The 144,179-nt window shown below is 32.1% G+C and overlaps 2 protein-coding genes across 6 annotated transcripts; both read right to left on the reverse strand.

Annotated features, from left to right (window-relative positions):
• Positions 1–28,506: 28,506 nt before the first annotated feature.
• LOC139092789 (connectin-like) lies at positions 28,507–111,495 on the reverse strand. 5 transcript variants are annotated; one of them, XM_070643339.1, is made up of 7 exons: positions 111,236–111,495; positions 110,714–111,091; positions 65,392–65,452; positions 39,977–40,521; positions 38,549–39,171; positions 33,484–33,703; positions 28,507–29,619 (listed from the first exon to the last, which is right to left on the reverse strand). In XM_070643339.1, exons 4-7 carry the CDS (start codon positions 40,239–40,241, stop codon positions 29,177–29,179), a joined length of 1,551 nt encoding a protein of 516 aa, XP_070499440.1. In that variant the 5' UTR covers positions 40,242–40,521; positions 65,392–65,452; positions 110,714–111,091; positions 111,236–111,495; the 3' UTR covers positions 28,507–29,176. The 5 variants fall into 5 exon arrangements, with proteins under 5 accessions (XP_070499440.1, XP_070499425.1, XP_070499447.1 ...); XM_070643324.1 differs by having other exon boundaries at positions 110,714–111,096; XM_070643346.1 differs by having other exon boundaries at positions 110,714–110,799; positions 110,907–111,495.
• Positions 111,496–136,828: 25,333 nt separating this feature from the next.
• Positions 136,829–138,426, reverse strand: LOC139092513 (prion-like-(Q/N-rich) domain-bearing protein 25). The gene is made up of 4 exons (XM_070642937.1): positions 138,295–138,426; positions 138,113–138,133; positions 137,867–138,037; positions 136,829–137,754 (listed from the first exon to the last, which is right to left on the reverse strand). The coding sequence occupies exons 1-4, from the start codon at positions 138,346–138,348 to the stop codon at positions 137,260–137,262; spliced, it is 741 nt and encodes a 246-aa protein (XP_070499038.1). The 5' UTR covers positions 138,349–138,426; the 3' UTR covers positions 136,829–137,259.
• Between the last annotated feature and the right edge of the window lie 5,753 nt (positions 138,427–144,179).

A 144,179-nucleotide genomic window follows, 5' to 3' on the forward strand; every position in this document is an offset into this window, starting at 1 on the left:
AAATTGATAGGGAAATCTTGAATTTTTATTTAATATCAATTATCTTTAAATAAAGTATTTCATGCTATAATCATTAGAAAGTCTTTTTATGCACTATTATTAACATTTATTAGATTATAATAAGTGAACCTATTATGAGTTTTCAAGGAATCAACCCTATTTTAACCTATTAAATCTTGAAGCCAAATTTTTCATGGACGGAAGTAATGAATGTTCAGTCTATACCTCAAAAAATACTCTTAAACTAGATATAGATTCATACCAAAAACAATTAAGCTTCTACTTTAGAAAAGAACCAGAAAATAATTTTTAACTCTTTGTCCCTATCATTTAAGTCGTAGCCTTAAAAAATTAAACGAAAAATTAATTATGTTAAGTTCCAATAATTATGGTTTTTTGGCCATAAAATCGTCAAATACACTTAACTACATAAACTAACACTAAATTTAGTGAAGATTAGTTGATAAAAGTAACAAAAATCATCAAAAGTTAATAAAAATTATGGTGTCCCTATCTTTTTGTCCGCTACTGTATATCCAGGCACATCTAACTCTAGCCTGGAGCCATATTTCATCGAATCTGTTCTTAAGGTCTAGTGCCAGATTTTCAGAAATGTTCACGCTTTGTGCCGACCTTAATCCGGCTCGGTCCGAATTTCATTAAATCTTAGTCAGAGTTATGCTGGCCTAGGGCAAGATTTTCATAATTTCCATTACTTTTTTCTTACGGGACAGTTCGATTTCGAACCAATGGTGATCAGTCTATGACCTAAGATTGGATTTTGTCAAATGTGTCCTGAGTTCAGAATCATTCAGATCTGACGTCAATTTTCAGTCTTTTCTATGTCTTGTGACTTTTTGGACAGTATCTAAGTGAGTCACTAAATAAAATTTTGGCTTTATGGTGTTTACCATTTTTTCAATACTCGATTTTAACCAAATTTTAACTGAATTCGGCATCAAGTCACGCAGATCTTTTGCCGGATTTTTGACCAATTAACCCAATTGTGCTATTCGGGTTATTCCACATGTTAGCACCAGTTAGCACATGTTTCAAATGTCAGAATTGTAACCAGTAATGTTTAGAATAGCTTCCATTAAATAAAAAATTGTAACATTTTTTCTGTGTTATTTGAACCGTGCAATCAACTCACACCCAACAATACTTTGTTCGGGTTTCACTTCCTTTTTTTCCAATCTCCCAACTCAATCATAACAATAATAATAATCCTATAAAATTTCACTTTCAAATAGTCAACAATTGTATCGGTTAATGAAGTTTTTTTTAAACTGAAGATTCAATTGACACATCCAGACAAATGTTGCCATTTCCAATTGAACGGATTTCCATTCAACAATAAAAAAGCACACAGACTGTGCATTAGCACACACAGTGCTGTGTGTGTATATTATATTTCAATTAGATTAAGATCACAATTTTTTCTCGCCCGATATGAAATAAAAATTGTTAACATTTGTTGTTCGTTCACATAGACGCAAAGACTGTAAGGATGGAGTTAAAAAAATTGAGAATGCGCAGAATTAAATTTAATACGACGTTAATTATATGTAGCACCTGAACTAACATACTTTAATCTACATATATGTTTCTGTTGACAATTGTAAATGAACTGATCATAAAGTGCAAGGGATAGGTTGTTTGATATTGATAACAACACATACACACACACATTTTATATTTACGTGTATACATTATGAAATGAGTTTTCATATTAACTTAATAACTCAACAATATCGTGTCAAAGGACAATATGCTGTGGCACGTTCTCCGTGAAAAACATAATTATATTTCAATTAGATGCAAAAGCGATATGAATAATATGAATATTGGCTAGAAAATTTTAATGAACACTCGTTAGTTGCAAATGGTAAATTAAGACATTAGCTGATGTACAGCTAGTGTCGCATACATAAATTATTTATTTATTGCACGCATGTTTTATTTCCTTGTATGACTGACTGATTATAGAAAAAAAGGGGTTTATTAAGCACGAATTACTGAGTGTACAGGGTAATAAATACACCATAGGGGCGTAGTTGAATTGTATCAATTATGATTTTATAATGCCTTTATTTATACCTCATATATAACGTGTTATGTTGTGTACTCGGAAAAAGGAAGAAGAAATTAAAACTGAAATTTTATGGTGGTTGGATTATTTTTAATGAGGCAAAGAACTTTTTGGATGTCAACTGAACATTATTGATTCCCAAAAAAGTCAGTAAACAATAATTACAGAAATTTCCACAGTAATGATAATTAAATATTAATTAATTATTGAACATCGATGTTCTTGATGCCTTAAAACTTTTCCAATTTTCAGAGGTCAAAAATGGAATTCAGCAAGAAGCCAAAATTCAATTAAATATTAAAATATTTTACCATTAACGTCAAATATCTTTTTAATCATCTGCAAATTCGCCCACTTGTAGACTTCTTCCGACTAGAAATTTCGCTCTTCGTGATAACAAATCAAACATCCTGAGCTTTATCAACGTAATGAAATTTAAACAATCATTAATTTTTGAAGATCCTTTATTTATTGCATGAACCTCAAACTTTGGAGAAATCTGAAATGAATTTGTAGGCTTCTTAGAGATGAACTTTTGAAAATCTAGGCAGGTAGCAACGAATTTTTATTTTCAAAATGAAGATGAAGACTTGATGACATTTCAAACTTCTTCCAATTGACAATTTAGACTTGTTAATAAAATCGTAAATTTTCAAAAGGCCGAGAGAATTTTTGGATAGATTTTTTTCTAGAAGCAGCTCTCCTCATCTTAAATTTAAATTTGATAATAATTTGATGCTTTTGATGCAATGACATCTAGAAGTAGGGTCATAAAAAACATTTTGCTTTTTTCAAATTCTTCACAGTTGCATGGGTAAAAAGGGTAAACTAATGCAAAGTACCTAGCTATAATTTTTGTGTTGCAGATACACAAACCGAGTTAATATTACTAGGAATAACGAAAATTACCCAAATCCGTCTAGACTTCCCCTGGAATTGACGAAGGGTCTTTAGGGTCGGTTGACTTACACTCTAATCCATTGGTGGGTAACTTTTTCTCCGGGACACTAGTGTGCCTGCAAAAAATTTTGGAAATGTCATGAACAGTGTTTTATTTTAATCGAGGCTTATCACCAAGTGTGTCCAGAAAATCAAAAGATTCTCTATCAATGCTCTAACTACTATGCTTCTGTTGCTTTTTGCTCCACAATTGATAGAATTACCAATCGAATTTTCGTTTAAATTTAGCCAAATTAAGCAACATTTAATTTAATTTTAAATTTTTTCCAAAATTCTCCCAAATTTATTATGCAAAAAGTTCAACAGAATTTTGCAGGAATTTCAGAAATATTTGGGAAAATTCATGAGAATTCCGACAAATATCCTATCAGTCCTATGTATTACAATCCACAATTTTAACACCCAAATGGATAATAAACAAATAATTCAACAATCATATTCTCAGAAAGCCCAAAATAATTCTGAAAATGTCAATAATTGCAGTAAAAACATTTTAGTGCCAAAGCTTTAATTTTGTCAAAAAAAAAAGCAATTTACAAATTCAGTCTAAAAAGCTCAAACAATATTATTACTTTTACTGTATTAGCATCGCAAATATTTTCACAAAAAAAATGTACTTTACTTTTTATTTGCAAAATTCATGTAGGTACATCAAAGAGGCCCAAACATCAAAATGATCATGAAATATATAAAAAAAAAACGCTTCACTTAATGTCATATTTTATTTTTCTCGTGTGCATTAATGTTATTTCTCATTGCGCAATTGATATCATTTTTATTTTAAAAAATTAAACTTTTTATTTTCATTTTTTTTTGTGTCGCTTTTAGTATTTCCGTGGAAAATTTCACTTACGAGTGAATTAAAATAATTGAAAAAGTCATCTTTTGATGACAAATTTCAGTATGTGTGGCACAGTCTACCTCGAGCCATATATGTGTGAGCCATCAATAATAATTTATTGCATCGTTTCACTTTATGCTCTCAATCTAAAGAATTAAATCAATTAAATTAAAATACATATGAAGACCATGAAAAATTGTTTTGCCAGTTCCAATATTTAATGCTGTAGACTCCTGCAGGTTTTTGTAACAAAAATTTTTCGCTTTTGATTTCATTACAATTTTCACCGAGTAACTAAGCACTTTTGTTTAATTGAATTTTTCATTCTCCTCATTCTGTGCTGCCAAAAAAAAAGTTATGTATTTCCCTCATATTGCTACCAATGCAAAACCACTCAATGACTATACCGTAGTTTAAACTGCAAATATATATATTTGGTAAAGTTTTTAGTGCAATTTTGAAGTAAATTGCACTTATAATTTCACTTTAATCGGCTGACTGGCTGAGAGTGACTAAGAGTGGCTGAGAGTGGTTGTGACTGGCTGAGAATAACTAAGACTAGCTGAGACTGCCTGAGACTGATTGAGACTGGTTGAAAATACTTGAGACTGGCTGAGAGTGACTGAGACTGGCTGAGAGTGACTAAGACTGGCTGAGACTGGCTGAGAGTGACTAAGACTGGCTGAGAGTGGCTGAGACTGACTGAGATTGGCTGAGAGTGGCTGAGAGTGGCTGAAGACTGGCTGAGACTGGCTGAAACTGGCTGAGATTGGCTTAAAGTGGCTGAGACTGGCTGAGAGTGACTAAGACTGGTTGAGAGTGACTAAGACTGACTGAGATAGGCTGAGACTGGCTAAGAATGGCTGAGAGTGACTAAGACTGGATGAGAGCTGACTGGCTGAGACTGACTGACTGGCTGGGTAAGCTCGGTTCTAAAATATTTGATCTGTTTTATTGGGCCTTTCAAAGTCGTTAGAAGTTTGAATTACAAAAAACCGTTAATCAGATACTAATCGAATGGGAATAATTACGAAGGCGCTCAAGTCCATCAATAACACAAGGATTGCTACATATTTTAGAATGAGAAAGCGAGACTTTCATGGTAGAAATTTTATACAAAAATCGAAAAAAAAAATTATTTTAAATACATTTAATTAAAAATCTTGTCCTTTTCTCCCTTTCTCGTATCGTTGATTTTCCATCTCATTCTCTCATTTTTTTCTCACTTTTGTATACTTTTGCTTCATACATGAGAGCGATAATGTTGCCCATGGCGATTTTAATGCAGTTTGGTGAGCAATTTCATGGTACATTATTTTTGTGTTATGAATAAATTTTTAATTTTAAATTAAGTTTTTGCTGTTGCTCAGTTCAGTTGCCATTAGGGATTTCAATACCGGACCAAAATCTCAATCCCGGTGTTGGGAAATTCTCAATCCCGGGATCCCGGGATCAATACTGATATTAAAATTTACTCAAAATCCGGAATCAAATTATGCTCAAAACGGCTCAAAACAACTGAAACTAACTAAATTTGAATTAAGTTGAGGTTAAATTGCCATTTAAAAATGAATCTAATTCAAAAACTGACTTCTTTCGCTCTGCTTTAAATAAGTTTCAAGTTCATATTGATTCATATGTAAAGACAGATTCCAGGCTTTCATATTCGGGGTTAATTCCGGCTAGGATTTTCAATACCGATATTAACATCTTTCAAATCAGTTCCGCTATTCAAAACACTAATCCCGACAAATTTTAACGTCTCTAATGATATGAACTGAAAAATTGATGTTAATCAGCTGAGAAATAATTAATCTAATGAAAACGACGATGACTTGTTTTTGAATCAGTATCCGTTTTGTACCAGTCTTGAATAAGTGCAACAAGATATCGAAAAATGTGGTAATAAACATTTTTAATCGTTTTTTTAGTCAAAATTTTAAATTTTTGATCAAAAATCAGAGCTAATGAAAAATTTAAGTTAATGTTAAAATTTTTATTTGCAAAAAAAATCAATTTTAAATTTGAATATTGAATAAAAAAAATTGAAAATCCTAAGAATTTCTCAATACCGTAATACCGGAATACCGAAATTTCAATCCCGGGATTTCGGTATTGGAAAATCAAGCTGAATCCCGGGATCCCGGTATTCGGGATCCCGGGATTGAAAACCCTAGTTGCCATAGGTAACGTCGCCTTGTGCTATCATCCTGTTTTCGTATAAAATTATCCTCTCAACCGTCCTCAAGTTTACATCACTTTGATTATGTCGAGAGCATCACTGCAAGAAGTTAATTTGCTTCGTTAAAAAGAAAGAAAAACAAATTAAGCACAAAATTGAGAGAAGGAAGAAAAAAATAATAAAAATCTTCTGTTTCGATAAAAATGTTTTGACCTTCCTGAACATTACTTACTTACTTACTTCGGGCTACATTGTGAGGAACAGAGAGTTAAGGAAAAAAAAGTTATAATACACAAAAAAAAAAACAGGTAAACATCAAAGGTTATAATTGATTTAAGGGAAAACTAACGCATTTTATACTGTTGTAGGTAGTTTAAGGTAGAAAAAGAGATTATTAAGCCTTTAACTAGTATAAAGTTGTTAAGAATAAATATTGGTTTATTAGGCATGATAATCAACTTACTCGCGCTCAAGCCGTTAAAGAGAAGAAATTCAAGGAGTCGGTTCAAAAAGTAAATTTTTTGGCATTACCTAATCAACAAAGCTTGAACTTGTGCAAACTCGATTTAATATAAAATTTGTGTCAATTTCGAGCTTTGCTAATAAGTGAAGGACTCCCCAATGAAAAGAACCACATTGAAGAGCGTGGTTACAAAACTGAGCATGCTCATAATCATCGTTTAACGTGCTCAACTAAGCATAATCAGTAGAGCGTCTTCTGAATGTGCTCTCAAAAAGGATAAAGTTTGTTTTAGTGTTCTCAGGTAAGCACGATCAGTTGAGCATACTCAGCACTCAAATTTTGGTGTGCTCACCTGAACATACTCTTGACGCATTGTTCAGCACTTTATTAGCAATCTTATTTAATATGGCAATTTAAGTTTTAATGCACTCACCTGAGCACACTTGAGAGCACGCTCATATGCATATTCTGATCAAATCAAGAAAATGTTCATCAAGTCATAACATGCTCACTTGAAGATGTCCTTAAATATGCTTGTGAACAAATCTTTAGCATGCTCATGAACACATCTTAACATGCCTAAATTTAAAATGCATCAAAATAAATCATAAATGTCTAAAAATCCTCTAAAAACAGCAAATAAGACAGACATTTGGACAGAAATTTATCCTTAAATAAACACTCAATCCAAGAAGTTAATCACATTAAAATGAAGCATTAAGATTATAGAAGAGTAAGAAAATCACTGTTCTTATCATCGACTTTAATCTTTTCTCTTTTAAACCAAAAAATAATTACAAGGTGTTGAAAACATTTGTAAACTTCATTACACGAAGTGTCAATGCTCTAACTACTATGCTTCTGTTGCTTATTTGCTCCACAATTGATAGAATTCCCAATCGAATTTTCGTTTAAATTTAGCCAAATTCAACAATTATTTATACAATTTTAAATTTTTTCCAAAATTCTAACAAATTTAATGCAAAAAGTTCATCAGAATTTCACAGGAATTTCAGAAATATTTGGGAAAATTCATGAGAATTCCGACAAATATCCTATCAGTCCTATGTATTACAATCCACAATTTTAACACCCAAATGGATAATATTAATAATTCAACAATCATATTCTCAGAAAGCCCAAAATAATTCTGAAAATGTCAATAATTGCAGTAAAAACATTTTAGTGCTAAAGCTTTAATTTTGTCAAAAAAAAAAAAAAAAGCAATTTACAAATTCAGTCTAAAAAGCTCAAACAATATTATTACTTTTACTGTATTAGCATCGCAAATATTTTCACAAAAAAATGTACTTTACTTTTTTATTTGCAAAATTCATGTAGGTACATCAAAGAGGCCCAAACATCAAAATGATCATGAAATATATAAAAAAAACGCTTCACTTAATGTCATATTTTATTTTTCTCGTGTGCATTAATGTTATTTCTCATTGCGCAATTGATATCATTTTTATTTTAAAAAAATTAAACTTTTTATTTTATTTTTTTGTGTCGCTTTTAGTATTTCCGTGGAAAATTTCACTTACGAGTGAATTAAAATAATTGAAAAAGTCATCTTTTGATGACAAATTTCAGTATGTGTGGCACAGTCTACCTCGAGCCATATATGCGTGAGCCATCAATAATAATTTATTGCATCGTTTCACTTTATGCTCTCAATCTAAAGAATTAAATCAATTAAATTAAAATATATATGAAGACCATGAAAAATTTTGCCAGTTCCAATATTTAATGCTGTAGACTCCTGCAGGTTTTTGTAACAAAAATTTTTCGCTTTTGATTTCATTACAATTTTCACCGAGTAACTAAGCACTTTTGTTTAATTGAATTTTTCATTCTCCTCATTCTGTGCTGCCAAAAAAAAAAGTTATGTATTTCCCTCATATTGCTACCAATGCAAAACCACTCAATGACTATACCGTAGTTTAAACTGTAAATATATATATTTGGTAAAGTTTTTAGTGCAGTTCTGAAGTAAATTGCACTTTAATCGGCAGACTGGCTGAGAGTGGCTAAGAGTGGCTGAGACTGGCTGAGAGTGGCTCAGAGTGACTAAGACTTCCTTAGAGTGGCTGAGACTGGCTGAGAGTGGCTTAGACTGGCTGAGAGTGACTAAGACTGGCTGAGACTGGCTGAGACTGGTTGAGACTGATTGAGACTGTCTGACTGGCTGGGAAAGCTCGGTTATGAAATATTTGATCTGCCTTATTGGCATGGCGTATAGCTTGATCTGATTGCTTAAAACTACCTTTAAATTTGAACATTTCAAAGTCGTTAGAAGTTTGAACTGCAAAAAAGCGAAGGCGCTCAAGTCCGTCGATAACAAAATGACTTGCTACATATTTTAGAATGAGAAAACGAGACTTTCATGGTAGAAATTTTATACAAAAATCGAAAAAAAAAATTATTTTAAATACATTTAATTAAAAATCTTGTCCTTTTCTCCCTTTCTCGTATCGTTGATTTTCCATCTCATTCTCTCATTTTTTTCTCACTTTTGTATACTTTTGCTTCATACATGAGAGCGATAATGTTGCCCATGGCGATTTTAATGCAGTTTGGTGAGCAATTTCATGGTACATTATTTTTGTGTTATGAATAAATTTTTAATTTTAAATTAAGTTTTTGCTGTTGCTCAGTTCAGTTGCCATAGGTAACGTCGCCTTGTGCTATCATCCTGTTTTCGTATAAAATTATCCTCTCAACCGTCCTCAAGTTTACATCACTTTGATTATGTCGAGAGCATCACTGCAAGAAGTTAATTTGCTTCGTTAAAAAGAAAGAAAAACAAATTAAGCACAAAATTGAGAGAAGGAAGAAAAAAATAATAAAAATCTTCTGTTTCGATAAAAATGTTTTGACCTTCCTGAACATTACTTACTTACTTACTTCGGGCTACATTGTGAGGAACAGAGAGTTAAGGAAAAAAAGTTATAATACACAAAAAAAAAAAACAGGTAAACATCAAAGGTTATAATTGATTTAAGGGAAAACTAACGCATTTTATACTGTTGTAGGTAGTTTAAGGTAGAAAAAGAGATTATTAAGCCTTTAACTAGTATAAAGTTGTTAAGAATAAATATTGGTTTATTAGGCATGATAATCAACTTACTCGCGCTCAAGCCGTTAAAGAGAAGAAATTCAAGGAGTCGGTTCAAAAGTAAATTTTTTGGCATTACCTAATCAACAAAGCTTGAACTTGTGCAAACTCGATTTAATATAAAATTTGTGTCAATTTCGAGCTTTGCTAATAAGTGAAGGACTCCCCAATGAAAAGAACCACATTGAAGAGCGTGGTTACAAAACTGAGCATGCTCATAATCATCGTTTAACGTGCTCAACTAAGCATAATCAGTAGAGCGTCTTCTGAATGTGCTCTCAAAAAGGATAAAGTTTGTTTTAGTGTTCTCAGGTAAGCACGATCAGTTGAGCATACTCAGCACTCAAATTTTGGTGTGCTCACCTGAACATACTCTTGACGCATTGTTCAGCACTTTATTAGCAATCTTATTTAATATGGCAATTTAAGTTTTAATGCACTCACCTGAGCACACTTGAGAGCACGCTCATATGCATATTCTGATCAAATCAAGAAAATGTTCATCAAGTCATAACATGCTCACTTGAAGATGTCCTTAAATATGCTTGTGAACAAATCTTTAGCATGCTCATGAACACATCTTAACATGCCTAAATTTAAAATGCATCAAAATAAATCATAAATGTCTAAAAATCCTCTAAAAACAGCAAATAAGACAGACATTTGGACAGAAATTTATCCTTAAATAAACACTCAATCCAAGAAGTTAATCACATTAAAATGAAGCATTAAGATTATAGAAGAGTAAGAAAATCACTGTTCTTATCATCGACTTTAATCTTTTCTCTTTTAAACCAAAAAATAATTACAAGGTGTTGAAAACATTTGTAAACTTCATTACACGAAGTGAAAAGAGGAATAATCAGAATAATCTTTAACATTAAATAAAACGTAGAGTAAATTCCTCTTTTCATCAAATTTGTAAGCTTATTTAAATTATGCGTGACTCTCTTTTCAGAGATGTATAATTTAATGATCTCATATTTGTGTACGACAATTTTTTTTTTTGTTTGTTTATTGAATAGAAGACGGTGGATGTAAATTTTTTTTTTTGTTGGCAACTGAATGGAAATGAAAAATTTTATTGAGAGTCTCAAAAAGGTAAGGAAAATTTCCTTTTGAATTCACACGCAATTCTAATTTTTAGATATCAGATATTTGAGAAGGCTTACAAACTTTGACATTTTTCTCGTGATTGAAAATGTTTGTTCTATTTACTGCTGGAATAAAGGTAATGTTGTTACCATTTGGAATTCTAATTTGTGAATCTTTGAATCTATTTTCATTACAATTTTAAGGTAAATGGAGCGAAAATATTTTGGATTGTAATGTTTCGTAGAAGTTAAATCGTATTTTTGCTAAACTACTTTTTGCAATGTAATAATGATGTTCGACATCTCTATGATACACTTTGAAAACAGGTATACATTAGCATACTGTTTGGACATTAAAAAGTTCTCAACTGGAATTTAATTGCTTACTTGGTAAAGTCCATTCGATGAGAATGTTATGGAAATATTGCATCATATTTTTTGTAGATAACTAGGATCCTTCCATAATTATGAATAGCTGCCGAATTTATTAATTAGTGCTTTATTAAGTAAATGCCAATTAAGTTCTCAATACCGACATCATGCCTACTTTGTCTATTCCGTCAAGATTTATCAAGAATTCTACCAAAATCGAAACGAGTGCTTCCCTAGCAGATAAAGAGTGTGCTCTCAAGAGCAAAGCAAGGTGAAAATAACGTTCGCAAGCATGCTCAACTGGTATGTTTAGGGATAGCAAGCTCTCGAAAGCTTGATCTTTACTAGTAAGGGTCTAGTATTAAGTATACAATCATATTTGAATTTGATTCCTTTTAATTGGACACAACCCCTAACTGGCAAAGTGCATAACTTCATGATGCCGAAATATCACTACGGCACTTAGAAGCAGTCGCTATGCCCGTTAGGTAACATCAGTTACCCATCAATTTCATTAGCAGCTGCAGTGTATTAAAAGCCTTTAGATGCGGACGATTTCGATCTTCTTATCCAGAAGTATTCATTCATGCTAAGGAAGAATATAATTAATTACCAGTGGTATTTGGAAGCAATAAATTAAACCCACAGAGGGTCCAAATTCGACCCACACAAAAGCTTATTAGCAATATTTTCTTAACACACTCCTGGGAAGGAATGACTTTAAAAAATTCAATAATAGAACATGTTGACTATTGCAGCATATCAAAAAAATTACCTGACAATGTACTTACTTACATCAACCTTATTAAAGTCGACGAATCATACTTCAATGTAACATGTAACATTATTCTTCGAAAAGTACGAGTTTTGCACTCCTTAATATGCTTTGAATTTACGTATTTCTCATGAGACGCTTAATGCTTCTGTCATTTATTTGAAGCACGTGTCACCTAACCTACCTGGTATTGACTGCAAAAAATTCAGCACGTGTAGAATACAAAAGCCATACTGTATCGTATTGAATATTGAACCAATAAAGGTGAAAAACTAGTGTGAATGCCTTATGTATAAGTATTTCTTCATTTATAATGTGTTAAATAATGAAGTAATACCTTTCAATCATTAAAACAAGTTATGTAGTAAGGAAATACAAGCAAAAAAAGGAAAAGAAAAGCGTAATTAATTTTACATTAACACTTCATAGAATATTTTATTATTTTATATTCATTTCATACAAATTTTGTGTCGAGGCAAAAGCTGTAAGCAAAACCTGTAAGAAAATAAATTACTTTTCACTTGAGATATTTTTATTTTAATTATAACTTTCATTAAGGAGGTTGCAAAAATGTTGAAACTTGAATAAGGAAGAAATGAAACGTTAAAATTGAATGGAACTGCCTAATAAATTTCTAAATGTCGTGTTTGAATGAAAATTGCGTATACACTGTAAGTGAGAAAAATTGTTTGCTATGGGCGGCGTATGTAAATGATGTATAATGTTTTGGATTAGGAAGGATGAGAAGTCATAAACTAAATGTCACTCAGGGGCGTATCCAAAGATGATGTCGGAATCAATCTAAATTCGACATCATGTCCAACTGATGCCGGATATTGGATCGATTAGCTACACAATTGACGTCATTTATAAACAACCCCCATACTACATTTTCGCTTCCTTTTCTTTTCCATCTATTTAATTACTCTTTTTGTCATACAATTTCTCATGTAAGCTCTTCTTTGTTACTGTTGAATGCCACGGATCCTCAAGTTTTGTGTTATTTATGTTATGCCATTTCTCTATTTATCACAACAACTCTTAATAATATTTACATTTGAGTCAAATATGTTTTGTAATGAATTGTCAACGTAGAAACATGACTTGAAAGCTAAATTATGAAAAGAAGAAGCAACGCAAGACATTTGCTTTGTAATTTTATTTTTTTATATTCACACCGTTTTCACGTGTGAATGTATTGAATTTGTTCAGATTGAAAAATCAGTTTTTTGGATTTTTCAGCAAAACTAAGCACAATGGCAAGCTTTGTTCTATCGCAAAAAGTTTGTGCCTGGAATTCCTCACCATAATCAAAAAACAGATTTGAAATTGGTTGAGGCATTGCTGAGAAAATCGAAAAATTCGCTTTCTGTAAGCAAGCAAGCATGCAAGCAAGTTAATGTACACGATAACTCAAAAACGAGAAATCGTAGAGACTTCTAGTTTTTTGCATTTGATTGGTGTTATTCCAAGGAAGAACTGATTAGATTTTGGACATGGCAGGAGCAGCCGTTGCTTCTGAAAAAGCAAAAAACTTTCGTTTTCATACAAAATTTCAAAATCAATGTTTTCTATGATTTTTTGAAACTTTGAACATTTTTTGCAAACATTTTCCAAGCGAAGCTTGGCCTACCCGCTGGAGCCTGACCCCTCAAATATTTGCCAAGCGAAGCTTGGCCTGCCCGCTGGAGCCTGATCCCTCAAACATTCGCCAAGCGAAGCTTGGCCTACCCGCTTGAGCCTGATTCCTCAAACATTTGCCAAGCGAAGCTTGGCCTACCCGATGGAGCTTGATCCCTCAAACATTTGCCAAGCGAAGCTTGGCCTACCCGCTTGAGCCTGATTCCTCAAACATGTGCCAAGCGAAGCTTGGCCTACCCGATGGAGCCTGATCCCTCAAACATTTGCCAAGCGAAGCTTGGCCTACCCGCTGGAGCTTAATCCCTCAAACATTTGCCAAGCGAAGCTTGGCCTAACCGCTGGAGCTTAATCCCTCAAACATTTGCCAAGCGAAGCTTCGCCTACCCGCTGGAGCTTAACCCCTCAAACATTTGCCAAGCGAAGCTTGGCCTACCCGCTGGAGCCTGATCCCTCAAACATTTGCCAAGCGAAGCTTGGCCTACCTGCTGGAGCTTAACCCTCAAACATTTGCCAAGCGAAGCTTGGCCTACCCGCTGGAGCTTGATCCCTCAAACATGTGCCAAGCGAAGCTTGGCCTACCCGCTGGAGCCTGACCCCTCAAACATTTGCCAAGCGAAGCTTGGCCTACCCGCTGGAGCTTAATCCCTCAAACATTTGCCAAGCGAAGCTTGGCCTACCCGCTGGAGCCTGATCCCTCAAACATTTGCCAAGCGAAGCTTGGCCTACCCGCTGGAGCCTGATCCCTCAAACATTTGTCAAGCGAAGCTTGGCCTACCCGCTGGAGCTTAATCCCTCAAACATTTGCCAAGCGAAGCTTGACCTACCCGCTGGAGCTTAATCCCTCAAACATGTGCCAAGCGAAGCTTGGCCTACCCGCTGGAGCCTGACCCCTCAAACATTTGCCAAGCGAAGCTTGGCCTACCCGCTGGAGCTTAATCCCTCAAACATTTGCCAAGCGAAGCTTGGCCTACCCGCTGGAGCTTAATCCCTCAAACATTTGCCAAGCGAAGCTTGGCCTACCCGCTGGAGCCTGACCCCTCAAACATTTGCCAAGCGAAGCTTGGCCTACCTGCTGGAGTTTAATCCCTCAAACATTTGCCAAGCGAAGCTTGGCCTACCCGCTGGAGCCTGACCCCTCAAACATTTGCCAAGCGAAGCTTGGCCTACCCGCTGGAGCTTAATCCCTCAAACATTTGCCAAGCGAAGCTTGGCCTACCCGCTGGAGCTTAATCCCTCAAACATTTGCCAAGCGAAGCTTGGCCTACCCGCTGTAGCCTGATCCCTCAAACATTTGCCAAGCGAAGCTTGGCCTACCCGCTGGAGCTTAATCCCTCAAACATTTGCCAAGCGAAGCTTGGCCTACCCGCTGGAGCCTGATTCCTCAAACATTTGCCAAGCGAAGCTTGGCCTACTCGCGAGACTTTTTATGGGACGGTGTGAATATATCCGCATTGGGTTTCTACCCGATACACTAGTTTTTCTCTCTGTTTTCCCTGTGTTATGCTTTATTTAAAGAAATGATGAAAATGAAAGATGAAAGTGCGAAAGAGGGTTTAGAAACAATAAGAAGAAGTATTCATCATTTTCATGCTTCTTGTATCTTTTTTTTTATTATTCAATTGTGTTTGTATTTGAATATTCTATGACATAAAATGTGGAGTTAAAATGCTTGAAAAACGCTCAAAAGAATGTAATATTTTACTTCTTGCATTATTATCCATAATTCAGGGTGTGCCAATGGTACAGTACTGTAACCTGTACAGACAATGAGAATAGTAACCAAAATGAGGGTGCACATGCCCGAGTGAACCAAAATACTTTAGAACTTTAATTTGATTCATAGAATTGGACATTAAGAAGCCTTTAAGAAGCTATAACATAGTTTTGTTCACTTGGCATGAATATACTCAATCAAAATTATTGAACATGCTCAATTTTATGAGAATAATCATAAGAATATTTCTTGTCGGATCGGGGTCTTTGTTTTGATTTCTCATAAATGTCTTGAAACTTCCCTAAAATGTCACAGACTAATTATGAGAATTAAGGGTTCTCAATGCTGAGTGGAATCTTCCCGGTCAAGAACTCGAGATTTGTTCAAACTGAGACTTTGGATTTTCCCTTGCAGTTTCGGTCACGGTCTTCATTTTGAGGTCAGTTTTGGACTTGGGTCTTGGATTTGGTACCGGATTCGGTCTCTGGCTCGGTTTCGACCTTGAAAATTTGTCAAGACCAAGAATTCCGGAAACACTAACTAGAAACTTGGAAACAACACAAAATGCAATTAGACCCTCCTGATGTCTTGACATGATACATATTCCAAGTAACCCTAAAGTTGCCCTCAAGCTTACAAAATACACATAAAATCCACTGACTCACAACGTCTTGAGCATTAAAATGTTCTTTCACGACTTACATTTCTCATCCTTTTAAAAAGAAAATGAACGAGTGCATCAATTTATCACAATCTTTGTGAATCATAAATTGTATCAAAAAGATCCATTACTTTCATATCCGATTTCTTTACCAATTCTCATTTCAACTTCAGTAAATTACATTTTAGTTCCACTTAAATTATAATTATGAATGTCAAAGGATTTGCTAGTAATTAATTTGATTGTCTGTAGAAAAAAATTTCAAGGATGATTTTGTCATTAAATTTGATATATGTAGCTGTGAGAGTCCTTATATAAATGTTGTAAAAAAAATTTCCTTAATCTGATCGTTAAAAACTTTTTCCTCGGTAAATAAATGAATTTTGTGAAAACTTTCTGATGGATTTATTTCAACTGAAACTTTGAGCTTTGAATCTCATTAAATTTATGATTTAAACTTGATGATCAAATTCTTATTTTCATTGGATTTCAACAATGATTTTTCATCAGAATTTCTTCTGTTTTAATTGGAAAGTAAATTTTTCATTTGATATAGCAACCCAAGGCTATAAATCTTTAAATAAATCTCGATGGTAACATGAAGACATTTTCTGGAAAATATAAAATAAAATTTAATATTTAAAGCACAATTGTCACCTATTAATTTCTTATCACATGAAAAAATCTATTAAAGGCATTGCGTAGGCAGTATATCATGGTTTTACACAGACATGCCCGAGTGAAGCAAATGATGAAGGCTCTGAAACAGAGGTTCTAAGTCTCCGTCAAATCTCTTTTATTAATTTCAAATGAAAGCCGTCTACATGTGACACCTAATGGTACCATGGTCGTCAAATGGTACCAAATGAACAAATGGCAGTCATATGACTGCTACATGGAACCTTATCCATTTGTGTCGCTCGGGATATCAACGGATCATTTTTTGAAGAAAATCGGCAGATTTTTGGTAGAAAATAACAGAAAATTCTCTAAAATTCTGTCATTGTCATGCAGTTAATACCCGAGTAGCATGACATAGTCGCTAGGACACCGCTATGTTACCATGTTTGCGGTAAGACATAAATTACCCTGACAATACTGTAACAACGGTGCTTTGTCAATTTTTACGTCATTAAATAAAATTCACTGCATCGTAACTCACGGGATATGTTCCTAGAAAATTCATGTCTACATATCTGCACTCCTGGGCTATTCCTCAATCCTCATATTGTTTCGAATATTCATTCAAAAATTATTTAAAGAATTCGCAACCAAAGCAAATTTTAAAGCCCAAAACCCACAAGCCATTTCTTATCATCGACTGTTTTGTGCTGTATCGAAAATTATAGTCCCACATGTCGATAATAAAAAGTCGAAATTGAAATGTAAAATGAAATAGTTTCTTTTTTGGAAAATGCTGATGCCATGATGTCCGTCGAGAAAAGCTGAACCTTCTGCTCCATTTAATTATCTTCAAAAATACATCAAAGACCTCTTTAGAGGCTGTATGAAACGTAAAAAATTTTATTTTTTCTCCGACTATAACAAGAAAGAACGAAAAAAAAATTTATATTTCACAACACGTAAGGCACAACTTCCCAGATAAATACTTTTGAGGGTTTTTCCGTCTCTTATGTTTTGCTCATTTCTTCTCTCTTCATTTCTCTTCCATTTCATGTTCATGCCAAGAAAATTAAAGTGAAAGCTATATAATTTTTATTATCTCGTTTAGAAAATGAACAGCATTATATGCTTGTTTTGAGATCATTTAGACATAAATTGCTTTATGTCTGTCTTTTTGAAATTGGGTAAAAAAATTTGTATCTTATCATAATTAAAGAGGTATATACTGCATTATGACATTAATGTAAGGTACATGAACCTGTGACTTGATATTAATAATGCAATAACTTTATTGATTCAATCATTTTTGGTATTGCATTATATAAAATTAATCAAGTTATAATGCTTGTGTAATGATCTCAATTTCATTTTGCTAATATCTATCTTGATGTCTATGTAGGAATTGTATAAATACATAACTTTTGTAAACAAAATTATATTAAATTTTTAAAATTCTCGAAATAAATAATATCAAATTTGAATCCATATACTTGGTACTCAAAAGATTTTGTCATTAGTTTGAATAGTTGTGAATCTAGTTCAGGAAGTATATTCATTTTTTTACTAACTCAGTATAGGAATACCTAGTAGTTGAATTTAATTTTGTTCGAAGTTCGTTAATTTTGAAATCATCTGTTCTCAGGCAATGCCTATTTAGAGGCAACCTACAGATTGCACTCTGATCCTGAATTTTAGAAAAAATACTATCGTGGTTCCTTTAAGACTCCTTTCCTTATAGATTTATTAACCCTAAACTCTAGACAAGAAGGAAGAGCAAGAACACAAGAAGCTAGCAAAATAAACCGTTCCAGCCAGGTTTCTGTTCAACTGCTTTATTATTGCCCTAAGATTCACAGTGGATCAATAGAAACTAATCAACATTAACCCTAAATGAAAGCTGCTTATTACATCTGTTTAGTCGCCAAATAGTATAGACGGAGTCGGCTTGCATTTGGTATTAACATAACTATCCTTGATTAAGCTTTAAAGGAACGTTCAGAAATTCCCTATTAAAACTTAGAAGGCGAAATTTCATAGTTTTGCTACCGACTAATCACAAAAGAACTGTTCGCTTATTACGGTACAGAATATTAATTTTATTAGAAATAAAATTCCTGGAATATCCATTGTTTAAATTAGTTTTACCACCCATACTTACCTATCCTTACCCCCACGGACCTAATAAGAGGTCAACTTTAAATTTGATACACGATTTTATTACAAAACAATACATCAGCGGGGTAAAGGATAGTCTGAAAAAGCTTTATTTAGCCTTACTTAATTTCCTAACATTAGATTTTTGATACGTAGCAGAGTCAAGGCTGAGATTTTCATGACTCTCTCATAAAATTGCTGAGCTAGTCTCTCATGACTCGAGTAAGTAACGATTTTAATGAGTTTTCATCAAACAAAGAATAAAACTTAATTCTTTTATAATTCTCTAAAGATTTCTTTTAATGATATGTAAAGTTTCTTATATAGAGAAACTTTCAAATGCCAAAAGATTTAAATCCTCAACATTCAACTTTCAATAAAATAATTTAAAAGTACTTTATCTTGATCTACCCAAAAAACTTCATTCGCCATACAAAACTCAATCATATGAACGAATAAACCACAGACAAACCGCTATTCTCATCGGTTGAATGAGTTTGAAATCACTACATCAGTTGAAAATTGAATGAAAGATATGGAGTGTGCATGTAATATTTTTAATTGGCTTCACCCATCCATAAAAACTCTCTGTAAATATCATCACATCCATACAGATAAGTCTCTTTGAAAGTTTTCCAATAAAAAAAATCGATAGACTCTTATGGATCGTATTTATAAAAGAATCTCACATCCTTATACATTCCATCTTTGACCACTTGTATGAAATCAAAATCCTTTATTTCTTTCATCTTCTTCTTCTTCTTATACGAATGATGTAGGAACTCACATTGCAATAAGGAGGAATACAAAAAAAAGCATATAAATCAACTGATTTCTCTTTGTTGTGTAGATAATACAATTGATATCTTTTCATTATAAAGAGGAACACTTCATGTTTCCTAACCCAGATGTGTGACGCTTATTGATTTCTATAAACGAGTTTCAAGTTATCAATAATTTATCAAATCTTGAATGAAGATGTATTGTTTGCAAAAAGTACAAGAAAATTTTCCTCTATTTTCTTTCTTTTTCTTCTATTTACAGCTAACAAATCTTTCTCAGATAGTGAATCCTTTTCGAATTTCTATAACTTCTCTCACAATCTTGTGTGTAGGATTTTTTTTTCTTTCTTATATCTATGTACGGACTTTGAAATGAAACTTTTAAGGCTATTTTTATGTCTTCTTGATGAAAGATAGATTGATATTGAGAATTTTTGATAGAGCATCTCGGCAGTCAATTGGATTTCATTTTACGAGAATGATGGTCATTTTTCTTAAGATCAATCTTTTCTTGATTTAATTCAATTTAATTCAAGATTTTTGGAATTTCGAGAAATTTGTTTTATTTTTTGGGTATTGATGTTTTTACTTTGGAATTAATTTTGATAATTCGGATTATTTAAAGGTAGAGTCAACTCGGATTTTAGATGGAAAAGTCGACATGGAGCTCTGTTTAAAGGTCAATTGAGATACTTAACAAGGTTTAAAGAATTTCTGAATTCAAGAAAAGGACGCTAAAGTCTTTAATATTCCGAGCTGGGAAAAGTTCGCGAATGATAGAGCCGGTTTAAGATGATTTCTCTGCGCTGCAATGTCTCCGCAAGCACTTCAGTCAAGATTTTAAGAAATAAGTAATTAACAGGGTTCTTAATTTTCAGACAACTTTATTAATAATTAATAACAAGGTTTAGACAATTGCACCTGGATTGTGAACATTGAAAGACGAAAGCATGATAATCACCCAAACCACACGAATGAGGAAGGTTCCGTGGTACCATACGGAAAAGCTATCAAAAAGAGACAGTTTCAATTTGACATTAAGTCACATGAAAGAGCTTCGACGGAGCCTTGAAACCTTCTTGGTGTAGCTTTCTTCATTTGTGTCGCTTGGGATTAATATTGTGGTGAGCTCATGAGTCATGAGTGATTTCTGTTAAGAAATTAGTGTAAATTATGTAACAGGTAGGTAGAGGAGGCTACAATTGTATATTTTTATTCATGTTTACAATTCACAACCATTATTAGTAGCCAGTAAATAGCCAGATCATAATTCCATCAGCATTAAAATTGTCACGTCTCAAAGATTCATAAATGCATCCAAAAATGAAGAAATTTATTTTTGTGAAGCTTTTCTGAGGAACAAAAATTTCCCAAAATCTTTTCTACACAATTCATCTCAAGTTTCAATAGAACCGATTTAGTTAGAACCCTAAAGAAATGAATGACAAGAGACGTGAAAGATAGTCCATACCTACATATTGATGAAAATGAGCCTCATTTCTATGAATTATTTTTGTTTAAGAACAAAAAGTTGTTTTCCGTACTGTAAACAACATAAAGATTGATCTTTAATGCTTAATGTTTTTCTTACCTTGTCTCTCATACTTACTTCATTCCTTTAAGACGTAGAAAATAAGTGAAAATTTTTCATCTTCTTCATCTCGATTTGGGAATTTACACATACACATTTGTGTGAATATCAATTTTGTTTGTTTTATTTTTTCATGCGAATATATATCATGCAAAGTAAATCAATATTCCACTCTACACTTTCGATTGCGTACCAAAAAAAAAAAGGTGAGGAAAAAAGTTTTTCATTTGAGGATATGTAAAGAAGATACGGAAAGCTTAAAGAAAAATTACTGAATCACAGCCTTACACATGAAATTTTAATCTCGATATTTCCATTTTATTTTTTTTTCCACCTTTAACACCAGCGAGAAGAAGTAAAAAAAAATTGAAAATCTGACATTCATGTGTACATAAGTCTCTCATGATTCATGATGCTGTACCCATGTGACTAAATGTTGTGATGAGGAAGGCATACATGCGAGTGGATTGATTGATTTTTGTTGATAGGATTTTATTATGTGTGCTTGTCTGCGTGAGTCCTGAATTGAATTTCATCGCCATACCAGAGTCACCGTGGACACTATTTATTGCCTTTTCTACATGCATGAATGCCAAAAAAAGCTTAAATTTAAAAATGCGCAAAAAGACTTAAAGCTTCCATCACTTCATAGTGAAATAAATGAAATATCAGCAATTCTACTTCACAATAAATACTCCACAGCACTTGTGTACGAAATATAGTATCAGATGCAGTTCAGAAGTCATTTCGTCACTTTACATTTTGTTGATCTATAGAAAAAAAAATTTTTTTTCACTTCAACAATTTTATGTTTCAAGTGTCAATATCTTGTGACTTAAAAAAAATGAACTTGTTCTGTTTTCATTTTGCAAACTTCTTACACTCACTCATGTGTATGTATTTATATTACGTAAGAGCAAGTCTTTCATTTTTATCTTAAATCAACTTGATGTTGATGTTTTTTTTTTTGAAACAGTGTTTTGAAAAACGTGGGATGATTGAGTTTTGCACATTTGACTTGTTTGTCTTTGAGCTTTATTTTTTGAAGTTTGTTTTTCAGACTTACTTGGAATTAATGGTGAAGTGGCGTAAGTGCTTAAACTTCAAAAATAATCATTTTTAAAATATTTTCCTTAAAATATGGTTTCGATCTTATTTTAGATTTCTTTGATATATTTAGCTTAAATCTTCATTGATTTACAGACAATTTACATATGTAGGTGGCTAAATGGTGAACAAAGGGCTTAGAATAATCCGAAAAATTGCGTTTTTTTAGATTATTAAGAGACGATTCTTTGTTAACTTACCAAGTAACTAGTGGCGTAAAGATTCTGACTAACTTCTATTTTCCAGAACCTGTATTGCACCATGAGGTGAAATATACATGAGATGAATTCACCATGAGGTGAAATATATCAATCCTGCTTCCTTTACCAAAATGTGCAGACCTATTCATCTAAACTGTAGGAAATCCAAACCCACAGATTTATTTCAAATCCTACTTTTCACGTTTCAAGCAACATATCTTCTAAATCTGTTCGAAACTGTTAAGCAGGCTATACATTAAATTATGATTATATTTGTTATCGGGGAGTGAACAGCTCAGGCGACAATAGACTAATCTGAACAAGCAGCTAGTTCACTATATCATTGTTTTAGCGAGAACCCACGAATTGGTCTTGACTGTATCGATATCAGTCGTGTCAACACATTTTTACAGTAAAATATGCAGTTCACCGCATAGTTCTGCTCGGGAAAAGATTGACAAAAGTGAAAATATTTGTTACCTGTGTTTTAAGCTTCAGTCTGTGAAATAATTAGATAAAAACCTGAAATTTGAGATCGTGTTGGGAAACATAGCAAAGTGAACCGGACCATAGGTTAAGAAATACTGTTCAAAAGGTCAAATTCACAAAAATAACCAGTAATCCCTCAACTAAGTATGGAAAAAATGCGCCAAATCCACCTTATGTCCCAAAAAATTCATCGATTTACTCCACAAGATAGAAAGTTGTAAATAAATTTCAATTCTTCTTCTTATATCATTCAATATGTAGCATTTTCAAATAATGAAAAAGATAGAAGTGAAATGAAATGCGAAGGAAAAAGAAAAATGAGCAGAATGTTGATGTTCCGGTAATTTAAAGCCCCCCTTTTTTTGCTCTCTCCTCAAAAAAGCTCTATTTCTATCAATTGGCATTCTTATTGATTTTAGATTTATTTTCTATAGCTGAAAAAAAGAAGAATTTAAGCGACAGTCGCATGAATTGAAATAAAAAAGTCAAAAAAATACATTTCTTACATTTTATTATTTCATTTAAAAGTTCCTTATCATCATCATATTACTTACAATTTTATATTCCTTTTATTTTAATTATTTTTTTATTTTTTTGTCTTCATTAAATCAAAAAAGTTATTTAATGATCGTCTTCAGTTAAATGTGATGGAAATAAAATCAGTGTCTGTATTTCTTGAATGTGTATACTTATCCTTAACATTAGAGTTATTTCTCAATTTCCTATATTATAATAACTAAAATTAGAAACATTAAAAAAGAGTTGTTATGCAGCGTTAATTCTCTTTCTTTTTTATACAATACGAATTTTTCTTTTTTTTTGTATTCAAAAATAGCATTTTAGGGAGTGTAAAAAAATCATTTTTTATATTTTTTAAATTTTTTTTGCACATTTTTTTGTCGTATTATATTTAAATTTTCACAATTAACATTCAACAACCAGTCTGTTATGAGTCAAATTAGGCGCGATTCGTTTAAATGTCTAAGAAAGTTAATTGAGAAACATGAAAATTAACGAAAAAATTCCATCATTTTGCAAAAATTAAATTGTTTTTTATTAAGTGTGAATTGAAGCAAGTTTTAAGCCCTAATTCTTTGAAAATTCGACATTCTTGGAAATCAATTTTGATCAATTCTGGGAAGATGTGGGTTTCGTCATTTCTTGGAAAAATGTTCAATTAATTTCTTGGAGTATTTTTCTGGGAAAGTGAAAATATTTGCTTTATCCTAATTTAATTGTATTTTCTAGTCTCTGATATTGCGATCTATTTAAAAATCTACTAGGACTTGTTATTATTGCTTTAAATTTGTTGATAGTTTGGTTAAAAACATTCTAAAATTTGAAGTTTTCTAAATCCTCAAAGGTAAGGTTTATCAATTAACTGTTGGTCTGCAGAAAAAATGGCTTTTTCTTAAGTTCCGAAAAACTAAGGAACCAAATCCTCAAAAGGATGAAGGTTTGTCAAGGAAAAACTCATGAGTATATTCACAAAATTAAGCATTCTCAATTAAATTGAGTGAATATACTCATGAGCATGCTCATTTAGATGAGCATTTAGAAGTGCTCATTGCATGTAAGCAAGATTTACAGTCTTTAAAAAACTTAAAGCTCAAGATTCAAGTTTGCGCACATAAAATGCAATATTTCGACATACCCTGCACATGTAACCAAAATAATCCACGTGACGTTCCTAAGGAACATCAATATCAATACATATTCAACATCATGGTTACATAGGTACAGAAAAGTAAAATTAAAGCAAAATTGGTGTACATTTTCTAGGCTTCAAGCATTGATGATACAACCAATGCTTACAAAAAATCATTATATAACTTAAAACCCCACCAATTAAAATATAAAATCAATTTGAATTATTTTTAATAGAAATTCTAAAAAATAAATTATTTTGAGCTGAATTTCATGAAACTCAAGATTATCTTTAATTCCGGTGATTATTTTGAATTTAGTATACTCATGAACAAGCTCATTTAGATGAGTATGCTCGTAAAAACCTTGTCTGTTAGGAAAATCTCACAGTTTTTAAAACACTCTTCAAATGCTCAGACCAAAAGCTTCAAGTTTGCTTTTTGAAAACACAAAAATGCTTAATTATGCATAATTAATAAAATGCAACTTTTTGACAAACCATGCTCATGTAACCAAAATAATCCACGTGTATTACATTCACGTTCCTAAAAATATCAATATCAATACATATTCAACATTTTGGTTACATAGGTACAGAAAAGTAAAATTAAAGCAAAATTTGTGTACATTTTCTAGGCTTCAAGCGTTGATGATACAACCAACTCTTACTAAACTGTATTCTATTATATAACTTAAAACCCCACCAATTAAAATATAAAATCAATTTGAATTATTTTTATATTGAAATTACTGGTTCTTAAAAATAATATTATTTTGAGCTGAATTTCACGGTTCTGGAAACTCAAGATTATCTTTAATTCTGTATAAATACGGTGATTATTTTGAATTATATTGTCAACTTTTTCAAGAGTCAAATAGGCTTAAAAGCTGCTTCAAGATCACCCACACGAAAATCTTTTACCAACAAGAATTAGAAACGTAAAAACCTTAAGGAAAATTCTTTGTTAATGAAAATTCTCGTTAAAAAAGAAAATCCTTGCTAAACTGTATAAATTTTTTTGAAAAATTTTCCACGTTTCATTTGTAAAAATTTTATATTTTTGTTTATTTTCATCTTCATTCACAATAATTTATATTTTCTGAAAATTATAATGCGATTTAATAATTTTTATGTTTTCATTTAATGCGAAAGGTACACGTAAGTCTTCATAACGGCTTTTTATCTTATTTACATATTTTACGCCTTCTCATTTCTTCTTTCTTTTTTTTATGCTGCTTAACATATGTTAATTTTTTAGTTGATAATTTCATTTTAAAACTCACGGATTTCTTTATTTTCGGCAATAATAACATTCATTTTAATGATGGTTGGAGTTCCTTTATGTGTTTATTTTATTTATTATGATTTATTATAAATTCGTTCTTCTTGATTATTCTTTTGATTTTGTCACAATTTTTTCTTTAACTTTTTTTGTCAATTTTTGTGGTAATTTGCTTGATTTGGAGGATTTAATGGATATTTATAGGCATGCACATTTAGCTATTTAGTGACAATTTGGGATGTCTTACTCGATCATCATCTTTATTTATAATTACAAAGTACACTAACAGGCAAAGGGCATGCATTTGTGGTGTAGAAAGTTCATTACAGTACCTAACACCGAACCCTTTGCTTGTTAGGGATGATCGCTTAATGATTTCATTATTGAGTCTTTTGTGAATTGTCCAACATTACTGGCAAGGATAGTTTTTGCTGATCTTACAAGAAACAAATCAAAAGTATAGGTACACTCAGTAACAATTGATTAAAATTCATATTTTCAATTGATGACGTCTTATACTCCTCAGACGTCTTAGATACCAACTTCGAGAAGCAATGGATCAAAGATGGACTGTTCGGCTAACCAAGTTGAGTAAGTAAGTCTTCTTATACCCTAGCACGCAAAGAACGTTTTCTCAAAAGCAGAGCAAGCTGAGAGCATACTCGCCAGCATGCTCAAGCAGTATATTTAAGTAGAATAAGTTTCTGAGACCATGCTCATTGATTGTTAGGGATGCTTAGTCAATTGTGAATATTATTTAAACTTCCGATTTTAACGTCAGATGAAAATCACATGGCGTTGCCAAGACATCATGATCAATGCACTTACAACATCATCGTCATGATGTGTCACTCAAAGTATCAGCACATCCGTAAATTCTCCAAATCTAGCAAAAACTATAAAATTACAAGATTCCTTTTGAGTGCAAAAATCATTTTCATTTCCATGCTGGACTGACGTAAAAAATTCAATGAACTTAATGAAAATCGATTAGATTTAGATGATAAAAGGACTTTGATTCCTCGTATATGTCCAATCTCAGCTGCATCTCAACGAAAACAAATTTCTGCTCTCAAATACATTTTTTTTTATATATTTACAATCAAGGATGATAGCTTATATGTTATGTATGTAAAGAGTATTATCATCTGGAACTTGGTTTAACTAAAATTGTCAAAGCAAAAATTAAATCTTATTGACATAAATTGCAAAAAAATGTAGCAAATTGAATTTCTTGTGTCATTTACATCCATTTTGGTTTTTTCTTGAATAAACAAATTATTTTTTGGGGATTTTTTATCTCCACTTTTTTAGAATTTTATGTCTTATTTTTTTGTCATTTTGATTTCAAAAAAGAATTATCTTTTTGAGTATTCTTCAGTACTAAGCCAATAAGTCATTGTCTCAAAATCAAACATAATTTACCTTTTTTTTTCGACCTCTCGACCTCTCATGGCTGAGCACGTGCATTTATTATTTTATTTTTTTGTTATCCTAAACTACTTCAAAAATTTAATATACTTTTCAAGAAAAATATATCTTAAATCAAGTGCTTAATGCTTCGCAACGTGACACGTACACACAATCATAGCAGGGCACTAATAGAATCAGTGACTCTACTAGTGTGCTTGAATATATTAATGGAAAATGATTCTACTTCATCTTGACACCTCGGCATTTCTTGTATAGAATAATGTTTAGTTATGGAAAGTGTAAACAAGTTTTAAAAGCCATCAACACGCATATGAATGCTTTTGTTTCATCTATTGCGGTAAAAACTATCAGGAAGTGATCTTTATATTATGTTGTGTTTCAAGGGTCCATTTATGTGCTAGCGATACTGAAATCAAAGGATCTTTTGTACCACATCCTTTAGTTCATTCTTTTTCAAACTGTGAACAAAAGACACTTCGCTGAATTTTTTAAGAAGTGTCAGAAAACGCATATAGCGATCTTGTCTTGCCGTGTGTAGTTTCGGACGTGGTTTACCACCAAGATGTTCTGTGGAAAGCCTAAACACTAATCGCTTGAGACCAATAGTCTAAATTGAGCTCTGAATCACTTGTAATGACATGAGTACGTCATAAAACCTAATGTACCCTTCCAAGATCTAGCAATGGAGATAAATTATGTGCCAAAGACCTCAAATCTTCACCCAGCTCAACAACGAGCTTTGAAGCTAGAAATGGTGGAACGGTGAAATGGAAAAAGAGCTTTGAAAATTTGACATGTTCTGATAATTGAAGCCAACGCTCATCCATTTAGGCCTCTGATGCCATTTTTCCAGATCCTTACATGCATCGGAAACTTCATTTGTTAATGGAAGCTTTACATGCATATATTGGAAGTTTTGTCCAATGTAACACCATTAAATAATCATTCAGAACTCGATATTGTAACAAAAACTTACAAAAAGTATGCAAAATTAAATAAGAACTATTCCAATATTGCAAGTTTAATTTGAAATGTCTTTTTTTGTGCTTTCCTTTGAGGCATCAACGTTCAATTTCTTTGCCATTTAAAAATGCAAACTTTAACATTTTTTCTTTCCAAATTAATGGCTTTGCCCAATCAGTTCAACAAACTGAAAGCAACAAGAAAAAATTTATCGACAAGAAAAGTTCTCATCATGTAATTTCCATAATAGTTTCCGACAAAAGAAACGAACAGACAAAATACATTGAAAATTGAAGTTTGAACAAATGAAGAATGACTATGGAAGAACAAAATCGATTTTCAGATGACACAAAAATTTGCATATAGAAATTAGAAGAAGAAATGCCTCAAAACAAAAAAGGATTACCAAGATACGAGATTTAGGTTACATTACAGTAGAAATCTTCAAATTGGGACACAAAAACTCATCATTCATATGATTTTTCCCTTTTTTTTTGGGTATGTCTTAAAGCACAAAGCACTCTTTAAGAATTTTATTTTCCTAGAAAAAGCTATTCGGACAGAAAATTAAAAATTATTGTATGAGATAACGGAGAAGGAAACGAAATATATCTGCTTATCTTTGGATTTTATTTACATTATTTTTTTCGCTTCCAACATAGACTTTTATGATGATAAAGTTGATGAAAGGGGAAACTTGAAAATTGTTTTATATAAGTCATGATGGGGAAAATTTGTGGGAAATGCAAAAGAAAAGCGACAGACTTTGAAGTCCTTTCCTGCATCATTTCTATTCTTTATTTAGCACAAAAAATAAAATAAGAAGAGTTAAATATATTTAATTTAAGAAAATGCAAATTAAACAATGAAAAGTGAGGGAGTGAGTGAGAGACATTGAATGAGAAAGTAAAGAGAAGTAAGAAGATTTTTAAATTAAATTTAAGTTTCTCATTTGTGTATGTTTTGTTTCCATTCGCTTATTAAATTATTCAGCAGAATTTAAAAATGCTTGTCGAGGCGGCTATGAGTAGGAGGAGGATACTAATTGAAACTGGCAGACTACTTGACGATCTTGACGATGCAACAACTTTAACCCAACTCATGTCAAAACCAATCGACTCTCTCGATAGTGGCAATTCTGTTGGATCGCTCATCTCCTCCGGACATGTCAAATTCGAGGGCTTTAATTGCATTAGCCTTACTGTTTTACCATCTGGCTCATCATCGTAATATTCCGGTTCATCCTCTTCAACATGCATGTTTGGATGCTCAATAGTGTTATGGTCAATCCTATTTGTCTTGTGGTATGGATCCTTTGGCTTTTTTAGTAAACATTCAATATCGTCAAGTGCGGTTCGAAGGTCTTCATTTTTTGTCTGATTCTTCAATTCGATTAGCCACGTCATTCGACAGTCACAGATGAAATCATTTTCTGTTTTGAGAAAAAAAGAGAGAAAAAATAAAATTAAGCTCGAGATTACAAATGCATATATGAATATCAAAGTAAGGCTTCTTTCATGAAAAAATTCCTTTCATGTGAACCTTTTCCTTCCTTCCCCAAAAAAAATTGTTATGATGATGAGAATTAAAATTTATAACTCATGAATTTTAAGCACGCATCACATTCATTCTCACACTGATTTCATTTTATTTTCCGTTATTATGAATTTAATTTACACTCTTTACCCAAAAATTAGGCTTTAATTAAGTTCAAACTTTGCATTTGAGTCTCACGAGAATTTTCTGGTGAGATGAAATGTGCGAAAAAAAAGCAGGCAGCAACGTGGAGACTGTGGTGTAGGTTAGGGAGGGGGTGGCACAAAAAAAGTAATTTTAATTAAAATGAAGCAAAAAAGTTTTGCTTAATGATAACCAAAAAAATCTGTCTATACTTTAATGAAACATTTTTATGGGGCTTTATTGACATAAATAAAACAGCGAAATGAGCAGCCAATACAACAACATAGACAGTTCCAATGAGATGCGGTTTCGAAATTAATTAATTATCTTTTTCAAGGAATAAAATTTTGTATTTAAATTATATCTTCTTCTTACTGTGCTGCTTGTGTTTTTTTGGGAAAAAGCTGAAAATGGCGTTGTGTTTATGTAATGACTTTAGCGCTTTTGGTAAGTTTAGTGTGGATTCATGTTGTCTTAACGGAATCTAAATTTAGAAGGAGTGTAAATAAGCTCAGCATGTATTCTAGTTGTAATTTTGAAATCGTATTGGACTTGCTGAATAAATAAGCAAAAGTTATGTCCATTGCATGTTATTTTTGGAAACTCTGTTATTAACATGAAGGACTTACTTAGAGGCATTTCTGAGAATTCTAAGTAGAAAGGTTTAACTTGTGTTTCTAAGAGCTTAGGGGGTTTAGAAAGTCAATCAAGTTCGAGCAAGGTCGAGTTTTATGAATTTTGGGCGTTAATACTTTCTTGTTAAATTAGAGTATTAAGCGGCTGTTTTCGTCTGACTCGTTCAGAAATTATTAGGTTTGACAGATTATTAGATTTGAAGGAGCATTTAGATTTTAGGATTAATAAGAAAAAGGCTCCAAATTCTAATTAAATTTCTAATCAAATGGATTTGAAATCTACGTTTTTCGGCGAAGTTTAGCTACTAATTTTAAAAATTGAACAATATTTGCTGTTTTTAGATTAGAAAATCACAAGTCGATTGCTAGATCCAAAATGTACCACCAAGCTCGTGACTTTAGAACGATGTCGGATTTAAACCGAATCTGGCTCCAAGTCAGAGTGGAGTTAGAATCTAGTGTTGGAGCAATCAACTGATCTGTGATGTTTTTAAAAGTTTTTAAGTTCCTAACTCAAAATTCAAAGGTCTAAATGTGAAAATTTCTCTCAAATCCAATTTTACTTAATTATTTTCTTTAAATCTTATTTTATGGATGGCAAGCTATCACACAGGTGCCCCAATAATTCATGACAAAACGATTTCGATAGAGATGGTAAGTCTTCAATTGGTAATTGTTAAGTGGTTGCCAGCGACCAAACCAAAAGGGGGCATGGATCACAATTGTTCAGAACGACCAAGAAAGTAAATAAGTAAGTACTTGATAATATAAAACTTCGTCATAGAAGTCACTAAATTAAAATATTGTATAGAATTCATAGACAGTCATTAGAAAGCAGACAATATTCCAACGTAATCTCAATTACTCTTTTTGAATAGAAAAGTGCTTGAATAAAATTGATAATGAAAGTTTTCCAATTTCAAAATGAAACCAGAGGAGCTACTGTCATTGAAAGGAAAAGAAAAGCAAAAATAAATTTATGAGTAAATTAAATTTTGTTGAGAATATTTTTTTATTTTTATTTTATTTTCACTCAAAAGTGAGTACACGAGGGTATTAAATAAATTTTGCTCGTGCTATATGAAAAATTATATCATACAATCTAATCCCGAGTGTATTAAAATAATTTATATCAATTACGCTTGAGGAAAGTAAAGCGCATATGTGCGAATGGCGAAGTAATGAACATCAAAGTAAGTACAATACCCCCCGTATTTCCAGTGAAACAAACTTTTTCTCGTGTGATTTTTATATGAATGTTTAATTAAATTAAATTCTCGGGTGTACAAAAGTATAATTATGAACCGTTTAAGAGTGGCTCATGAGATGTCTTAAATGAAGAAACAAGCAGAAACTTCTGATTGTCATAAAAATTTACTTTTCAAAAACTTGAAATTAAAAAACACTTGACGTGCTTAATGAAAATTAAGGATGGAATTTTCAGAAAATACTCGGTATTGTGGGTGACATTACTAAGCATATTATTTACTAAAAATGCGAAGACGAGAACAAATATTTTCCCTCAACTTTATTTCTTATTTCATATTTTTCTTGCTTCTCTCTTCTGCTTATACAAAAATGTCAAGACCTTCACTCAGAAGTAATTAGTTTTCAAAAGAAGAAAAAATTTGTATGATGAGACTGTCTACCAGAAGTCATCAGATGATTAGGTGATGTAAATCAAGGGGGAATCTTTTGCAGAGTTGGGGATCTTTCTCGGATTATTTACACTTATTTTTGGGGAATTTCTGTACACTGCTGAATAATCCAGCATCTTAAAATAATTACTCAAGAATTTTGTCAGCTAAATGCACATCAAAATCCTAATTCCATTGAGATTTCCATCAATTTCACAACATCTCCTCATAAATCATTCACATTAATCAAATAATAACCTGTAGTATATACTTCATAAATGACGAATATAATAACAAGAAGATGATGAGCATTATCGTGAAACCGAGAATAAATGATATGGGCGTTATGGTTGAAATGCCTTAAACTTAACGAAAATTGTTATGTCATTTACAATCACTTTTCACCATCACGCAAGTAATGTCAAGATAATCGTGTATAAGTGTGTAGTCAGGGGTGGTTTCTTGGGAGTCAAACAGCTTGTTCTTTAAGAGTTAGTTTGAAATGGTTGGGTATGGGATCAGGGTTATGAAGGAGCATCCCTTACAGCAATATTGAACAAATTTTGGTTTGAGAGGAAAACAGGCTAGAATTTGCCCTTAGCTGCATGACAATATGACAGGATTTTGCAAATCCAATTTTCGACTTGGAAAGTTTTTTTAAATTGCTGGAAGGGATCAGGATTCATCAACAAATATTCTTAGACGTTCAGAAATGTTTAAGGCTATCAAGGCTATTTGTGGTCTCTGAGGTCTGGATAATAGAAATAAATGAACCAAAGACAGCAAAATTATGAAAAATCTCAACTCCACTAAAAACCTTCCATTCATTCAGAACAAAAACCTTAATTCAATAGATTCTATACTACACTCCTGATCATAAAGATGGATATGTACATACATTAGAGGATAGAATTTCAGTCTTAATAAATATAAATGGGCATTAAAAGATTAGCTGAAATCAGGAAATGACAACCATTTTTTCTCATTCCGTATCTTATTTTTAGTTTGTATTAAGTCACAGAAGAAAAAAAAGTAATTATTGCTCGACATTCATTATATTTAATGGAAAATTGTCATTTCATCGTTAAAAGGGAATAAATAAGGCGAGCGCAAAAAATGAAGCAATTTACACCGAAAAGCGATTAAAATTATCCTGCCTCCGTCTACCACATAATTTTTTTTTTAAGTTCACACAATTAATTGACGCTGCTGATTATGACGCATTAAATCGTGATGGTACTTATTGCTAAAACCATCAACCAAATGTTGCGTTGGCGTTAGAGAAACGGAAGTCATAAATACCTATTACCCGCGTTTTATAAATCACCATTACATTTAACGCACCTGTTATGTCCAAAATGCTGTTCGTGTTATTCACCAAATTATCCATTAACGGCAAAATGTTGTTGTATGTTATTGTTTCTAATGAATTTTTCATCAGATTTAAATAAATCAGTGCTGGTACACCAGTAAAGAGGCCACGTTCTAACAATTTCAAATTGTTATTCTCCAAATTGAGTCGTTGTAGGTTATTTAAGCCATCAAATGCTCGTTCAGAAATTTTCTATATGAAAAAGAAAGGGGAGAAAAAAAGGAAAATTTATTGGTGAGAAAGAAACTACTTATCATCTCTGTATGCTAATTTTATATTCAACTTATGCAAAAAAGGAATGGTATATGCGATGAACAACTTTATATGTTATATAAGTTCATTTTTTCAACACTCTCACTCAGTTTTGTATCTCTATCGTATTTCACTTAGATCTAACTCCTTTACAATATTTTTTTTTGTGTTGGATATATGCAAAGTAGATACCTAATATATGCGTATAAAATATTTATATACAAGATTTTTTTTTTTATTATTTATTTGTCAATGAATTTGTAGGAATCAAGAAGTCATAAAAATGCAAATTTTTCACTTTTCATACAGCATTTTTTCCCTTACTATTTTTGGAAAATTTATGATGTTTACTCTCAGAACTTTGCCGTGCGATATGACTATAAAGTAAAAAAAAGTTGAATTTAATTATCGAAATGTTTTTCAATGCCTTAATATAATGCTGAAAAATTATTTATTAATATTTATGCTTGAATAAGTTTTGTATTTTTGGAATAATGCGAAATAAATAAGGGGACTAGTCAATATAAAGCAATCGAATTTTATGTAAATAAAATTCAGCATTCATTTTTCTCTGTCTTCATGACCATGAAAATAAAGAAGATAAATCATAAAAATTTATGATAAGGGTACGATAGTATGCGTCAAATTTATGGGTTAAGGAATAACAAAAATTCTATAAAAATAAAAAAAAGTTGACAAGTACAGTAACCTTGAGGAATATGATTGATATAACTTTAATTAAATTTTGAGTGAAAAGAAACTTTACAGCACAGATGAGGCATTTTTGCTTTATCATTAAAAAATTGTTTTTTCCATCCTTGCTTTAATTCCCCCTCATGAGAAATGAGAAAATATTTTAAAATAATTGAGTGTAGATAGATATGAAGCTATGTCGTGAATATACGCAGATTCCTTGCGGTATTGCAACGAGACATGCTTTTTTGTAATTACGTAAGAGCAAATTTCGAAGCATCATTTATCAAATGGATTATTTTTAGATTGCTTGTAGACACAACTGTCGGTGCTAAATATAGGCGTGTGCTAAGCATATGTGTGGGCTTATGTGGAGTCGTTTTACATCAACCAACGTGATTATGGCTATTACTTCTTGAAATTGAGTCTAGTCGAATTAGTTTCTTCGTTGTTTTTGATTAGCTTTTCAGTCACTACCAAGTCATGCTTAAATTGATTTGACTATTTTTAGTCCACTTCAAGATAAAAGTTTTTGATTATTTGATTCGGAACTTGAATTTACAATATATTTCAATTCTAGAAAATGTCAGTATTTTTTCCTTTTTTACAGTCCATAATATGTACTAAGAACTAGATTCCGAGTGAGTAATCCAGAGTGTGCAACCTATGTGTCGCGAACGACTTCAGCATCAAACACCTAAGGTTCTCGAGTTCGAGATCACGGACCAAGACTTTCAATTCTCAATCTTTAAAATTATCGAGACCAAGTTTTTCGAAGGATTCCGTTGTTGTTTCTGTCTCGTTCTTGAATTCGATCTTTTCTCGGTCTCGATCCCAGTTTTGATCTCGATCACATTCTCGGTCTCGATCCCAGTCTCGGTATCGATCTTGTCTTGGTCTTGATTCCAGTTTCGGTCTCGATCCCAGTCTCGGTCTCGATCCAGTCTCGGTCTCGATCTCTGTCTCGGTCTCGATCTAGTTCGGTCTCGATAGTCTCGATCTCGACTCGGCTTTGGTCTTGATTTCAAAATTTATATGGAAACCCTAGTCGTATCTGAGATTTCTCATAGCACACCAGTGTGTCACACTAGTATGTCACGGCACACATGTTACACATCAGTAATCTAATAGAAACCCATCTTTAAAGTTCTTTCAACCAAAATAAAGTATGACATCCTTTCAATCTGTTCAAAAATAAAACTTATGCTGATTGAAACGAATTAAGATTCCTTTTGCTGAAAATCAAAGAATTTTCTAGCTCAAAAGTCAGAAGAGATATAAAAAAACAAAACTTATCCCGACTGAGATCTGAATTAATCAAGTAAACAACAAACAGTTTTAATTCGAAAAACTTTTTAAATACGACTTTTTTTACGATGAATGAATTTTGTCTTTCAAAAAAATAAAAAAAGGAAGTAGAAGAGAAGAGAAGTAAGAAGAGGAAAAGTTTTCTTTATTCCAGTCAAATGAAAAGATTGCATGCGAAAAAAAATTTCTTTTCTTGTTGCTTATGCTGAATGAAATTGAGATGAATTTTCTTCTTTTATCATGATAAATTTAATTAGAAAAAATCCGTATACTTCTTTCTCATCTCCTTTTCCTTCATTTCCATTTTTTTATTCTTCCTCTCCTTAGCTTTCTCTTTCCCTTCAACAATCCACACAATAATATAATGTGCATGAGGGAAAAGACAAAAAAAAAGAAGTAAAATATTTCGTTGAAATGAAAAATTTTTCACAATTTAACAAAAAAAAAACTCACAGGAAAGACTGCAGCATAACCATTTCAAATAAAATAAGCAATCAAGTAAATTATGCAGAAGGAAGAAGATGGGAAGTGATTTTACAATTCAAATTATCTTTGACTAATTGAAGCATTACTAGACAGATTTAATCAAACAATGAATTATTCTCACTTCTATGATTCCATCGTTCCTTTATGTTATACAATTAATGGAATTTCCTGTTCCCGTACTTTTTTTTATGCATTAAAAGATTTGTTTACTTTTTTTCACATGAAATTTACATCAATCTTGCTTTTGCTAGATTAAAAATATTTTAAATGTAAATTCTTGTACTGCCCATCGGCTCTGTGTACGGATCAGAATTTTATATACATATTTGAATATTTAATTGTTGCACAAAAGTATCGATGCTAATTGTTTGCAGAATTCATGAAAAAATGTGTTGCAAAAAAATTACAAATCGGGTAAAGAAGCAATTTCAAGGTATTGTAAATAGCTTAAAGTCTATGTTGGACTTTTGAAAATTAATTAAATTTGAATAAAAAAGTTTTTGAACAAAGAAAAAGGCTTTGATAAGCCTAAAGCATGAATCTTTAAATTCGGTTAATGTTACTTGATTATACAATAATTAATTAATTTGTGAATCCTAAATAAGTAAGCTGAAAAACAATCAGTGGTTATTTTAATGGCTTAGTAGTTAAAGGAATGTAAATTTTGGATGTTTTTCTATTCCAGAGTTTCCCAAATTTACTTCATGCCCTCTGCAGTATAGTGATATACCAAAGCTTTACCTTGGTTTTAAACAAAACATTGAGCTTTTCAGATCATTGAGATACTAAGCTATGGTCAGCATTTTGTTGAATGGGGCATGAGGGTGCGCCAGACCACCGTACTTAGTAGACCAGATTCTCTATCTTAGGATCAAAATCACTCCATTAATGTCATTACTGTCTTTATCCTAAAAAAAAGCTGTTAGCCACATTTCTACTACATATAATTTCATTACGTAGGTAATGGTTAGGTCCCATATTTCTGGTCCCCCACTATTCCGGGACCAAACTAAAATGATTAAAAATTTCACATTAATTTAACCACTCCTAATATTCTCTTAAATATAGTAAATTAATATCAAATAAACTTTATATAACAGTACTACTGATTAGTCAAAGAATGATCGTAATTAAATGTATATAAAGTCACAAAGCTCGTTGAATCTTGACATCTTTTATTTAAGAGAAAGAATTTTAATTCCTCATTCTTTTTCGCTAACAATAAAACTTTTAATTTTTGATTGAAATGATTCACAAAAATTTTTGAATGTTTGCTTAAAACTTTAAGACAGTGATGCTGTTTCTCAGACAGTGATCTTTGTGGCAGGGTTGTTCAATGTTCGGTGATTAAAATTCTTACTCATAGTCAGTGTTGTGCTTTTTTAAACCATGTCACAATTTTTTGAGGATACTCAACAGTGCTTGAAGTCATACTTAAGTCGACTAGACACATCTCATACCCAGTCGACTTCGAATCGACTTAAAGTTGATTAATAAAGTCAAATCGACTCGATTTCGTGGTCTAATACTCATGTGCATGCTCCTTGTTTGTTCGGGAAATCAGTGCCTCTTCTTCAAAAATTCTAAACACTCCCCTATTTAATTCTAGCACCCCAATCAAGTGTAATATACATTTCAATGCACAACCAATCTAAATCTCACGTCAAGAATGATTATCTATAATTTGCATAACTTCCGATTGACAACACTGCCTTTAAGCTCTCTTTTAATTAAAAGATGAAGTTTCTCGATTCATTCTCATTCAAAGTACACCCCAAGAAGTTTTTTTTAATACTCTTAAACAAGACAATAATCCAAAGAAAATTCAACTATTTTTGCATCCGCAATATTTCACTTTCAAGGATTAATGTAAATCAAGGAAGCAAGCGAAATAGCGGGACATAAAAAGAAGATAAAAAGAAGAAAAAAAACGCTATAATACAAAACAATTAAAAAGCATTTAAACAACTTCCGCATCTAAATTAGCAAGAATAAAAAAAAAGGAGATCACTTTTGAGGAAAGAAAATGAAGGAATAAGTAGAGTAAAAAGAAAAAATACTTAATCATCATAATTGAAATGAGAAAGTTTTAATTTCATTGCAATAAATAATTTCCCATCCTTTTTTTCATCCACAGAAGCACAAAACTGAGAGAGAGTGAGAGAGAGAGATAACTCAAAGGATGAGATAACTGTTAAAACTTTATTATTGCACATTTCATGATGAGAAATAAAGTTGCGGAAAACCAAATTAATGAATAGGATAAAAAAAGTAAATAAAGTAAAGTAAAGTACTTACATCAATCTGATTATGCTCCAATTCCAATTCTTGTAAGCTCCACAATTCGGCAAATACAGTATCACCGATAATGCTGAGTTTATTATGACTCAAATTCAATACTTTTAAATTCCCCAGTCCCTTGAATATACCGCGTGTCAATTTATTGATACTGTTATTGCATAACAACAATTCACTTAATTTCACTAATGCTTCAAACGTGTCATCTTGTATCACATCCAATAAGTTATGATCAAAATTGAGTCGATTTAAATTTTGTAAATTCACAAATGCCCGACGATTTATATCCTTAAGTTCATTTCGCTCTAAATTGATTTCATGTAAGTGTGGATGATTTGCGAATGCATTCTGACCAATGACTTTTAAGCGGTTATTTGCCAATGAAATATTCATTAATTGTGTTAGATTTCCAAATGCATATCCGTATATTTCGTCGATATGCCCGTATTCAATATTTATCGTTCGCAAATGTTTCAATGGCTGAAGAATATCAGTTGGCACAAACGTTAAATTACCATTTGCAAATACTGAAAACTTTAAATGCTGCAACTGAGTTTGTGAGTTAAATGCTAACCACTGTTGATCCTTGCGTGTTATGTTCTGACTAATAATCCAACAGTCGGCTGTAATGAACATTATAAAGTAATTAATTAATTTTCATCTGATAATTATTTTAGTAACAAAATAGTTTGTGTGTCACGTAACGACGCTTTTCAAGTGTGAACAATCAAGTCATGTACTTTCGGGATATAATTCTATTGCCATAATGTCGTGGTAAAATGTAATTGATGATTACGATTAGTTTTTGGGGGCTTGAGTTATTCAGTTTTTGGAATATTGGTAATCCACAGTTTCAAATATACTTGATTAGTGCCAGAAGTGGCCATGTAATTAAGTATTGAATAGTTTTAAAGTCGATTGTACAGTTTTGGATGTTCTTGCTTGAAATTATGAATGAAGAACAAGATCTAATTTTTAGGGTATTTCCATTCTCAAGACAATTTTAAAGAAGGCTTCAAGGGAAGTCTAGAAAATTGATCATAGGCTAGCTTGCACATGGATACACACATCATGGTGACGTCAGGACATCATCGAATCTTGTCATTTACACATAGACATGAAAACATCTTACAGACTCGAATGTGCTGCTCAAGACGCTTGCCTAGTTGCAAAGCATTCACCCCTTCTTGTTAATAGACTTTAATAGATTTCTCGGTAGTATACTTTGAGGGTACATATGAAACTATAATTAGTAAAAATTCATAACATGAACCCCCTTACTCTACCAATTCAGCAACCATCAAAGCCTCATTTACAGTTTTACAATATTCAAATTTATATGTAAAGTCTATGAATAATTAAATTTTAAACATTAAATTACATTCATGCAAACTATAAACCGCAAAATAAATTTAATTAGAAACAGACCTTTTTGAGCTTTAATGCTTTCATCATCCGGTGTACAGTGGCAAAGGAAGGAAAGCGTGCGATCCTTTTTGCACAAACTTAATACTCCTTGTTGTTGAATTGTTAATTGCGGTTGTATGCTTTGTTGTGATCCAATTGACTTTTCCTGTTTTCGCTCCTTACTCTCATAGCGACTTTCAATTGGACTAACTATGCACAAGACCAATAGGATCAAAGCAATTTTCTGATATGTATTTGATGACATTTCTCTATATTTCTTTAGCATTTAAATAACAATATAAAAGATTATTTTCTTATTTGTCTTATTATCTATCGAGTAATATATATGCTCATATGCTATGTATTTATATCGTATGTATATCTATATCCTCATATGACAATTCCTTTTTCTGTCTATTTTCCCCTCGTTTTTCCTTCTTATTGACTATTTTGTGTCTAGATCAACTCCTTGTCTTGTGGTAATATCGCCAATGATGATATCTTTCCTGCCAATACTATTCTTTCATTTATTTTGCAATAGATATATGCCAAGCTACTCAGAAGAACTGTAAAGAAATAAAACAAGAAAAAAAATTGATTAGATCTAGGATCAAATTGGATTCTAAAGTGAGCATGCGAATTAAATAGTAAAAAAGAACTTTGTGACTGTCGTCCAGTGGCGTAGATAGGATAATTCCAACCAAAAGAATACCCCAACCGTCGTCAACATAAATTCAAGATTTATATCTACAAAATTGTCATGTCATTGGCACTTGCAACATATGCTGTTCAGTCATAAATAATATCAGATGGTAATAATTTGGAGCTATTAAATGGATTTAAGCATTAAGTGCAGCTCGGACATAAAAGTTTTTCATTTTTGTAATAAAATATGCAATTTTATTAGAAAACATTGTAGAATGAATATTATGCTTGATTCCCGAATAGCGGCATGCAGTCCCAGGTTGGGATCTCCAACAGGAAAAGAGGGTACTCTTAAGATTCAGAGTATGTTGCTCATGAGCACGCTCATCTAGTATATTTAAGGTCAGCAAGTTCACGTTGCCTGTTAGGGGGTGCCTCTGACTTGATGTCGGATTCGATTTCAATCCGGGCCGAGACACATCGCCATGTTGCCGAGTGAAGCATTGACCGAATTATAATATTTGCAGGTCTATTCATGATATTTCATACCTTAAAACTATTCAAGACTTTAAATTTGAAATTTAAATATTAATAAAATCCAAAAAGTTACAAACTATGTTAGCCTGTAGTCCCCAAGCTTCTATCCGCATAACATAGTCATTATTCAACAATAATTTAACCCTCATTCAACTAATTTTAAGTTTCTAAAGCCAAAAAAAAAAATTCCCCGAAGCGCCATTTAATATTTGAAACGTATATCCGTGATAAATAGTGACCCCATACGTCTCAATTATGAATGTGCTAAACAATAATCCCTTTTTATTATTGACAAAATTCGCATGAAAATTTTCAACATGATAGCATAATAAAAGATTCATCTATAAAGTTTAATATAATGAAAATATTCATATTTATTAGATATATCAAAATGAGAAATATGCAAAACATTTCATGCTGAAAACTTTTTTTTTTTGTTGCTACTCTTGAACTTTTAATGCAGAATTTTTACTCGCAATTTTTATGAAAAGCAAACTGTTTACATAAAACTTTTTTTTTTTGAAAGCTATCCGAGTGTATATCTCATGTTACGTATTGTAGAGCAGAAATGTGTTCATGGAAAAGCGATTCCACACGAGAGGAACTTTCAGGAAAATCTTTTTTATTATTTTTGATTGAACCGGAAAAAATTTGTAAAAAAATTTTCCTGTAAAATCATTGAATATTCACAACCTTTTGATTTTGAAAAACAATCTGAACTTCAGCATTAAATTGAACAGAAAAAGTTCTCGATTACATATTTCCATGTGGATTCTCCCCAATAATATACAACATTTTCATATCAAGATAACAAAATAAAGAGGAAAAATTGAGATATTTGATATCATCAAATGAAAATTGAATAGAATATAAAACTTTGCTCTTAGCAAATTATCTGATGAATAGAAATATTTATAGTGTAATGGGAAGAAGAATCACGTGAAATCATGATAGACAGAGAAATATCAGTTATCAACATTTTTTTTCTGCTTCATCTCAATTCTGTTTCCGCTCATAAAAAAACTTTTTCCTTTTATATCAACAACTTTTTTGTGGGATCAACTGGATATGATGTCTATCAATGTATTGAATCACTGTTTAGAGCTTTATTGGTTCGATTGTATAGAATCATATTTTAGTGACATTAAAAATGAATTAATAAGGTTTGATTTACTTTTACAATCCACTTATGTTAGAACTATAGTAAATCTAGTAATTTGGATTCCTAACAGACAAAAAACAAGAACATCCTCAATTATAGTAACCAATTTGTTCATTGTATATTAAGTGCTATTACTAGTCTTAAGCCTGAGATTGATGGCAATCACGTTCTTGGCTATCACACCTGATTCCATCATTTACTTCTGATTTACAGAAGGAAACGCCCTCATAATTTCAAAGTGTTTCATAAAAAATGCATAAAATCAAAGTAGACAGAAATATAAAGCCAGACATAAAAGTCAGTTCTCATTTCCTATTCTCATACATCTCTTATCAGAGAATCACAATTTCTTATAAGACACTATATTGGGGGATTAAGGTAGCCGAGAATTGACCAATTGGAAGTGAATGCTTCTCGAGGTATCCCCTGACACCAGCCAAGCAATTTGGCGAGATAAGAACGTTAATAGAGAGTAAATGTTTATCCCAACCACCGTATCCTAATGATGGCTGCCCTACAATCTGACTAGATGGTGATATGTACCATCTAGTCATATACAGAAGGCAATATAAGATAAACAGGACAAAGCACTAAACTAGAGATGTCATAGACCACTGTCAAATTGCAATTCATGATTATTTTCTAATATGTACGCATGTTGAAACAATCTTCAATTTTAGACGTCATAAGCAAACGAATCCCTCTTTTGTCTTCATTCTTTTCTTCAGAAAAAACACAGAAATGAATGGGAAAAAAGATGAAATCGATCAATGAATTTATCGCAAACAGAGGTTTAAGTAAAATAAAGTGGCGTTATTGATGAGAAAGCATAAGCTTTTTATAACAATAATAACAACAACAGAAGCATCATCAGAAGAAAGGAAGCAACACAAAAAAAAATTTCATTAATTTCGTTCATTGGTTCCACCATGTATACACGTTAAAGCAACACACAGCATTCAAACAATCTCGTTCACTCACTTTGTTATTTAGGCGCAGTACTTCATTATATTCAAACAAATTGAATAATAAATCAATATCAAAAAAAAGTGAGTGTATATACACTCACTCATCGCAACAATGTATATAGATTCTCGCACTGAAAAAACTTTAAGCATCCCCTGACTCATTATTATTCAGAGCTTAAAAAATTGTGAATAAAAAATTATTTTTAATGGTAAAAGCCAACTCAACGGAGGTTGGAGTGGGAGCAGGAAGGCGAGTGTTGTGAAAAAAATAAAGTGAGTTTAAGGCAGCCAATGTATGTCAACTAGTATAACATAAAACATTATCATCATTATTCAATGAATAAAGTAAGCAACATGACTAACAGTAGACTTTCCCAAAAAAATTGAGAGACCGGATATTTTGGGGGTGAAAAATATACATAAAATTTTCAATCACCGACACTGACTTTAAATTGATTCCGCAAACATGCCCACACTACTCAGCTTCAAAAATATAACCACTCATCGACAAAAAAACAATTTGCTTTTAATGTGCTCGCGACAAAGCTTTATTAAAATTTAATTTATTCATGAATAATTTCAGTCATCTCTTCCGCGCGAGCTTTCCCTTTCTTTTGTGTTATTTTATTTTTCTCTGCCAATTTTTATTTTTATATCTCATGGGGGCTGTATACAATAAATCTTTGAAAGTGATTCTCATAACATGATAATGTTCTTAATATTCAGAACTTTAACGGAAATAAAAATTTTTCTTTTTTGTCGATTTCGGCGATTATTTATATGAATGTAATTATGTTTGTGTTTGAGATAGGTTGTCATGTGTGCATCTGAGACTGAAATTCTTGAGGGTAACAAAATTATTACGAGCGAATTGAGTTAATAAATATGCTAGACTTCTTGTTACTTTTGTACTTTGTTATTGTCAAGGACACATTTCTTTTGAATTATTGATTTTTTTTACTGGTTTAGAGGCAGATTTCCCTCCGGTGTTGGTATGGTAGAGTAAATATTTACCACTTTGCTATACTAAGTGAGCTACTGTATTGTTCCAGTGGTTTGATTACATTGTACGTGAGAAAATGGGTTCAGCACTTAAGTCAACGTATATTCCTCATGACTATTGAGAATTAAATGTCACAGTGGATAAACTTCTTTGGTTTTTGAGACAAACTATAAATTTAATTGTGTAGTTTTATGTGTTTTAAACCCTGCAAACAGGGTATGCTATTGATAAAAGCAAGCCAAAAATCATCAACCATTGACAGTCAATGACGGCCGTCGCCGCTAGTCACCGTAACACCTTTAACCAGCAGCCTGCCGATTGTGAAAGACAAAAATTGACCAAATCCAGCCGACTCTGTTTGATAAACTTTTAATACACAGCGCGGATTATAGTATGAGAATCATTTTTATCAACCTGGGCAACTCACATTTATGTATAATCCATGAATATATTTTAATGAAAATTCATCACAACAAATTCAAGTTCTGCCTATTGAATGCAATGCTTGTAAAATACAATAATCACCAAATTTTGCACTTTCACTGGATATTCTCAGTACTATCTTCTTAATCTAATAGTATCATTTTAATCACAAAACAATAACAATCTCTGGTCACACTTTATACTCAATATCCTACTATATCATTAAAATTATAGCAATAAATGTTGTACATCACAAATTTACAACCTTAACAAAATCAACTAATCTCGTGTTATATCTATACTCAAAATTAAAACAGGATTATCAACACCGAAACTAGATTTTGCTTATCGAACACAAACCATAATGCATAAATTAAATGAAATCAATGCATGACTGCATGTCAAGTGCACAGTATATATATAAATTATTTTGCATAAAACCAGATCCTCAAAAACAAATTAGTTTGACTTGAACTGTGCAATAAATAATTTACAAGTTAACACTTCAAAATGCTGTTGAAAACTAATTTTCTTGAGAAGTCCTACAGTCAAGAATATCGAAGTGTTTTTGTCAGTCATCTCACTGGCAGTAGCTACCTGAGAAGATACTTTATAAATATATATAGATATACAATGGACTACATTATACGTGTATTAGAGTGAGTTTGTAGTGAAATGATCCCAAAGAGATCCTTTTCGATACGATGATGAAATGTGCAATGAATGAAAATTGAGAAATTGTTGTGTGCTTTATTGACCTCCTTGTGAACAGTAGAATATCCTGTTAAATACAAATGGAACGATGAGAATAGAAAAGCAGAGGAACTAATGCCTTTTTTTTGCAAACAATTCTCACAGCTCAATTCCTTTATATTCCCATTCTCTCTCTCCTTTTTACTTCAAATTTTTTACCTCATTTTTTCTACTTCTGTTGTGTGCCTTTCATGTTTCTTTGGCACCTGCTCAAGAGCATTGTAATGTTTCTTATTGTTATGTTAAATATGTAGAAATGGATTTTCTTCAATGTGTATAATTCTGAATGTTTTATTCCCTGTTGTAAAATTCTTCTTTTACTTTCGCATGCTATCTCGATATATATATATTTATTTCAAAACTCCTCAACCATACACAGCAACCAAGGATTATTCCTCATTCGCTTCTATTAAATTCCATCCCCCACTTTTCGATGCTCATAGAAGATATAAGTGGATGAGGAAGCAAAGAAAAAGGTAATTCAAGATACAAAAAAAAAACATCAAATTACTTTTGTGCATAAAAAATTTAAAAGAACAATTTTTTTTTTGTGCTTCCCTTTTTTCAACTACGATAAAATATCTAATGGAAAATGCTCTTGTTGTTGAGAGTAAAACAATGAGTGTAGAGTTTTTCAAAATTAGTTCATTTTAAAAAAGTTGATACTGTTACTGGCTGTTAATGAAATAGATGAAGTAGCATAATATATATCTTACTTATTTATAGTGTAATATTTTTTTGTGCACAACGTTTTTCATCATGATTTTAATTTATTTTTTACCCACATATGAATTTGCACATTGGTGTGAAGTGTATGTTAAAAGTAGGAAATTTTCAACTTTTTCTATTAAATTGTTTTTATGCAATTTTAAAAAATATAAAAACATAAATTTGATGCGGTATGTTACGAAATAAGAACTTCAAACTGTATACTCATTAAAGATAAAAATCCTTAAAACTTGATGAGACTATGTTGAAAAATTGATAAAAAAGAAATTTTGTTATTTTTTCATTATATTATGCGATTAGAATTCAGACTAGAGAGAGACATTAAGAAAAAGTATCATGATTTTATGGTCTAATATGCCTTACTTGACAATAGAAATTTTTGCAAATTCACATCCCGTTCAACAGAGATTGAGGATATTCACTTATTATGATACGCAAATAAACGAATTTTTAGAATCCTATCACCCCTCGCAACTTATTTCCTTTCAAAAGTATAAAAGTACAAAATTATAATATTTTATTCAATCTGTTGCATAATCGCAGTTTCCTCCTTTTATTCAAACTTAATAAGCAGAACTTAAAGTCGACTGGAGAAGTCAACTCGAGTCAATTCGACTACATATAAAATTCAAAGCGATTTCGAGCTCTACTACTAAGTAAATGACTAGGGCTCTCTAATAACTCGATTTCGATCAGAGCTCAAAATTGAATTGGATTTTATATCGATTTTATATCGAGCTCTGGTTTCGACATATTCTTGATATCAACATGAGGATCGAAACTATTAGGAAATTATTCGAAATTTTGCTCTCGAACAAATCACGACAAATCTTGAGACCGAGACTTAGAAATCTTTGACTCGGTTTTAATAATTCTCTTTTTTGACTGCAGTTGTTAAATTTATTCTCAAAAAATTCTAGTTAATTAAAGAAATTATATTATCAATTAGAATTTTGACTCCAAGTCTATTCATATTTCAAGCATCGATAATTCAAATATCTCAATTATATGCAACTTAACCTTGCATCCCGATTAGTTCCATTTATATCTCATCTTGATCATAAATAGTTGATTATTAAATTTTAAACGAAGACAAAAAAAGTTCCAACTTTTAGAGAAAATTAAAAGAATTATGAAATTTTTATATCCAAGAAAGTTTAAAAAGTGACATTTAGTTCTTTAGTATTGGAACATCTTGAATGCAGATAAAAAAAACTAATCCCATAAAACAAAACTTAAACTTTAATCAGCATTCGGAGCATTGAATTAGGTCAGCACAAAAGACTTTTTTCAATGTTCCTTAAAGATCCTTCCTATCTCAATTTTTTAAAGTTTTGCATAAAAGAAGTAGAAATCAATGAAGAGAAACTTTAACAGTAATTATGTCCCATATATTATGTAGGTTTATGAAACTTGTTTTTAACAAAAAAAAATTTGTAAACTTTTGAGGCAAAAACTATGTAGCAAAATAAAAAAGGTACACAATATAACGAGTTAGAAGAAAGAATTATGTAAATTAAATAAGGTTTAATGACATTAAATGTGATTATCTCAACTTTAAGGGTTTTATACGGTCGTAGTAGGAATATGTAATTTTTTTATGGGATGTGTATTAAGTATTTATACAGTAGGAAAGCCCGCATTTGTCATAAATTTGAGATCGCCCCTCAAAAGCCACAGAAACGATTCTTGAGAATCATAAAAAATCATTTATTATCATTTCGTGATATACATACATACATACGTAGATAGATAGATGTGTAACATTCTCCATATTCGTACATAGAGAGAAGAATTGAGAACCTAACAGAATTAATATAAATTGGATATGTGTGTAACTTTATCAGCACATAAAAATAAATTACTTCCATACCATACCACACCACAAACTTTATATCTTGTTGCCTTTTTATACCGTTTAATTTTGTTATTGTATAATCTTTCAACACATAATATAATTGAAATTTCACAACAAATTGTTGAGACTTTCTAGCATGAGTTTTAAGCTACTGACTGTAACGTCGTTGTTGTTACTGTTTTTAAAAATAAGGAAAATTCATTTCCAAAATATATCTATGTGTATACCCGGGTGTCTTAATGGACTTAATGGATTTACTGATAAGCATCGAGTGAGGAAGCGAAACAGAGTGAGATATAGGAAAAAGGGTTTTAAGTCATTTCACATCAACTTCTACTGGTTGACAAAATGAAATTTTTTTTTTCGTATTATTCTCGTTCAGTGCCCTTTTCAAGCGTACTTGCTGGAAACCGGAAGAGAATCTTTTGTTTTATGGTTTGGTCGACGCTTTGGCAGTCTGACTTGTTTTGGTGTTTACTTGAAGAGCTCTGCTTGCATTTTAAATTCATATTTTGAGGTTTAGTTGCTTATAATAGATGAAATTCCTAGAATTGTGAGCAAGAGGAACTGCAACTATATAAGCTATTGTACTAAGTTTCAAAATTACAGACTAAAGTGGAATTTAAGCCACTTGATTGTTCTGTATATTGAAAAGACTTTAGTACGACATAGGATCTTTAATTTAAATTGTTTCGATTCATGTGCGCAAGATTCCGAAGAATATTCTGGTGGATATACCTCAGATGAACGGTTGTTTTATGCTACCAGTGATAGTTTAGACTGTCCCACTTGGGAAGGTACTTCAATCATTACTTTTCAGTAATTAAGCCATTCCCAAACCATTTAAAATTTGGCAGTCACCAAAATAACCCCTACCCAAATGCGCTTATTCAACCACGATGAACTCAATCCCTTATACGAGTCACCCTGCATGGCCAATGACACAAAACTCCTCTCAAACTCTCGAGTGAGAGACATTTTTAAAAAAATTTTTATTTCATAAAAATCATTGCTGTCTGTTTTTGCTTTGTTTATACATCCGTTCAACAATGTTCACAACAAGTACAGTATATTGTATGAGAAGTATTAAAATATACCCTGAGAAAAGCTGAAACTGAAACCCATAAATTTTAATCTTTTAATTTTCAAACAGGATTATTTTTTTTTTCGGTGCTGAGTCTTACTCATTCTACTCTTGTGTCGTTGTTATTAAATCCTACTTTGCTTGTTCTGTTGACAATTTTTTTTGTTGTTGTTGCTTTTTGAATGACTACATATAATGCTTTGGGTGATAATATCGACATTAATGTTGATTGAATGTTTGCTTGTTGTGTGGAAATTTTAAAGCAAACTATTCAAAATCGGTCATGGATTATCCTTTTAGACTTTTCAACAGTTTGTTTTGTATAGTTCTAGAATACAATGAACTCATTCTAAAAATAAATGTCTTAACCGTTCCATCTGTTCATCTTATATTTGGCATTTATTTGACTTCATTTAATCCATATCACTTTTCTTAAGACTTTATGATCCCTAAATTTCCGCATAATGAAATTATTTCGTATATCTTAATAAACAAAAAAACTTTCTTATTTTGTCTTCATTGTCTTCCAAAAGAAAAGCCACTGAACGAGCTTCTTAAATTCATCGAATGAGCAGACACGACCAACGAAAGAAGACAATTTGACATTAATTTGCAGTATATAACTTTGGGGTAAAGAGTTTTATGTAATGTCCAGTAAATTTCTCACGGAATCACTTTTAGTATGTTAAGGTGTGGCAGAAAACTACGAGGATTGTGTCTTCAAGATTGTTTATGATTACGAATTTAATTTTTTTAAAGGAGCTGCAAATGAAGTTTTACTAATCTGGGTTCATTAGGTCTTTGCAGAGGTTGCACTTAAAGTCGTTCACACATTATGTATCGTGTCTAAGAATATTTGAACTTTGGAACAGTTGAGTACAAGGGACCAAAAACAGTGTTGTTCGGAATTACGTAATAATTGAGTATTTATTGAAGGCTATTCAACTATGGGCAGTTCATAGTAAAGCATTTCGACAACTATTCCTCAAAAACATAGCATGTTCGCTAGAAGCTACCATGTCACCGTATCAATATTAATGTTATGATTGACCCTCATTGCTCCATGACGTATACTTTCGAAATCTCAGTTACGATAAATTTTCGGTCTTAATCCCGATCCCGATACCGAGAATGTTGCCCTGACAGCACCTTAACGGCTGAATTTGAACAATTCGCGACGAGAAACAAGTTTGCAACATTGTATCATTACAGTTTCCCATGATTAATCCCATGCCCAACTTTTCATATTTTACAGAAACTAGATACAAATATCGTGCATAGTTTATTACTCAATTTCAGTAAATTGACCCATTTATTTCAACGAATTTTTCATTAACTTTTTCGCAAAAGCAGCATTGTCTGCAAAAAATTTAAAATTCATCGTTTCAATCAAAAATTATTTCTGCAGATCTATTCAAAATGTGCTGATGAAATGGAACTCAATGAATATTCTGCAGCACGGTCACAATGTTGAATGAACATCCACAAGTGTCCTTTTATTTTATTATACATTTAAAGTGACTTTTCGGTGTACAACTTTAAATGCTTTTTTGGTCCAATTTTCTTCAACGTACCCAAAAAAGAAAAAATTAATTCTTGGCTTATGAACTTTTGAAACAGACTCGAGCAGGAAAATTACATTATGTAAGTCTCTAAAATTAAAATTAATTGTTTCTGTTGTGGGAAATAAAGTCTCTAAAGGAAGAATATTAAACTATGATAAATATATTCTAACACAAAAAAAGAATAGTTGATGGTTTTAGGTATATATGCCATACGTATCATGTGTACGAGAATAATAGAACAAGAATCACTTATAGCTCTATTTGCCAAAGCTATACACTTGAGATTTTTCACTCAACAAATGAAAAACTGTAAAATTTTTTAGGAACTAACTTTTTTTCACCAAATATTTTTGTTGGGATAAAAAAAAAAGTTTTTCTAGGTTTTTTTTTTGTTTCATCTCCGTACTTAATTGTGCAAATGTTGACCTTTAAAAGAAAAATAAATTTATCAACATTTGTGTATAGAAAAGAAGAAAGCTAAAAAACAAGGCAAATAAAACACATGCCGTTAGTTCCACTTGCCTAAAAGTTAAGTCACCTTTATATGTTTCTGAAGTACAAAGGATATCATGACACAAAAAGAAAAAGTTTGGATTTGACGTATACCAAAATTATCAACAAATGTAAAAGAAAAGCCAAAGATCAAGATTATGGTCAACATGAGCCTTACGTCACTCAAAGAAAAAAAAGGCAAGCCATAAGCTTTTCTTTATCAAAATCTTATCAATTTGAAGAAAAAGAGATGAAAAAAAAGTCAGGCAAAAGCTCAGCGTGTCATTCTCAAATGGATTAAGTTAGGGAAAAAGTTGCCCGAATATTTAATGCCTCTCTCACACTAAAACATTCACAAATGATAAAAAGAAATTGAACAGATATGGGGACTGGTAAGGATGGATTCATTTGTAGTTGTCTAGAGCGCATTCTTTAGTTGGAGTTGTTCATGGATGATGGGATTGATATTTGAATTTATGGACTTTATTTTGAAATGTAGAGAAGGTACCAGAAGAGACCATGGATGTCATGAATCACAAATTATCTGTACGGCCAGCAAAATAGAGAGATTATGAGCTGATTTGGTATGGAAATTTGGATTTGGATTTAAAAAATCAACTAGAGTCGACTTGAATTCGTTCAAAATTTGAGTCGTATTTAAACTTTAGACTGAGGCATTCAAGGCAAACATCCAAATTCTACAACCATTCTCTTGTCTTCTGTAAGACACAAAAGATCTCAAAGACTCTGAAGTAGGACTTTTAATCCCGACATTAAAATGTTGCAAATTTTGAAATTGATTTAGGAACTACGTCCAATCAGGGGCGTATTTAGGAGGTTTGTGGGTCAAAAATTCTTCAATTTGCAAAGGTTTTTTGAGCCAAAAACGCCTAAATTTTGGCGAGCAATACAATTCATCCTTGGGATTGATAATTCTACTACATGTAGACTTGGGACTAGCACTAGTTTTCCCTTTTGATACAACTAAAAAAGACTGCATCTATAGTCAAACCAATAAATGCGAATTCATATCCAATTGAACCCAAAAAATTACGCTAAATTTTGTTATTAGATAAAAGGAAGTTTAATGTAGGAAAAGCATCTCATATGAAAAGGATGGCTTGCTTAAACGATCACAACCTTTTTTTTCTCATTTTGTTAAATTTGCTGTAGTTTTTTTTTTGTTCAGCCATATCCAATTTTTCTCTTGTTAATTTAATTTGTGTTTAACTTCCATTCTATTCTTATGATTATTTGCGGTTTGTAATTTCCACTTTTTTAATCTCATGCTCGATTCATTTTTAAAAGAACTTTTCTTACTTCTCTTCAGTTCACCATAAGCTATAGAATTTTATTACATTGATTATATTCACAACAAAAAAAGAGTGAGGAAGTGAGAAAGAGATCTAAAATGACTATTATCCTTAGTGTGCTTTTTGTGCCTATTGGATTTTGATAATACCACATTTTCATTGTGTCGAGAACCGAATGAACAAAAAAAAATAAAATCAAACCAAGTTGCTGTACATGTCCAACAGTCTTTCTCACCCAATTATCGATTTTATTGTGCTTTCTATACATAAAATGTAAAGCTTATATCTGTGTATTCAATTCTTAATAGGATTTCAATAGTCTCTCTATCTCTCACTTCAAAAATTATTCTGTAATGTTTTTCTGGTTCTCAATTAAAATACAAAAAAAAGAAATGAATTTCTCCCTTTTTTCCAATTTGTGAGATATATGGACATATATATAGATAATCCTTGATGTCAATTATAATTTTCTAGAAAATTTAAGGGGAACTATTTTTATTAACAAAAAGATTCACAATGCTTCATATGTTTTTATTGATGGTCATTCAATTCAAGAGAAATTCGTGAGTTTGGAACTAGATTCATATATAATTATGGGACGCATTTTTTTGTCTTTTTAATATGATTTTACATTAGTCATACTCAGGAACTTGGCAAATAAAAGCAGCTCTTTTCATATCTAATTCAGGTAGACATTAATCGGGAAATACTCAAGATAAAGTATGACTTAATATTTCACAGAATTGGAAACGTAACACTGTAGACAGTGTCGTAAGTGGGATGAAAACACAAGCTTGTTGTCACCGCCCTTGGTTAAAATCTAGAAAGGAAAAGGCGTTTTGGTGCTCCAAAAGTAACATGACGTACATAGAACAGTAAAACGTGAATGACAATTTGATGTAAAAACAGAGAATTTATACAAACATGATGTGCCCAGCATAACTCTAACAAGCAAAGTGTCAATTTTTGAGTACCGTAGTGGTGATATTGGACCATGAAAACAGGCTCTTTGCATATTAGGATAAGAGTCAGAAAGGGTAGCGTTTTGAGGGTAGCTTAGCCCAAAATGGTACAGGGTTGCATTAATTAATTAAATATTGATTGTAAGAGGTAAACCTTGACTATGCTAAGACATGTGTGGTAACCAAGTTGAAACTGAAACCAGAGCTCAAAGTCCATCTGAATTTTGTATCAAAAAATCGATTCCTGTTACTCTACCTCCATATAATATCCGAGTTGACTTCAAGCTATCGCTGTTACTTCATTGTCCGAATAAAAGATTTATTGTCTATTTTTTGTTCGTATTTTTCTTCATTTAATATTGGAAAGTATGCAATACTTGGAAGGATCCTTTTGAGATTCAAAAGTTTGTCTATGAAATCTACTGATTGATTTGGAGTAAATTGGCATAATTACTGCTAAACTAGAAGGTTTCCATATTATATCGATGCTCCTAAATAATATTAATGTAAGGCATATGGAATATTTTGGTCACATGAATCAAGTTTTTATTGTTTGATTTATTTCACATTTTACTTCCAATTTTAATTATTCTTTATGTCCATACAAGAATCCACATACAGCTATCGACCATTCATTACATTCACTTTTGTTCATTCTTAATTGACTTTTAATTATTTTGGATGAATCATGAAAATTTTATATCCAAACATTTCAAACCCTTCGTAGCAAATCTTGAAGCAATATTTCAAAAAAAAAAAAAGAACTAAAGAGGAAACAATTGAGATCAATTTGAAAATGCAATTTTATCTATCACATCCGTATAGAAAAAAAAAAATATCTCAAATATTTCAAATATATCAGTGAATTAAATCACATATCTCATAGAGATATTAGAGTCAGTAGTCTAAAACTATTTATTTCCGTAGTTTTGGCATTGAGACATTTTACACAATAGGAATGCAATAAATTTTCTTTCGTTACCCTTAGTGGTGCGAATGCATACATTGTTGGATATTTTCTGTGTGGCATTGACAATAATTGTTGGTATAGAATAGAGAAAATAGGGAGAGAATGTCAAACCCGATATTGACCAATGACTCATGCACAATTAATTTTAAGTATTGCAATGCATTCCAAGATTAATCGCATGAAGAAATTGAATAAAAATAATAAAAATAGGAAGGATGATGAAGTTTTTATGATTAAGGAATATACGATTCTGTTGGTAGACAGTCGACGTAATCGTAAAATTTTAAAAGTAGAGTGGAAATGGGTAGGAGTAACCATCGGTAAATAAAATGTCATTAAATTGAATGAAGTTGCAATGAGCATGAATGGAGGGTGGGATATCAATAACAGAATGAATTCAGTAATCGTTCAGATAATTAAGTTTTATATACTGCATAAAATTATATTATATTTGAGGTGAGATGAAGATATCTATCATTGTGCATTACATTGGATTTTTATTGAGAGATGAAAGGAAATGAAAAAAAAAAATATTAAAGACTTAAGAAGGTTTCACATCCAATTATATCCTTCATATCTATCTGCATTCATTCACATCTTCTTACACAGCAAAAGGAGAAAAACAATCAACTTTAATCATTCGGGTAATTCATAATTGTGATGCTACGTAGTTATAAATGATTGGATGAGCACTAGAAAAATAGAAATTGGATAGAAAATCAATGAGGTCTGTTCGGGGAGTCTGCTGTTTTAAGAAATACAGTTTTATAATTTCCTGTATGGAATTAAATTGTCGCATTGCTACCAAAATCCATGTAAATTCCAGTTCATTACCATAAATTCTTTGTTGACATCAAAGTTCCTAAGTAGCAGTAATGATTGCATGACATCCATGTAAACAGTTAAATTTATTTACAAGGCAACACAATGAAGTATCATCAGCAATTTAATTCTCTCTGCCACTTAGGTTAATTTGTTTAATTTCAAAAATTTTACATTACCAAGCAATCTCAGCAAAGAATCTGAAGCTATAAATTGAGATTATAGACTCCCCTTTAGAAAGCATACATATTCATCCAATGCTTTGGCTCATTTTCTAATAGCTTTTTCAAAGTCGCCACTCAAAATAGGTTATGAGATATGATGAAGATAATTGTATGTTGTTCGTTCCAATTAGACAGAAAATTTGCAGAGAGATGCTGATAGTGAATAAAAAAAACAACAAGCAGCAGCAATGGAAGGGAATAAAAAATTTAATTGTCTTGTGACCTATTTACATCTTTAGCTAGCTTGTTTCTTACTTCTTCTTTTTTTCCCTGTGTGTACGTGAATATACCTTAAATATGAAAAAATCTGAGCAACTATGGAAAATCTAAGAGTCATGAAAACATAAAGACGAGAAGGAATTTTAGTCATTCAATATTATTCAGTGAGAAAAAAAAGGGAAAAGATGGGTTAGTGTGTGATAAAAAAGGATGAGCAGTGGAAATATATATCTTGGTATCAAGCCAAGCGAGAAAGAGACAAGCCATCAAGATACACTTTTGGCGATAAAACTGCTAGCTCACGTTTTAAAAAAAAAGAGGAATTTACACACTTGAGCTTCTTTTATGCATTATATTCTAATCTTTGAGTCTTTTCACTGCTCTATGGATGTTGTCAAATGATTGAAACTCTTAAAAAATAGTTCAATCGATACGAGGTTACATTTTCTCATTTGTCATGCTTTAATGTGCAATCATGAATGGCCTAAATGTATCCAAAAAAAGGTCATGACTATTTTATTCCCCCAAATATTTTCCGTATGCTACTGCATGAGTTTAGTTCAATAAATCATAATATTTTGAAGATATTATTACTTAATAGCTGGCAATTACAATGATAATAAGTTGACCACCTACGGTGGTATAAGGAAACCTTTTTTTCATGAATGCGGCAGTAAAATATGAAAAAAATGGAAGGAAAATTATAACCAAAGTTTTTCGCCTTTATTTCATCCATTTTTCACATAGAACATAACACATAAAAAATATAAAAATTTGTATCAAAACACGTTCAACATAGGAACATGGGAATATTGCAGATGGTAACCAACATCGCCTTGCATAAGCATGTATTCTCATGTTTATATTTTAATTAAGAGTAAAAATTTTTTTTTTAGAATTTATGGACCAAACACAAAGGAATATAAAAATGTTTTCGCTGTTTTTTTTCTGCAAGAATATACTTTGTTACACGAATGGAAGAATCTTGTAGACCTTTCGATCCATATTTCATTTTTATGGCTATTTTAGTAGCTTTTCTTCATTAAAATCGTTAAAAAGATCTAATAGGATGGCGTGGTAGGGATAGTGATTTATCGGGAATGGTCATTTTAGGGACGATGGCTTCTTGAATGACAAATTTTAGAGGATATGGACATGAAGCTTTTTGAGGTTGTCTTTGAGAAATTTGGGGTTTTTAGACAGCTTCAAATATCTGGTTTCAATATTAAAATGGAGAATTTTTCCCAACAGACAGTTAGCATACCCATCTAACTGCAACATAAGCATGTTCAATTTTGTGTTCATACTCATGAGAATGCTGCTTGTCTGATCAGGGTTAAAGGATACATTCTAATTGTTCAAATCTTAATGTGCATTTAACGAGGGAGATTTCCACTCAAATACCTGCTCAAATATGAAAAATATCCATTACAATCCTACAAACATTCAAATTACACCTGTAAAATCTAGTTCAGCTTTCATGTAGAACTTGACATCCTTTTGTAAATGACCTCTACTCATAATGTTCGATGTCAAAAATTACGAACATCATTAATGACGAACAATCTATCCATTTGACCTCAATTCTTAGTGACCAAATTCTCAAACCATTCCACCGGACATCAATTCCCCTAATTTCCTAGAATATCTTACAATTTATCCCATAAAAGCTTGAGTGTAAAAAAAGGCTCTCGCTACATCATGTTTAAGGTTATTTTTCTTCCCGTCACAGCATTAATAGAAGTGGAAAATATTTTTTAATCAAGCATATTTCCTCATCACATCTCTACAAGTGGTTTTCTTCATGTTTCTTACTTGAAGGAGGTTTTCGTGTTATGTCAAAGACATTCAAATCATAACAAAGAATTGTATGAATATATTTTTTTTTTTCATCCATGCCATGATGACTTTTCCCTTTTCACTCCTTTCCTTTATATATAAATGAAACATTTCTCTCTATTCATTTTCATGTAGAGCGACAGCTTCGTAATTGAGTGTAGCTTGTTGAGATGAGAAAAATTTCCACTGTGTTCTTATTATGCGGTTCAATTGACCTCGATTAATATCTTCTCCAGCTCCTTTTCTCGCTTCATGGCAGTAAACAAAAAAAAAATTCTTTTCCTTTCCTTCTTTTTATTTATTTTTCCACAAAAGAATGCAATAAATTGCTTCTCAAGATTCTCAACTTTTTATTATTATTCTCCCCTTTATATTCCTTAACATTTTTCCTTCATCTTCCATTTCCATTTGCATTGTGACTTTATTTTATGCAAATTATCATTGATTTCACTCTTTTATACTTATATTAAAGTTCTTTATGCGCCCTCAAAATTGCTTTTTGAATAAAAAAAGCTTTCATGTGCTGTGCTGTGCCATATCCATATTATATCCAAGTACTTTAAACCATGATATTCCCTACTGTGAGCTGAATAGAAGAGGAGGATAAAATAGAAATGTTTGGAGAATCGCCATTACTGCATTCAATATTGAATTCATAAAGTGAGAGCAATAGAAAATGACAAAAGATATTGACGCAATTTTCCAAATGGGAATTTTTTTTCATCTCCGTTTTTTTGAACGGAAATTTAGGAATGGGAAGGTGTAAGTGGCTTCATTTTGAACGTCTGGCTACAGGCAATACATTTTTATTATTTGAGAAAATTTTTGGAAGTGGGATTCTGTGACACGATGTGACCTTTAAAGTTTTCAAATGAAATTTCGTCATTCAACCATTTCGTCATTCAATAAGCTATTGATAGACATGATTTTTAAAAAGAAATTCAATTTCTGGTTGCAATATTTCACTAGAATTTTCGTTTAAACGGTTTGTCTATAAACAAATCTCAGCATGGGATACACTAACAGCCTTAAAATACATCGCAATTCAGCATTGCCTTGGCGACTATATTTGTACACAAATTTTGATAAATAATCCGAAATTGAGATTGAATCGAGACATTGATCGAGACTGGGATCGAGATTTTAATGGAACTTCCTAGAAGTCGAAGTCGACTTGAGTTCTTAGCCAGCTGCGTCAAATTTAATTTAAATTAAATTTTTGGAATTTCTCCAGTCTCAGTCTTACATTTATCTAGACGGAGATCTTAAAGCTTTCTTGTCGGTTTTGAGAAACCTTAACTAGAACTCATGTCAGTACACAATTTCGAACGGCATAAAAAAAGAAGTCTTCGCCAATCAGCTTTTACGTCTCCACCAAGGATACATTTATTAACACCAAATGGGAGCTGCTTGGCGGCCAATTGGCTTTTCCATGAATTCAGTTTCTTCGGCGGACACTTAAAAGCTCCATCTTCATTTGCGTCCCACGAGAATAATTAATCTTAAAGGATATTTTGAGAAATTCTGTCTCTAAACCCCTTCCGTCTCTATATTGCTAGACATAATAAATGCACAACTCCCATCATGAGCCTTAGAGTATTCTATTATGCGCTCAAGTCAATCCTTGAAATATGAGATTTATCCAATTTTTTTTTATATAATGTACTTCCTTTATTGAATAGACATTGTATAATGTTAGAGCACATTCCATATCTCTACATAGAATAAAATATATATCTTACTATGGATATACGTTGATGAAAAGGAAGCATCATGAAAACGTATCTGTATCCATTGACAAGAATATATTTTTGGTTGGTAACACACAAAAAAGAAAAATATGAAAAAAAAAAATCCATTTCACAGTGAATAATGAAAAATCATGAGAAAGTATGTAGGATGGAGTAATAATAATGTCCTATGTGTGTTTTTTTTTGTGAGGAAAATCAGTTGACTAGAAAATTTTACGTTTTTTGAAATACGAGCAGTTGATATTGTCAATCGTAAAATAATTCTCAGATTCCTTCCTTCCTGATTGCTATTATTAACTATAAGAGAATTAAGTTGGATGGGAGAAAGAATTTCCCTTAATGTGTAGGATGTCAATAGAAATGGACGACATAAATTAAATGAAATTTGACATAGTTTATGATAAAAACAGAAGATAAATAAAACAAAACAGAAGTTGCCATACCAACATGCTCATTACGAGCTAAAATGTTATTGAAAATAAATTCAATTTCGTACCAAGCTTACACAATTGCTGATGATATAAAAAAAATGCCGAAAATTGATTCATGCCCGTAAGCAAGACCTTGAATTTTCATCATTTTAGCATATCAGGTTTGTTCACTTGACAATAATTCAATATGCGTATCTAACAAAAAGAAAATGTGATTATGAGAAATGGAAAAATTTTGGGAAAGCCATTGATTGATCTAGCAATTTTATTATTCATTGATTCCTAAAATTGAAAATTGTCGTCTGTAAAATTTTCCCTAATATTCCTTGCATCAATGAACTGATCGTTCCTAGTTATCATCACCTACATCAAAATGATATCCTTGTAGAACATTCGACCTTGATAGAATTCCCAATTCTTATCTACAGGATCAATCCTTTCTCCAGAACTCACTCAATCCTCGATTCTATGAATATTGTACGTTTAATATTGAAAGTTTTTTCGAACAATTTTCAAAGAATCTATTTAGAAGATTAACAATTATTTCTTCATGAGCGACTGTGTGTGAATGCCCACATATTAAGATAAAGAGTATCAGTGTTCCGCTTGTGTAGATCCTTACTTCCAAGAAACAGTATCAAAACAAATATAATCCCAAATCAACAGAGATTAGAGGCCGAGTATGTTTAAAAAGTTAATTTGGATAAAAATGATTGGAAAGTCTTGAATAATTTGTTGAATATTAAATATGACTTTAGGTACTCGGAAGACATAAGGGATCAAAATGGCCGAAAATTCAGTCTCTGGCCGACTACACTCTGGACTCAGATCCAAATTCATTGAAATAGGTCTGAGGCCAGAACCACGTTATTGCGAGGTTGGATTTTAAGGAGTAAGGCCGACTTGACTCTTGACTGAAGACGGATTTTATTGAATCTGTTCGTTAGAAAGCGACCGGATTTCAAGGCGTCAGGCCGACATAACTCTGGAAAAAGGGCAGATTTTATTTAATTAGGTCGGGGCCAGAACCACTTTAGAGAGAGGCCAGATTTTAAGGCTTCAAGTCGACTTGACTCTGAGTTGAGGGAGAAATTTATTCAATCAGGCCTGAACCCAAAACTACGCTAATCTGAGATCGGATTTTGTGTCGTGGCTCTGACTTCAACTCTGATTCAATGAAATTTGATCTCAGTCAAGAGTCGAACCGCCTTAAAGTCAGATTTTCTGTCATATACATGCCGTGTACTTTCCGGAATAGAAGTTCATGTTAAACTAGTTCGAAGACTAATTAAAATAAAGATTTTGATCCAAAGACAATAAAAATTCAAAATAAATCATTCATTACAGACCCTTCGTACTCTTCATCCCTGCATTTCTAAATGGAATTCAAGTGACTAAGCCTTCAAAAATTTTCATTTTTCCCTCACTTTCAATTTCTTTTTTTACGCATTAAAAATCAATGAGCTCCCCAGTTCACCTTTCACCCTTAACATCATCCTTTTCAATTCACGCACATTGAAAATGACATTTTCCTTCAATTCACGTTACCTTAACTTTCTTTATTTCATTTCATTTCATATTATTTTTTTTTGTATTCTCGTGACGACTTTAATCTTTAAAGCTTTTCAAAATTTTCTTTGACTGAATATAAAAATATTTTTCTTTCTCTTTTCTTCCGTTTTTCATTTTCTTTTCTTTACTTTTTTTTTGTTAAAAGATGAAAGTAACTTTTTTATAATTTTCTTTATTTCTGAGATTTGTTCCACTAGCTTCTGATGGAAAAATTGCTTTTTATCAAAAAATTGCCAAGGAAAACGAAATTCAAGTGATATAAAAGAAATGAAAAGAGAAGTTATAACTTTTCAATCGAAAAATTGAATTGTAACGTTTTTCTTATTTTCATTCCACGTAAGACGTGCGTATAGGGATAAGCTAAAAGTGTGAAATTTGATGATTTCGCCATTTCATCGCCTAACAGAGAGGAGCTTGCGGGATAAGAAAAAAAAATAAGCTTTTTATTAAAAGGATCAAAAAGGGTGTGACATTTCTTGCATTACAGAAAAAAAATGTTGATTGTTGGGGTCATTCACATGCTACGTGAATGTATGAAACTAGAATAGAATGAATTCAGGAAGGCAGACTCAGGAGGAATTTGCTAGAATTTTTCATGAATCTTCACCCTAAATTGCGTTTAATACAAAAAATTCAAGCCTCCTCCCTTTCCCTCGGTTACAGTTCAAATTTAACATCGTTCTTGAGCATTATTGGGCAACCTATGAGCCGCGGCACACTAGTATGCTGCCAAAATGTTTTGGAAATGTTTGGTTTCATTCGAGCCTTACCATCAAGGTGTGCGACGAGAAATTAAAGGTTTTTCACCAATATGCTAGAGTCACATTGGTCTGGTTCTGGATTTAAGATCAACTAACTGCCCTAACATACAAGCATATTCTTAATGAGCATCTTATAGTACTTATCAGCATACCCACTAGAATCCGGAAGGTGCGTACTGAGCATATGCTTCTATGTCAAGGATGGAATATGCTATTCGAAAACATGACAATAACTTGACCACTGAAAAAGTTTCATCCGAAAATTATCACCTAATTTCCAATCCAGCCCCAATTCAGTATTTGACATTTCTGACTTTTCACATTTTCGCTTCCTTGCAGAAATTGCTCGAGAGCAAATAATACTAAGGAGAAGCCTTAATTTATCTCGCTCTTTCTCTTTTGTACACACACATATATTTCTGTACATAGCTCGAGCATATACAACAAAAAAATGAAACAAAAAAAAAAAAATAGAAATAAAAGAAGAAAACTTTAAGGACCTACCCGAGATTTTGATAACAATTGTCTTTTCTATGGGAAACTGCGAAACCATAATCTCTGTGAATGAATGAATAAAGAAAGAAAGAAACTTTATGTTCAGTTTGGAAATGGCAGGGAAAAATACACGAAAATGAAAATAAAAAAGGAAAGAATATAAAAAAGCGATTTAATCTTTTAGAAACTTTTCAGCATTCTTATTGGGCACAATGTGCGTCAATAATGCGTTACTTTGTCTTTCACAGCATTTAGACTTTTTCTGGATTATCGCAATAGTATCATTTGGAGAATTAAGAACTAATTTTGAAGGTTAAATGTCGGTTTCTGTGTCGAGTCACAAAGATCATGATTGCATGAATATTGACTAGAATTGACAACTGCGCCACATGTATCCATGAAAATACGAGTTAATAATCTACTTTTGTATTTCTCTTTTATACTTTACCGAGGGGGGTACATAAAAGAAAATGTTTACATTTCATATCATTCATCAAAAAGAAAAGATGAAGAATAAGAAGCAAAAAGGAAAGAAAAAGAAAGAAAATCTTTGGGATGATATTCACCGCACACTTCAACAAATGTATAAAAAATAAGTTGCCACTTCTCTCTATGCCATCTTTCTGTCTTTCTTATCCTCAGTCTCTCTTTCAACCACTTCACTTTTTGGTGGTATTTTCAAAGCAATAATATAACATAACTTTTCCTTTTTATGATAAAAGTTTTATTCTATTCATCTCGTTTAAGTAAGAGTTCCTTCCTTCTGTGGAATTTTGGCAGAAGAATTTTGATCTTGTAATGATAAAATGTATTATAAGCATAAATGTATTATTCTTAAATGATGGTTGTCAAATAACTGAAATTTCTGCCATAAATTACGTTTTGCTTTTTTCCAACTCTGTCCAGTGACATGGCCAATGCAATGTACTTAGCTACCATTCGTGTGTCGCGAATACACAAACCGAGCTGGTGTGACTAGAAACAGCGAAAAATCATCCGAATTCGACTAGTCTATCTAAGATCGAAACCGGATCGTAAGTGTCGGTTGGCCTACATCTGACGACTACGCCATTGCTGCTTTTTCATTGCCTCCTTGTTACAAGACGTCCATATAACCTTGAATAGAATAAGTCAGTTAATCGATCCAAAAACTGTTACCAGACCATTGTGAGTCTGATGTGGACCCGATTTAAACTGAAGTCGGCACTAAATCAGAGTCATACTGGCCATTTTTGATCAATTAACTATTTTGTGATATCCGAGAGTTCAGTGGTATGGTAGACAACCCGAATGCCTTAAAAATCTCAGTTATAAAGCGAAGAATTTCCAAATACTGAGAAGTTCCGTTTCACAATAAACTTGTCCATCACTGTCAAAAATGAATCACCATTATAAAATAAAAAGGTACAATTATTCCTAACAGGGTTGCTTGCCAACAGCATTTGAAGGTAAATGAATGAATTTTTGACCTCAATATAGAAGAATGTTTACATTTAAGTAAAGAGCACTTGGATACTCAATTACAGACTTTCGTAACAGCAGTAAATAATTAAATGGTATGAATATTTTGAGGAATTTGGAAGCATTGATGTAGGAGTTGTCATCATGTTGTGTCATTATGAAAATATGCTTTTCATGTGAAGCATTTATTCATTTAATGTAAATCAGAACTGCTACTTAACTCTGACTAGTCGTGAAATTTTCTGAGAAATAATATCCCGAGTGACACATTATAATGATGACGATTTTCCATTTTAGGACAGTCAATGACATCATCAAGCCATTTTAGCTTCACTTCCTTGTACAGTGGCTTAATTGGAAGTATTTCCTCTAGTAAATAAAAGGTCAAGCCATCACAATAAATGCATTTACAAGCATCCTCATCATGATGAATCACTCGGGATATTCTTGGTACATAGCATAACAGCATATTTCAATTGAAAAATTTCCTTGACAATTTTGGAGCGTTGAATTTCTGCTTCGTGGATGATTCATTTTGCAGACATTTTGGATGGAATTTTCTGACCATTTCTGTCAAATTTTTCATCCATATTAAAACAATACTAACTGGAAATAAGGTGAGTCAGTCATAAATAACATAGTATGTGCATCAGAATGTTGTTTTATAAAGTCATGATTCATTCTGGAAACCTTGAAATTTTCTGAAAATCCTTATTAAGTTTAAAGCTTTGACATTGAAGAATGATCTGTCTGAAGCTGACAAGTTTAACTAGGGTACACGTAATGGTTCCTTAGCAACCCACGAAAGATTAGTGATGAATTTAGATGAACTCGATCGTTTAATTCTGACGTTCATACAGATAAATTAAGGATACCCAAACAATAAACGGAAATAAAATTTCCAAGAAATTACCTTTTTTGGATGTATTTATAACAAAAGAATGCTATGGGGCATACACTTATTATGTAACATGTATTGATTTTGGGGAAGGAAGGTTGGTTTGGGATTTTGTTAAGGATTAAGCAATCAAAAGGGGATTTTGGCTACGGAATGGAAAAGGGAATCAAAAAGTAGATTTTCTCGTTACGTAACAAGTGAACGACCCCAAAAGGTAGTCGTAAGACGTAAACTTGCCATTTTTGACCATTTATTATCACCATTGTTACCTCCATAAAGTCACAAAGCCTTGAATACTCAAAGAAAAAAAATGTGTGCCTTATCTAAAAATAATCAAAAGCATCCCACGTCAATGATAAAGACACCAAATCTCATATTTACTGTATTTATTGCTAAATCACACCGTTTTCATTCAGTCTCTCCCCCCTCAAAAAAACAACAACCCTAAATCAAGAGATCAAAGTTGAATAAACAATATCAAATGTTAGCAAAAGCTTACCAAAATATCCGTATTTTCCTTTTGTTTCTCTTTAGGCTCCTTCCTTTGAATTTTAACGCATCTGTAAATAAAAGAGAAAAATCAGAATAAGAATCACTTGATGTCAATTTTCCGGCTTTCGTATTTTTGTCCTCGTTGATATAAATTTGATTTGAAATTTAATTACCGTTCTTAGCTTATTTTTTTATCACTAACTGTGCTTTTTTTGTGTATGTATGTATGTATGTGTAAATTATGTTATTTTTTATATAAGTCTTTCCTAGCGATAAGCCATGAAGATAATTTGAATTTTAATTTCTTATCCATGAAAATGTCTCTTTCATTCTTTATTGGCTCTTCCTCTGTCTGTTGTGTTACAAGAGGGAATTATGTGGATTAATGAGCTATTCAAAAGGGAGGAAAAATTAAGCGGCTTTAACATTCTCTTTCTTTTATTTCTTTATTTTCATTATTCTCAATATGCGCAATTATGGATTTTTATCAAGCATATCTGCTAAAGATGTTTTTATCTCTGCTTTACTGAGCTTTTTTTTTTTTGTTTCTGTAAAGGATCTCAACAGAAAAAAAATATATATCTCTTTATGCACGTTGCGAAGAGCCCTTACATCAAATATCTTTTGTTCACGTGTTTATTAGTACCCTTGGATACGTGCCATGACAATACAATGAAAATTCTTGATCCTTTTTCTTGGAAAAAGTAAATGAAAAAGCTTCTTGATATTATATTAAACAGTTGTCTCCGTAACTTTATATTGTCTTTTTTCAAATGTCCATTTTACTTTATTGAAGTAAGAAGCGGAAGATAATGAGTAATAATGAAGATTCAAGGTATGTAAAAAATGTCCAGACATCTTAAAATATGAGAATAATTTTATTGTAGGTGTTTGAAGCATGAGAAACTGTAATGAATGAAATAATTGTATCTACAAAGGAGAAAGAACTTTTTCGAACCATTCATTGTAAAATTTTGTATTTTTTGATATATTTTAAGGTTTGATTATTTTATTATTAGGATACTTATTCAATGTAGGTGTTAGTCATGAGTTCGAGGTTATAAAAATTAGGCAGCTAAGTATTTTCAGTTATTTAATTCAGACGCTTGGCAGACGCTAATTTAGAAGAAATGTTTGAGGGACATTCAAGCTAATTTGTCTATTTTGAGAGCATTTTAGGAACACCCAACATCCCAATTTAATCGCAACGTCAATGCTACTTCGCCGTATTTAAGTTAAAGTGGAAGGTGTCCTGACAACATCGTGACAGCAGACTTCGGCCCACATTGTGCTGCTCGGGGTCATTTCTATTTTGTGCAAATTTTAAATACCTACGATAATTAATTGTTTGAGAATTTGGAATTAGTATGCACAATTTTGCACCAACTATTGAGAGGTCATGGATCACACACAACTGATCTGTACGACCAGTGAAGTTAGTAAGTAAGTAAGTATTGGATTTAACATCTGAAGTGGACCTACTCGACTCTCTCCCAACTCTCACCATTAGTTAGATTCTAGCCTAGTGACAATTCTGCGTAAGAATAAAGCTCAAAAAAGCCTTTTCAAAGCATTCAGTTTTCTCAAAAATAGCAAATTATTCATCATTAACAGGTTAAAAATAAATTCTTTTAGAAAAGCTTTCAGAAAATGAATGAATATTTGAATGAAATAATTCATCAGAATTAGAAGTCAAAAGTTGTAACTTCACCTGGTTTATACAACAACAAAAACTATATAAAACGTGTTTTTCGTACATTTTTCAAAAGCATTTATTAGTAAGGATCAAAATGTCCCCAACAACATGAGTGGACACAGAAAATTTTATTAGGAGAGTCTCGACCGCATATTAAAATGTTACAAAGCCAACGATTTTCCAGTGCTTGAAGTTACAATCGACTCAAATTTCGTGTGGAGTCGAGTCGACTTGAGTTGACTTTTCCATACAAAATCCGAGCTTTCGAAGGGAGAAGCTCTCAATGCCTCCCAGCTATGCCTCCAACTCTCAACATTCAACACAAAAACTTTATTTTAGTAATAAAAAAAAGCCTAAGAAATATCATTTTTCAATATTTTCATCACAATAAAGTCAAAAGGTAATTTCCGTGAAAAATCCGTAAAGTTTTTCAGTTCTTCCTTTAAAAGGAAAAAAGAGAAAGTAAAAATAGACAGAAAACGATTCATACATTGTGATTAATGTTGTAAACAAGTGTGAAGAAAAAGTTGTTCATGCGAACTTAAACTGATAAAAGAACTAAAGTTAGACTTGCTTCTAAGCAAAATTAAATAAAAGTTTTCTTCTCTCTTTTTCTCTCACTTTATGTTTCACTTAATAAATTATACATAATATTTTGCTCTGATTATGCTTTTAGCTCTTACAAACACTACAAAGAGTGGGGAGATACATTTGTTCCGAAAAAAAAAGAATTTATATTCATATATAGAGCTTTTACTACATTCATAATATGATGATAATTTTACATTTTTTTTTTATATTCACAGTATGAAATATTACGTTGCTTTTCACCAGAAAAAAGAAGCTTGCATACTTTTTCGCTATTGTTTTTCCACCATAAATATGTGACGCATAGAATGTACAAATGTGAAAATTTATCATATTCACTCCGTGCTACACGTGACATTGGTTGAAATAGTGAGCATAAAAATCCTTCCAGCCAAGGCAAGTGTTTTAAACTCTTCAACTGCTTTGAATTATTGCTTCCTGATTTGAAATTCTACGAAATTTGTTTGTTTACATTTTATGCTGTAAAAACATGATAAGCTGTGCTATAAAAATATATTTTCATGCTGTTGCTGAAACTTCATGAGTATAGCCTGCGGCGTATTATACTTCAGAAATTTTCTTGTAACCGAAATTATTAAAATGGTCCACTTTTCACCCTTCAAATAGCTTTAAGCTTGTTGACAATGTTTTGATGACTTTTTTTTCTGATGTTTTGTGGAGTAAGTGAATTTTAATGTACCTCCTGTACATGCTAAATTCCTTTTTATCCTAAATAATGTGCTGTGCGAATGAATAATCCCTTAGGATGTCATAAAGTCATGCCAAAAAATGTCGCTTTTTGCTTCAAGCTATGATTTACTTTCAATTTATTTTTTTTATGTTAGTAATGTGCCAGTTTCTTTGAGTTTTTCTTATGGAAGTGCTGGACAGAGAGGAAATGACTGCTTTATTGCAGAGATAGAAATTAATTGTTAGTCCAAGAATGCGATTAAGTGGTGCATTTGGCTAACAATCCGAATAGCACAAATTAGTTTATAGACCAAAAGTCCCTTTTTGACTGATTTGTATCTAGCATCGTGCTTGAGTCAATTCACCCTTATTCCAGTTTTAGGATGATTTGGACAAGCAATCGTCACGACTTCCAATATGTACATAATAGATATAATGGCATCATTGTGAACTTGATGCTCGTATAGATTTGATGCATTAGTCCCAAGTGGAACTAGACGTCCCTGCGACTAATCGTAATCTGTTCTACTCGAAACAAATGCATCTACACAACCATCAAGTATATCTAAAATACTGTATGATTTTTTTAATAATCTCCAGGATATAACTTTATCTTAAATCTATCCCAAGCGTGTAACTTGACATAATGCCTAATTAATAACTAGACCAACGGTCAATTAATGACATTTTCTTTGGAACATTCCGGAAAAACATCCAATTAGTCAGCCGTAGGTCTGGTTTTTAATTAGATATTACGTCAAGTTGTCCAATCGGATAAACGGAAGCATTAAAGCTTTTATTAAAGCATTGAATATAAATTTGCAATAAAATATACAAGAATAAATCTACACATGCGGTGTGAATACTTGCAAAAAAAAGGCTAAGTGGCATTTTGTAGTAGCTTTTTATTGCAAGCGTTCGTATTTGAATGAAAGTAGGATTTATGGCTTATTGTATAGAGCAAAAAAAAAGCTATATATCTATAGACACAGATTTTGAATTTCCATATATTATTTTTTACTCGTTTTTCTATGACAATATTGAAATCGATAAAGATATAACCATGGACAACATACAGTGTCGTATATATGTGTGTATGTATAAATCTATTAAACAGATAGACATAGATTTAAATATTTTAAGCGGAAAGCTATAAAAAAAATTAAATTATTTTCATGTATTTCATTTCATGAGCGATCACAAAGATCCAGCATGGTATGAATGGAGTCTAAAACTCATAAAAAGTCTTTGAATAGAAATTATTGGGCTTTAAAAAAGTTTGCAAAAAAAATAAGAAAATTTCAAAGAAAAAATTTAATTTATTTCCGTTCTTGACTTCTTGTTCTGCATCATTTTTCGCTCAAACGCCCAAATTTTTGCCAAACTCAATAATACTACTTTTCGGATATCCAACTTATCATGGATCATGGAGCTTTAATGACCAACCTTCTTTACGCTTCATAGCAATGTAAATCATTCTTCATGCAAACGTGAAATTTAATTACATGAAATATTCATCTTTTCTTCATTTTTATTTTGTGGATAATTTTCGGGCGTTGGAAGTTTGGTGCTGCTTTGAATTTGACTGCTGGTCATGTTCACAGATGCAGCAGTGCATACCACAAAATCCAACAAAAATTAAGGATTATTTTAAAAAGATGCCGTGAGACTTTTCAGGAACTAAGAAGCATAACCCCAAAAAATGCGCTTTAGCCACCACCACCTAATAATGTACAACTTTTCCAATTTTTTTCGCTCCGCTCATTTTATTTTTTGGTAATGGATGAAAGAAAAATAAGAAGAAAATTTTCAATTTCGGTTATGATACAAACATTCTGCTTAGCAGCCTGTAAAATATCATCAAATGAGACAAACTCGACCTTTGCTTGTGAAATAAACGACCTGCTCTACCTGTCGAGTGTTGCTTTTATAAAAATTTGTTTCCATCATCTTTCATGTTATAATATACACAAGAAATGATGTAAATTATTATACTTGTGTCATGTGAAATTACACTAAAAATTGCTCACGACACTTCTTATTCTATGCTTTATCCTTCTCTAAGTAATGTACTCTATGTGCGCATCAGGATACCTTTAATAATATTGGAGAGAAAATGAACAGACACACGAGCACATTATGTAAATGTTTGGCTTTGATCACATGAGAATTTGTTTATGCGATTTTTTTTTACTTCTTCTAGATATACAGCATATATGAAATTTATTATTCGACAATATAATATTTTTCACTCCTATCGTAACATATTTTGCTTTCATCATGGAATTTTTGAGTGAAATAGAATAACAAGAGCAAAAGAGTACAGTAAAATATTTTAACATTATATCAAGCTCGACTGCTCAACTGAGTGTAGTATGTAAAATGCCATAAATTCATCAGGCGCTGCCAGGCTGCACAATGAATATCAACAGTAATAAATCATTTTTCATCCAACTCTGACTTTCATCATATGCAAAAAAAAAAGCTTCTTCAGTGCTTTTCCAACCAGAAATAAAAATATTTAAGAAAATTGTCATCTTCCGATACAAAACAAACAGTAAATGCTTTCCTTCTAGGTTCCTTTATATCTTTCTTGAGAAAATAAATACATTATAGACGTGCCAATGTCTACATAAATATATCTTTGAGTTATGATTATGATTGTGTTTGCTATCAAATAACGACAATATTTCCTGTTTATATTTCTCCCTTGGCTGCATACAAGGGTCTATTGAGTACTCATATTAAGAATTGTATCATATACGTTTCCACGAACCAGTTGAGCTTATAGGAATGTGGTGAGGAAGTTATGGATTCTTTGGAAAAATAGAAAATTGTTGAGCATTTTTTGGTTCCACTTTGAGTTTATTTACTTCAATTGGATTGGTTAAGGATAGTTGCCTTTTGATGTCTATCGTAACTAGGGCCATGATTATTGATACTTTGTGACATTATTTGAGGAAATAATTGAGTGAACTGAAGCGTAAATAGTACTAGTCCTATTATTATAGATTCTAACGTGATTCAACGTCATTCCTATGGTTGTTATACTTAACAGTAGTATAAATTCAAATCGAGTTGAGGATACTGTAGCGAAAAGCACAAGACAGTAAGCGCAAGTGGCAGTCACGTCAATCTTGCACCGAATTTTCGATCATTCAACCGGTTAGTGCCATTCAGATCACCTTTCAACTGAAAACCCCTTCAATCCTGCTCTATACCCTTCCAATATTTATTTTACATTATCTAATTCCAACAACATCAACCACGTGTACATTATAAAACCACACGAGTCAATGCCATGCAATTAGTGTAATTGACCCATCATTCACTTATGTCAATCAATCCAATAATCAAGACAAAATGAAGCTCCAACTCCATCAGATTCTAAAATACTGCGTCTAAAAATCTCAACAATTCTGACTGTATTCACATACCAAGAGTTGTTGATGTATGATATAAAAAAATGAATAAAAAGGAATCAAAAACATCACTGACTAAGTATTTTTGACGTCTCATTTTTTTGCTTTGCTTCTTACTCGAATGACTTTTATGATTCTCATGATTTTATTATGTCTTTCATTCTTTCATTACCGCCACCAAAGGCTTCCACAAACTAATAAATGTTTGCCATAAAGAACAAGCACAAAAAAAGGAATCCATACACCTTGACCATTTTCTTATGCTTATGCCATCAGTTTCTAATATAAATGTGAAAATTGTAAGTCATCAACAAATCGTAAAGATCATGATAGCGTGGGATGGAATGGAATAAAAAAAAGAGAGCAATAAGCGAAAATTCTGAAGGACTGCTAGTTATTAATTGAATCTGAATGACTTGCATCATCTTGATATTTTGTTTTCCTCACTTTTTTTTTCCTTCCTTCGTAGAAATTTCCCATCATTCTTCATCCGTCTTTAACGGTATAAAAAAGTTATCAAAAATGTATAGCAGCAACGTAGCTTTAAATTAAAAATATGGCAGCTAATTATATTTTTTTGGTATTTCCGAGATTAAATTTCAATGTCTGAAAGTGAATGTGCTTTTTATCCTCATTTTTCATGAAATATTTATAATATGTTCAGGCATTTTTCAATAGTAAGTTCTCGGAAACATACTCTGTAATAAGAACGCAGTAGCTTTACAGTCGAAATTATTTCAAAGTATCTATAGTGACTGTTCTGAATTAGAACGAATTAAATTATGGCATCCAGAAATCCTGTTTCTGTGAATTATTGAATGTGGCTTCAAGCATACACATTAAAAATGGTGACCATATGAATGTGTGCCTATTTCGAAATCTATAGAGCAATTCATGGTCGAATTTTGTCATACAGGATGTAATATTCAACGTCGTAATCAGCAACACAGACAGTTTCAATGTGAAAATAGCACGCAAAATGCTGCATGTAAATGTTTAGCATTCCACTAGAGAAGGAAAGTCCATTGTTGTTTGTCATCTAAATTTCCTGGAATTTTATCCATTTCAAAATGTTTTTGGTTTACGTGACATGATCAGTATCCATTTCATTCTGTGTCTGAATGTTGGTTTTCACATTAAATTTAATAAATTGATGATTCAATCAAATGACTTTTTTGTCAATTTTATTGATAGATTATGCCTTGTTTTATTTAAAGTTTGGACACAGACTAGCAGACAGAACCGCATCATTTTTATAATGTGGCTGATATGATAATACGGATCATAGTGGACAGGCTTCGATGGATTGAACATACTTATAGAAGATCTGCAGAAGCTCATTTAAAGAAGGTCTGACTTTGTAGATTATATTCAAAAGAGACTGATGATAGAGGCAATATTGGAAATTGGCAAACGGAAGCCATCAATAGAGACAGCCTAAGGCAAGACATCTAGCACTATCACCATCTGCATGTTCAAGGATATAAGCAAATCAGAAAGTAGACTCTTAACGAACAGAATAAATTAAAAATGCTCCCCTAGTTGTGCATCGCCATATAAAGCTACAAATTCGCAACTCATTATTTCAAAAACCTCTAACCAATTAATTCCAACAACCATTAATTAGGTTAAAATTTTCATAGTGTATTCATTAAAAATTCGAGAATTGTTGATGCATAAAAGTATACTACATTTGCCTGTAGCATCAATGGTTATCAAATAATCTTAAAACATTTCGAGCAGATGTGTAAACTCAAAAAATCAGATTTTAATTTGCAGTTAGAACCTTTAAATAGGCGGGGAGGATATCTAACAGTAAACAATCTCTCTTTCTCTTGTTTTTTAATTAAATTAAACGAATATAATAGTAACAAAAAGCCACCTACAAAACATAGACCAACCACATCATATAAAGCATTTTAATCTTCCCTTATATCTTCATCACCTTTTTTTCAATATAATAATGTAGGATGTGTGTGCTGTATTTTGTATTTTTGTGTATGTTTACAACAAAATAGAAGAGATGAAGATGAAAAGTAGAAGAATGAAGAAAAAGAAGGAAAGGAAGCATTGAGGGGCAATAAAATAGATTAAATGATTAGAACAAATGCAATGTGTGGCTTAAAAATTGCCAGACACATACGATATTTATATTAAAAACACTCGCTCTCGTAGTCATCCCTAAGAGAACATATGTGTTGTGTATGTGTATACTTATGTATGTTTTATCGTACACGGGCCATCATAAAATATATCAAAGCACCATAAGAGTAAGTCGTTTGTTCTAGCTTTAGCTTTTTTAGGGCAACTTTCAGCACGAGAACATAAAATACTGCCATACACACATTTCCTTTTATTTCCTCTTCATACATACTCATGTATTTTTTTCATTCATAATATATATCTAAAAAATTTATTTCGCAAACCTCTATATTGCTCCACCATCATTTCTTTTTAAACCATAGACTGCACTGTTAATGAAAAAAACGGTGCATTTTTTGCACATTCATAATGTTAGAGTAGCAGGAAAAAATGACAAAATGTTATTCATTAATTAAGAAGTTTGCATGAGTGAATACGAGGAATAAATATCTCGAAATTGCAGGAGAGGTTCTAGTTAAATTAAGATGGTGTGTGCCAAAATATTTTATGGTGACCAAATTTTTTATTTATCAGGCATGGCAAACTTATAAACGCGGTTATTGTTGTTTACTGTTGAATATTTATAGGGAAGTATTCAGTAATCGACTACTGGAGCACTCGTAGAGCAACACGGATATTACAACAGATAAACGATCGCATTGCCTATTCGTTTTGATGAACAGTAGCATTCTTCCTACTTTTGGCCCCAACTCCCTTCCTATTGTAGAACACGCTCCTGACATGTTCAAATCAGATATGCGATAAGACTGAAGCAAACTTAGAACCTTACCATTGCTGGATAGGTCACACACTTCGAAAACTAGTTGTAGCTGGGGGTGAGACACAATTGCTCTACTGCCCAACTTGAATCCACAAGGGAAAAGACGTCCTGGTGCTCCAAGAGCAACATGGCGTAGGACGGTAATGAAGGAATGCCAGTTAGATGCCAAAACTGAGAATTTGTACAAGCTCTGTGATACCGCCAGCAACAGAGTCAGATGAAAGAATTGCAACATAGGCTTCAAGTCGGAGCATGGTTCCAGAAGTAAGTAAACTTAGAACCTAATGTCCGCTTAGTATTGACATCTTATAAAATACAAAATCACAAAACTATACCAAAACACCATCGGCACACACTAAGCAATAACTGTGCAGTTTTAATCTCAATTTGCAAAAGTCTCCGTACAGATGTAGATTCTGTTCGTTATGTATACACAGTTAATGGCGACAAAACAATTTTTACAATGAATCCTTATGGAATATAATACTTCTTCCTTTTATTTCACACACATACACATATGTACGTGCGAGTGACTGCAATGTTGACGGTAAACAAAGATTCTCACACAATCATTTTTAATTAAACCTATTTTAGTAGAGCAAAGTATACTGGCTGGTAATAGAAAATAGAAGCATTTTTCTTTTCTTGATGTCCTTTTAGTGCAATTTTTGCTTCCTAAATGAATGTGTGGTGATAAAAAGAGAGGAAAAAAAAGGTAGGAAAATCGTTATGTTGCTGCTGTTGCTGTTTACACAATCAACAGCACCGGAAGGAAATGATTTTTTTTTCTTTTTGCTCCTTCATATACATTCATTGTCTCATTCAGATGACCATCATAGGGAAATAAAACAGAAAATTGTGTCAAAGATGTGATAGAAACAACGCCCACAAGACGTGCGTTTTAATCCCTGATTTATGTCATTTGTGCAAGATACATAAAAAGTTTATTTTCATTGTGCCAAATATCCTCTGATTTTACCTCATGACTCCTCTTTCGCCCATCATGCTCTATGTCTAATATCGTCTAGCATCTGTGTAGTATTCGTACACTTGCCACATGCACCAAAAAATTGCCTCTCCGATTTTTCACATTTCACTTCGCTTCCAACCAAAAAATTCAGTTAAATTTTTTTACAATACAATAACTGCAAACGCCACAAGAAATCAATTCACAAATTATTGAAAATCTAGTAAGTTGGAAGCGATCCAAAGAATAGTGGATGCCATTAAGCATATAAAAAAAACTGGAACTAGATGCAATATTATAATGCCATGGAAGTTCCTCATGAAAAAAAAAAACTTTCAAGTCTCTCGCAACTGTCGAGTTGCAGTTTTGTTCTTATTTTCCCCAAGTCATTTTATTAAGAGAGAAAATAAAGTTTTGTGGCGGCTTCTGTCTCACTGAACAACAACAAAGTTTCCAATGTGATGCAAAAGCAGAAGCAGGAGAGGAATAAAAAAACGGAAATAATTTTTAATTGCAATTTATTTTAAAAGCAAACAATCATTGCAGAATCTAATTAATATATCTGGAGTGCACTGTTTATTTTGCTATAGAGTTTCATGATACCTTTTGGTTGTTGATAACAGAGTTGGAATTGAAATAATTATTTAATTGGATTTGAAATGGAGGTTAAAGCTGACAAGTGAATCAGCAGCAAAATAAATGGAAATTACAAAATTGCTGACTCAATGGATGACTCATGACTGTAAAAAATTGAAAAGCTTATTGCACTTTCAAAATGGAGATCAACACTGCTTCACAGAGAGAGTTTTAATTAAAATTATGGAAACTTGTTTATGTAATTCGTAATGAATGTTTAGGAACTCAATTACATTGTGCTTTAAATTATTGATTCGTCTTTTATAGATACTATGAATATTTTGTCATGTCAACAGTTTGTTACGTAAATTATTCAGTAGAAAAGTTAAAGTTTTCTGGCAATCGAAGCTAAATTGAAAAATATTGTGTTTCCTTCAAATTTTCTTTGATACCTTCCAACCTTTCCTCCTACTGATCGGTGTAAATATTGAAATGTTGCTGAGGAGGTGCCAGTATGCACACTTAGAAGCAAGGGACAGACCTTTTGTGAAAACAATCGAATTCGTGTGGCAACATTTGAGTACATATGGGATGACTAGGCTTGAATCAACAATAATTTTTGAATTTGTACTGGTGTATAAATAACCAAAACGGCAGTTCGGAGTACTGAGTAATGAATGGTTACACACTAAAGAGCTAGGACTTGATCATCATGATTTTTTTCAGTAATTCAATAATTTATTATTTTTTATTGAAAGAGAAGAGTTTAACAAGAAAAAAAGAATAAGAATGATCCTACATATTTACATTGTTCGGTTTAGGATAATGTTTATCATCTACACTAAAAAAAGTCGTTCGAAATTGAAATAAAGAAGTTTCCAGACATATAAAAGCCATACGGAGGCTTCCATTTGGACTTAATAAATGAAAAGTTCATTAAACTTTGTCCTTATAAACTAAGTGTTGGTTCCTTCTTCATTTGTGGTGCTAGTGAAGGTATTCATTAAAACTCTTAGAAAATTGAATTCATTAATTAAATGTTGCATAGAAGAAAGTGACAAATCAACAGTGCTTCACACAAATTATGGATGAGCCATGCTCATAAGTATGCAAATGGCCCATCACCATCAACAATTTATTTTAATCACTAGACAACTCTGTGATATTCCATGAAAAATTCTTCCACATTTTACTCAACAATTTTTTGCATCAATAATCACTTTTGTATGCACATCAAGCATCAACATACTGCTAAAAGATGCTCATAAAAGTCTGCAGCTTGCACCAGAAAAAGAGGAAATATTGAAATACAAAAAAAATTGTAGGAGGAGATAGACATGCGCTGCATTTTAATTAGTACTTAATTATTTTATAAAATTCAATAATATAAATACCCTCTCACTCATAAACACTCAAAAATATATGCAGTGCTTCCAATTAATTGTGTATATTTTTTTAATTACCTCAACAGCACTTTCATAATTGCTTAATCAATAATATGATGGGAAATATATATATAAATATATTTTAAAAACTTCTCTTTGTCACTTTATCGTCATGTGCTTGAATATGTGCATCAATCATTCGAATGACTCATGCTGTGTGGCTTTTTCTACAAATAATATAAAGCGAGAGTCAAAACTTTGGCATATAACCACCACTGAATGTCATAAACATAAACTTTTGGGAATATGGCTTATTTCAGAGGTTCTGTTATGAAAAATGGTCGTATACAGAACACACAAAAAAAAAGAATTTTATTAAAATATTAAAAATTTCATTCATCATACCGATGGATGGAAGGAGGAACAACAACAAAAAGTGCATCAAAAATTCCATACATTGTGAATGATAGGACAGAAAACTTTTCAAAATTGCATCAATAATTCTGTGAATGTGATTTTAATGGAGAAAAAAAAAATTGTAATTAAATCAAAAGCCATCAATTTTTAAGCCTTATGCATACAGAATATTTCTCTGACACTAAATTGCACGAATACAATTGTAAATTTATTTATTTTTTTGTAGAGCTCAACGTTCACTTCAATCATGCGGACATGTAGATTTATTAACTTCATTTGTCTGATTCATTTTCATTTTGATTCCCCTATTCTGAAAATTTTTTGAAATCTCTCGATTATTGCTCTTTTTTAGTCACATTGAGTTTAATTTGGATTAGCTTGATTAAAAGAATTTAAAAAGTTATGGGAAAATTTAATTAACTGCGAATATAAAATTGAAAAAATGCTTTGATGAATTTTTGGATTTTTTGCTTAATCAATTCTAACAAATTGAGAGTTAAATATTTTATTTATTTGACATTTTTATGATCAAATTTGTTTCTGTATATTTGTAAATTTTGATATTTGGACTAAATTCTAGATCTTGAATTGGACTCAAATTGTATATGGAGTCGAGTCGACTTTTCGATGCAAAATATGAGTCGACTTCGAGCTCTGCTAAATACCCAAATGGCAAAAGTCGGTTATTAGAGCAAATTCCAGCACCAGGTCAGATTAGCTCTTGAATGGCACCGGCCTGGAGATGATTTTTTGGTATATTAACCAATTAGTGCTCTTCTGGAAATATGCTGAGAATTTTTACAATTTTCACTTGAATTTTGGACTTACCTCAAATTTTGCTTACAATACGTACCATAATTTTACCATAATCCCTGAACGACACAAATCATGGATGAAGCAAAAGGTCAAACGTGGTCTGAACCCTCGCAATCCTTATATTGAATTAAATTAAAATTAATTTAAGTTTGTATGAAAATAAAACTCGAATCCCTTTAAATAATTGGAAATATATGCTGAAAATCCAGAGCACCTTTTAAAAATTTATAACTATACCCTTAACACAAAGGAGATATTCGCTAGAATATTGAGTTCTATTTTACTCATTATGGATCCGAGTTAACTTATCGGAGCGACACAAATGAAGCTCAGTCAAAGAATTTGATACCTCTTTTAATAACACCAAATGGAAGCCACCTAAACTTGCCAGTCATCTGGACGCCATTTGGATGCCAAGTCTTTTTAATTTGTGTCATTCGGGTAAAGAACGTTACGTAAAGCTAAACCGGCGATAAGCAAGATAAACTTTGGTTCATGATTTTGTTTCAAAGCTTAATTTTGGGACTCTAAAAACGTAATTTTTTAGTTTCCGTAACTTCTGAACGTTTGCAGTAAGTAAGTAAGCAAGTAAATTCCAAACGTTCTCTTAGACTCCTGAATATTTCCATCACAAAACCAATTATTTTTATGATTACTAGTCTAGTCTTTTCAAGACACTTTTAATCACTATTTTTACAAATTACTTCCACTACTGATTCTCCAGCTGTGAACCCAAGTGTGTCTAAGATTGATTTGAAATAAATTGAGGGGTTGATGTTGAAGGACTCCTCCTATTTATTGTTACTATTTAGATCTGTCAGCCTTAACTTTCTTGTGGGAAACCTAAATTTTAACCCAAATACCCATAATTGTAAGAAAAAACAACTTAGTTTATAATTTAAAAATATAAAAATCTCTTCTCGATTTATAACTTGTTTATTATTTTCATCAGTCTGCAAAATAATTATTTGAGGACCTAAACAAACACGCTTACTGGTCACAACAAACAATACAGTCAGAGAGAGATATGAAAATAACAATACAACTTATGCATGTTGACAATAAAAACATGAATTGATATGAAAAGTTCTGTATGCAATTTTACTTTACTCTCTTGTGTATTTATGAAAATTGTTATTGCACATATAAAAAAAATGTTCTGTTTATTTTTCAATTATGTATATACTTTTTCAACCCAAAAAATTAATTGTTTTGTTATGAATTGTTCATGTTGATTATTTTCTCGGCAAACAGCATCAAAAACAATTTTTATAATTAGAAATTCATAATGTTTTTTGAAAATATAAAAATTTTCATTTAAAGCCGAATTTGCAACTTTTTACTTTCATACCCGAATGTATGTTTGGGAATGTTTGTACAGGTGATTTTTTATCAAATGTTCTGAAGCAATATAGGATGCTGCTGTGAATATTTTGTCTGTTTGTCTGCTAGTCTGCTAAAATTTCTACTAACTTACTTTGCTGGCCGTACAGATCAACTGTGATCTATGGTCGCTCTCTGTTGACGTCTAAAACTGTTTCTATCGCTGGCCAATTGAGTGCTGCAATGTATTTGCCTTCTTCCAAGAAATTAGTGCCTTTAGCCATCTACACTAAATTAAGGGTGAACTGCAATTGACTAATCTTTCTAAATCGACAGTCTTCTTCCAAGAATTTTAACTGAAATTTATGTTTTAAACCACATTTTGTTTTGCCTCGTGCGAAAAGTTGACTTTAGGCCTTTTACTAATAACCTACGAAAGCTCCAAGTCGGAGCATCGAAAATAAAAATATCGACTTTTGGTAAAGTGACAATCAGAGCTCTTCAAATCGAAATAAATCATTAATTAAAGCATTTACAAAGCTGGATTATTCGAAAATCTATCTTAATTAACTTTGATACCATATAAGAGTATAAAAAGCTATTAACAGTTTTTGAGTTTAAGTTTTTTGATAGAAAATTCTTACGGAGATTTACCCTTAAGTTAAAACTAATTAAATGCAAGTTGATGTCCAATTAATAAACAGTTCTAACTTATTTATGTTCACTCGGGTATGTCTCATGAAGACTGATTTGTGCCCATTTAAGAACTCCTGAATGGTACAATACATCAAACTGCATGTTTTACGTAAAATGGATACACGGTGGCAGTTAATGGTGCCATCGGTGGCGATGGTCCCCTCAGATAAAATTCGCATCTTTGCCTTAATACGGTAACATATCACCAGCAAAAATGGTGTGCAGTTCTTACTTGTGTGTACCGCATATTGAAAAGCTACTTGACGTAAAACAGTAATGAAAGAATGTCAGCTCAACGTGCGGACAGAGAATTTGTACAAACCAGGTGACAGAGCCAGCAACAGATTTAGTTGAAAAGCCTTATGTTGTATCCAAAGCCCTACATAGAAACAAGGTTGCAGTACGTAAGTAAGTACTGCACATTTTACTGTTCATTACTCTATATTTCTTAAATAAACCCTTAAAAGTACATTCAAAATGATCAAATTCGCTTTCATACCTAACCATAATTATTCAAACATTTTGAAACTTCCTAAAATTAAGCTTAAATCCTCTCTTCTTGGACTTATTCAATATTCATCAAAGACATTTGGAAGACTGCCCATAATTCAATTCTAATATAGTACCATAGGTAAATAAACATAGAATAAGGAGAAAGAAGAAATCAATTTATTATTTCCATTAAGAACATTAAAGCTTATTTCCATTTCAAATGACAAGAAAATACATTAAATTTTGTTTTTATTAACAGACGACATTTCAAAAAAAAAAGACGATTGCGATTTAAAATTTATTTTTTGCTTCTTTCATGCCATAAAAGAAGCGTATACGTTCCACCATTATGAGGAGCATTGAAGCACAAAGGTAAGGTACATTACTTTGTGTTACGTAAGAAAAAAAATTGAAAGAAAGCATAAAGTAAGAAGAAAAAAATAGTGAATGAGGAGGAAAAGGTTGTGAACACATTTTCAATTTAATCGACTTTTGATGGGGTTGAGTGAACAGGGCAAAATCGAAATATAATATAAAAATCACATCAATTTCCTTTAACAGGTATGTTTTATGTATACATTGTGTACTGATACGAGCGACGAAAAGCCTTTGAGTAAGTAAATGGTTAACAGATAAAGATCATGTGACTTTTTTTTACAATTTTATTTTTGACATTGAATGGAAAATGTTGAGAGCCTTTGTGACAACATTGTGAGCTTTTGATTGATGAAATGGCATCAGCATCAATAGAAGAAGCCTTGAAGTGTTGACTCTATCAATTGTAAAAAGTTGCTCACGTCATTAAGCATTGAATATGCGCAATTTGTTATATTGTACAAAAAGTTATTTTAAGCTCAAGTTTTCAGAATTTCTCCTTAAAGTCTAAGAATTTGCCTTGAAATTCCGAGAAATTTAAGTAGGAAGGAATGGAAAAAATTCATTATCTATTTCAAGAAAGAAGCTCATCACAAGCATCAATAAAAATTTAAATTCAATGAATCCACTCCAAAAAAGATGTTGTTATTTAAATATTCATGAAAGTCAAAGAAAGCAACAGAAACTGTTGCTTAATATAGCTTTCTTTGAAATATCTAATATCCGAGTGACACAATTTAGAAGGCTGTCATTTAGTATTTGATGAAAAGACACGCCTTTAACATACAAGCGCTCAATAAGCTCTCAATGAGCTTGTAGATGCTCAATGTGCATCTAACGGTATCAATGATCATGCTCACTAGGTACTGAAAGATGTTCATCGAGCATAGGCTTGTATGTGTGCTCTCAAGAGCAGGGTTAGCTAAACCAAAGCTCACGAGCATGCTCATCTAGTATATTAAGGGATAATAAGCGCTCGAGAGCATGCTCTTTGTCTGTTAGGAATAGATTTAGCAGAGTCTTCCCCTAATAGGTAAAAAGTATGTCTACATGGTACAGAAATACCACTCCGGTATCTAAAACCGGTCTCTTTGCCTGTTAACGTTCATAGCTCAGAGACGGATACATTTGTGTCACTCGGTAATTATTATGCTGAGCACTCTCAATTCTATTATCTCACATCTCAGCAATGCAAAAAGAAAACTCAGACAGAATTCTTCCGATAAAAATTTCTCTTAAAATTACATAAAAATTCCCAGCCAGCATTTTTCAACAATATTTCTTATTTTTTTATTATCAGCCTTACGCATTTTACTATTTAACAAACAAATTACTGCAAATGTCTGATGCTGTACATATAATCTGCAATATGAAAATGGAGGGCGGGGAACTACCATGGGGCGTATAATAGCAAAAAACTAGAAAGAATTGTGTCATAAAATTCCGTTATTACGGAGCTCTGGCCATGCTTAAATTTATATATAGAAACTAAAGTAGTAGAATTCAAGTACAGGATTATTCGAGATAATATCATGGTGCATCATGTATCGTAAATATAGTTTACAGCTCTTTCAACTATCGTACCGAGGAGAGTATATAGCATTGCAAAGTTATTAAATTTAAGCTTGATACACTAAAACTGTTTGTATATAACTATAAATACATGCATGAGGAGAAAATTGAGATAAAGTTTGTAAGAAAAAGTAGTAAAAAGACGGAAATGAGTCAGAGGAGATGTTCTTTCCATCATCATCATCTTCTTTTTCTTTCTCGTCTTCATAAAAATTTTAAAAGTAAATTCATAAAATTTCTTCGTGAATATGCACTTAAATACTTTACTACCAGTTGTTGCTGCTTCATAGTTCCTCGTAACAAACAATAAACATAATTTCTTACATATTTGTTTCCATGTAATTTCATTGATTAAATGTGAATCATAAAATATTAATTTAGTCCAATTAATCATATATGTGAGAGAGTGAGGGAAAAAAACAGAAGCCATTTATAGATTTGCTTCCAATTACTACTAATTAAGGAAGCATCGATTAAGTAATTCATTTGGATTATTAAATGCTTTAAATTCTTGTAAAATGTTATCGACATTTATGATGTTCACTTTAATGAACGATTAAAATAATATCGGATGAAATGGTATATGGATGGATGCTCTCATATGAATAAGGTACTAGGATAGTATCTCGTCAAGAATTACTTTGTCAATTTTTACCAGAAATTGTTGTTTCTGATGAGATTATTAGATACATTCATTAGTGATTTTGTCTCTTATTCATGGGCCAATTCAGACATTCTGGTGTTTCTTCTCATTCTGCCTTCTCTTTCAATAGCGTATCTAGGAGGTTAGTTGATTTGGACTCTTGGATAAAATTCCTCAATCTGCCTGTCGCACCCCTCCCCCTCATTATTGCTATAATAGCGTATTTAGACCACTTTTTGTATCGCTTCGTAAAAAAATCACGAACTAAAATTTTAATTCTGTAAGAATATTGTAAGGCGGTACGTAATTTTTGAATGTTTCATAGTTGTTGTATGTTCATTTATTACGTAACACATACAATCGACTTTTAGACTCTCCTTAACAATATCTCAATGCAAAGAATCTTTCATTGTCTGAAGAGTAACAAAATCTCGAACTCGTCCCATTCCACCTCATCCTCCTCTCTGGACATGACTTGAACATGGTCATATGACTTTGAAAAATTTCGAAAATTTTTGGAAGTGATTATGCTCTCTTCCTCCTTAAATAGCAAGTAAAAGGCTCCATATGAAATTAATGAATAAGATGAATATTAAAATTATTCCAAAATTTCAAGATCAAATTTATCAGACAAAATTATGATTAAGGTCAGCCGTGAACCAACATTCAAGCAACCGAAACATAAATTAAATTGGGTACCTTAATATTTACAGAGTATTCAGAATATTTATCACGAGTATTTAAGGTATGCTTTATAAAATATACCAAATATCCCGAGCAACCCACTAATATGAAAATATGTAGCAAAATTATAAACCAGCTTTGCTGATTCTGCAATAATTCTGATTAATAATAACCATAATCGCTCATGACTACCAAAAATAATGCACAATTATTGCTATCCACAGAATTATCAATTCAAATCCAAAACTGACCAATTATTAAGCTATTCAGAATTATCAAAATTTTGCAATTTCAAGAATTTTTGTTCTCAACCAAGCCATAGTCCAACATAAATTTAATTTATATGTTTGCGAACACAAATAAAATATTTTTATATATTTTTTTTCTGTTAATTGTTCGGTTTGATTTTCCGAATCAACGAGAGAGTAAACAGAGTGAAAAAGCTCCCAACCTCATTTAAATGAATGTGAAAATCGTCATTTATGCGACGTTAACTAATTAATTGTTTGCGCGTAATGATAAAAGCGAGAAATAATTAGCACAAATTTTTGCAAAAATTAACATTTTTCACGCCACATTACATTTTAGATCGTTTTCTCTCATTGGTGGCCTCCCTCCCCGAACACCAAAAATTATTCCATTCCGTTTCTATTCATGTGGATAATATTTTTCACTCTTCGCTTACGATAACGGATGGATGGTGGGGAAAAAAAAGGGACGAGAAACGAAAATTATAATTTAATTGATGAATAAATAAGAATTTTTTTATTTTTGGACGTATTTGCATAACATTTTTTATATATCCGTATTACCAGTATAGCCATTTGTTGGTTTGAGGATGGCAAAAGTTGATTATCCACAAATTTGTTGAAAATGTGATTTTCATTTGTATAAATATTCTAAATAGGAATTCCCTCATAAAAAATGAAACAAAATGTGTATAAAAAAATTGAGAACTGTCAAGGCAGTTTCTGCAATTTTGCTGATTTCTCCTATTGTATTTCCCTATTGAGAAACCGAACCGAACTCTATTTTTTTTACCCAACCAATTTTCGCTATTGGCGAATGGGAGATAAATAATGCAATAAGTTTTAACAATAAACGTTAATCAAAATATTGCCAGCTTTTTCAATGATTATATGTATATGACAATTGCAGTTTTATCCGCAGGACGTAATCACATATATTTATAAAACACATAATAATCGATATAATTTCAATTAATTTTATTGCGAGGCAAAAAGGGAAATACATGGAACGGGGTGAAATACCGAACTCTGCAGATGCTATTTTAAATATTGTTTATTTGTATACAGCAAACTCGTGCCATGTTGTGTGCCTTATACATATCTGATTTATCAGATATTCATGAAATGTATTCTTCCTCATGTATTTTATTTATAATATTTGATAATATACATTGGTAAACATCAAAATGCATTTTGTTTTGCCACTGAAACTACAGAAGTTCAAACATCAATTTTATGGCTATTTTCCTAGATGTATACAATCATGTTTTACATCGAAAAATATTTAATCTGCATTATTTAGGTAGCAATTCCTTTTTTTTTATCATAAAAATATATTCGTTTGAATTCCCCAATCAATGAAAGGATTTTGTATTGGATAGGGTAGATGAGAATGGAATTTGTTTCGGATGTTTGATGCACAAAACCAATCGATTACATTCTGTTCATGTTTCAAATGAATTCGATGAAAGGGTTAATTTGATGTTCTGCACTCGAAAGTTAACAAAAAATTCGATTTATTTGAGTTAAATATTGGATTATTTATGAATGATTTTATTAAGGCATTGATTATTATTATTCAAGGCATGGTCATGTACAAACAACATGATTCGATCAGTTTTAGGTTTTGCTGTAAATGGTCCAAAAACTGTCATTACTGTGACATCTTTGTATTTTCAAGGCTTGCCTATCGTGACGACGTAACAATTGCCTACCTGAATAGTACAAGTCAGCTTCTTAAATCAGCAGTCAATAACAGGCAAAGAGGATGATCATATTGTATAAAAGACTACTACAGTACTTAAAAAGAGTCTCTTTGCCTGTTAGGAAGTTGCTCGATCCAAAATCAGGGATTAAATCAAATTCACACCAAGTCAGAGGCATGCCGTTCAGGGGTCCGATTTTTGATCAATTAATTGATTTCTGCTATTCGAACTAGCATCTTCATTGTGTTTCTCGAAATTTTTCTTAGAACTCTGAAATTCGATCAGAATCTACCTAATTAGCATTGTCCTTACAGCCTTGAAATAAGAAATTCAATCATTAACATTTTTCCATTATTAAATACTTGAAGAATGTAGATCACTGAGTTGGTATTTGCAGTCACCAAAGCACCAGACCAATGTTCCACCGAATCAATTTTGCTTACAATTTTCAGAATTTCTGCTTCCTAATCTTCTTAACTTTCAATACATAAAACCCACAAATCTCATTAAATTAGGAGCCGATCACTTATTATGTTCAGGGAGGGGTATATCTGATTAAAACAATAGAAATTCCAAGAACTTCCAATATTGTTCATTTTTGATAACAGTTTGTTGTTCTGCATACCCACGCCTTGGATAAGTTCCTATTCTCAATATTTCCTTAAGCAATTCACAAATTGGGAAGATTTTAATCTCATCACAATGAATTTATTGTACAAATAAGGATTATTGTTGATAATTAGACAAAATTCATCATAAAAGGGGTTTATAATTCATAATTCAGTAAGGTCTATACAATCAGCATGAAATAAAATCTGTTTTAATAACAAAGAAAATTCATAAAAATGTTGATTGCCATAAAATTGTGTATTATAAAGCAGTTCCATTTTCAATGCTTCGTAAAAGAGAAAAATAGATTCATTAAAAATGACAGTAAATAAGGATAACAATATTTTACTGTATAAGAAGCTTATCACAAAGAATTATGGGGAAGGAAATTGAATAAATATTTTTTGGATATAAAACAAATTGTACCGATCAATAATCTTAAAGTATTGCCAATTTCTGGCACGTTATGATATTGGGGTGAAGGTTGACTTTTATCCTAAATATCAAGGTTGACATTTACAAAAAAATTGGAACTTATTACCATCGGAGGTGCTTACAAAATATTCTAGGAAAAATGCTACTCAATTTATTTCTGGTCGGAACTTTCAAGCAACAAATTCACATGAAATTATTTATCCACAGACAATTGTTATTCACAGAGAAGCAATTGTGACAACTTGACATTGTATTCAACACGAGTAGAAAAGAAAAATTTTCCCGTCACTTAGTCTTCAAGCATGAAGAAGTCAAACAAGAAGGAAATTTGACAAAGTTACTTTTCAGCACTCACGCCTACAAAAAAAAGTAATTTTTTTTTATAGAATAATTATGTTTACCATGTGAACATAATTCCTGTAATATATCATTTTTCCCCAAATTTTCACATTATTTTAGTCAGAAAGATTTTCTGTGTAAATCTTCATTTTATGTGAATATGATAAAATAAATTTGTGAGAAAATGATAAGAGTTAAGGAAGGATGAAGTTTACTGATGAACATTTTTAAGCGCTTTTATGGCAAATTTACCATAAATCATGTCAAGAGCAAGTTTAAAACGTTCTTGAACTGCAGTGTTTGATCAATCTTACATCTAATTAGACGCCTAATTATAAGACCATGATATACAAACCCAAGCTGAACATTGCGGGCAATCACATATCTTTTCATTGATCAAAACCAGCCGTCATGGTGTTGCCAAGACAACTTTGCGTCTTACTGTTAAGGCGACGATATAGCGGTGCCCTAGAAACTCATATAATGCTGTACAGGGTAAGCAAACTCAGAATTTAATTCCATCATTTAAGGTCCGAATTAATTCTAAGCATCTATAAGAATTACAAATGGAGCCTTTGTGTCAGTCGAATATGCATTTTAAATCAATAAAGATACCCCGATTGACACTTATCGAAATTTTGTCACCAGGAAAATGAGTTGACAGTATACTTAAAACCAAGTAGCAACGACTTAGCAAAAATAATGAATTTTGACGAATGAATGCACTAAGTATATTACCGTATCATCGCCATAATGGTAACATATCACAGAAGGAGCTATCATGGTCACGACTTCGAGTATTAAATGAAAATTGGCACTAAATATCATATAAAGTGCTGCAAAATTTGTAATTAGGGACACATAGTGCTTCCAACATATGTTTTAAAATGTATGTTACACTGTGTATGATCTAGGGACTGTAGATTCGTAACTAGTTCAGCAAGTGACCATGCTCAATTCGATTGATTGAGTATACTCATGACCACTTTCATTTTGGTGAGAATGCTTACTATCTATTTAAGATACATCTCATCCTAACAAAGCCATAGTAACAAAATTGTTCAACTGAAAATCAGACAAAGAAGTGACAATTTTGCGACTCACATTTCCAAAAAGTATTTCCAAAGAAACATCAAAAACTGATTATTTATTCATAAAGTTATCAAACACATCTTTGTGTCACAAAAATATTTCATCTCATTTTCTTCTTCAATATTTCCATCCATATATATTTTTATTATTGAATGTAATTTCACACGAATAGAGAATATAAAAGTGCTTATCGCAATGTAGCATATCATACATATAAAGACATTCAAACTCAAAAAAAAGTAATGTAATATCTGAAAAAGGAATGACGTAACTTTAAGGTACGCAATTGACGTTGAAAGAATAATGGAGACATATGTTAAATGTAAGTATTCCCATGATGTTGAGGAACAGAGGATACGAAAGAAGAACTCGTCTCCTTACATTACAGTCGAAGGTATTTTACCTCCAAAATATCGATTATCGTTTTTTACACGTTTCGTATTTCACTCAATTTTCATAATGTTTCCATTTCTCTCTCTCTCTCCATCTCTCTTCTTTTTTTAGTAACTGCCTGTTACACATCGTAAAAAAAATTATATGAACAGTAACAGAGGGCAAACTGATGTAACGTATGGGTAAACTGAGTTACGTTTCCTAATAAAAACAAGCATCAAGGAACAACAAAAAACAAAGTTATTTAAAGGAAAGAAACATACACAAAAAAAAACTTTTTTCAACTCCTATATGTGTGGAACATGCTTCATAACTTTTTTTAAAGACATATCGAGTAACAATTTTAGGCATTCGATATGTGTGTGATACCGTTGCGTACGAGTTTGTAAATATATATTTTATGATATTGTTACTATATTATCGCTGATGGTGGCATACCGTTGGAAATAAAGAAGAAAATCGGAAACGGAAGAAGAAAAAAATTTTCTATTTCATTTATGAGTTTATATATACTTATTATGAATGACTGCATCATACTGTGACTTGATAAATATTGTTGTTGTAAGGTACGGAATTTCTACGGTATTTAGCTATGTAATTAACTGGTTGGTACACAATTTTGAGAATTAGGTATTTCAATTCACATGTGATTTCTAAGAATTTCATTGAATGGAGGTTAGTGGAACCAACGAAATGTTGGTATATCTAGTAGAATCCCTAACAGGCAATGAGTATGCTTTCATATTCTACAATGGAACCTATAAGCGGTTTCTTTGGCTATTTAGGTATCTAGCACTGGTAACAACCTTTAGTTCATATTGAGACTGATTATCAGTATACTGGCTCTATATTGGTGAAATCAATCAAATTTGATAATTCTCTGTCATTTGGTTAATCTATGCTGTCACATTGCCGAATAGCATGACTTTTTCGCTAAGGTACTGCTATAGTAAGACGCGAAGTTGCCCTGACGGAACCACGATGGTCGATTTTGATCCATTTTATAGCTATAAATGTGATTCCATGGATTATGTCGCTTGAGTTTAGAACTGCATTGGAAATATTACGATGTGTGCTAATCATGACGTTCGATAATAAGCTAGACACTTGAATAATTTATAACTATAAGCTTCAAGCACTTCATAATGTACACAAGAGCATAAGCTAATTACATCGCATTCAAATATCAAAATGTTAATGAAAAGCTTGATTTGCAAGACTCAATCAAATGCCCTAAAAGTTCCTCTCAAATGGAAGCTGAATAACCAAAAAGCAGTTATGCCAAACGACTCAAATTAAATTGTACGAAATTACAAACATTTCTGACGACATAATTTTCATGTACGAACAACTTTCGTGAAAGAATTCTGTCAAAAGCATTAATATTTTCAGAACATTCATTTTTACCACATTAGCAGTAGAGGAATTTTCTTTGACATGAATGGACTCATTAAAATTTGTGCAAATAGGAAGGCAAGCGTGTGTATATGTAATGTGTACATACATATTACCTCCAAGGCTACCGAAAAAACATACTCATATGTGAAATGAATTGTTCACATGTGGTATGAGTCGTCCTTTTTACATTTTTACCTATTTCGCATATAGACACACATAGTGTATTTAGGTTAGGTAACACAAACAATTGGAGCATTCGTAAATGATGTTACATGGCGCTCAAAATATGCACAATAATCTACCCTTGGCACTCGTACAACATACAATCATAAATTTCATGTTTTTATCTTCCTGAACATTTAATCCAGAGAGCAGGCACATTTCACATATTTCTTACTCATCTTTTTCTCTCTTTTTCACTGTGTGTTATGTTATGTAGATGTAGTGAAGAAGCCTATATCTCTCTGTCATTTACTTCTGTGTGCCTTAACATTCTTCTTATTACTTGTAACATCTACATGCATGCGTATATTTAATACTCACGTGAGTACTGGATGGATGGGGATTTCTATTGAGCGATTTATTTGGAGGTTGAACACGGAAATGAGAATTTAGTTCCTTTTTTCTGGCTTTACTTGGCTAAATTCAAAATTCTGTGACTACTCAATCTATGAATCTGAATGGTTAGACCATTTATAGAAGCAATCTATTTGTACGATATTAAGATGGACTCAGTGGAATTAAAGCTAGATAGAAACTAAAAGTATGCCTAGTGCAATTTTTTGCCCTTAAAATGGATCAAACCTAGCTGACATGGTGTCGTCAGGGCAATTTCACGTCTTACCGTTAATACGGTGACGTAACCCTAGTGAACTACAACATGTTGTGTTATTTAGGATGTACCTCAATTGTAACTCCTAGTTGGAGGCTATTGATAGATACAGTTTTGTACTTGGTATTGATAATTGACAGACGGAAGGCAGTGATAGAACTAACCATAGACGCTTTGTGAGGGATGCCATAAATGACAATTGTATAATGTATACGCTAGTGTGTTATTTCGTTGCAGCAAAACGTGTTGGTACCCCGACAACAATACACAGCAGTTTTCTGTTCATTTTTACAGCGAAAAATAGAATTTGCTGACATGATGTTCGGGAAAATTGATACTTATATGTTGCACATTGGTCTAATTTTAAATAATTCTGTTAGATCTGTTGTAGGGAATTCAAGCGCTTGTAATAGAATAAATTTTGATCTTTCAAGACTCTTATAGCCACAGGCCAAGCTATGTTTTCCTTGCTACAACAGACTTCCAAAATTCTAAATTGAGGAACCCCAAAAATTCTCATTTTTGAACCCCTACATTCGCATATCTTTATTCACGAAATGAAAAGAACCTTCTTTTTCATTCATATAGAATTACTCGCCGAAATGCCAGGTGAAAAAAATAGAACAGAAACGATATTATGCTCATAAGGAAGAGAAAGATGGAAATACCTTATGAAATATAATTTCTTTTCTTTATTTTACTTTACTTTATCAAGATGAAATTTAATACTAAATATTTCATTAAATTTATTCTAGCGAAAAATTTTTTTCGTTTACCGCTTTTTGTTCCTTTTCTTTGAGCTCCTCGTGCTTTGCTTTATCTTAAGAATAATATCTCAAAAAATATGTATTTCTCGTGAATTATTGTGAGAGAGAGTCAGGTTTCTTCATTTCCTTGTATGAAATGAGCAAAAAAAATGAATAGAAAGAGCGATAAAGAATATGGATATGCTGCTCATTTATTCATTATTCACATTTTTTTTGTTACCTGGTGCATGTCTGAATGGAAGAATAAAAGAACTGAGAATGAGCAGTTAATAGATTTTTGCTCTTTTAGACATTTATTTGTTGTACTTTAAAGAGATTTACTTTTCATTCTTTGAATTGTCTTCTGATGAATTGAATTCTGGAAGATTTTTACTTCCGAAGAAGTTTGTTGTTGTTCTGCTTTGTTGGATTTTTATTTCTCAGGAATAACGGTTTATATACTTTTTTACCCATCTGCTGAGTTCTTTTGAAATTATTTCTTAAGGGACAGTCAAATGCACTTTCTCATAATATTTATAGCTAGCCCGAGTCTTAATTGCAATATGTGTAGTTAATTTTTATTTAAATGACAGTGAGAGTAACTCTAATAGACAATGAAATTACTCACATAATTGTCATGAAGGCATAACGCTATCATATAAGAATGACCATGGCCTATTGGAGTAACTTAGAATTGATGGTTAACAGAAGGCATCCAGTGACAGAACTTGCTTTAGACACCAACTAAGAGAGGCTATTGATCAGAGTACGCTCAGTGATATACATAAGTAAGCAAGACAATGTGTAGTACTGATGCTTTATGCATATTTACTAATGTATTGCTTTCGGTACATTGCTCATTCCTGAACTTACGAAAGACATTAATACGAGCAAACTTCATGTATCTGAAGAGAGAACAGCTATTGAAAGCATGAGCTCTGGTTAAAATGCTGGGTCTGCTGATATCTCTTGTGCACTGATTATGGCTGATTTGGATTTAATAATAGATCACCATCATCCAATTATTAGATTCTTTTGATAGTCGAAATTGATTTACCAAAATCCCGGTTCGGAAGATTTTTGGGATCAAGACGGGAAAAAGTACAGATTCGATATCTCAATGAGTTGGAAAGAAGCATAGCATTGATTTGACTTAAAAACTAAAATTCTGCATTTTAAGCATCATAATGTTGATGTTCGAGTACTTAACAGGCGTAGCTGATAATTTTTGAACGATTATTCGTTTTTCTTTCAATATTTTCGAGGGCAGTAATTTAACTGATTTGTGAGTTTGTCCTCATAAAACCTGTTTACATATTTAGTTAAATGAAAGTGAAATGATCAGTCAATTGGACAATTTCACATCTTTGTATACAGATTTTTGAGTCATCTATAGAAGAAGTATGTCTTCGCATCCCCAATCGTACCTCATTCTATCTCTCACAGAACTCATCGTGACATGCAAAACTTTTGATAAATTTTAAAGTCTCAATTTTTAATAAAATAATTTACAAAAATCATTAATAATGTCATTACCCCCTTAGCTTTAAGTCATAACTTTATTCAACGAGGATTTTCAAATAATCTCTTTTGATAAAAATTTGCCTCATCATTTAACTGTAGGCTTTCCATGTCATTGTTTTAAAATGATGTCAAATTAATGACGCGTATCATCAATCGTCATATTATAATCTCGGATAAGCACCATAACACTCTTTCCTGTACAAAAACAAAAAAAATCCAAACTTTTGTTTTTTTCTCGCCAGACCAACTAAAATAAATGCTTTCAAAACCATCCATACCAAGATGTTTTTACCCAAAAAAAAAATCTGTTGTTATGGTTTTTCATAAAAAAATTCATTTTTCGGTAAGCATACATAAATTCTTTTATTACACAGTTCAATGGTTACGAAAATTCTTCGTTTTCAGTCTTTATTGGATTTAATATTATTTTGTTCTCGATATTATGAGAAACGAAAATAAGGAAAAACATGCCCGAGTAAAAAAAAAATCATTCAAATTTTTTTTATTATATTCATCTCTGTTGCTACACATTATAGAGAGCAGAAATCAGTTTTTTGTTGCAAAGTGTAATCTCAACAAGCCCTCGAGCATTTGCAGGAATTTAATTTTAATGGGAAATATTTTTTTTTTCAGAAGCAACTTTTTGGTGTGTTGCGAGAGAGAAGATGAAGAAAGAACAATTTGTGGGAAGCATTTGATTTAACTGTGATTTCCTTTTTTTTCCGTACTCACATAGGAAGCAAAAGTGAAAAAAAAATAAATAAGAATTAAAATTAAAGAAGAGAAGATAAAGGAGGGCATGCCTTGTTTCAAAGCAGTGTGAGAATTTATCAATTCATGCTGAAATCATTCCAATTAAATGCCTGCATTTGGAACATTACATAGAATAAATAAAAAGCAAAACAGACTTGCTTTAGGGCAGCATTCGTATTGCTTCACATTCCGATGAATACTCCAATGATTTTGTATTTATTATTCGCTTTTTATGCTTCATACTTTATTATATTCTTTTTAAATTATCTCTCTTTCTAGTACTCCTCCTTTTGCCTTATTTTCGCCTTCCGAAATGTATAAAATTGTGCTTATTGTGTTTGGATTTTGGATGGACATGGTGATTTGAGCGCATTTTTACACAGATTTTAGAATCTAGAGTGTCAACAAGTTCCGTTTTCTAATGAATTTCAATGATTTCAATAGTATCGTTGAGGAAATAGTTGAGCTTGGTGTATCTAAGCATTTTAGATGAAACTGACTGTTCCGAACATAACAGTGAATTTGCTAGAATACCGCTAAGTTGCCGTATTAACGGTAAGATGCATAGTTTCGCATATGGCGCTGTGACGGTCGAACTCTACCCGAAAAATATGGTCCGTCGGATTATGCTGCTTGGGAGTTAAAGTATAGAGGGTGGCTAGATCCAGTGCAAGTACTCTTTTTAGAGGACTGGGTGCGATAGTCTTTCGAGATTGACATCTTATACATTGCAAATAATGATGCCGATATAAAAAGGATTTGTAATGCTCAATAGTAAAGAACTCATGGAGAGGAACTAGTGGTAAGAATAATAATTCACTTGGCAAGTGATAGCCGCTAGGTAACTGGTAAGCGATAGGCAGCAATATAGTTAGCTTCAGGTTCCATCTATAAGAGACCATGAATCACATTTGATCTATCTGACCAACGAAGAATGTAAGTAAACTATGCTCAATAAATTTTAAAATTGGCGCTTCTGAAGTTCTTCCTTACAAAACCTTTTAATATCTCAAAATCACATGAAATATATCGCTTAAAGATAATTTAAAATCAGAACCGCATTGCATCCAATTTAAATTAATTTATTTTAATCCTTATGTTCATGTCATCAGGAACTTAATTTACAATTTCCCTCAAATTTCCCTGAACCCACCAAAAATAGATCTTACAACTCCCTAAATTCCAATTTGCTGATATAACATCAAAAAATTCTTTACAAAGTTTTTGAACATTATGCAAAGATCAAGGCAACCCAGCAGGCAAAAAGTTAAATTTTTAATAAAAGCATCACTTTTTGACAACTTTATTCCCCTTTAGCTCTTTAATTTTTGCTAATTTTCTTCTACATCTTAAGCTCCCGGCAGTTGTCAAATCCACTAACAAAATATTTATGTTCCCGAGCGGCACACGTGATGAGCCGCAGTCAAAATCAGTCGTCAGAGTGCTGTTGGGACAACTTTGGTGTAATTCCCTCAATACGGCGACTTAACAATTCCCTAGCAAACACAGTGTGCTGTTCGGGGCAAACTCTAACTTAATCCCAAATCAATAGCTTACCCAAAAATTAGAGAAAAACAATCACAGACAGACAAAGCGTGAACAAACTTCCGTTCACTATGAGATAATCCGCGAGTAAACATTTCATTTCATCCATCCATAACAGAACAACGAAAAACCATCGATGAGAATAAAATCAAAGAAAGATCAGACGAAAAGAGATTAAGGAAAAATTAATTGGCGGTTTTTAATTGATGTTGTTCCTCAATTGTGCTCGCAAAAAAAAAATAAAATATTGAATAAGTATCGAACGAAAAAGAAGAAATGAAAAAAAAAAAAAGTTTTTCATCCTACTTTGCCTGTTATGCTGTTATGCTTTTGACGAAACAAGAGAGTATGAGAAGAATAACAATATCAGCATCAAGCAAGCAGCAACAGCAAAGACGTTTTGATAAATGACGAGCACATTGTGTTTGTGGATTCTAAATTTCGTATAATATTTGCGAAACGTGTCTCAATTGATGGAATTCATTTTATCATCATATACTTTTTCCGTCATGATTCTTACTCTTTACAGTTTCTTTTTCATGCCATCCTTCTTTTGATGAATAATCGCGGACAATTCGCACTAACAATACTACTTGTATATAAAATGATAATAGTGTGGTACGAAGACATAAAAACGAATGAGAATAAAAATGGGGAAGTAAGAAGAAGAACAAAAAAAATTCTGTTGATTCATCCAATCAATTTTGGAATGAAATAAAAGGACGATGGAATGAGAGCAAAACATATAATACGCAGACAGACATTTATAAGTAAGAATGGAATAAAAGTGTATGGCATGAGATTGAACGAAATTCCATACTAAAGAGAATGAAAGCCAATTAGCGACTTCCAAAACAAGCAAATTTGTAATTGCTTGCGATAGCATTGATTAATGTCATTAAAAAGGAATTTTGTACGGAAAAATATAACCTATGGACATCGTATTAATCACTCTTTGTGTTAGGATCGTAACATATAATGGTCGAAGACCATGAGAATATTGACAATGTTGTCTTGCTTCTTCATTGATTATCTTAAGTAGTGTCATATGAATTTTTTCCTCTTAAGATTTTTAATCTAGAAAAGATTTACTGTTCTGTATTATGTCCTTATCGATGAGTCATGATCTAAATTGTTTACGCATTGCGAACACAAAATATATTGAGTGTGAGCAATAATAGCGTCTCCTTATAAATTTCGGAGCTAGTCGTTTTATTAATCAGCATAAGCAACGCAATTATTGTTGATTTATACACTTATTTGCATCATTTCAGGAGGCTTTAGGATTAAGATGTGTAATGTTGAGAGCAAACTAATATAAAATGATGGTAATTGACCTTTAGTGGATATGAAACTGTTGTTATGAGTGAAACTATGTGGTGGAGCTGTTTACGGAATATACAGCATTTTGCATGTCTGGTCAATTTTCAAGGCTAGAAGTAAAGTGGTCTTCAAAGTTACTGAACCTTATCCGAAAAGCACACGATGAAGAAATAGTAAATAACCAGGTTAGATTCCAACTTTACTCTGGCATTAGGTCGGATTCAATGAAATCCGGCTTCGAGTCAGAGCCAAGTCGGCGTTGATCCGGATTTAAAGCCCATTCTACACCGTATGCTTTCCGCCCCAAACAGAGAAAGAACACACTCATGATTATGGTCACAATATTGAACAATCTCAATTCTATTGATTCGATATAATCATAAGTCTGCTCATTTAGATGACTATGCTAGAGCATTGTCTGTTAGGTCGTGTTAATTATGTCGATTGGGCCTCAATACTCCAGTTATACCAATGTACTCAAATATCATCAAATCAATCTCAACCTCATTCTTCAGTTTCTCCTCTAATTCAGCATTACAAGCATTATAGCTACTACTCAAATTGATCCCATTATACCTCAGTGACCGAATCGAAATGCTTTTAATTTTAAATAAATTTAGCTTAAGGATCAACAAAACAAAATATATATCCACACAATGAGAGCTTTCTGCGTGGCAAAAACATTAAGAATCATAGATCAAAATTAATTCTACCAAGTCTTTTATTATGGACACAATAAGTCCCTTTATTTCCATCCAATCTCATTTTATACTTGATGTTGTTATTCTAGTTACGCATAGATTAATGTAAACACATTAATAAATGAGCATTCGTTATGGAACGAGAACGAGAGTCAATAGCCTAAGATCTCTTATGCTTTTATATAAAATGTCATGCACTATAGCAAGTAAGCAACCTTTCAAAAACATTAATTTATTTCTTTACTTTCTATCGTTCCTCTTACTTCCCCTATACATTAAATTCAATCAATTTAAAAACAATTTTTTACTCACTTCAAGTACTGTGTAGAGCTGCGCGTTTACTTGGCACTTTGAAATAGCGCTAACGCACGATGTACACATTAAAATATTGTACACGATATATTATAGGCATATATCTACATAGAAAAATGCTGTAAATGATACCAACGATGAATCTGTTGTTTTTTTTTTTTCTTTCGTTCCTTCCTTCATTTTCTCGTTCATTGATTAATATTCTATTTGCGTTTATATTATTAATTAATGATCAAAATATTGATAAATAAGTCATTTCTCATTGCTAATAGAGTGAATAAACGTACAAGAGGTACTTGAATGTGTGTCGGAGATGAGTATGGATTCAATCAATTATCGTATTATTTAATGATGAGGATGGGGCGATTGCTCATAATTATAATACCGCGTTAAAAAATTTTAGGCGTGAAAAGATAATATTATCTCAAATTATCTATTGGAACTCAAGTGAATTTGATTTGATGATAGAACAAGTAGGATTACCGAGCAGTACACCGTGTATGATGTGTCGTTGTATTAACGGTGAGACACGGAGTTGCTCTAATGACACCAAGACGCCGAATTTCGACCCAATTTTTAAGCAAGTGTGCTGCTACGTGGACGTATTAGCGGAGTTACGTGAAGTTGCCAGGACGGCACTGTGACGACGAATTTTGACCATATTTAAGCTGGAGTATCGCTACATCGCAGTATTAACGGTAAGACGTGATGTTACTCTGATGGCATCCTGATTGCGGATTTTTACCCGTTTTTAAGCAAGAGTACCGCTACATCATCGTATCAACGATAAGACACGAAGTTCTACAGACAGCAACGTGACGGCAGATTTTGATCCATAATTCAGCAAGAGTACTGCTGCGTCATTGTATGAACGGTAAAACACGATACGTGGTCATATAGACAGTAAGACACTAAGTTGTCCTGAAGGCACAATGACGCCTAATTAAAACCCATCATTACTGAAAAAAAATGCAAGTCGCCACTCTGTGCAGCTCGGAATTTACTCTGTTGATTTGGTTATTCTAATGAACTCTTTATAAATAGCTTCGTTACAATTTTAATTTAATTTAAAACAATAATGATTTGAGAGTCTCATAGTGAGGGTTGTTAAGCTGCTCAATGATTCTGAACACTCAGCCTCAAACAGAGTTGAGGTATTGAGTTTGGTTTTGAATATTTCGGGGTGTATTATATGCTAATCAGCTATTATGTAACAAAATCGCATGACTCCATCTCTGAGTGCTACCATAGCTACAAATAATTACCCCAAAAATAAATTAGGTAGTTGAATTTCTGTATCAATTTATTTTCTTCATAAGAAGCATCTCAATCTCACTTGACATACAATATCATTGAGAATGATTCCAATCATCCTACTTCTAAATCTTGATTGAAACTCCTTGAATGATTTCAATGCTTTTCTTTGTTCACAGCAACAGCATCTTCTTGGAAAATCAAAAAAAAAAAATGTATCTAAATATATAGAAAATTTCTTGAATTTTCATTTATAAAATTCTTGTTAAATTTCTCATGTCAATTGATAAATATAGAAAAGGAAATTCAAACAAAAAATATTTTATTCGCTTGATGTTATGCATACAATTATAAGCCATAGGGGCATGAACATTTTTTGTGTGAAATTCAAAATTTTTAAGGGTTTTTTTTTTTTTTTTTGATATGTGAGCAAATTGAAGATTTATTTACAGAAGCTGGGGTTGGGGAAGGGGTGTACACCTCTGATAAGCCACCAGTCTCAAAATATCCTCAGTCACCCAAAATACCACGAAATTTCACCTTTTGTAAATATTTTGATCATCACAAAGATTTATAATTTTCTTGGGAATTTTAACTTCACCAGGAATGTTAAGGATACTGTAAACAAACTCGCTTGTCTTTAAAACACATAATACTATGGAATGAAAGCATACCGAGCAATATATATGAGCAGAAAGTAACTTTAATAGCACAAGTCGGTCTCAGATTAATTCAATTTAAACTGAATTAAACATCAAGTCAGAGTCATGCCAGTCGGGGACCGAATTTTTGATCGATTAATCGATTTGTGCTGTTCTGTTGATTCACCTTAGAGCAGTTGAATATCGGCTATCTCACAAAATGTTCCAGAGCTCGAAGTCAATGCAGATTTTGTATGAAAAACTCGACACAAGAGATAAATATCGATACTTTTGATACAGACTGTCTAGATTTTCGATCAAAATTGATTCGATTGAGTCTTTTATAGAGCACTAAGTATTTGAGCCCGAAGCATATTTGAGCATATTGATTGTATTGTGGAGTTCAAAGTCTACTTGAGTCGACCTATTCATCCAAGTCGACTTCAAGCTCTACAAAATGCTCAATATGCTCAAATATGCTTCAAGCTCAAATACTCAATGCTCTATAAAAGACTCAATCAAATCGAATTTCATGCAAAAATCCAGACTTTCCGTACCAAAAGTATCGATATTTGTCAAATATACCAAAAATACAATATAGACTCATTTCTTCCACATGCTGTTAAAAACAACAGCAAACTTTAATTCTAGAAATCAATTCAGTCACGTTCTCACCGCAGTCATGTGCTGCTGAGGAAAATGAACATAATTGCTATGATCTCCTAATGGATTTACTCTAAAAAAAAATTCTGTAATAAAAACAATAAAAGGAAAAACTTTTCTATTTGTTTCAATTTTTCAGCGGCAAGTAAACAACCGTATATGTACATAAATGTATGTTTAACTTACAAATGTAAACATTCTCGATCCAGCACGGAGGAATCCATTTTCTCTTCTTTTTACTTTCAATGTTATGTTAAAAAAAAAAGTCGAAATCACAAAAAAAAAAGTTTGTTAGATGAACTCAAACATATCTTTTTCAGAACAGATTCATCAAAATTGTAAATTGAGAGAGAAGGAAGGAAGAAAAATGTACCGAGCAGATAGACATTTAGTACAAACATTCGATAAAAAACAAGTTCAGTTTATCTTTTTTTATTTTATATATTTTTCTTCAACTTCATTCACATAATGCATTTTTAATTTATTTTTATGATGGAGAAAAACGAAATATAAGAAGGAATAAAATTGTGATTTTTCCAAGTCTGGAAATACGAGAATTTGTGATACTCATATGAGAGGGAATGTATGTTTTTATTATGTAATAAAATTATCTTTAATGTGCGATTCATGTAACAAACTGAAACAAATATAATGAAATTAAGGTTGAGGGTGGGGGGTATATGAACTTCTTGGTTGTCTTTAATATTGTTGTGAATTTTTTTGATATCATAAGGAAATTGAAGATGATTTGTTCTGTATGGATTCTGAGTTTTTGATACAAATTAGTAAATCTTTAGAGAATTGAACCAACCTAATAAGTTAATGACTTATTTTTCTTAAGAATTGTTACATCACCGTATTAAAGGTAAAACGCGAAGTAGATCTGACTGCTCTATGACGACTCATTTCGATCCAATTTTATGGCATGCAGAATGCGGATCACTGCATTGTGACGTTCAGGTGCACATATTATCAAAAGAGTTGTCTATCCAGCAGACAATTGAAAACCGTATTAAGCACCTCTTATAATCAGCTTCAATGTCATCTTTTGTCAACTATTCAGTAAATTGCAGTATAATCAGGTCCGCTTCTTGTAGACTGAATATGCAACTCTCGTACCTTAAATTCGAATAATTTCATTCATGATCTATTGCCGAACATACAAGGAGCAATCATGACTATGCTTGTGATGAAGTATGCTCATGAGCACGCTCATTTTTGTGGTAAAGCTCTTTGTCGATTAAAGGTTCTTGCATCTCACGTCGCTAATTCTTGCGTCTTGTCAACATACTGTGACATTTAAGAAGTAGAACTGGATCTGAACTTCCGAAAAATCACTAAATCGGGACACGAACCCGTAAGATTGAATTTAGTATCAACATTCGTGACCCGCATCTTGTTGAATTAGCATCAGGGTTAGCACACTTGCTTCTTATACTGTTGTATATAACTAATTTTCATCAGCATGGAAGTTACTCAAATTAATTTCCGAGCTCATATTTTTTTTCACGTGAAAAGCAACGATTCCATGTAAATGAATGTCTTAAATTCATCAAAAAAATAGGCATTATCATGTTACAGTCAAATGAAGTGAAATATAATTATTTCATCTCTATCCCGCGTGTCTATCATATTTCATCCAACATAATCCAACTATTTAAAAACATCATATAGCATCAATGAAATGAGAAAAGAGAGGAAATGCTTAAGATTTACTTTCCTTTCTCCCACATCAAAATTCATTCATCACAAGTGCAACATGGGCAAACATGAGTAGCATAAAGTGTATGTTTTTGATTTTATATATTTCCATTTATGCTCATTAAAATAATTCCCGCACATCCACATTACAAATGGTTTGAAACACATTTTTTTCATTTATTTATCTTATGCGTAAAATTCACTGCCATATATATTTTTTTGTGGGGTGAGACATGCTGTCACACCAGAACAAAATAATGAATGTAATAAACAAAAAAAAACAAGAAAAAATCACACAAAAAATATTTTTTAAAATTAATTAATTAGCTTGTTTGTTTATTTTATTGCATTTTATTAATTATTTGTGTATGCTCGAACATGTGGAATATATTTTTTTATGTTAAGTGTTTGTTGATTTTAAGTGGTCGCGAGTTTATTTTTATGTTATCTAACTGATTATTACTAGATAGCTAAGTAGTAATTAGAATAAATATGCTATCCACAAACGTATTGATGTAGATTTCTCACTTACTAGAGTTCGTCCAAAAATACAGGCCTACAGTCATGAACGAACAAGTTATAGCCGGAAACTTCAGGCTTGAACATCTAAAATGCGATTTTGGACGAATCCTTCAAATTTTTCTAATAACGACAAACTTCTAATATTGAACTTGTATTTTACAATGACTTAAACTAGCTACTGACTTTCTCACAATTGGAATTATGCTGATGCGTCCAATAACTTACTACGCAACGCGAAAATTTGTTTGTGGCTTAACAAAATCTCTACCATTCTTACTCAGAGCGTTACAAAATAAATGAAGGCCCTAAACTGTGCGAGGCTTTTATGACTAGAAACATCGTTGCCGGGGAACCCTTGCCGCCTTCTGTCACTCGATAAAGTAATCAAAATCCACCGTTAATTAATTAGCGCATTTCATTCTTGATATATTGGCCTATCATGACAATAATGAAGCGCTCGCGTTGCTTGGCGCTTGTGTTTCAATCAGAATGTCAAAATTGGTCATCGTTATACAAACACCAAGATCCATAAATTGAGGTCGACTTGGTTTTTCTGTCAAAAAGTCGCCTCAAGTCGACTCGACATATAAAGTTTAAGTCTACTTCAAACTCTTCCAAAAACAATTAATCCCAGCAAAGTTCCAACTCTGCCAACACAAACCCCAACCAAAACAATCTCAGAACTTTATGCAAACTTCAGACTACTCGATTCCCAAATTAATAATTTACATTTTATTCCATAAAATTAAGATAGGAATAAAAAAGTTCTCGTACTCGCAAATCGCAATGGACATATGTACAACGTACAATATATGAAGTAAAATATCATGATAGAATTGTAAAAAAAGGAACTAAAAAATATTTTTTATCGACATTGCCACGAGAAAATAAATATTTATGTGAGTACTTGTGCACATGCAGTTAAAAAAATGTTGTTTTACATACATTATAATGAATTGTTATGCACCGAACGTGAACATAAAAATCATGTGTTATTAATTTTATTCAGTGTTCATCTATAAATAGCATCCCTGCTGCTTGATAATATGTATAAGTATGTTTACTCCCGCGATATTAGTAAGTTAATTTTTTTCTTATGTTCTTCCATTCTCTTATTCATTTATTTAGTAACATGATGAGACAGAATGTAGAATTTAAGATAGATGGATATAAAAAAATAAATATGTATGAATGCTCGTACTACATGGATATATAAGATAAATAATTCCATAGAAGAGATGAGGAAAAAAATTGACAGAATGACATGAGAAAATGACAGCTATGCCTGTTATGCTTTAAAGCGGGAGCTATGCTCGGTCAATTAATATTGTGTACAAAATTTTTTATATTTTTTCTGTTCATGCCTTGGGCACAACAAATTGTTTCGAGTGTGATTGTTTTTATTACGAAAAATGTTAGAATATTCAAGAGGAAATTTAGAATTTTTTTGGGAATAGAATGCAGCAGGCTGAATAGGAGCCGTCCACTTATTACGTAACGATTGTAAAGTAAGGGGTCATATGCCCTTCAAACAATTAATGGGAGATTTTGGTACCGATGGAGGTGGGTATGGTCAATAAAGTTGATTTCCCCCGTTACGTAATAAGTGAACGGTCCCCATAGCTGAATAAAAATATTTGGAGTTTAGTTTTAGTGATGAAAAATCAACATAAAAATTCCTGACAGCTCTCAGAAAAATGTGGAATATTTTTTAATAAATCCATTTTTGTCTTTTAATTCTAAACTGGAATGATTGGCCATTTGCGACAATTTAAGTGATTTTGAACGTTTTGATTTGCAGGAAATTTGACTGATTTTCAAGTGCCGGTGCTATAGAAAATCAATTTTGAATATCGAGGCTGCATATATTTTAATATCGAGTGCTGTTGTAGCAAAGTGAAATCTAAGGCACCGAATAATATGCAATTTACTCTAACATAGTAATGTGAGGATCTATAGTCATCTAGGTTGACAATAGATCGACAACATAGAAGTGGGTTCGATTCTCAACAACAAATTTAAGAGCTATGCATCAAATCCAGTAGTAAGCAAACTTTTTCGTTCCACGGTACACTATAGTATTAAACCTAGACCGCAAATCACGTTCATGGAATTACCAATCATTTTTGCTTCACAATGATGTGCCGTGGCACACAGGATGCCTACAACTGATCTAATCGATCATTCTTAACTTCATCGTTGATGTAAAATTTACCAATAAATTTAATAAGTTAAACCTGTCCCTAATCTCATCAATTATCTCCTTGTCCGCCACATGAGGTCTCTCAAAAATATTCCAAAAATCTTTCATAGTTTCCATAGCATGAGCAAGTTATACATCATTTGCTGGTTTTGCTTTCTTCTGTTGCCTACCATTTTTACTCAAATAATCATTCATAAAAATGATTAATCGAATTCTGAATGATTTTCAACATAAAATGATCGCATCTAAGGAATTCTAAAGGTTATCAATCCAAGACATAGAGTATGACAAGGTAGTTAGTAATGTGGACGACTAAAAATATACAGAAATAAGATATGAAGACATAAATTTGATCACTTGGGTTCCCAAAGCAAAAAGTACATAAAAATATTGTTTTTAATTGTTGGTTCCGTAGAGAATTTTACTGTCATGGTAGTTAAAGAATTTTGAGAGACAGACTTATATGTGCACAATAAATACAACATAAATCATGATGCTGTTGTTTTGAAGTAAAGAAATCATTATATAGATTAATTTCGAGAATATAGCTCCACCCGAATCTCGTGGGAATAAGGATTATTACTGTTCTGTATAGATATACTTCTGACATAAAGATATCTTTAAGCGACTATGGTTTAATATTCTTTTGTTGCTTCTCTTCTTACTTCTGCGTGTGTGTGGCTGTACAAAGGCAATAAATCAAGTGACACTTTTCGGTAATAGCTGTATAGAAATTTTTCACATTTATTATGAAAATTGCTGTTTATTTATACTTATATCTTTCATTCTTATACCTTCACATTCTTATACTTTGGAAATAAATATCAATAACCCATTACGGGATGTTACGCAAGAGGTAATTTTAATCGTACAGAGTGCCTGTAGATCTTGGTTTATGTTTAGAATTACCTTTCACCTGTTCTTTATTTTAGAATAATTTTTTAAAATTTATTTTCCTAATTTTAGTTAATCTTTCTTGTGATTTGTGGATATCTTCTTGTTTTGGAATATATTGCTGGAAGTTGTGCTCATTACTGGAATTGAAATTTGATTTATAAGGCATTTATGACGTATGAATTGCTAAAAGAAAAAAATTGGAGCGAACCGCATTTTTCAAAATAAAAATGAGTCAAAATCCATCATCACGACAACTTCGCGTCTTACCGTTAATACAGCAATGCATCTGTGCCCAAATGATCACGCAATGCAGTTCAGGTAAATCATTAATTATAGCATTTAGTCATTATTCTAAGCTACCAAGTTAAATGATAATCTAGCAACTCAATTGTACGGAGCTTATATTTCGAATACGTAAAGTTAAGCTGCTGAGATCTCGTGCCTTAGCCAAATACTTAGCTGAGAGTCAAAAACTCGAGTAGATAAGGAGTAATCTTATGAGTCTGCTGATAAAATTGAGCATTGTCAGTTATATTGATTGAGTAAAGTCATTAGAACACTAATTTAGGTAAGCATGGTCATTGCTTGTTAGGTTAAAGCATTGTTGTCGATCAAAAATGTCTAATAAATTCAAATTTTTAACAAATTTATCAACATGATAAATGATTTCCTGGAAGTGGAAAAATTGTTTTCATCTCTGAGGACAAAATAATGTGTACAGTAAATCATTGTGAGTTTTTAAGGTAAATTGCTGCTGGTTATTGACAAAAAAATCATCTTTGAATTGTCTTACGCGACAATGTTTATAAACCTACTCTCAGTTAGCCCTCAGCATTTAATGAACAATAATGCAATTAAAACAATAAACATGATATTCTTATTGGCAAACATACAGCTATTGTACCAAAGAAATTTGTATTATTAAAGCCAAAAACCAACTCAAACAGAAATTTAGTCTAATAAACTTAATTTTTATTATGTTGTACATACATAAATAGATTGAAATTAGAGTAAAGAGAGAATAAAAGAGAAATTAATGATATTACACATTGGACCCACATAAACAAATTTCCTTGAGAGGGTATTAAGTTCCTTTGGAAATTAAAAAGTTCCTTTCTTCTTTCATTTTGAAGCCTTATTCATGTTAAAACAAAGTCAAATGGAAAATATAAAGGAGAACTTTTTCGTTTTGTGTATCATGTATTGTACATGAATATATATATATTTTTGTTCCTTTACATTTCAAAACACAGAGAATGAGAGAAGCTTAATAATACTAAGATTTTATTTACGTTCAAAACTTTCTTCATATCTTTTTTTCCCAACCTTTTTTAATATCCCGAAAACCAAAAGGATTTCATTTTTTTTTTAAAGGAAGCCCATAATTAAAATTTATTTTGAATTCTATAGAATTTTCAGACATTTATTAATAGCTGTGCTTATACGTGTATTCTTTTTCGGGTCGTTCAGCTATGTAGCTGCATGTTTTGGCACTAGATGTTGAATTCGCTCTTTTATATGTAGATGATGGTCGTTTACTTATTACGCTTGCTTTTTAAGGAAGCTTGAGGGAAAGGTTCTATGATTTTGTAACAGATTAAACTAGTGTTGGTTAGCCTGTGTTGCGCTACGTAACAAATGAACGGCTACCCGGTAGGTATTTGGGGTCATTTTCTCAACGTAAACTCTCCGAGCGACAGAAATGAAGAATACTCAGCTACGGATGCTTTAAGACTCAATATAGCCAGCCTATGGTCATCCAGTTCAAAAATTCTGGAACATTCCAAGATGATTCGTAAGGTCAATGTCAGAATATCCCAAAAATTGTCACTTAATAAGCCAACGATCCCCCTTTCTTGCACGAAGAATAACTTCCTATGTTTTGCATTCATATACACTTGTCTAACAAGAGTGGTAATTATTGTAATAATCATTAATAGCAGCAGTAGCGAAACGGTTGGGTTTGTCGTCTTATCAGAATTATAAAATCAACATAATCAACATTTCTTTCATTATCGTTAACGACTTATAACACACAAAAAAAATATTATTAGAAGTAAGAAAACATTATTTTCATGCTTTGTTGGTTATGTCACAAGAAATAATTTCACTCGATGTGCTAACCGGCATTTATTAAGCGTTTGGAATCTTAAAGATATTGCCGAAAAGAATTTAAAAAAGGGAGGTGAAAATAATTTCTTTTTGTAAGCAAACCGCTTGTTAAGCGACCTTAAAAATTTGATAAAAATATGCTTCATTATTTTGGGTTCTAAGGGATAACTTCCGGTATTTTTTTGAATTATCTCTTTAGAAACTGCAATTTTATCGCTGGGGTATTAAAAAGTTTAAGATAATTTGGGATTGTTTAAGTTAAAATAAAAAAAGTTTGTTTTAATTGAAATAAAAAAAATTGCATGAGTTGAGAATTGCTTCTTGGATGTTGAAGGAAGTCAAATATTTTTGTTGTGCTTAAGGGAAATAATCAACATTTTATTAGTTTCTGTGCTATGAGAGGAGATATTGAAAATTCAAATTTTGTAGCCGAGTTTGAAGTTGACTCAGACTTTGCATTGAATAGTCAGCTCAAGGCGTTGGTGCTGAGTCAGCTCAAATCGACTCTATTCCGAACGGCAAACTACATTTTTCATAATAATAATGGGTCAGAATCCAAATTCATGGTTCCGTCAGGTCAAGGTTTATGATTGATACCGAAACTCAGCGATGCCCTAACCAACACGATGTACTTTTCGAGCATTCCGTAAAAATCAACTCTAAGTGACTTCTAGCTCTGATTAAGCCGCAACTGTTGAGAGTTCAGCTTCAAAAAATATTCATTAATGCCACAATTTCAATTACGGCTCATTTGTTATGAAATAATTAGAAGATTATTATTTTATATTCCATTTAAATGATGCAAAAAACTCATTGAATGGAAAATAATGAGCTGCTGTATTTTCGCGGATCATTATGTTTACCACTTCTTATTATTTTGAGCAAGCAATTATTTTTTTGTTTCCGAGATTTTGAATTGTCGAGATTTGAAAATTATTTTGTATGATCGATAAACAACATGTAGGAGTTACTTGCTTCAGCCTACAATTTTGTAACAGAAACTTATTATTATTTTAATGAACCTTTTTGAATTTTTTATTGTCGTCTAATTTTAAAATTTGGAGTTTTATTGATTTTAAGGGATTTTTTTTGACATTTTGTGCTTTTTAAAAGCAGAGTCGAAGTTGATTTGGAGTTTGTATGAAAATTTCAATTTTTGGCGACTTGATGTTATTTGAAATTCAAATCAACATCGAGTTCTGAACTCATAATTTGTATGAAAATGTGGATTTGAACCAACTTAACTTCATATGAAATTTGAGTTGATTTCGAGGTCTGAATTAGAACTATAAATTATATTGTTATCTAGAAAATTTAAATATATCTCAAAATTAAATTCCAACTTAATGTAATGTTGAGTAACTGTTTTGTGGGGTTTGGCCAAGAACGCAAGAAAGCCTGCAGGTTTAAAATATACCTCTTCTAAGACAGCAGACCTGTAATACATATTTGCACATTTGCCGAACTTTACTTTCTTGAACCACAATACATTTAATTGATTTTTTTCCATAATAATTCAAGCTAAGGTTCAGACACTATTCTAAAAATTGTACAATTTTACACATATGTAGTCGAGTCGATTCAAGCTAACTTTTCAATACTAAATCCGAGTCTTCTACGAGCTCTGCAATTTTAACGACTTTTCTGCTAACAAAAATTGCAAAAAATGGTGAAATTTGAAAAATTTCTACAATTTTAAATTAGACACTTATCTCAGTCACTCATCTCAGTCTTGCACCATATTAAAATATCTAGTAAATTGTAAAAATGTCTAGTATATTTCACATTGCATCTGAGTACCACGGCACTAAGATCACCTCATCACTATTTTAGTTCAAAAAGTTCAATAAAACATCTTCAACCCCTATCATAATTCAAGTCATTAAATATAAACAGTTCAACATCCTTTTCATAATAAAAATTTCAAAAAAACTTTTTCTCATATTTTACATAAATTTATAATAAAACATCATAAACTTTCCCATGTAGTAAGAATAAGAAGTCACAACTCATGCAATTTTAAAATTAATATTATCACGATTTTACCATAATTTAAACATTTTTGAGGACAAAATACTTCATGTCTAAAAAACCAGATAAAAAAAATTTACTTACATTCTTATTACACTCTGTACATTCTCATAATTTCGTGTTGACAAGAACCATTTAAACTCCTCTTAACACTTTTCACTGTGGAATTCCTTTACATTCACAAACAAAAAAAAATTAATTTTTCTTTTCTTTTAGTTGAAAAAATTCCTAACTAGTCGCTGTTATGAGAGACACGAATGGGGTTTTGTTAATTTACATTAAAGCAGACAAGAGTTGAATTTAATAAACTTTAAGTATCTTTGCTGCTCATAAAAAAAAGTTTTTTTTCCTTCTTTTGTCTACAGACACTTTTAATGCACCTCTTTTATTTTAATTCATAATCATTTTCTCTTCCTTCTTATTTTTTTGTGCAACTCACTATCCACTTCTCACTTTTTCCAGCTATGCTATATCATTAAAAAAATTCATTCACTTAAAAATGCTTCCTACTCATTAAGTAGATAGTAAAAATGAGCAAAAAAAAATATAAAACGGAAAATAAATAATGATAATCCTTGTAATGCACGAGCATGCACCGAGACTCACAGGCACCGATGCTTTTTAACTATTTTTTTTTGTGATGCTCTTTTTTTTTGTTTGTTTTAAAATCACCCTCAAAACTAAATATGGGCAATAATTTTTCATTAATTTTTTTCTTCCTCACTCCCTTGATACTTTTGGCTTTTTTCCTTATTATTTTTTTTTTTTTATTGTTGGCAAAAAGCTTAAACAGCACACTAACAGAGAGCTTGCTTGAGAGACAACTGTTAATAAATTGTTAAGACCGAAAGCACGTTCAACATATTCTACCTCTAATATTAAACTGATGTTCTGAACATCAAAATTTTTGCTGAGTCGAGCTATCACGTTTTATGTTAAGAAATTGTTGTTAAATGAGAGAAAATATATTTCATACTCATGCGTATATTCAATGTTTTCAATGTTTTTGACGTACTAGATTGTTGTTTTATTGAATGTTTTCATACAAACATTGTAAATTGTGTCTTGTGTGGAATACAAAAGAGAAGAAAATTGGAATAAGAGGCATTTTCGGTGATCCTTTCTTGTTTATACTTTATATGCACACAAAAAAATACGTCTCGTCTTGATAATATTTTATAATTCTCACTTTCCACATGATTTTCTCACACATATCACATTCGATTCCATCCTTTATCACGTACCTTGAATTTATACATTTAAGATATTCTAATTTAACCCTTTTTTTCTTTAACCATTGAGTATCTATGGATATTTATTTACATTTTTCATGTACATGAAGTATATCCTTGTACCCATCGGTACGAAAATTAAATTTGATAACATAACAAACTGGAAATAATTTCTTAAGCGGTTTGTTTGCGATGTAAAAAATGTTTATAATGAAATATAAAGAATTAGCTTTAAGCCCCGAAGCGTTCGAGTGCACTCATCACAAAAATATTAAATTTGATTACGATGTAAATTTTTACTTTCGTCAACCCCACACAGTATAATCACAAAAGTAGCAAGGAAAAAAAGGGGTTATTTATGTTGCTGTTGATTTCATATAACCCTCAGCTGTTCATTGGTTAGAAGGTATTGAAGCTTTTGAATTTTTTATCGTTAGTTGAGAACAAATTTTGTTTTCAGACTCACAAAAAATGGTAGAAAGTTGCCTCAGGGTGATGATTAGTGCGCATTTTTAACATAAATCAATCAGACATTGAAATATTGACGGGTAATTGAAAATTATGATCCTTCAATGAATGTCTACATGTCATTTACATGGAAATCATCAATATTCAGTTGTGATTATCATGTTCAGCCACTAATCCTTACTAAACCTAGCTGATATCTACAATTTATGCTGAATTTTTAATTCTAGTGGAGACAAATACAGTTTCGATTTTATGAAATACTGAGTAGCTTAGTGTTAATCCATAACCACGTTTTGCATCATCTAAATGACAATAGTAACCAAACTGTTGATCTGGCTACGCACTCGAACAGCATAACGTGATTGCTTGGACACCGCTTTGTCGTCAAATTAATGGTAACATGTGAAGTTGCCTTGGCGGCTCTGTGATGGCTGATAAGGATCTTTTTTTGATCAAAAATGCAATTTGCCGCATTTGTGCCTCTTGAGGCAGTATTGCTCAAAAGTCACGTTTTCAAATAATACCCTAGCAGCATTTTAACGGTTAATATATTCATCACTAAGTTTGAAATTTTTGACAGTTGATTGCCATCATATTTACACCAATTGAACCTTTTTCAATATGATCCTATATGATCGGAACAATTTCCCATGTTATCCAGGCGGCTGTCACATGTCGTCCATGTTGCAATTTTCATATTAATTGCCATAAAAACCATCACTTGGATGTTACCCGATCGTCACTTGACAATAATGAAAAACTTGTGCCAATTGGGTTACTTACTTACTTTCTTAGCTGTTTGAACAGATGAATTGTGATCCATGACCTCCCTTAGATATCTCTCAAAGCAGTCTCTATCGCTAGCTTCCGTCTAACAATGTTGATCAGTTAACTGACCTTAAAATATTGGGGGATCATCAGATTTTTCCAATTCTCTTCAGAAACTCTCTAAAATAGGACTCAATCCTAATCTTGTCCATCGTGTATATCCGAATGTCTCCCAAACCAGCCAAAATAAACCATTATAGCCAATTCTATATTTCCGCATACACAAAATTTGATTAACATTAAAAAGTTGTTGAAAATTGTATACAAAAATTACATTAAAACTGATAATTGAATTCATAGGTCTGCTATAAATGGATTGAAAGTATTATGTACATATACATCAGCTGCAAGTCATTGTTAAACAATCAATAATGAAACAATAAGACACAATCTCAATTTTTACATCTTACACATGACTCATTTTTCATTTTTAATGGAATTATTTCATTTCATGGTGGTTTTACTTTCATCCCCGAATCCCATCACAAAGTGGTAAAGAGAGAGAGAGAGAGCTGAAAAAAATCCTAGCAATCTGGGATATGCAAACATCAAATAATCAACGGGAAACAAACAGAAGTAATGGTAAAATGAAATTAAAGTATATGCTATATATGAGGATAAAATGAAATCATGGTCTGCATTTATTTTTTATTGCAACATCATCATCAGTATCCCTAACTCATCCCTCTTTTCTATTTTTATGATGGTTTCTTTCTTTCCTTACTCTAAAAATAAATAACTATGTGTGGTAGGTTCACATCTTTATTTCATTAATGAAGCACAGAGGAAAAATTAGCCTCAATCTCGATATTAGACTGGATTTATACGTAACTTATTGACAATCGTATCAATTTCACTTTGTGATTAAATTTATTGTCATTTTTAGCAGTCACTGGCTTTTTCAATTTCCTCTAAGCTGAATCCTAAAAAAAAAAACTGCCATAAATGTCATAACAAATAATAGAGTTTTTTGCGTTCATATATATTTATTGTATATACCACGGACGGTGAGTATATATCCCCATAAATGTTTAGTTATTTATTTTTTTAGTGATTTGTTGATGGGCTTTTTTTGCTCCTATGATGCGGTAAAATAAAGCCGTTTATATTTTCAATGCCGTTTCTGTTGTAATATTTTCAAGTTGCTCTGGGTCAGTAAGTAAACAATAGGCTTCAGGAGGAGAATATGAAAGGGATGAGAATGATATTTTATTGAATTCAGCTTTAAGTTTCCTGGTAATTGAACTGTTTTTATATGATGATATGGCGATCCAAAATGTTTCGCATTAACTACACTTGTTAAAGCTATTTAAGGATATTATAGTTGAACCAGTAATTGGCATCAAGTTGACAGCAGATGCCTATTGGTCAAGACAGAATAAAGTCTTCAATAAATGACAAGATATTGTATAGCCAATACATTCTGAAGAGGGGGAGGTCTTAAAACTCTATTAATACCATTACGTAATTTCCGAAGGTTCCCTTTAAAATTGAGTATCCTAGAGATTCTTAAAAAGGATGCTCACTTATTGAGCAAAATAAATGCAGAAAGGTCCATCACGGACTCATTATGTGGCCGACGTAAATTCACTTATTAACACTAAATCAAAATCGTCTTGATGGAGAAGCCAAATGGCAGCAAAATATAGTCAACTTCCATTTGTTACTAATAAAAGTATCTTTGACGGAGATCTAAAGCATACATGGTGAAATCTTCTTCATTTCTGTCAATCGGCTTAGGAGGCATATATTTCCGAATAGTAGTTCCGGACTGACTCAGACATGGTTCCGAGTTTTAACAAAATTCATCACCAAGTCAGAGTCAATTTGGCCTGAATTTAAACCGAATCTAGTAAAAAATCAGAATTATGCTTCGATGAGGCATAGAACCCAGTGGTGGATAATCTGTGAGCCATGAGACACCAGTGTGTAGTATTTTTATTCTGGAAATGACATGAGCCGTATGCCCTATGCGGATTCAGTAGAAGCTGATCCTTAATCTGTGCCGTGAAAAATAAAAGGTTGCACAACACTGGTTTAACCAATTTGTTCTATTTGGGATTTCGTCCAGTTATGCTATAATGTGTTCAATACGATGAAATGGTAAGGACGTATCCAAAAGAGCATCCATTCCATAGATTGAATTTAATTACCTAATCCTTAAAATTTCACGCCATACCATCATCAAAAGGAAAAGTAAAATACCTTAAAATACCATAAATGGAATAAAATACCTGTTGTCTACAGATTGCACCTAACAAACATTCCAAAGAGCACTTGATCAATGTATACATATCGATATGTATTAAATGATTATACATCTATTTAAAAAAATCACTAATCGATTCGCTTAGGAATGTTTGCATAACTTCAATAGCAACAGATATTTATTTATACATGAGGAAAGGCAAAAAAGGAATAAAACGAAGGAATCAAGAGTGAAAGCAGCAAGCTATGAGGAGGAGTATAAAAAAAATGAATAGAGAAAGTTGTTAGCATATACAAGGATAAAGGCAAATATTTAAATTCTTTTTTTTTGTGCTTCCTCTAATCTAACAAAAAGATATTTTTTGAGAGAAAAGAAATCTCGACAGTACAATGCTCTGCTTCCGTTATTTACCTCTTGCTAAAGGATTTCATTTTTGAAAGAATAAAGTAGAAAAAATTTATATATAATTTATATTCAATAAAAAGGTCATGTGAATTCCTTCACATTATCCCCTATGGCATCGTGAGATGAATAAAAAGCCATTGTCCAAGTTCAATAACAACTACTTTGGGGATGAAAATCGTTTCTCCTTTTTTTTTTGCTTCACATCTTCTCTTCTTAGTTCTATTGATTGACGTATAACATGTGTATTTTCAATCCTCATTATACATGTATTTTGTCAGTTTGTTTAGCAAAGAAATTGGTGCCTGTATATGTGCTGTATCCTTCCAACGAGTTGTGGGAATATTAAGGTAACCAACATGAAAATTTCATAAGAAGAAAAAAGGAGACTTGAAAATTTTTTCGTACTTTTACTTTCAATTCCTAAGACTTTTTCTTTTGTATTAAGTGCCAATGGGTGTGTTTTTGGAATGGAGCCAATAGGTTTTGAGGAATTTAACTGAATGAATAATATTTGTAGAGGAAACACTTTAGTTCATTCGGATAATAGTGTGAATATTTTTTGAAAACAGAGCATGGCCATGTCATTTTGACGTTTTGTCATGTTATTCCGACGACTTACTTAGCAATATTTTAGTAACTGAATTGCGATGCTTGACACAATTTGAAGAATATCGAAATGACTCAAGAATGTTAACATGTACATGTGTTATTTGATGCTGTTAGAATTGTGATCCTATGGCTCGATGAACTGGTCATAGGTCTATTGATGACAAAAAGCATACCTATCCAAATGACTTCATTTTAATGAGCATAATCATTTGTATGCTCTTTGTATGCTAAGAGGTACATATGCTCAGGGACACTGCTACTCAAAAATTAATGTGCTAATTTAAAGAAGTCTGGACAAAATTAGTAAATTATTGTCCAGTCCAATATATGTGCTATAGAACAGAGTTCATAATTATCACCGGCGACGGTCGGTCTCCATTAACTGCCCATTGTTGAAGACAACAAATGACCGAAGACAGCTAATTGCCAAATTTGCTTTAGAATGCTTGTTCACCAGAACTAAATGAATCTCAGGTAGTTAATCCTAATTGACTCTAAATTCTCATTTTATTTCAGCATATACCAAACATGGTCCTAACAGTCAAAGAACATGCTCTCGAGAGCTTGCTCACTTTAAATATATTAGATGAGCTGGTATTGGCAATTGGCAGACGGATAGAACCAGTTATAAGCGACATCTGAGAGAGGCCATGGATCACAGTTAATCTGTACGGCCAGATGACTCGCTCTTGGCAGCAGGCTCTTTGACAGCTAGTGTGACTTTATTAACCAAATCAATAAAATAATTTCATCATACTAAATTGAATTTTATCAGAAAACAGCATCCAAATCCAATGCATATAAAAATTATCAGTTGGCACACAAAATTTGTTGAAAAAAAAAAACGAATAAAGCACTGGAATTTTCTAATAAACAAACAATCCATTCGGGTGAGGGGATTAGGATGTAAAATAAAATGTCATAAATCTCCACAGCAAATTTTTCTCTATTTTTTCTTTTTATCGCTTTACAGCAAATTTTTCCAAGCTGGGATAGAAAGAAATATGGATGATCAAGATACCGCACATAAGTATTACCCTAAATTTAGCATGAGAAAGGGACAGTCTCAAAATATTCAATAAACTTTTACAATAATTTTATTGCGTTCTTATCTTTCTTTTTCAATTTCTTTTCTTCTTTTATTTTTACATCTTTTCTGACTTTCTCTCACTCTCTCACTCTCGCTCCCTTTTTTCCAAGAGCTCTTCAGACATTACACAAAGCTAAAAGTCACAAGAGCAAAAGTATGAAAAGAAATGGAAATTACCCCGACCGAAACGTAAATGAGCCCTTTGAGATTAAAAAATTCTTTTCTATGTAAAAAATTTTGTGTTTTAGCTTATATAGATCCATAAACCAAGAAAAAGTATGCAAAAAAAAAGTTATGGAAGGAAAAATTCTTTTTCTGAAATAAAATTTCAACCTCAAGAAATTGGATGGATTTGTTAATTTTGCTTCCAAAACGAATCAAATTTATTAATTTTGCTTAACTGCTTGTTAATAATTTTTGTTTTAAGATTGAAGTCATGCTGGGAGAATTAACTAAATAGACATAAGGCGAGTCTCATAGGAACTGTATATCTTGCCTGAATTGATTTAATTTATTTTATTTTAATTCAATATGGAATTGTGGATTTAGTACAGATGAATAGACAATTTTATTGAGGACCATTGGGATTTATGCTCACAAAATTATATCCAAAATGTGCGTTATAAAATTTAATTGAGATTTGTCAAGGGTTTGACATGCATGATTATATTTTTAATTCTAAGGCAATCACCATGATGTAATTAGAATAGTCTCAAGGCTTTGTATTAATTTGCCCTTATTTTGATTACGTAAACATTCCCAAAGAACTATGTCGAAATACTTGGAAGATCAAAATTCCATAATCTTCATGGTTTAATCAAAAAGGACATATGAACATTGCTTAAACTGAACTTGAAGTTTGTTACAGAACTCACTAATTTAAGGATGATGTTATCATAAGACCTACGATAAAGTTTACATTATACAGCATGTTATACAGATGACTATTCTAGCTGAAGCAATGCTGTAGCACTTTAGCATTGCAACTGTAAGAGAGCATCTTCATTGCAGGTGAAAGTTTTCTAAATTTTGTAAGAAATGTTCACTAAATTAGAGCGCGTAGAAATGAATTGCTTGGATACAACTTCCACAGCATTGCAATCTTCATTTCCCAAGGCGACCACCTTTTTGTCTAGTGAGTATTGAGGGCTATTAGGACACTTGTGGAAGCTCCTTTAAAAAAGGTTTCTTTTTCCTAAATTGCAAGAAATCAAATCAAACTAAAAATTCTTGGATATAAGCTGTTGATAAAGTTGGTGATGCGCTTAGCATTGTAAATTATTCAGCAATAGAGTTCGATTCAGACAATATCTATGGGAGGTCATGGATCCATATCAGAACCAATTGGATAATCCTGACACTAGCTAATCCAAACTTATCAGCATGACCTTCTACTAAAACTTAAGTATTATTTGCATAAAAATCACATCCTACTTGATAAAATCACTAACTTCACTTGACATCAAAAAATAAAAGAAATCTCCTCAGCACAATTACATAATGAATAATATATCATGATAAATTTGTCATTTACCCAAAAGATACGACAATTGAAAAAAATTCAATTACGATTTTCCCAACAGAGACAAAGAAGTAAAATCTCTTCAGCTTCATAAATATTATGTAATGCAAAGTTTTGATTCCTTAAAAGTGCTGAAAAAAGTTTTATGCGCTATTTTAGGAACCAAAAAAATATTCAAATTAGATTTTTTGGGAGGGATGACATTAAGGAACGACTTTGCATAGATTTGTGAAATTTTAATAAATTTATTTCATTTGCTGCTAGTTCCAAAAGTATTTTGAACCATTAGCATCACACAGGTGAAAGTAGTTCCATCTGTTAAGTCAATGCTCACATTTTACATGACAACATTTACGAGTCGCAGTTAAGTAATGAAAATATATAGGACATAACAATGATTTACTGAAAAATTATGTAGCGTATCCATAATATGACCTAAAAGTTTTAAATTAAAAAATCCCCAGCAGCCTATCTCTTATCCACAGCCTCTGTTTCTCGTTTATTAATTTCACATTTTCTCTCTTCTTTTTGACTTATTTCCTTGACAGTTCCTTGGTACTTTGTTCCTTTCTTTCACTTGCGCTAGCAATATTTCTTTTTTCGGTAAATTCATTTTATATGCTTCCCAATGGAATGTTTAATTTTGACATGTCAAGAAAATTCTGTTAACATCATCATTTATGCTTCAACTTTTTTTTTCTTGTGTGCTTCTGCTGAATAAGTACGGTAAATATATGTGTACATGTATATACTTTTTTGTGTAATTATTTTTCATACTGTTACATTTTAGCGTCATTTTTAAGATTAATTGCAATCTTATGCTTATTGTAGCTTGTTGTCTGTAGCAGAATCTCTTAACAATATACGCCCGAGCGACACAAATGATATAGACTTTGCCTCAGAAATTTTATGGGTTCGCTAAACCTCTTTTATTAAAACCAAATGAAAGCCGCCAATAAAAACCAATGTAAGCCACAAATGTAATGCTTGTGTTAAGTTTGTACTGCTTTTTGGTTGCGAAACCTGGTTTTTATAAATTGCTGCCATAGACGGATTTTCAGAATCTGGTGGACTAGAGATCGAGCGGAATGGCCATCGAATCAAGTTCTTTTGAGAAGGAAGGCAAATACTAGTGAAGAAGGGAAATACTAATGCGTGAATATGGCTAGATAGGACACACACTTTGAAAACGGAATAGTGTTGTAGCTAAAAAAAGACACAAGCTTGCTTTACCTGCCTTTGGCTTCAATCTAAAAGGGAAAATGTGTCCGGGTGCTCCAAAAGCGACATAACATAGGACAATAATGAAGCAATGCCAAAACTGAGAATTTGTACAGAGTTTGGGCCGATTTGTGATTCGTTCAGTAAAAAAGTCAGATTGAAGGTTTATTTTAGCAACCTAGGATCTAAGGATTAACCACTATAAAAATTAAATAAATCACATTTATATTACAAACAATAAAAATATAAAACTCAATAAAATGCGCCTTACATCCAACTACATCCCTAATAACTCTAAAACTCGTTACCAAAAATATTTTTTTGCTCTCCTATCCTCTCCGTAACACGTCAGGCATCATTTATTGCACCTAAAAAAATTTTTTTTTGTGTGCAAAAACACACATACAGTGGACACATGCAGTTCCATTGTATCTCCAAAAAATGTTTTGTTCACGTAGATGTATGATGATTACATTTCATTTTCTATACCATTATAGAAACTTTATTTCTTTTTTTTTCTATAAAACTAACACCAGAGAAAAATCCTCGAAGCAGATTTTGACTTCCAAATTATTTTTTTTTTTGTCCTCATTCAATGTGCTAGCCTTGCTTTATTGTTCGACAACGAGTCAATTTTCCGCTCTCTCTAGAACAATTTGATATGTGAATGATGAAATATCGGGGTGCTAAAAGGCAATTAGTCGATAACTTCACCGAAAAAATAGCGAGCATAAAAAAAAAATTATGATGCAAGCTGTAAAATTCCTTTACCCTCTATTTTTTACACTTCCGATGATTTTGCTTCTCTCTCACTCACTCACTCACTCTTTTGTCAATTGCCTTTCGCCCATTCATTTATTTTATACAATAGCACAATAGATTGAACGGAACCGTTTGCCATAATAACATTAACGACAATTTTTTTTTATTCCTACTCTTACATGACTTTTTTTTTTTCTTTACCATTTTCGATGTGACCTACCGCGTGAGAATGCAAAATCCCATAAATTATTGTGGAAAGAAAAATTGCGAGCAATGAATAAATTTACAGTTTTGTGTCCCATCTCTCCCTCTCTCTCTTCCGTTCTCTTCAATGTTCGACGATGACGATGCTGTGTATGCTCTTTAATGTCTTGTAAATATATTTTCTCCAATCCTTTTCTTCTTCCTTCATTCAACATCAGTCCACTTCATTTCCTTTTTTGGATCCATGCACACACATTGTATGATGTCATGTGATACTAATAACATAAATACAATTATGTGATATTATGAGTGATGTTGTGTTGAGATTTCAATTAACTTATATGATATTAAATAACACAAGTCAAGGACGAAGTCAGGAGGGATTTAGTGGCGCAGCAACATGAGTAAGAGTCATTTCCTAGTATGTGGTATAACTACGCAAAATTCATAGATTCTGATTTTCAATAGAATTCTACGAACTTTCAGATGCAGACATGAATACAAAATAGAGCATGATCAGCTATATTGATTGAGTATACTCATTAACACGCTCATTCCTGTGAGCATACGGATGTATACTGATTGTCTGTTAGGGCTTAATACAAGCCAGAGTGACAAATAGTACTTTAGAGCCAGTCATTAACTGAAAGAATGTCAGCTCAACCTACGGATAGAGAATTTGTACAAACTAGGTGGCAGAACCAAGCAACAGAGTCAGATGGAATGCATTTTGTTTTGTTATAACATGGTTCCACATTAAAGCCATGGAGTCATTAACTGGGCATTAACTTGCAATTAAACTAGTATAAAAGTATTTTGTCCAGTTCCACATAAATTCAAAAGATCACAAATCCTCTAGTAATCTAAGCAACACAAATTCGTGTGGCTTCTAGGTATATCCTTTCTATGTCACTCCCTCTTCCTCATTAAATTCAAAATTCACCTCTGAATCCAGAAAATTCTATGAAACTTTAATGACTCTCATTTCTAAAGAGCATAGAGTTACATATTTGCGTCTATTTTTTTGCATGACGCACGCATATTATTGCATAAATGAAGACTCTTTATTTTCCATGAATAAGCCTTCCTTAAAGGGAAATGTACAAGTCTTTATTTAAGTATATACTTCTCAGAGTTCAAAACTATCGTATTATGTTACAGTTGACACACATTTCCGCTTAAAGTCATGAAATTCTTGTGTATATGTTCATTATTTTCAATAATGCACGTTAGATTTTTGTACGGTACTCAATCTTGAGAGCATTTTTCTGCCGCTTTCCTGAAAAGAAGTAGAAGATGGAGAAGTAAAGAAGATTATTTCTTTTGTTCTTAATATTGTTACTCTTTCTTACCGTATTCTTTAATATCCTTATTGTTTATGACTTCTTAAAGGTAATATAATGTTTTGTGCATCTTTGGAACCCTGCCGAGCGATGATCTAGTGACTGTATGGTGCTGGTTGGGACTGTGAATGGAACTGAATATCCTTTTGTTTCCATGGTTCATAAAGCTAGCTTCAGAATCTTGTAGAATTGAAAATATGGTGTAATAATCACATGATCTCATCCCGGAAGGCAAACGGCCTGGAAATGGCCTAAAATTCAGCACCAGACCATTTTGACTCTTGTTTGGGCCAGATTCGATGAAATCCAGTATCAAATCAAATTCAAGTTGGTTTGAGCCAACATTCTAGCCATTTCTACGTCTCCTGCTTCCTTAGTATAGTCGTCATTTTTGCATAAGTCCATATGAAACTAAGATTCTCACTAAATCATTCTCAACAGCCATAAAAAAGAAGCAAAATTTCAATTTGCAATAAAAAAAAATCTTCCATAAATATCAAATACCTTCTAAACTATTCCTACATACAACAAATGTAGTAATTGTCACCAGATGCATATCATATTGCCCTCAATGTTGTATTAATAATGATATATTGAACTGTCCACCAACAAATTTTTTCCCTAAAAAAACGAATTATTTTTTATTAGGTAGCGATTATAATCAAGGAACAATTTGCACTTCTCTTAAAAAAAAGCAAATTCGTAACAGATTGCTTTTTTTTATTACCAGGACCACCATTGTAATGTAACCGATTGATTAGTCATGGCTTATTGTAGTCGTAAATCTTTGCAATTATGAAGTTGTCGAAAGGATCGACTTAGATTCCAATTGGATTTGAGTACTTTAAAGGAACTCCCACGATTTAATTTAGAACAGTTGGAAACTGGAATCAACTATTATATCTTCGGATTTTAGGTGTCAAAAATGTTCCTTACATAAACTTGGCATGAACTTTATTTCCATTCATGGATATCCTGTATTAAAATGACAATGACTTAGACCAGTGCTGCGTAACCTAATATTTTCGAGGCACACCTTGATGACAAGTCTTGACCGAAACTGTACACAGCATATGATTCATTGTTCATGGCATGGTGTGCCGCGACACACAAGTTGCCCACCACTGACTGCAAAGAAAGACTAGTTCAAAAGAAATCAAATTCAGATTATTAATAAAGAGAGAATCAGTAAGTGGAACTGATTAAACACTCAATAGCTCTGCTTTTCTACATCCGTATCACATAGTTTTGACCCTATTCGATAGATTTCTCATTTTACGATATATACTCAATACACATAAATAATTTATGATTTTTTATGCTCAGAATAAATTGAATATATTATGTACTTCAGTCCTTTGCTATATCTTTCTGCAATATAAATACAATTTATAATCTCTCATAAATGGACGAAAATCTCTTGCAAAATAAAAGTATAAAGTCATTGATTTATCCATTCAATTGCTATAGAAAAAAATGAAGTCCTCATCATGTTATTATGTTAAAGTACATTTTTGTTTTGCTCTTGTTGCTGTGCATTGATTTTTATATCTTTATATTTTATTTATATACAATATTTTTTTTTTTGTGAAGATATGAAGGGGAATAACGCAATTTATTTTGTGTATTGATAGAGACACAGAGAATGACAAGCTGAAAGATGTTTAACGATAGGGGTTGAAGTAAGCACCAATTTTCACGTTAATCTTCATCCTGTTCATATCGCTTTTGTTTTATTAACATGATTTCAAGTATCATCTACTGATATTGAGTCACTGATTTCCAGCCAGCGTACAGTTTTACAAAATTGTCATGAAATATTACGAATATGCCATGCAAAAGTAGAAATGTCAATACAAATACCCAAATACCCAAATATTTGGGGTAAATTGCAATTAATTGTATTATTTTTAAGCGAAAAATGCCAAATTAGGTCGGTGTGAGTCTCAGAATCATTTTTGGCCCTAAGAAGGAAGGTGACCTATTTAAGAGCAGGAGCAACATGGAGCTGTATCAGCTCTTTAGGGACGCTGACATTGTAAAGAAGAGTCAAAGTGAACAGGATCCGATAGGCAAGACATGTGATAAGAAGACCCTTAGAAGCTCCAGTAAATAAGGTATTAAAGGCAGACTTTGTAGATGGCAAAAGGTCGCGTGGACGGCCTTAGAACTCATGGAAAGTAGCTTTCGATGGAGATGGTATCGCATTTGGAATCAAAACTTGGCAAGTGGTAGCCGGGGTTAGAGCAAGTTTTAGGATGTCCCTGAGGGAGGTCACAATTGATCTGTACGTATATGCAAAGTAAGATTCGTTGAAATAATACGGATTTTTTTTTTCAACCAGGTTTCCTGGGTCGAATCCCAAAATATCATGACATCATTCATGGGTTTGCATTTAAATCATAGTATGCAGGCTTTTTCGTCTAATCCTGAACTATTAAAAAATATATTTTTATGTCTATCCTAAACAATTTTTGACATGTAAAAGTAAGTGAGTAAGCAAACATGCAATTTTATATCCTCGTCTTTCATTTGCCTGCTTTATACCATTATCATACTGTAAAATGAAGTCATAAGATGAAGACAAAGAGAGCAAGCAGCAGCAAAAAAATGCCATAAATTTACATTTGAAAATAAATAAAGATGTTAAAGCACACAATGAATGTCAAATATTAAAACTTCTCCCTAGCTTCATCTTCGCCTTTTTACTTCCATCTCATCACAACTGTTCTTCGCGCGTCAGAACAATCATTTGAGATTCATTTATAAAACTTTCTCAAGAGACAAATAAAAAATACAATAACAATATGAATGAAGAAGAAGAAATAGACAAAATGATAAATTTTCAAAAGATGTGAAAAATTGGCATACGTTTCAGGTCGTATCCTCTCGTACACATCTCTTCAATGACTGTATACAGTGAAGAGTATTAAGGAATATAAAAACAGGAACGGTAGGGAAGATGCGAAGAGAAATAATGAAAGTGATTTAATAAAATTGCAGTGTACTGTGACTGTATGTGGCAGAGCATCCCCTCACGCTCGTTAACATAATTGTTTGTTATGACATCTTCCTTTTGTTCATTTTGACGTTTTAATAAAAAATGAATTTTTTATGAATTTTTAAATGTTTACCTGACGGAAAAAGAGGGGTTATTTGCCATTAGTTCATGTTGTATTGACTTTGCATACACCAGTTAGATTAATAACAGTTTGAATGACACTTTGATGCTTGTGGTTCTTGAACGCAATATCTTTATTATAAAAGGGTTTAAATATGCTGGATTGAATTTGCTGGTTGTTGCTAGAATTTTGATCAAAGAACAAGTCGGGTTGCATAATCATGTATTTTACTTAACAGTCAAGGAACGCTTTTAGGTATCTTAATCTAAGAATAGGTTTTTCGGTAAAGTACATATTCTTTGCTTGTTAAGGCGTTCCAGAAATCACATGGCGTATCCAACCATTGGCTAACTTTCCTTTGACATAAGGTTGCATTTCATGGACTCTAACCTCGGATTATGGTGGTCTGGTGTGTCATTCGTCTTGTGTCATTCATGTTTGATATGTTTGTAGCGTATGTAGCACAAGATATTGGTGCTAAATTAAGTAGAATTTAATATATTTATAACAGAATTTGCTTGTAGCAGAATCGGTATTACGATCAGTGGTTTATTGCATCATCCTAAAGCTGCAATAATGAAATTACTATGTCCTTGATAGAACTAACGATATCAGTGCATGCTTGTTAACATGCTCAATAACAACATAATTCTTATAGGGCTATTGAAAAGCAAGTGATTCAGAAAATATCGGGTAAGGGCCGTATTCAAAGGAGTCAACTCCCCTCTTCTTTTTGGTACAATTTTTTCAATTTGCAAGGGTAATTAGAGAGTCTTTCTTCTTTCTCTTACTTCTGGTTAGATTTGGTTTAGACAGATCCTTGCGTAGAAGACGTACGAATACATTTGGAAAAGCTATTGATAGAGATAGGATGACATTTGGTATCGGTGATTGGCAGACAGAAGCCAGCGATAGAGCCAGCTTTGAGAGACTTCTAAGAGCAGTCATGGATCACAAATGATCAGGACGACAAGCAAAGTTACTGACTTTTAAGTAACAACAGCCGCTAACAGGCAAAGAGCATGCTCTTTGTCCGTATTCAAGCTCTAAGCTAAGCTATTGTAAATCAAGGAGCGCACAACACAATTGTAAGTTAAATGAAAGCCTTACAATTATATTCTAAATCAAGACGAATGAAACTGACCGAAGATGTAATTAAAGATACAGATCTGAATTGTCCTAAAGATCACTTTCACTCAAATTTACAGTCAACAGATAAAATAGACAAAACAATGTTAAATTTGCATGTACCACTATGGGGCAAAATGAAAAAAAAAGGGACATTCACTTTGTTTTTTGAACTTTTTCGAATTACACCTAGTGGGTATTATTTTCTTGTAGTACATATAGCAATAGACTTGCATGCCAAATTTCAGCTCATTTGGTGCTGTTTGGTCGGTTCTGGAGCTGTTTAAAGTTGAAAAGTAGTGAAAAAACAGATTTTTTCTCATCCTGTTTGACTCGGGAAATTCCATATTTAATTAAAAGATATTGAAAAACGGTTTTCGGTTCCTAATTGTACTATATAAGAGCTTTAATTTCATACGTTGGAAAGTTTATATATACTGGGTTTTAGTGGCAGGGCTTTAGAAAATGTATGAAAATACCAGGAAAAAAAGCTTCAGGCAACCGGAACTAACATTTTTAGGTCGATTTCCCCCATACGGAGCTATACTAGCTTAAAGTACTTACTTTCTAGTTTTCAAAACCGTTAAAACCTTTACAATAAGTACTGGGGAGCAAAAGTTATTGCATTTTAAGTTTTGGATGAATTTTTTCTCAAAACTAATATTTCTGAGATAAATTTGGAAAATATCATTCTGAAAAAGTTTTTTTATGTTTTTGTATGCATTTAGCAATTTAAGAACGATTAGTGAAGAAATTTTTACAAAAAGTTCAAAATTCGCCGAGTTAGAGGTACATATGCTATTTGACGACTTGACCCTTTTTCTCATCACTCAAACTGCTATAACTTTTACATGACCAAATATTTTTCAGTTTTGTTTCTTGTTTAGTGTAGCTTATTATAATACCTTTCCAACAATATATAATACTTAATAGTTGGAAGTAGTCTTGGTCGTGAAAACGGACCCTGTTTGTGACTGACCCTTTACAAAGAAATTTTCAAAAAAGTCATTTTTAAAACTACCACTTAGAAATTAAATAATACAATATTTATGTGTTTATTATGTCAATATATGATACTTATGAATTTCAAAACACAAAAAATTTCATTTTGTAAACTTTCTGCAACTTTAGGGGCCTTCATAGGTAATAATCAGGTAGTCTCTCAATTCTCAGATATGAAACATTTTTGTTGACTTTTTTTGATTGATATTCAATATTTAAACTTATATTGTGCAAAATATATCAATTTTAAAAAGTTTGGGTCGAAAAATAGTGATTTTTGATTATTTTTTTGAAAACAGGCTTGGGTAGGTCACCATTAATGTACTCCTGTAGCCACTATGACTTAATTTCATTCAAGTTTTATACATAATTATAAAGGTAATAGTAGTAACTATGAATAACAGAAAACAGAATGTAAAAATATTGGTCCTAAAAAAAGTTATAGTCATTTGAGTGGCCAAAAAAGTGCTCAGGAGGGCAACCAGCATAGGTAAAAACACAAAAATTCAAAATTTTAATGAAATTCTCAAAGTTTTTTGGTTTAAAAGTATTTTTAAGTCATATGTATCCAAAATATTGCGATATTTGCCAAAATAAACGTAAAATTTTGAATTTTTGTGTTTTTGCCTATGATGGTTGCCCTCCTGAGCACTTTTTTGGCCACTCAAATGACTATAACTTTTTTTAAGACCAATATTTTTACATTCTGTTTTTTGTTATTCATAGTTACTACTATTACCTTTATAATTATGTATAAAACTTAAATGAAATTAAGTCATAGTGGCTACAGGAGTACATTAATGGTGACCTACCCAAGCCTGTTTTCAACAAAATAATCAAAAATCACGATTTTTCGACCCAAACTTTTAAAAATTTATATATTTTGCACAATATAAGTTTAAATATTGAATATCAATCAAAAAAAGTCAACAAAAAAGTTTCATATCTGAGAATTGATGGTCCAAAAGAGACTACCTGATTATTACCTATGAAGGCCCCTAAAGTTGCAGAAAGTTTACAAAATGAGATTTTTTGTGTTTTGAAATTCATAAGTATCATATATTGACATAATAAACACATAAATATTGTATTATTTAATTTCTAAGTGGTAGTTTTAAAAATGACTTTTTTGAAAATTTCTTTGTAAAGGGTCAGTCACAAACAGGGTCCGTTTTCACGACCAAGACTACTTCCAACTATTAAGTATTATATATTGTTGGAAAGGTATTATAATAAGCTACACTAAACAAGAAACAAAACTGAAAAATATTTGGTCATGTAAAAGTTATAGCAGTTTGAGTGATGAGAAAAAGGGTCAAGTCGTCAAATAGCATATGTACCTCTAACTCGGCGAATTTTGAACTTTTTGTAAAAATTTCTTCACTAATCGTTCTTAAATTGCTAAATGCATACAAAAACATAAAAAAACTTTTTCAGAATGATATTTTCCAAATTTATCTCAGAAATATTAGTTTTGAGAAAAAAATTCTTCCAAAACTTAAAATGCAATAACTTTTGCTCCCCAGTACTTATTGTAAAGGTTTTAACGGTTTTGAAAACTAGAAAGTAAGTACTTTAAGCTAGTATAGCTCCGTATGGGGAAATCGACCTAAAAATGTTAGTTCCGGTTGCCTGAAGCTTTTTTTCCTGGTATTTTCATACATTTTCTAAAGCCCTGCCACTAAAACCCAGTATATATAAACTTTCCAACGTATGAAATTAAAGCTCTTATATAGTACAATTAGGAACCGAAAACCGTTTTTCAATATCTTTTAATTAAATATGGAATTTCCCGAGTCAAACAGGATGAGAAAAAATCTGTTTTTTCACTACTTTTCAACTTTAAACAGCTCCAGAACCGACCAAACAGCACCAAATGAGCTGAAATTTGGCATGCAAGTCTATTGCTATATGTACTACAAGAAAATAATACCCACTAGGTGTAATTCGAAAAAGTTCAAAAAACAAAGTGAATGTCCCTTTTTTTTTTCATTTTGCCCCATAGTGTGTACCTTAAACCATTGCATTAAAATTTAAAGAAGCAAAAAAAGCATAAGCACACATTATATATTCACCCCTTTCTCAGAACTAACAGCCTTTTGTTTACATCCTATGCGATGTTTCGCTTTAATATTTAATGAGATCCGTTTCATCCTCGTAGACCTAGTTTCATAGTTGAAATAGACAAATAAAATAAAATTAATTGTCAATTAAGGATGGATAATGTTTGCCATTGTTTATTTTGATAGGAAGATGGGAAGGACGAGAGATTGCGACAAGCAATTATTCAGTTTTTTCTATTAAGATAATGAAATAAACATAAAACGGGGATCGTAAAGTACAAACTTTTTCCCACATTTGCCTACTCTATCCATCCCTATCCCTATCCCTATTCTTATTTATATATCTCATGCTTTTGACATGTCAGATATGAATGAAAAATAAAAATTTTTTCTCTCGCTTCTTTCAGCGGCACTTCAAAAAATATAAATATCCACTTCAGTCATCATGATATGCATCCACTACTCCAAAAAAATATATCGCAACGAACCGTAGGGATTTATGATAGCAATAGCCTGAAATTCTACTCTACTTGTGAATCACAACCATTTGCGTTTTTTGAGTAATTTTCGAGAGAATAAGTCCTTCGTGCTCGTGTTATGTCTGATTATCTGTAAGTTTAGTTAAGATTCTTGGAAGAGGGATAAAAAAATTGAATCAGTTTTGTCGAATTTGAAATTTAACTTTTAAATTTGGTAAGATATTTGTCAGTCAGTAAAGTACCTTGCTGGTGGAATAGGTCAAGAATAGGTAGAACGCTTGGCTCAAATTTAGTTTGGTAATTCAAAGGTCATCAGTTCTAATCTAGGCATTTTCGGAAGTTTAGATACATTAACTGTTTGTTAGGGAAGTTTTTACTTCAAAACCTATGTATTTGTAATCACTTACTTACTTCGTTGGTGGTACAGATCAATTGTGATCAATGACCTCCCTTGGACATCATCTAAAGCTGGGTCTATAGCTGGCTTCCATCTGTAAATTACCGATACCTAATGCCATGATGCTATCTCTTTCTATGAGTTCTTTGACCATCCTCGAGTGTTTTGGTCAGTTCCAAAATTTGACTTAAAGACCATTATTTAATGGGGCTTGCTCTTGTTTCCTAACTACATGTCCTACCCAACGGAGCCTGTTAACCTTAATTCATTTCACTATATTAGCTTTCCTGAATAATTGATATATTTCTTTGTTACTCCTACACTCATAAATGTCTCCTTCTTCTTTATAATCACTGTGTAATCATTCTGTAACAAAAACTCATCTGGCCCAATTTCCCTAAACAGACAAAAAGAACCCTTTCATGGAAATTCCACCACGGTACTTAAAAGCGACTTCTATGCCTTTTAGAGTTCATTTGCAAAATATTATAAAAAGATTCTTAATCCAGAAAAAATGCTTTTATTCAGAAAAATCCACATACTCGCGATACTTTATTGCTAGCTTTTCATTGCATGATCATATCGTAAAATATAAAATACACTTGAAAATGCTGAAAAAAGGTTATGGCAAACAGAAACAATAAAAAAATAAAATTGCAAGTGAAAATGTCACTGTAACATGATTTATAACATCTACTGTGAAAAAAAAAATTGTTTTAAAATAGAATGAGTCATCAACAGCTGTTCACATAACGTATCATCACCAGATATATTTGTACACCATTCTAACTTACCCGAAGTGAGCAAAAATATTTTTCATCATCATCATCTCCTATAAACTCTATCCTTTTTTTTTCTTTTACTTTTCAATTTCCTTCTCTCCCACATAAAAATAAAAAAAGCTCAATGATGAAAAAGAGATGAAAAGAGCAATTGATAGGACAGACAAGGGCAAGGTAACAAATTATTGAAAGATTGAGAGGTATGAAAAAGAAATATTTGTTAAAGTAAAAAATTATTTTCAATAAGACCGACTGAGTAGGAGGAAATTGAAAAAAGGTAATGGACCTTTGCTACTCACTTGCTCTTGCTTCTTATTTTTCAACTTGTCAATACGTGTCTGAAACATTTTTTTTAGAAATTTTGACTCAATGAAATTCTTTGAAGTTTTAAATTTATCTCAAGGATTTTTGCTCCACATATATATTATATAGGCTATGAGCAAGTTATCAGTGACTTAATTTTAGATTAAGACATCGGGGAAAAAATGGGCACAAATGCGCTTCAGAAAAGGAATTACATATTACAACAATCAGTTCATGGATTGAATTGAACTCAATTTGGTTTCGACTCCTGAAAATACGGAAATCCTTGCTGTTTTCTTTATTTCCCTTAAAATCAAAGTTTCCAAATCCCTCATTTGAGGGACACTTTTTGATAATAAGGTTAATACCTAAATAAAGCTAAATCCGATCGGCACAAATTATTAATAGCAACTTATTAGCTGTCATATTGCATACAAGTGCAAATTTCATTTAAACTAATATAAAATAGAACATGAATGCCATGTGACTGCCATGAAAGACTTGTGCCGGTCCGGAAAGCGCCTTTAATATGCTGCAAACGTATATGACGCTTAACAACATGAAGAGCAATACACCATTTTTGATCAAATTGACCTTTCAGAGGACTTTCACTTATTAACTATCGCAAAAATTCGACTGATTGAATCCCCTATCGTAATAATTTTGAATGTTTGAGGTAGTTTGAGGCACAACAAAATCTCGAACCCATCCTTGTAGCGTTACCTCACAAATGAACGACACCTTGTATAAAATTTATATAATTTATTTCATAATTACAAATTTCATCTTTGAGTATGCCATAACATTAGATTTTTTTAACAGAAAGAAATCATCTCATGTCAAAATTATATTAAAATACGTTCCTTAAAGCAATGAAGTCATGTTAATATATCCGAAATTATTAAACATTTCAAAGAACTTCCTACATGTACATATCCAATGAAGAATACAAAAAAAAAGTCGAAAATATTTTCATTTTCATTTATATACTTTTAATGAAATTCTTTGGAAACAATTTCAATTACAGATTATCTTACATGAAATTACATCCAGCATGCAAAATTTTCAATTTTCTCTCAGAGATTTCTTTTTTTTTTTTTTGTGTAAAATTATCAAAGAACTAACTTTCATAATCATAAACATTTTAATGTGATAAGATGTGAAACTTTTCAATGACACTCAGCAAGTAGCACATACACAAAAAAAATTGTATAATTTTAAATATCAGTTCTCATACAATGGAAATGTGATGTAAAAAAAAATCACACAAAAGTTATTATGTTCGTGTTTGTTACATTGGATGTAAGCAGTTTTGCCATGCATGTACATGAAACGATATACAAGTGTGATGTTGACAAGCTCTCGACATTTCAAAACGACATGAAAATTTTCATAAAAGTTTATTAAAAGCACCGTTCTTATAAAAACCTGATCTCTTTTATAAATCCATCCAGCACAAACAGTCACAAGTTTCAATTTACCCAAATAAAAAGAAGAAGAAGCAAAAAGTTGATTTTTTTTTACTTCCGTAATGATGACGATGAGATGGAGAAAAGCATCATTCGAATCAAAAATATAATTTTCCATTTCTATCTCTAATAGCTTTAATATACACAAACGAGTGGAGCTAAAATGGAAAACCGAGAATTGTTGAAAAAAAAAAAAAAAAACTTTCAATCGCAATCATGCCATCGCACTACAGGTAGAAGCGTAGATACGAAACGAATAGCAAAATTCATTAGAACTTATTCTCATAAGCATGAATATAATTTTCTCTATGAAGGTAAGATGCCAACCAAAACCCAAAAATACTAGTCAAATGGAAATTCTGTTGGAGGGAATGAAGCGCATGTACTATATGAAGTTAGAAGTATGGGTCAGACATATTAAAAGTATTGTTTAATGCTTCATGGAAGGAAGCTGTCGATAGAGATAGTGTCACACTTGGAATTGGTAATTGGCAAGCGATAGCCAGGGATGGAGCCAGTTTCAGGAACCGACAGAGGGAGGCCATGGATCACACTTGATCTGTACGGCCAGCGAAGTAAGTAAGTAAGTTCAATGCTTTACAATATCTATGCACTGGGGTGTATCCCTATCCTCCTCTCACCCCTTCTGGCTTCACCGTTATCTTTGTATATAGTATTGTACAAAGCTAACAATCCATATGAAAGCATCAAGGAGTGTAACTGTCAGGGTTTGAGTCCAGCAGATTCAAACTGTTTTAGATGCTTCTTCCTTAGCAACAAAAGAGACAAATGTGTCTTAATTTGGTACGAAGGTAACTTATTTATAGGGTTCGGCAATGAGCCATGAACATAGCCTGGAAACTCCGGAATATATTCACGAATATTCTCGAAAATTATCAAAAAACATGAAAGTATTCCCAAATTTGTATGAATATACCCTTTATTCCAATGTTTCCAGGCGTTGGCCACAGATCTGCGTTTCTACATTTCTGATGCCCTGCTTTGCAGTTTTCGTCTGTACTTTATATTTTTTCAAGGCTTGTGTCAAACAGTTTTGGACGATCAATGACCTCTAATAAAGTTTACCTGAAAATGGTTCCATTCCTGACTTCTGCTTGTTTAATTCCCAATGTCAGATGCAACCCTCCATCTATCAACAACTTCCTTCCATGAAGGATGGAAGGAGATAATTCCGAATTTAGATTTTCGTGATTCAGAGTCTTTTTCATGTCTTAAAGTCAGTTTTGGTCTTGATCTTAATATTTGTTAGAATCTTGATATTTTGAAGCAATATTCGTAATCTAACTTGAATAGACAAAGAACATGCTCATGAGCATTCTCACTAAATTGAGCCTTCTCAATGACATTGAGTGAATATACTCATAGAGACGCTCATTGTCTCTTAGGATGAATAGTTCACTGCTCTTTATAAAAAGTTTCACCTTCGTACTGAACACAATAAATAAAAATAGAAAATGACAATCAGACTGACAAATGGTGGACAATAACAGGCAATTCCAATGGGAAAAAGACGATAAAAACGAAGGAAAAACAAATATTTTCACTTCCAAAGAGTTAAACGACTTAACCGCTATCTTCTATGAACAAACTATAGACGTTTCAAAGGAGTAGCAAAGATTAAGTAATTTAAATTTTTAAGTAGCTCTTGTCAGGTTCATCTCATTGTGTAAATGCAAATTTTCTTGTTTTTCTTCCATCGCTTTTATTCTACTCGTTGGGATATACATAGTTAAGGACGAGAATGAGAGAGGTGAAAATGTTATGAAGTACATCGACCGTTTTATAGTTGTTTTTTAAAAAGGAAGGGAAAGGGAAAAAAAATTATAGCGTAAATATTTGATAATGCATAAAGGATTTTTTCTTTTATTTTGCATGAGCAAGTCAAGCTTAGAGATTGTAAAAAAAAGAAATGCTTTCCATTTATGATGTCTAAGAATGAAATATAAAATTGTGTAGAAAATGTGAAAATGATGCAGAAATAATAAACTTTTAGACATCCATTACTCTGATGTTTGACTTGCAATATAAAATACATATGCTGGATGTACTAAAATAATGTCAGAATATGATTTTTTTTATTTAAATCATAGAAGTTGTTTGATGCCAAAAAAAAATGTTTATTGATCTTAGGGAATTGGACTAAAAATTGTGTTGCATGCTTTTGAGTAAATAGTTTTGGTAGAGGTTTAAGGAGTTTAAGATTGAAGATGAATATGCATGGACTCTACATCCGAGCTACACAAATGAAAGAGAATCAGCCACGGAGCTTTATTAACATCTTATTAACATCAGTATCTCCGTGTGACATCCATACTACTTACTAAATTCCTTGGTTGGGGCACACGAAGACAGCTCTATCCTTCGAAACCTTCCGCCAGTTCGGGATCCATATCCGAACAGTTGTGACATCCATTTAGACTACCAAACAGATGCAACTTCTTTTTTATGCTATTTAAAGAACTTTAAGGTATTTTGATTACTACGTTACGCTAATTTTCAGATATCCTCATTACGCAATGTCCATATTACTAAATCATATCTCCCTTTGAAAGTGAATGTAATAAGTCAACGACTTCGTTGCAACAAATGCATCATGACGTAGAACATCAATAAAAGAATGTGTACAAGCTTTATGATGTGGCGTTGCACTTAGGATTGGTAGTTGGCAGACGGTAGCCAGTAAAAGAGCCAGATTTAGGTGTCATTTGAAGGAGACCATGGATCACAATTGATCATTGTCCAGCGAAGTTAATAAGTAGCTGGTCATTAATAAAGTCAGATGGAATAAACTAGAATTCAAGTCGAAACATGGTTCAAGTACGTAAGGAAGTAGTCAATTTGCCATAAGTAAGTAAGTAAGTTCGGTGCCATAGTGACATCATTTAAATGTTTGCCAATCATCACAACCAGAGCCATAACTTTGAGCATACTAGAGCCTTTCGACTAAAAACTTTAAGTCGAACAAGTTTAAAGAATTTACCCAAAATAATTCAATCAATTTGCCGTCACATACCCTGAAAGACTTAAAAATCTTAATTTCAATATTTTCACCAAAATAATTCGGTAAGCTCAATTTTACCAGCAAAGATCACGAAATCTTACTGAAATTTCAATAACTTCATTAAAAACAATCTACGATACACAAAGCTTCTTTACAGAGAGAGTGTTTTAAGACCCAAAATTTTGTGCATCAAACTTTTTCATTAACGTTTACAAAATGTTCATGTATGCTTTCGAGTTTTCATCTTCTATCTGCATGTACATATGACTGAAAAGCAGAAATGAAGACGTGCCAAAAATGAAGTTTGAAAGCTTATTCAAGGAAATTCAATAAAACTCTTTCCTTTCCATAGCAATAGTCGTAACAACAAAAAGAAGAGATAAAAATACTTCTCATTGTTTATAAATTTTAATTAAATTTACTGGAAACTATCAATGAATAGAATTGTTTAAAGTTTTCATTTTACTGTAACTTTATCGATGTACTGTTCGGTGCACATTGTTGCATATAGACGAAAAATCCTAGTCAAATCATAGAAGTATCGTATCAGAAAATTCAATTAAAAACTTTATTATCTTTAACAATCAATGGGAGAAAATTTCAAAAACAATTTTACAAAGGGAATCAGTTGGAAGCAGTTGAAGGAAATTGTACATCAATTATTTGAAATTCAATAGGAATACTTCAATGATAATTAAGACTGATTGGCATAAATTGGAAATTTGGAAATTTTAAATTAATTTAATATAAAATTTGTGGCTGTTTTGGAAACATGTCACTCTGATTTACATCCATTCCAATTATTCTAGTGCTAATTAGTGTCTAAAACAGTGTTGAGCAACCTTTGTGCTGCGGCACACCTATGTGGTACTGAGTCTGCACACAGTATACTTTTCTTGGCATTTTCAAGCATTCTTGGTAGTACACTAGGGTGCCGCGGCAGACAGGTTGCCCACATCTGCTCTAAAATCTAGCAATCAATTCCAGAATCACACATGCACATATTTCCATTACATACACACTGCTGTTCACATTGACAAGCTGCTTGACATTCCCTTGGTGGAAAAGGACAGGATTGAGACTCGTCACATAAACAATTTTCATGACAGAAACATCTCAAGTCACCCTGTCTGCAGTCACAATTGTCCACGCATCCACATCTTGCATTACATTGAAGATTATTGAATGGACATTGAGTATCTTTGTTACAGATACAAGTGTTGTCATCTATGCATTCACAACGTTCAGGACAACCGTTGGCTCCTCCACATTGTGAATCGGCCATACATTGAGCTCTTGTTAAGAAGCATGAGATATTTGGGTCGCATTGACATACAGCATTTATGCAGCGCCATTGTTGACGGCATGTGCAAGTGTGGGGTAGGTTGTCACAAGGAATTGGACAACCAGCAGGAACCGTTGGTGGTGTAAATATTGTTGTTGAAGTTGTAGATGTTGGTGGATCCTGGAATTGAATGAAGTTGTATTTATCTAATGCAGTGCTGGTCAACTACTCAATTCATGAGAATGAACGGTGACTCAAAGGTTACCCAACACTAATCTAATACATAACTTACCCCATCACAACTAGTTATATCGCATACATCAGGGTTATCAACACATCTTTGCTCACATCTATCAAAATGTGGTTCGGTGGCTCTACACGTAAGAGTAAGTCCTGATTGTGAATCACAAAGTATAAATTGGTTGCAAGTTTGTCCAGGAAGTCGAACTCCATTTGGTTGACCCTAAAATGTAAGAATCACAACAGCATATTGTTTACTTTAGTTGAAAAAATTCCAATTTTATCAAAATTGACTTACAATGCATTCACTGAAGGAATCCTGATAAAAAAGAGATAAAAGGTGTTAGATATACGCAAAATTTATTTAATTCTAGAACAAAATCCAAAATTGTAGACTTTTTGGATTCGATCGGCGTTTGGACGTTTTAGAAATAAATCGATTCTATCTATACGTTACTCGTGTTAGCATAATTTACTCACAGCGTATCCATAAACAACATAAAAGAAAGATGCAAACAAAAATAAAATCTTCATTTTATTGATTCTATTCTAATTCAAAAATACTTCCAATTTTGATGAATTTAGTTTAACTTTTGCACAACTAATGTTTTTGGAAATGTCTTTTATAATATTTTTTATCTTGCAAAAACATCTGATAAGGAATCAGAAGTGTATTCAGAATTTGACCCCCAAATATGTTCGCGTCTTAGGATGAAAGGAGGTCTGTGTTTTTGTAAGACTTTCGTTTCTCAAATTTTGAAATGAGAAGGCATAAGGAGAGTCTGAAAATTTGTTATATTGCATAATAAGAGAACGCCCCTTAATCTATATAAGCTTTAAAATATACTTTTTTTTATCAAAGATATAGAAAGTTCAAAAATTAATCTGAATGATAAAATTAGTGATAACTTAGCTTAAGATTAATCAATTTCCGTCTTTCCGATGTCAGGAATGTATTCCACAGACGTACTCAGGGGTACAAATACACTCTTTATCTGTAAGATCAAATCGACGAAAAACCCGGAACCCCTCCTAAATTTTTGGGATACATACAAATAAAATCAAATGAACCACCTCCAAATATGCCCCCAATGCTATTCCTCCCTGACTATGCCCCTGGATACGTATCAGGAGCGTATCAGGAGCGTACAAAAAGTCTTTCTCAAAGAATGTTTTTTTGTCTACTGTCTATTTGCAACATAACTCACTAATTCATTATGGACGTATTCAGAGGAGTCGGATCTAGAATACCTCGAAAAGCCTTGCAATTCCATCACAGAAACTGTCCCAAATATTCTACGTTCGAGTAAAATTCTTCTAATGTTTTGGCGTTACAGAACATCCAACTTATATTACACCATATCTTCTGATTTCATCTCATTGATATAAAGTTCCAACTTCTACAAAATTTCTTTCAAAATATGTTTACACCTTTTTTTTCCTTAACCTTCAATAAAGAACTATTGTCACATAATATTTTCACAATTTTGAAGAAGTATATTCAATTCCTCCACAAATCATCAAGTTTCTTAATCGAAACCAAAACTCGTAGCTTATGATTTCATGTATGTTATTTTCATCATCATATTTCTATTCACAGAAATTTATTCACCGAGAGATATAGAAGAATACAATGTATAGGAAAACTAGTAAATAATCTTGATATGTTTACCGAAATTCTGAAGTCAAACAAAGTTGAAAAGTTTTGTGATGAATGATATTATAGATGTGGGGTTAATCACAAGTGACGTCTTTCAAATGTTCATCCTAAGAAGCTTCTTATATGTATGATGAGTTAGACGTCATTGACGAACAAACCCCAAAAAATACATTACTTCTTTCGTCGAACGAAAAACTTTCACCATGATTACCATAAAAACATTTCTTACTTAAAATAAATGAAAAATTGATGAGACTACACAAAATTCTAGCTCAAAATTTTCTTTAATTATTCATTCAAGTTCATGTTTAAAACATAAGCATTCATTCTACATAATTTTTCTTCGTCATTACAACATTTTTTAAACTTTTCATGTTAAGCATGCTTAAGTGTATGTGAGTGAGTTACAAGGTATGACAAAGCCTAAAACTCTTTATTTTACTGACATTTATTAAAAAAAACGACATATTTGAGACAAAAAACTCCGACTTGTGTAATTCCAACTTCAAAACCAATCTTACATGAATTTGAATTTTAAATTCAGCATAGTTGATACAAATCGATGGAAAAGTTTACAGTTCAGAGTAGAATTTATTAAAAAGTTCAAATGCTAAAGGCATGAAAATATATATTATTGGCAGACATTTGTTTGTCTAGTATGACTCAAGTAAGACTGTATCAGAATTGGTTGATCAAAATTTAAAATGATACATATGTGACTGTACAGATCTGTAACAGATTCAAAATACACATTTTAAGTATTTGATATGGTCATTTAAACTTGATATTCATTAAAAAATAATTGGAGAGAAGCTGTTGGTTGAGATAGCATGGCATTTGTTATCGGTAGTTGGTTGAGGAAGCCAGCGATAGAGCCAGCTTAAGGAGAGTCATGGATCACAATTGTCCTGTACGACAAGCGAAGTAAGTAAGATAAGGTATTTGATGTACGACTTGAGTACCTTCAGAATAATCCTGACCAGTTCTTTTTAGCAAATTTTGATTTGATTACCAGACAACTTGATCATCAGTCAATCAAATTCTGAGAGTTACTAGTCCAACAAATTCTGAGGAACCATATATAGCAAATACAGTTTTTGTTGTATTTTTGTACTTACAGGTCAAGTTTTGCAACCATAAATCAGCACCGACTTGGAGATTTTCATCTTCAACGGCTAGTTTATCTAGATGCTTATGCAGATGTTTGAGAGGTATGACTGACGCTAATTCAAGGACTCTTTATTTCTCTTGCATGTCTTGATGTGCATATGCCAACAAACATGCGTCATTTGGTCGAATGAAAAGTCTTCAAATTTTATTCAATTTTCAGGTATAAGAAGCTGCATTTGGCATTTCTTTGTAATCAGCGTATTATACTTCAATATATTCTATCAAATTTCCAAATATAACTTCTTAAAACAATTGAAAAGGTGCTTACCTAAAAATAATTTCCAACAATAACACAAAAGTACGGCGATTCCAATAAAATGAAAAGGTGGAGTTATCCACTATCTAAAATTACTTTTAATCCTTTTTAATATCAAAGGATGTTCAGCTAAAGAGAATGCTTTTTTTGCTAAAAATATCATATGAGAATATCCAATGTACACGAAATACAACAAATAATCAGGTCTTGTTATATCTCAGTGCTATTGCTGATCGTAAAGATTTAACCAAAAATAAATGAGGAAAAAAATATCTTTTTGTTTTTTGTTACGCTTGACTAGAGTTTGATGAAAAATGAAAATCCCATTTTATGACTCAGAAAACAATAAAAAGGCTTTTCTCATCGTTTTATCTACCGTTTCTACGTTATTGCTTATGCTATCATCCAAGAAAAATTTTTCAGTTTTTTTTATGTACATTATTTTTTATTAAATTTTCATGTTTAATAGAAATTGAAAATAAAACATTAAGGTAAGAATATCGTTGGATATTGACTTTGAGATGTTGACGGAAAAATTGATTTTGTGATAAGAATGAGGAAGCGAATATTGTCAATTGGATGACATTCTTCTAAATTGATTCTGGATTATGCGATTATGTATGATCGATATCAAGGCTCATAAAAATTTAGAAATCTTCAATTAGATTTTTATAGAAATTTTAGAAAATTGGGGGAAAATTTGTTACTTCCTATCGAGTGATTACAGTGCATTTTTGTCCCAGCGAACAGAAATTGTTTAATCGCCGATTTTGAAAAATTTGAAAATTTCGTATAGAAAGTTCTTAGTTCATAAAGAAAACAATATTTTAAACAAGTGTTGCAATGGAAGATGTCTGTCAATTCTTTCACAGAATTTGTCTTTAGGAAGATTTTATCTGCGGTAGAAAGTTATCAACTTGCAGTCTAGAAGCAGATTGTCTCCGCTCAAGGTATGTTTACAAATGAAATATGAACGTAATTAAAATAATCAATTAGGTACCGTATTTAGGAATGATTCTAAGATTTAAGACTTTTTGATGGGCTAATCTCTAACGACATAAATGAAGAAGGCTCCGCTATTCCTTAAATTATTATAAAATGGAGGTCGTCTTCGTTTTGCGTCAATATGGCTGCCAAGAATAGGCGACATAATTTGGTGTTTTGGTGTTAATACAAAGATTTAGCGGAGCCTTTAAAGCTTCGTAGCGGAGGCTTCTTAATTTGTGTGCTCGGGAATCACTCAACAAAGAATGTCAGAGACACATGCGGTCAGAATAAATTGTTATAATAATCATTAAAAAAGTCATTCAGGACATGACCGATATTCTTTCAATTTTCCAGTATTATGTCATAATCCAGTCAAGAATAAATCAATATAAACATCATTGTATTTAAAATCTCATTCAAAAAATGTTTCATCAAGAGACTCCATCCACACTCGGATAACACAGCATTGATGATTGCTTCCACATAATGTGGAATCCGCATAAACATAAAAAAATCTTACCTATAAATTTTTCATTTTATTTTTTAAAAAAGAGCGATAAAAAATACGAAAACATATTTCTCATTTTTTTTAATATGATTTACGAACTCATCGAGGCATAAGCAAGAGATTTATAACTTTATTAAATTTTTTGACTCCACAAATCTTCCACCATAGTGAAAAACATTTACAGTCTTTATGATTCACGTCGACATTCATGAATTGTCCTCTTATTCTTGCTCATCCCATTCCATCTGATATCCTTGCGTAGGAAATAAATTTTCCCTGCCTTTTTATTCCCATTAAAATTTACATCAGATTTGCAATTTTAGAGGTAAGTAAGTAAGTATGGCATACAAAAAAAATATGTCTGCAATGTTTCCTTCGTGACACGCCCAATTTTAAAAATTTAATTTTCCCATTTAATGCAGTCATATTGCAGACATGAATGACTTTACTTACGATTATCGCAAATAGTCTCACTTGATATTCCCAAATCAAATTAATCAAACTGATGGCAATAATCTTGTCAGTTTATTTACTAATTCAATAAATTGCTTCATGTTCTTCTTATATGAAAACATACTCAACTATCTGAAAACGGCTATTATTATTATTGAGGCTGTATACATACACAATATAATGGGTCAGTTACAACACATATATCTTACAGTATATAGAGAATTAAAGTTGGCAATATGCAATAAAATTTACCAAGATGTATAAAGAGTTTCAAGTGATAATCATGAAATGTTGCTTTATTGTAATTTGGGTGCCATTTTGGGAATAATTCTATAGCTTTTTATGTGTAATGCTTTGCATTTTCATGTGTCTTTATACCAAACAAAAGGAAAAGTAATGAATGAGAAGCTTTATTAAAGTTTTTTATGGGGTTGTTCACACTTTTAGGTTTATGGGACAGGGACTTTGATGGACTTTGGCTCTGGGATTAATTTACTGGAATTAAAGATTTCTCCGATGGTGGTATGGTATGGTACGGTATAGCTACACCGCTGGTACGGTGCATCAATACTGTACCAGTATTCTGTACCTCAGAGTGCCTGTATCGTTTCATTTGTACATCTGTATTGACATACCACTCAACACCAAGGTGTACCATTGGTACGGACCGTTCCGCCACCGGAGAAATTGCTCTATGAGTTCAGATTGAATCAGACTTGCAATAGACTATTTTCGAAATTGAAGAATTGGGAGTGCCAAAGTGTGATTCTGAAGCTGACCACATGTCAAGTGTATACCTTCTCATGATATCCTCTGATACCGTTAAATATACCGCTGGTAACCAAAATATATGCCGGAATAAGTGCGTTAAAAGATAGTGTAGTTTCAGTTCACCTTGTTTGAAGGATGGTAGCCAAACAATCAGACTTGGGATATTAAGGTTTATAACTGACCATTTACGAAATGAACTTGAACAAAGAAAGCAACATTTCCGAAACTTGTCCGAAACTAACAATTGAATACCCGAGCAACACATCTAAAGAATGATTTACCACACCTCCTTAATGACATTAAAGGAAAGTCACCTCTAGCTGGCAGCCATATGGAGTCCATATTGAGGTGGCTTCCATTTGGTATTAAGAAGAGAGCACCAAACCCTCTGGAACATTCTTCATGAGTGCTGCTCTATATAGGATTCTAAAAAGTCATGTTTTACGTTACATAACAAGTAAATGAATCCTAATGTACAAGTATATCATGTATAATAAATCCTTTTATCTTGTGTTGAGGAAAAGTTATGTATACATTGAAGAAAACTTACTAACTCTTTC

This window comes from Chironomus tepperi, unplaced genomic scaffold (assembly GCF_022539635.2).
Source record: "Chironomus tepperi strain 1889 unplaced genomic scaffold, CSIRO-AGI_Ctep_v1 contig_16, whole genome shotgun sequence".
NCBI lineage: Eukaryota > Metazoa > Arthropoda > Insecta > Diptera > Chironomidae > Chironomus > Chironomus tepperi.

Bases quoted from the DNA above. Each gene is read 5' to 3' on its own strand.
- LOC139092789 (XM_070643339.1), bottom strand. From the start codon at position 40,241: ATGCTAAAGAAATATAGAGAAATGTCATCAAATACATATCAGAAAATT. The intron at 39,172-39,976 runs GTCTGTTTCTAA...TGTTCATTACAG, and splicing joins AAGCATTAAAGCTCAAAAAG to CCGACTGTTGGATTATTAGT. The intron at 33,704-38,548 runs GTAAGTACTTTA...TTTTTCATATAG, and splicing joins TGGAGCATAATCAGATTGAT to AAAATTTCTGAACGAGCATT.
- LOC139092513 (XM_070642937.1), bottom strand. From the start codon at position 138,348: ATGAAGATTTTATTTTTGTTTGCATCTTTCTTTTATGTTGTTTATGGA. The intron at 138,038-138,112 runs GTAAGTCAATTT...CTTACATTTTAG, and splicing joins ATTCCTTCAGTGAATGCATT to GGTCAACCAAATGGAGTTCG. The intron at 137,755-137,866 runs GTAAGTTATGTA...ATTCAATTCCAG, and splicing joins ATATAACTAGTTGTGATGGG to GATCCACCAACATCTACAAC.